The sequence below is a fragment of the Varroa destructor genome, unplaced genomic scaffold (assembly GCF_002443255.2).
Source record: "Varroa destructor unplaced genomic scaffold, Vdes_3.0 BEIS01000003.1, whole genome shotgun sequence".
Classification (NCBI taxonomy): Eukaryota; Metazoa; Arthropoda; class Arachnida; order Mesostigmata; family Varroidae; genus Varroa; species Varroa destructor.
Window position 1 is genome coordinate 30,735,056 of NW_019211456.1, and position 121,896 is coordinate 30,856,951.

General features: G+C 39.9%; 3 protein-coding genes, 1 long non-coding RNA gene and 1 other non-coding gene across 10 annotated transcripts in view; 4 read left to right on the forward strand and 1 right to left on the reverse strand.

The window, feature by feature from the left end:
- The window catches only part of LOC147756807 (uncharacterized), a 10,723-nt gene extending 5,763 nt beyond the window's left edge, over nucleotides 1-4,960 (forward strand). Inside the window, exons 2-3 of the long non-coding RNA XR_015324643.1 lie at nucleotides 1,808-3,235; nucleotides 3,563-4,960. This is a non-coding gene — a long non-coding RNA (uncharacterized LOC147756807). The remainder of the gene's footprint in view (nucleotides 1-1,807; nucleotides 3,236-3,562) is intronic.
- A 70,554-nt stretch (nucleotides 4,961-75,514) lies between these two features.
- On the reverse strand, nucleotides 75,515-119,208 carry LOC111247347 (uncharacterized). 6 transcript variants are annotated; one of them, XR_015324133.1, is made up of 7 exons: nucleotides 119,102-119,208; nucleotides 108,194-108,484; nucleotides 97,069-97,265; nucleotides 91,232-91,525; nucleotides 90,507-90,797; nucleotides 88,084-88,338; nucleotides 75,515-84,075 (listed from the first exon to the last, which is right to left on the reverse strand). XR_015324133.1 is itself a non-coding variant. In XM_086984140.1 (5 exons), the coding sequence occupies exons 1-5, from the start codon at nucleotides 119,131-119,133 to the stop codon at nucleotides 90,616-90,618; spliced, it is 996 nt and encodes a 331-aa protein (XP_086840266.1). In that variant the 5' UTR covers nucleotides 119,134-119,208; the 3' UTR covers nucleotides 89,395-90,615. The 6 variants fall into 6 exon arrangements, 1 of the variants encoding a protein (XP_086840266.1); XR_015324132.1 differs by lacking the exon at nucleotides 75,515-84,075 and adding an exon at nucleotides 86,037-87,134; XR_015324134.1 differs by lacking the exon at nucleotides 88,084-88,338.
- TRNAD-GUC (transfer RNA aspartic acid (anticodon GUC)) lies at nucleotides 97,885-97,956 on the forward strand. The gene has a single exon. It is a non-coding gene; the product is annotated as a tRNA-Asp (tRNA).
- On the forward strand, nucleotides 99,091-105,897 carry LOC111247349 (thioredoxin, mitochondrial-like). The gene is made up of 3 exons (XM_022798152.2): nucleotides 99,091-99,426; nucleotides 104,736-104,817; nucleotides 105,199-105,897. Exons 1-3 carry the CDS (start codon nucleotides 99,227-99,229, stop codon nucleotides 105,349-105,351), a joined length of 435 nt encoding a protein of 144 aa, XP_022653887.1. The 5' UTR covers nucleotides 99,091-99,226; the 3' UTR covers nucleotides 105,352-105,897.
- LOC111247346 (uncharacterized) lies at nucleotides 99,560-102,629 on the forward strand. The gene has a single exon (XM_022798148.2). It carries the CDS (start codon nucleotides 100,256-100,258, stop codon nucleotides 102,254-102,256), a length of 2,001 nt encoding a protein of 666 aa, XP_022653883.1. The 5' UTR covers nucleotides 99,560-100,255; the 3' UTR covers nucleotides 102,257-102,629.
- Nucleotides 119,209-121,896: the final 2,688 nt, after the last annotated feature.

The window sequence follows — 121,896 nt, forward strand, 5'->3', positions numbered from 1 at the left end:
GACAGGTTGACCCTGTATATGCTATACAGCATGTCGATGACGCATACGACGATTTATGCTGTCGGTCCTGCTAATTAAATAACTTATTATCCTAATCAATTAAAAAAAAACTTACTTTTAAGCACACTTTGACAGGTGATTGTTGCTATTACTGGAAGGGCTGTCATTAATTAGTACCTCAATTAAAATTCTTTCTGGTTCTGTGTGCAAAGGAGCTCATCATGATTAATTCTAGGATAACACCCTTTGAATGAAGCGCATGTACTGAAAATTTTTAATAAGGAGCATAGGAAATCAGCAACATCGTCTCGTTATATGCTTAAAGTAATGGTGTTTCACGGAACGACGCTTTCGTTTCTGTGTTGCACGTCGTTGCACGACTACGATTGATTTGAGACGCTTTAAAGCACGTAGATAGTCGTCAGAGTACGTTATATTATGTTGTATCGTTTGTCTAGCCCAGAGTCCGCTAGAAATCAACTCACTTGTTATAGCAGTCAGTTAATCTGTTCATCGTTCGATGGAACTTTTTTATGGAGTAGTCAAAATAAAAACATTATTTATCTGATAATAAGTACAGATGGATAATTTGTAAAATTGTGATCTTGTTCATCATGGCTGTTTGCTTTTAGCTCGTTATCACATAGATTTCTTAAATAAATTTATGGGTATTTTAACTAATTAGATTAATGAACAGTACTGCATAAGGGTAATAACGATAGGAGCTCAGAGAATAAACATCTTTATTCATACTTATACGGTACTATCGTCATATGGAATTAGATGAGTCACTCCTTTTTGTCTATAATAAGGATCTATCCAAATTTACTTAAAAAACACTTTCATTTACGTTATCTGTTTTGCTCGATTTTTTTAGTCTAGATAACGACCTGGTCAATCATATTGATAAAATTTCTAACGCGAGCACTTCAAAGGTAAATGATATGGCGTTCGCGCAGAAAAGCCAGTACATGACGCCATACTTAGGATAAGATTACCTAAATCTGCATTTCATACTTATCGAAGTTTAGATGACCTTGTGCGTCATATAGAATATAGCTTTTGATGTTCAATGGCAAGTTGACTTACCTGAAAGCATTAATTGGTTTTCGGTTTATTGAATTTTAAAGCTCTTATGATAAGTTAAAATATCCCCAAGAGCGCAGTTAGAACCCACGTGTTTGCCTCCAGACACGAGATGACCACAGAGACCCCAGTAGCTCTGGGGTCTTAAAATTCCGGAATCTTTAGCCAGTAGAGATCGTAGAAATTAATTATCATTAGTTTATTATTGTTAAAAACTATTATTTTCCATTGCGGCTGAGCAATGCGTAAATGCGTCCCTATTTGAGATATTAGAGTATCTAACTGTACATAAAATAGGTGCTATTCACACATCTTTTCTACGTACTGAATATTCTTCTGCGAGCTTGTTCTAGCAAATTCAGAAAAGTTACCATAGACAAAAATTACCATAGACGCGTTTTTCGACCCCTTTTACTACCTTCAGAAACTGGTTTATGAAGAAACGGGATAATCTATGTACGATGGCCAACGTAGAAGGTGGCACCATTATTGTTCCTAAGGCAACGCCTAATGCTTCTCAAACGGTCGTCTGCATGCGATTGTTAGATAAAGTCCTGTGTTTGAGCTCTTTTTTCTTGGTGGCGGCCTTTCTCCTAAGGCGGCTCAAAGGTACGAATGATGAGATAGATGGTGGTGATGTTCTTGAATGACCAAGTCAGCCGACCAGTAACGCTACTGTCCGAAGACTTCCATTAACCGAAAAGTACGTCCAACGTTTCAGGAACCTTCTCTGCGCTTTACATCGAGTTCATAGTCGACGGTCTACAAAACGGAGCGACGCTACCCTTGCCTATTTCCTATTAGTACCTGTGACGCATCTAAAAGCACATTTATGCTGGATTTCTTCAAGCATTGATGACTATCTTTTTTTAAAAATCAATTAACTCTAAAGAATCTATAGAGACTTGTTTGCAAAATAGAACAGTGCAATTTAAGTACTGTTAAAGTTGAACTTACAATTGTTGAATATCCAATTAAAATTTTAAAAGTGCTCATATTCTATTTCAACCTAAGAATAGAATGAAAGAGCTTGCAAGTGCTGCTTACAACCATCATCACGTACGTAGGAAATAGTGCGGTTGTTGAAGACTAATTAAATGGCGAAAGTGCATTTTACACGTTAAGGGCTTTCCCATCGGCGCCATCATCTGCAAGCCAACAATCTTTTGCATGAGAACTCCTCTGTGTTTCACCTCTATCCTAAGAGAATGTACGGACTTTGCCGTTTTATAGTGTTTGTAATTCTGTCACGAACAGTGCGGTGCGCGTGTTGCCTGTCGAGGCCCATGTACTTCAACCCCAATATCTACCCGCGTATGCAAATGACATTACCGATATTCAATCAGGCACGCGATCTGGTCGCGTCGTTAACACGACGTTATGTTGCCGTGTGCCGATTTTTGTTTTCCCTTTGATCTTTCTTGCGCCTGTCTTGTCAACCCAGCAATAGGTACAACTCTTCTTCTCGTCTTTAGTATCAATACAGTAGACGCCAGTTTCCTTTGATGCTAAAGCGATCGCCCCATCATTGTCTCTGACACAACTAATGCTACTACGCCTTTACTACTACGCCAAGAAAAAGTAAAACGTGTAGGTCTGGTAAAAAGGTAAGCACTGGAACATCATTCGCTTGAATGTCTATTCAGACATACAAACACCTCTACGTACTTCGTCCGCAGGCCTCCATTGTTATCCTTTGAACGGTCGGAAAACTGAGCCATGTTTTGTCAGAAATAATAAAAAGATTTGAGTACGTCAACATTGCCAGAACAATAATTCATTGTCCAGATATAAATGCGAAAATGGCTTACCTACAAGATGGACATGGTCGTCGGCGCTTGCCGATCTGGAGACAACAGCCAATGCAGATATTTGAGGTGACGCGACCGTCGTCAATTATAGACACAGCAGTCACGGAAACACAACAAACGGCATCCTTCCAGTCCTTATTTCCTATTCAAAGCGTTTCGTCATTTTGCGATGATCTCAGCCACACAACTGTCGGTTGTTGACATTCCTTGCCCCCTTATTGCACCGATCCAATTCGATCCAAGAGTAGCAGTTCTAGCTGAAGCGGTATCAGCGGATGACCTGGATACCGCGGATCGAGGCTGTCATCTTTTTCGGTCTACCGATGCAAGGTTCGACAGTAAGTAACATATTTGACTACGAAAGTGTCAGTGTATTGTTATAGTGGACTGACCTCGGTGAAAAATCTCAGTCTAAGTTCATGTGTGACTTGTCATGCCTATAGTGTCTATATAGTAAAATTCATTAGCGTAAATACTATAAATATTATATCCCTTTCTAACAGATCAATTTTGTCATTTTAAAACATAGGAGGTAGGTTAACTGCATTTAATGAGATATAACCTGGAAAATTATCTATGCCCTATAGAAAGGAAGAGGTAGGCCACATCGCGAAGGTGGACGCTAGGGCTATTGTCAGCTTAAAGTATACGTTACATGTATTTAGGTCCAGCGCATCAACACTGCTGAGTCATCGAAATCAAGCGTGAACGTTGGACTGGGGACGAACAAAGTATACTACTTGCAAAAGGTCCTTATCCTAAATTGTTGTACGGCCATGTACAATGTAGGCAAGGAAGTGGCAATTTCCACGATTGTCGAGCTTGGATCTGGACCTCAGTATTGCGTACTAAATTCACACTGCCAATATTTTTGACATCAGTTGCCGTCTGACCAACTCCTAGACCGATTAACTTTTGTCTTTTTCTATAACTAAAATACCCCATTTCTTTTCTTTTCTTTTTTTTTTTTTTGTTATATGCAACGCATATTTGTCAATCCAGTCAAAGACCTGAATGAAGAATATAGATAAGATTTGCTTCTGTGAACTTGTGCGTCAAGGCATAAACCCAGGCAGGCAACACTAGTAATATAAAACAATAGTAATTGTAGAAAATAAACTTTCACCAGAAGATTTTGCCCACAATATAGATTTATCAAGCAACTAAATAAATATCTAAATGTGTCGTTTTTAATACGCAGAGACGAGGTGCCGAAAATGAAAAGTCGGAAAGAAATGCGAAGCAAAAAAAAAATCAGCGCCGTATCTGTCAATACAAAGTTTCCTTTCGGACTTCATTCATAAGGAGTTTAAGTATACCATAATAGTATGGCTATCTATTTAGGGGCTAATGCATATATAATAATGCAGCGGCATACTCTTGGTGGCTGGCGTGCGTCTCTTTAACTATATTATTATGTTAATTATAAGGCTACCTTTTTATCAGGAAAATTTTTAATGATGGCAAATCACCGCTACTGCATATGGCTATTACGCCGTTTAATAGGTCCAATATTAAACAAGACCCACCTAGGCTAGACCTACTAACGGAAGCAAGTCTTTAATGTTACAGCAAAAAAGCGATCCCAATGACTCTTCAGTTCAATAAGAAGCTCAAGTCGTAAACATAATAATAATATTGCGGATATTATTAGGCATATTGAGGATCAATAAACGTGTTTTAAAAACAGTGCATATGATTAAAATTATCTCAGTAGTGTACATGTGTGTTGCACGGATAAGTAGAAACTTCTTTAGGAAACCAATATAAAAAACTTAGGAATCAGTCGACCGACTGGCGACGTGAGAAGATATGTTTCAATACCTGGTGTAATTCAAGAAAATCCAGCAGATCACCGGACTAAATTCTTGTTACAAAATCCCGTAAACATGCGCAGGATGATTTTCTGCATAGAACGGTACAATGGACGCTTTTTTTCCAGGACAAGGTTGCTTTTATTTTAGACAGATATTTTTAGACACAAGGTCTCTGTAGTTGATTTTGTACGAAAATCAAAGCTACTTATTGGTATAGGAAAATTATTTGAAAAGAGATAAAACGTAAAGTCCCTTTCCTAACCAAGTAATCCAAGCACATATTTTAAACTTATGTATACTTTGCCTATCGCAAAAATATAACCCTTATTAACAGTCTATTCTTTTAAAACCCTATCTAACAATTCTTCAAAAATTCTATCGAACCAGGCGAATCCTCAATGTTTTTACATGTTGTGCTGTTTGAAAGGTTTATATTAACTATATACCTGGTATTACCAGCGTTATATTAAATAGGATTCGCTCCTTAAAGATAGCACGCACGGGCTTATACACGATTTCCCTGTCTTCCACTGAAGTCTATTTGTTTTGGCGAATGGGTTTTCAGTATACCCTCCACTGTCTGAGAAGGGTTTTTTGAAATAACTCATCGCAACATGTCGCCAATAAAATGCTTGATCTCATTTTGAAAACCATGTCCTTTTTGAAAAACACACAATCTTTTCTCTCCACAAAAATTTAAAAGAGAAAGCGCAAAATTGTACACAAGTTCCTTTTGACCTGCTTATTTCTTTCGTACGCCGTTTCGTCGGCCGAGTTTTTCTGCGCTATATATGTCGGAAGAGAAAGCGTGATGCCGTTTAAGAACGAAACCCTGAACGTACTGGTGTCACAGCTTTGGATGACGAGATGGCTGTATCGCTGGGTCGACTAACACAAAGGCGCTTGGAAGGCGTTGTGAAGGACCTTTTTCGATGTTTCGCTTCATCTACCGACCGACCGACCGACAGGCAGCGGTCTCCTTTTCTCGTCGTCCGCGAGTGGCATTAGCGTGCGCCATTCATCACAAAGTTTGAATGCCTAGCGTCTAGAGGATGCAAACATGCTGGAAAAAAAAGAAATATGCATTGCAAGGCAGAACGGATTAGCTTTTTTCACGAAAATCGGACCAACCGCAATAGTGAATGTTGCAAAGCTCAATTTCCTTTTATTTTGCTATACAATGTGTGGGATTTCTAGTTGGATACATGTGAGTGAGTATGCAAACGGAGCTTCAAACAGGTACATTTTGCAATTGACGATCGCATCATTTTTCGGTCATTTACTTTTGCTCGAGCTGTCTGCTACAGGCATTTAAGCTCATTAACGGTATACAGACCTAAATAATAACAGATGCAAAAACAACTCTCTCGCGATCGACCTTTTGATAGTAAGTCATTGATCGTTTTTTAATAGTTCTAACCCAATCCGTACATGTTTATATTATAGGCCAGTGAGTGATCATTTTAATAATTTCAAACAGTAAACTGATGTCGAAAGCGAACCTCGGTCCGCTCTGACCTCAGCAGTACAGCCGTAATTGTACTCTTTTTAATAGGCTGAAACGATAGCGTTTACAATAGTGAATTGAACCAACAACCACGATGGCCATCCGAATCTTTAAATTATTCAGTGGTAATTTTCGTTCGTTATATTGTCTTATATATATATTATATATATATATATATATATAAATAATAATAAAAAATAAAAAAATAAATAAAAAAATATATATATATATAAATCGTCTAGAGTTGTTCGTTTAATGAGACTAGTAATAATAGCACTCGACGGCATTAGCATTCGTGCTAGTACTATGATACTCAATATTCGACAACGTATCAGAGAGCGGGATTAACACCGGCAGCTACAAGTTCCCGTTCAAATATTTGCGTAACGGCTCTGCTCGTTTTGTTGCTGGACGTTTTTACGCCGACCGCTGCTGAGGTGTGGCTGGTCCCTATTGGTTTACGCCGCACCGATGAGTGCTATGACAGCAGCAGGAGAAGCAGCTGTCCCGAAGAACAGACCACGGACAGGAGCGCAAGGAGTGATGATATCTGCATCGGTTCCACCTTCTGCTCGTTGAATTTTGATCAGCTGTGAAGGCGTTTATTAATTCAAGTGACGTTGTTCGTTGTTGAATTATCCATAAGCAGTTCGTTACGGATATAAAGGAGAAAGGAGCAACGAACGCTAGCGAGCAGTCAAAACAGGACGTAGTAGCGTTGGGCTTCTACGTGAAATTCTATGCTGCAAACCAGCGGAGGCGCCAGCCAAGACCACTCTGCTCCTGAAGGTCAACCCCGTTCTTATTCTGCCGCTGCTATTATTATGTATCAAGCCCAGTGTACTTGGGTTGATACCTATATGCCGTACCAGATCAGGGTCTTTGTCTATTTGCCGGAGTTATTCGATTATTGTGTGGCGTAGGAATTGTAATACTAGTATGCCGAAAGCTATTTTCAAAGCTTAATAGTTTTATGGTAATCAGGCCTATGCGCACTTGAATCATTTGGACGCAAAGTAGACATGCGACGTTTTTAGGCGCTGAGATATGGATGGTTTTTAGCACGCGTATTTTGCTATCTTAGAGGCGATCCCCTCTAATGTAAAGAAATAGAGAGCAGCGGCGTTGCAGACTTGTTGATTGCATTAGAACGGGGGTGTATAGATGGAACTAATGGGGTCGCGTTGAAGTGGATGAACAACGCCAACAACTAACGGCAGGTGTATGGGTACCATCTGAGGTTATTAAATCTAGTCTTCCATACAAGCCCATTGATTTAGCGATTATATTTCGAAAGATTTCGAATCACTCTGACAAGTGCGGTCGCTTTTTCCATTTCTATCTCATAGTTGCAGTATTTAGAAAAAAAATGCACACACATTTTTTCGTATTTCTATAATGTTATAATCGATTACAAGCATTGTGCTGGCGACGATACATATATGAAAGGTTCGTGCCGTGTAGGACGGCTGATATTGTCTTGTCTTCTACGAAACGAAGATTTAGGCTCGAAACGCCGTCCAGCAAGTGTCGCTCCGCTGACACTTCTTTCTTTTGAGAAAAACACTTCGAGGGAACACAGAACGCCGAGCTAACTAGCTCACCGGCCATATGCATAGTTTGAAGTGCACATTCTTACACTCAGCGACTTGCTCTGAAAACTTCGAAATATGCCTGTATGTTAGTTGCCATCAAGTAGAAAAGCTGCAGCTTACACTTCACTAAATAAGCACATGCTGTTATCGATATGTAGTAATGCAATAGAATAGCTCTCTCGTTAATCTCACGCTTTCTACACACTATGAGCAATGAAAGAAAATTCTACATCGACATAAACGATGTGGACTTGTTTATAAGTTGGCCGACGGGCAAAAAGCCGGATATTTATTTTTAGACATTTATTTCTATATTATAATTTTATCTGCAATTTGTATTATTATTATTGTAGAATCTTTACGATTTGCACCCACACCAATGGCTCAACGTTTATATCGGAACGCTTTTACTGACGAAAAATAGACAGTGACAAAGCGGCGCGGTGCTTCTACGCGCTGATCACCTGACTGACGCCAATCAGCGTCAATGAGGAATCGAGTTAGCGGAAAAGAACGGCAGCATTGCACTTAGGCACACATTTTCTGTACGTTTTTTTAATTAGATGACGATACAAGGACGTAGACATGACGTATTATAAGCAAGTACACATTCATAGCCATCCACATTTATATATGGATATATATATATATCTTTTTAATGTTTATTTTATATATACAAATTGACATCACGATGTCTTTCCCAATGCAACATGGCTGTATCTACCGTTATTACTCTGAAATATTTCGCTTGCTGGCTGAAGATTCGTGGCTCGACCAGTGAAGCGAACCTTCCGCGATGATCTGGGGTGATTTCTAGCCAAGATGGACATTCAGTTAGCTAGATACTCGAGCGGACATTTCGACGGATATAATCATATCTCTCGGCGAAATTACGCTAGCTCGAACAGCGCTGCCAACAACGTCACCATGATGACTATTATTATTGGAGAATAACGAGGGAAACAGAAAGAAGTATGAACGACAAGACTAATCACGTCCGTCGTTGAAAGCTCTTACAGGGACAAGCAGGACGTCGAACGAAGAATTAGAAACGTTATTTGTTCGCTATTGATGACAATTTGGGAGGTTGTTCGGTTTGTTGAACCGCTAAACGACAGCTCGGGTCGCCTTTTTCGGCGACTCGGATTCGAATCGAACTTCCCTTCATATTCAGAGCGACCGATCAGACAGTCGAAGATGACGAGGTATCAACCATATGTTTCGTATGATATGCGTTTGTGTATACTACTTGATAGGTTAGTGTTACAGATAGATTATTATTAGGTATGTCTTCCCCGCGCAACGGATAGCGTTCTAGCCAAATGTATCGCACATTTACATGTGATATTATAGTATACTTTACGTGATGATATGTAAACGATCAATATATTGTCTATATTGGCAATATACGATACACTGTCCCCTGTTCCCAGAAGGTATCTCGTGTTTCCTCGCTGTTTGCATTACTTTGCTTAGTTAACTTCAACTGAAGGAATCTATAATGTATACCCAACTATCGTTCAAACCCTGTTACACAACAAGTGAGCCTTCTCGAACTGTATGAAGCCCTCCTCCGGCCAGCGAGTATCTTGGAGTTCATCTGTGCTGATATGCGTATATACAACGCGGTACACCTAAATCAAGACATTTTCTTATGAGGGGCTTCTATGACCGCAGTATCAGAAAGGTTATATCGAATCATTTGAAATAGTTTGTGTTATATGGGTTATACAAGTCTTGCTTACCTCAAAACTAATTCGAGAAATTTGCCATATGTCCTATAGATGGTACTAGGGCCAACGAGCGACATGATATTGGCCTATCACAGTTTAACCCGCAACTGGAGCATCTACATGTGCCAAGAGGTTACTGGAAGCCTGGCTTCCTGCGTAGTCTATGGTGGAGCCTAAACACGGCAAAGCGAATGAATGATTATGTCTGTCTCTGCTCGCCGCACCAATCCCAGCGAATTTTCGTTCTAAGTCACTGAGATCCGTTTTGAAGGCTCGCGGTACTGGGCACTGAAAGCGAGAACGTAGGTCTTCGGGGAGCAATAGCGAGCTGGCTAGGAGATACTCGGTGTAATTTCAGATCATTACGTGCAGTCCCAGTGCTTTTCTGAGGGATGGCGCGATTTAATTGTTTGATCGTACAAGACTTTCCTAGATGATGCATATCTGATACGTTGCCATCGGAGCTATTTTTAGGCCAAGCAAGCTGTGAACGGTTGCGATAGGTAAGTATGAGACGACCTGACCATCCATGCGGTCAGTATTTATAATGAAGCCTTTGACTATTACCAATAAAGGTGAACGAATGTAATTTATTATTGGTAAGTGTTAAAGTGTCGCTCAAATACGCTGCGTCCGAAAAATTAAATTTTCGACTGATAGCAACTAAAGAATCTTCAAATGCAGAAGCTTAAAATGGCCAATAAATACAGAAGGCGCAGGAAAGCGTGGCGAGTCTAAAAGGACTAGCTATCGGAGCTTGTCGCAAAGATATTTGATTATCTGCTATATCTGTCATATAAAAGATCTTGGTAGATTAAAAATGGTTATTTTTAGGCTATTTTGGAATCCTTTCTTCTTATATTTCTTCCCGAAAATCTTCTAGAGTACACACGAGAACGAGCAATAGTGTGAGTGGTCGATATCGAGCAAAAAGGAGATCTCTAATCTCGGTGGAGATTCGTCCCGCGTGAATCTACTGTATATTAGCTGATCTTTTCTCAAATTGGAAAAATACCGTACTGCCTTTTGTTCTGATAAGTTTTCTGTGTTGTTTGTACCACGTATGCTAAAGTTTGGCCAAACTTAAATGTCCCAACCTTTTCATACACTTAGATGTAATTATAACGATTTACATTTCACGCGTTCAGTTTTAAATGGACATTGCAAGAAGCAGGGTATTATTTGTTTGTGTGTTTTTTTATTACCTCGTAAGCTGCGCTAGTAATAATACCACTACATTAAACAATGCGTCTTAAGCGAAAATCGAAACGATAACGCTCACTCGCTCACTGGCAGATAATTTACGATGAAAAATTCACGCCTCATGTTTTGTTACATAGGAACTGTTCCCTTTCTGAATTGATCGGTTGTGGTTATAGATACAAATAATCAGTCTTCGACTTTTCTTTGAACTGTCAGACGTCTCTGAGCCGGACGATGGCTTTCTTCTGGTCGCTGTTGAATGGTTTTGGCCATTAAAACGTCGTTACAAGTGGGCTCTAGTCTCTAGCACTTCGTTTCGTTGGTGGCCGTTGATGCAGGCCATGACCAAAGCTGGGTTCATGGTCTGGATTTGTACATCAATGATTTTGACCGCTACTTATACCGGGTGCATTGGCAATATGCTACATGGAAAAATAACTGTTATACAATCATTCGCAAAGCGGTAGGATGCATCTAAGTGTGCGTATCGATTTTCAGCACAGACCTTCGTGCGACTAAAGCTGTAGAGCAACGATCGTATCTATCAAAGTATGTATGAATATTTTTGGATGTATGAATAATGGGGTAAATATATATAGAGATAGCGGAAAACTTGAATCGCGGCGAGCGTTTTGTGCAAGTTTTTAGTTGTAAAAACTTCAACGTTTCAAACGTTAGCAGACTAAATCGATACATATGATTTTTTATTATATGATATAAACAAAATGTACTCAAGCCAACTTCAATGGAGTAGTTGCCTAATCGAACTAGTTTTTTCGTCATATCAACTTTGTGATATAATTCGGGATAAGTTCGTTCATAGTAAGAGCTAGTGATTTTCGATTCGGTGAGACGGAGGAGGCCTAACGGCGAAAATTATATGTACGAAATACGGCACTATGATGCTAAGAAAACGTCAAAAATGGCGGATTAAGGTTATTTCTGAAGATGACCTGCAGTAGAAGTATGGGACATAGTCGGACATGACGAAAAAACAAGGTGCTCGTGGATGATTGGAAACCAGGCAAGAATAGACGGAAATATCGAAATCTAGGGGTTAAAACACCTAGAGATAGCACATTTGTCAGGTCTCTTGCACACGATCCAGTGGATTAAGGAATTAGTTTTCACCTTTTAGCATCTGGATTGTGTATTTTTTTCTAGTTTAAAATGAAAAATAGGTAATTTTTACAACTTGAATACAGACCTGGATTTAATTGGATACCTAGGGTATCGTATGTTTTGTTGTTTTCAATAATAAAAATAAGTGAGCATTTCGTTTGATTCTATTTAAATTGTATCACCATCTTTGTTATATACATATGCACAAAAAACACTATTTATTTTACAAACGGGTGCAGTTATGTCAAACAAGTTTTTATGCCTATAATCTTTATTGTATATCTGCAATAGCTCTACGATGATATATTATATATAATGTACGGTAACTCAATTAGGAATAAATTCGACAGGATAAATATTACTCATCCCGTCACAAATACGAATCGGTACCAAACTACGCGAATATCTGCAGAAGGAAAAGAACGGAGAAGGGTCACGGATCCAACGGTGAGATAGATGTATTTACATTACGATAGCCACGATATTAATCATCATTGTTGATTACTGTTATTGTGAATGTTGCCGGATTCATCATGGGGCATAAATGAGGTCGACTTCGAGCCAACCTTTGCTCATTGGCCGTACGCCAATAAAAGAATCTGGTCCTGGCTTCGCCCTTTGTTTATGTTTTGTGGCCATTGCCTAAGTAATAGATAATGATATTGGTTGAACATCCCCTGAAATCCTAGCTTTTCTTTGTGATGTCTCCCTGTTGCTGGCACACGTGGAAAAACGTAACTTTTTCTGGGATACTGATGCCAAAAATTACAATGATACATTGTCCTGTTATTAGTCGGTGGCCAACAGCAACTTTGCATTGTTTTCAACATCGCGTACATTTTACTATAAATTTTCAGAAAGTCGGACTCGATAGGAAGAGTTGATTCCGCTAAAGACTGCTGATTTGCCCTAATAATTAAACGACTTGCGATTTCGGGCAGGCGATCTAGCTTTAGTCGTCCTTTATTCATTTCAGGATAATTAAATTGGTATTGCAAGGACATCTCGATCTACAGTTTATTTGAATTTTGGGAGGAATGCTTTGCAAAATAACGTTACCTGTTTGGAATTTGCAATACTCGATTTCAAGCTGACATGCCTTTTCTTTGAAAAAGCGTAGCTCTTATTTTCGAGGTCTATATTCCTTTTCACGTGTTTAATCATTTGTAGCACGGAGTGCCTGTTACCATCTGCCTGATTCCATAATATCTGTGAGAATGAACTTCGGTCTGGAATGAACTGGACAGATCTAGTGAGCTTCATTGGCTGACAACAGAGTGACTCCAAATCCCCAAATCTGCTGGTCTTGCCCTAAATTGAATAGTTCTCGTATGCATTTGTGTTTATGGGATAATCGTATAACGAAATTTTGGACAGATGTTTTAGGAGAACTCGTCACATTGACACGAGGACATATCGGCCGACCTTTAGCCCCAGTGATAAAGCAGTGCACATACATATAATGAACTACGGTTACTTGTCTTGAAGACATTTTTAGAAACGTCCCTGGTCCTGGTAACGATGCCTTATATTTACACGACGTAAACATATGGATTCACACTTTTAATCAAATGTACGATGTACCTATTGGCAGCTGGGCTGCCCTTGAGAACTCAAGGGACATTTGACCGTTAACCTAATATGAATAACCTTTGAGGTTACAGTAGGTTTGTCACAGTAATGGCTTAAGCCTGAGATGTGCATTTTGAGGTAACCAATGATCAATGTCTATCGTGCCCGCTATCGATGCGTCGCTCCTATTTGTGATGTCATATCCTGATGTACGCATCGTTCTTTATGGTTGCCACTGCGCTGGTAACCTAAGCGAATGTGACGACCCTTGTCGAAGCAAGACGTATTACCACGCCGTCGACCTGACTCTGATCGATGACAGTGCCAGCTGGTAGCTTCAGCAAAGGTATCCATTCAAGAATTGCTGCAGGTTTTGACCCAGTTAGCGAACCGAAGATAGAAATTGAACTAATTCTTTTTTATTTTCCTGTTTTTAGTATATAAATTATACTTCCACCTGCAGGAAATTAGCAGGTCCCGTATGACTGGCACAACGTTCGAATATAAATTCAAGATATTTGCAAGAGCTAAAAGCAAAAGTCGCCCAAAAAAGAAGGCCATTTACGCCTTAATGACTAGCTGTGCTAGATATATTGTGTATGAATATTCGCACGAATATATGCGACCAGCTACAGTCGTCATAAAGGCATAAGAACGCATCGGTTTTCGTCCTGTCTCATAGCTCTTTCCACTGTTTTCTTTAAGGACTTGAGTAGAAATAACGCACCTGCTGCTAGTCTCCATATGTACTAGTCACATGTGCGAATACGCGTGTACCCGGGGAACCGCTTTTACATAAATAATATTATGCTGTTGTCTATCTTTTCCAGAATCTCCAATCTGCGAATCTGTCGTGGACAGGGGTCCGATAACGAGGGAAGCCACTGACGATTGCCGTAAGGTACCGCTTTGCGCTCACGAGCTGACATACGAACGTATAACTTCGAAATAGAACGGAAAGGTTTGAAAAATGAGTAGCGCGAAATCAGCTATGAGCACCAACGACTCTAATTGCCAACGGTCGGAAGGCACACACCCGCAACGGACAAACAAAAAGATGCAGGGACGTGACCAAGCGGCCTAATGATTGATCTCCTTATTGCAAAATCAACAACTTCATCTTATTCTCGCCGCTCATTGAATAGTGGTAAACAAACGAGTTTATGCTGTTTAAGTAGAAATCCAATAGCTCGATGATCCAATTTCAGGTGCTGTGCGACGTTTCGGAAGCGACTTCAGTCGCTTCGTAGGATGTACGTATCCAGATATATATGTTGTCTGTTTAGTCAGATGTCATCAGGTAATATTCCCTTTACCTTATAATAGGTCATTGTCCAGCACCCGATTTGACTAGTTCATGTGAAGGTATACGACGCAAAGTCTGGTTTGTTCTTTTAAAGCCTTTGTCTGACCGCGTAACAAACGTACGTATATTTATTACATCAATAGATAAAACGAATCAAGATTGCAAACAGCAGCTGGAGGTATTCTGTGAGCTTCGCATCTACGTATAGGAAATCAGTATTATTCTCGCACAGGCTAAAAAACGTTTAATTGATAAATGAGCTGACCCATCTTAGCAGCGAGCGCTGTCTGACGATGAAACGATTTGAGAGTAAAAAATCGATTACAAACGATGCTCAACGATACTGATCCATTACAAGATGGCAAATACTATATTTCATTCGGATATTCATCGCTTACGAGTAATCAATGCGCTTTTGTATAGCACTCCTCTGTTTAACGCAATCTCGGACGTCACCTTTTTCGAAGTAATTTCTATAACTTATTAGGTTCCTGTTGTGTTCCAAGTAGGGATTAAAGGAACCAAATTTGCCAGCAAAATAGCCAAAAAGAACGTGTTTGTATTATATATATATATATATATATATATATATATATATATATATGTTCTTTTTTTCTTTTTATAGATTTTTTTTACAATTTTACATTAAGTTCGATGAAAATAAGTCTAATTAAAGATGCCTGGACTAACCACTGTAACAGTCTTTAGCTAGTGTGTTCTAACTAACTTCAGCAGAACCCAGTAAACTTACAGCTTCCTATGTGTTCGTCGTTGTACTTATTTTAACACTAATGCTTCGACTTCAATGAAATAATAACGTAACTGCAATCCAATGGCCGTTTTGCTTTCAGTAATGAACCTGTTTTTCAATATGCTTTTTGTTAGAAACTTCAACGCCCGATCGATACTATTTCTTCTGTTAGCTAGAGTTAGCTAATGATAGTTCCAAAATGATATTTCCGTTCCTACAACATTGAACTATCTGTCCTAGAAGTGCTCGCTCTATAAAAATTATGCTATAGAAAATAGTTTACTTAAACGTACATACAAAATTCAGACGAGCGTCGATTCATACGGCCAGACTTATTTATGTATTGACGCTAAATGCTTCATGAATGTGGGGATCATTCCCAAGCTGGGCTCTGACAATACTTCGTCAAAAAAACGTGCTTGTTTAATTCAGGCGTCATATTTTATAATTTGCTTCGAGTTCATGATAACCCATACATCACCATACTCTGTCTGATTTCTCCTGTCAATGCGCTGATAACTCTTTTTGCCTGTGCATAAATGTCAAACTTTTCCTTATTTAATTAATTAGTTGCGGGACAATAGTGCGATACCTGATTTAGACTTACATTAGGGCAGCAAGTCAATTCGTACCTACCGTACGGCAAGGCACCTTGATATCAAACAGGATTACTTCCGGTTATAGGAGCGGTGAGTATATGTCGCAGGTCAGATAATTGTTTTCGTTATAAAAAATTGCACTGTCGAGTACCACACACTTACTCTGAGGACTGAGAGTCAGATTTCAGAAACTGGGTGTTTTTTTCACTCCTTGAATTTCTGCGATACGTACGTACGTTCGAAGCGATGACAATTTTAAGGATATATATTGTACTATCTGGTTCCTGCTAATTGAATTTAAACATGCAACGTAAATGCAGCACTGCCGCAGAGTGGCGGCACTCGGTGATACATCTTGAATCTGCGAATAGGTTCGTTCTCATTGCCACAGACGGAATTGGCGTTTCCTAGCACCAAATACCGTCTGCCAGATCAGAACGTTCGTAATATGCTCCCAGATCATTCGATCGTGTAGTTAAAATCGGCCCCATTCCGTAGGATCTATGTAGTCATCTGTAAAAAAAAAAGAGCAAGGTTTTTGCCACCGACAACGATGCCTTTACGTGTATAGCAATTCCAATATAATTTGTACGTAATATGGGATATGAGTTACAGTTACGCTGGATATCCTGCTTGCAAGCTTTGTTGGCTGTATTGTCTTACAACGTTGATCGATAAAGTCGTAGTGCTATACTTATTGTGTCACGGATCGTCCAAATCTAGGGTACAGATGAAGGTGACGATGACCCCCTCCTTTCCTTCGATGACGTTTGTCTCGAAAGCGACCAACGACTTCTCCTCGGGGAAATGTCGACCCACTGCTGAAAAGCTACTGGCCAACAGTCGTCTAATGCCTTCTGTCTATCTACTACGTTTCTATCTCTGCATTTGGTTGAACACCGAACTGCGACGAAGTCGAGGCTAGTCTAAACCAAAGCCATCATCAACGCCGGGGACGTCAGACTGTTATCTGACCGCGGTCGTCGTTCCATGTATACAAATACGTTTTCTTTTTTGCCTTGCTGCCCCGTCAGTCTCGTTTGTCATGTTTACGTATCGAAGAGAATTCGCCTCAAATGAATCAAAGCTCTAAACCGAATGAAGGAGTTAGCAGATAAAAGGGTAGGCAGATGTTGAAGGATCCGCGTACAGGTGTTAATCATAGTGAAAATATATGAGATGGCAACATGTCAGAGGAGCTAAATACCGGCGGGAGCTAGCACTCCGACAAGCTATAATCGAGTCTGATAAGATTGCTAACGACAAGTAACGGAAGCAGCAGTACGCGTTATTTGTTTGAGCTTGAACATTCTAGAAGGAAGAACTCGCTGTTGCTTCCAGCGAACTGGGGATATAATCTCGTTTCAGCTAATTCTTGATCGTCAAGTAACTATTTCATATTTACGACTGAAGATATCTCAGGATGTCGATATAGCTTCTTCACACCGTTTGTACTATTATCAGTTGTTGTTGTTACCAAAACAAACTGCCGATCGCGTCCAGTGCTTTATCATCATAGCAGCTATCTGGAGTCTCTATTATGAAACGATACGCGAACGTCCGTGCTTGCAAAGGAGACTTCCTAAGGAAGCAACCCAATCATTCCAATCGCACTGTAATAGTAGCGAATTCAAAGATCTACGACACCTACGCCATTCACGTCGTATCTACATGTTGGATAGAATAACAGTCCATCAAGTTGCTCAACAAAACGTGAATTTGTGCTTTATCCGCTACAGCGTTGCGACTATTGTCGACCTGATAACCCCATTTTCCGTAACGCAGAATAAACACCTATATATTTAGATGTTTTAACTAAAACAGCTAGTTTTCAGGTCTTTCCAGAAACGCAGCGCTTCGCTCAGTCATGTACCATTTGGTCGTTCAGAGTTACTTATCACCCGAACGGATGCCCAACGCATATCTCAAGAATTACGTTTTAACCAGTGACTGGCACGTCTGGTCACCAATGTGTTCACTGTCCACAATTAATTCGTTGTGCTTCATCCGTCTGTCTGCTCCTCCTCCTCCTCCTCCTCCTTGTCGTGCACGCATCTATCTTGCCTCTGTATGCTTTGTACCGTGCAAACTTTCATGCCTATGAACAAGTTGCCCCATAAGCAAACTGTTCCACATTTTCCTGCACTACGTCGCCTAGGGTTTCCAGCAATGTCGTCTTACTGTAGTGTGACGTGCTTGATGGCAACCCATTTGAGCGAGTGCAATCTTTACGATCGATTGGCCAGCTCCCGAGCTATCTCCTCAGAGTCAATTGACGATAAAGAAATGCTCGCCTTTTTTCCTCGCCTCCTTAACCCCCACCTCTTACCCTTGTTTCGACTGTTCCGTGTATTTTTTCAAAAAGAACGAAGATAGCAAATCAGTCCTTTTTGCACCGATTCGGTTTTCATCGCCTACCCACGATTCATTCAAGAAAGATATTGTAGCTAAAGCGGCTTACAGAGACCGAAAGCCTCTGACTACCGCGTGCAGTGAAGCTTTCTCTTGGGGTTGAAGCCTTTCGAGTTCTTTCGCACTATCTCTCGTTTTCTGCTTGTCTGTGCCACTTCAGAATTCCAGTATCCTTGGCTGCTGTAGGCAAATGCATATTGTCATATCAAATATTCATGGCGCCAGTTGTGGGAGAAAAAGCAGGAAATTTGCAACCTGAATTCAGGAAATAGACCCGTTGCTTTTTTTACCTCACTCGGTTACAGCTACTCTATAAACTGCCACTTGGCTATCGCTAGTCCAGCGAAGAGCCGGACAATATATCCTCAAATGGTCTGCTTTCATTGTTCAACTATCTTATATATATATATATATATATATATATATATATATATATATATATATATGTAGGTTGAACTATTCCATATAAATACAGATGGCCTGGTATGAGAAGTTTATTTTGGCTCTTCAGAAAAAAACCGTTGTGATAAAGGAGCAGGAAGTGCGCAGGAAGTTTATTAGGCCAGTGAATGGACGGAACAACACGTGAGTGATGGCTATGAAATGTATGAAAGTACCTCTTTTAAATAAATTCGACGCTTTGGAGTGGACATTTTCAAATGACGTTAAAGTTTATTCCGTTTTTCATTAAGAGTAAGTTTAATAGAGATGACGAACTCACATGCGCAATCCCGTCATTCAGTCATGTAGCATTAAATTTTTGACCTAAACGGAGAATACACCATAAAATAGTGCCATTGAATTGTTGAAGTAGTCAATTGGCATCGGGTACTCGTTAAACGACGTTTGTCCAAGCATTTTGTATTAATCAATATTTTTTATTTTATTCAGGGTACTACGCGTATCAAGTAAAGATACGCTTTCAATAACGTAGGAAAACGTAATCGAAACAACGTAATTTTTAATCATTTCATCCCCGTCCGAATCTAATATTGGTTTGATCTCGTAAATGGCGTAGTGAACGCCCGCAGGCTGCCTTTTTACAAAGCTGTCCGTGGTTTGTTTTTCGTTGTCAGTCGTTTGCGACGCCCTATCCATTAGGGTGCAGGAAGGACCAATGGGAGCTGCCAAAAGACTTGAAGAAGCTTTTGGTGTTCGGTTTTTACGACGCGCTGGCGTATGAGCAGAAGGCCCCACTTAATAATTCTGTATAAGACAGAACGTTATTTCGGTGCTTTGATCCGTCGACGTCACTTTGGAGATGACTCTTTATATCTCTTGCTATCTCTGCTTGTATATACAAACAGCGCAAGAGAGAAAGTATATAGTTTTGGCAGTTTTAGCAATTCTTATGTGAACAAGTCCTCGGGATCATTTATTTTTAGCATCGAGGGCTTGCCTTCATTGCTCTCTTTATATTGGACTTTACTGGTCGTTGATTAACAGGACAATCTCATCACGAAATCGTGAGTTTGCTGCCGGCCCGCACGGAGCGTTGAGAACGTCTGTCTTCACCGGGGGCGATTCCTGCGTTGTGGCTCTATGAGCAAAGGCCAAATACACGGCTTAAGGCTAAAATGTCAATTTTGAACGACCTTAGATAATAAATGGGCATCCATGAGCGGACACTTATGCTATACGCACAACACAAACCTAGTGAACGTTGTACGGTAGCTCTAAATCAATGGCTCTACGAGGTGTAGAATGGAATCGAAAATGTATTACAAGTAGTTGTTATGGACGATCAATGTGAACACAATTTCTGGCATAGGCGCTATTTTCGAATACGACACGGCGTACTATTTGTAATTTGCGAAAATAGCCCTCTACATTTACTACTGAATCTAACTTCCTGGGGATCATGTTAATCTCTTAACTTAGAACTTACTCAAGTGGAATTGTGCCTATGGTCAGACGTATGTCAACTCATACGGCTCAGATTAGTAGTCCAAGAGGAAACAAGGGTAACCAATCAAACTTTATACGCTGATTTTAACCAATAAACGGCAAAGATCGATTTCTAAAAGCGTGTATCACACATGTTAGCATATCTACTTTGAGCTGAGTGCAACTTTGACCATTTTTATAGCTAAAGCATCGAACAATAATTACTTTTCTTATTTTATCTGCTTACCTACGGCACCGAAGTCGTCTTACGATGGCTTACCTACATTCTACATTACGTTGTTTAATGTCACTTCCAGTATGACCGCATAATTCACGTTGATATATTTACCATCGAAGATGAAAGTGCTACAGAATAGCGTCGATTGATCTCCAACCTTCATGTAATCTCTTGTCCCATTTATGATCATATCCATGCTTGTTTCAGTGTTCGTTTTCGTCATCTCTGATCGTTGTCCTTCGAGTGTGTTAAACTGCTGAGTCAGAGTGTTTTTTTTCAACTCGGTAAAAATCAATGGCTCCGCATCATTCTACAAGTATAGTTTGGGTAGTCAGGGGCAGACCAACCCCACAGCTTCTGATCGAGACTCAGTAGTCTGCGCTGGCCATGTAGGATAAAGATGAAACGACAGCGATTATTTTTAGCCATTTTCCCTCGTAACGCTTCTGCGGCGCTTGAGCCGGAGTGACGTTCAATTTTCTTCCCATTCTTGGGTGAGTATATATATATATATATATAGATGTATTGTGTATATATGGAGACACTCAAAGGAGGCAAAAAGAACTCAGCGGCGTTCGCTTCCCGCCATTGACAGAATCGGCAACCAGAATAGCTCTTCTTCATCCACGAGTTGTTTCGCTTTCTTTCTCCATTGTTCTCTTTTATTTTAAAAGATCATCACTCTGGACGTTTTGGCAAATACTGCTCTGTAAGTGTGAGGCTAAAATTTTGTCACTGGCCTTGTTGTCCGCCTCGTCTACGCCGTTATTGCAGGCTTTGTTAGGACATGCGTATGAAGCGACAGTTAAACGCAAGCCGACAACGTAGATTTATTGGTTATGTGCAAAACTACTCAATTTGGGACGACTTTTCGTCGAACGCCCCTATGCCCGTTGTGTGCATTTTTTTTGCGGCCAAATGGAAAAAGCTGTGATACGATTGCATTATATATATATATAATTCACTCGAGTGATCGGCACCCGGATAATGGTAGCATGACCTGAGTCCATGGTAAACACACGGCAGTTCGTGCACGATACCGGTAAGAACATACTGTACATTTATGTGTCATAAAAGCAAAAGTAGTTGACTTACTTGTATGTTTTTGTGTTTACTAAATAGAGACTATGTAAGGAAAGAAAGTATTAACAGCAGAAAATAGTTGTTGAAGAACAAGCACAAGCTTTGGAGTTTAGTTGTTGTAATGTAAAACTAAAGTAGGCATGAAGCGAATGTTAGCTGGACTTGCTGTGTTTTTCTTCGATAGGTATAGTTGCGGCGATGTGCCACTGTATTTACGCCAGTATACAAATAAACACATTATATAAGTTAGTAAAAACGATTCGGTACCCCACTCTCAAGACATTTTCTTCCTATATAAACTTTCTCAAGTTTTCAGCCATTCTGAGCTGCGTATAGACGTACGTGAGGCTACTGTTACCGTTAAAAGGACAAAGCGTAAGCATACGGAAGCCCATACGATTAATAAGCAACATTTATGGGTCTGATAATAATCAACTCTGAAGATTTGATCAAACCAGACCATTCGAATTAAAACCATTTCAGCATGTTACTTCCGATATTACCATATACTTTCCAACACGATTCCTATAGGCATATGAGAAAAATTGCTTTTTAAGCTTTTCTTTGCCCACTCTGCTATTACAAACAACAGAAACATGCGCTAAGCCGTAATCCTCGTTATGGTCCTGTCTAAAAAAGGGTACATGCTTTTTTCTAACGCGTTCTTCAGTTACTGACGCGTTTATGCGCTTAAATATCACGGTAAGATTTAACCGCTGACACGCGTGCGTGTCTCGTCGTCATTGCTCAACAAATTTGTGGAAATTTTAATAAAAATTACAATAACGTGCGTAATACCATAAGCGTCGACCCTCACGATCAACTCGCGTCGTTGCGTTGATTCTTTTGCTATGGTAAACGTATAAGCTTTGTATAGATGTTTTTTTAACGTTTCTCTGTATTAAACATATGGTCGATAATTTCGCAGCGAAGCTATCCGAAAACAGATAAATCGGCCTTAGCTGGCGTCTTTAGCCGCGAAATAAGTCGATAAGCGGGGCCGATTATTGTTTGTCTCCGTTTTTCCGCGGGTCTTCGCATTAAACGACATCGAATAAAATACGTTGAACGTAAGCTCGAGTGAGTACGCAAGGAACGAGAATGTATCTCTATGCTTCGTGTGAAAGATCGTCTTACGAATACTACGTTTTTGCCGATACTCTATCCCGATTCATTATGCCTCTTGTTGATGCATCTGGAAACCGTTGATGGCATCACTGATATCATATTTGGTCGACTATAAGAGTTGGGCGATCGCAGGACGACGGTGACTCATCATCCACTAGGCCATCAGCTTTAGTTTAGTCTGTCGAGATTGGCACGAATGCTGATGCTCGTATGTAGAACGTCGATAAAGTTAAATTATATAATATCCTTGCGACATTGTCTAAGGAGATCAGGCATAGTATCACGTATAGTATGCCGAATGATTTTTATGTGTGGAAATGTATGCATCTTCTAGTATTACTTAGATAGCTTGTGAAGTAGTTTATCAGCCATCGACGTGTCGATTACTAACCGGATGGTTACGCTGAGGGCAACTCACGTCGGAGACTCTGAACCAGGGCGTACTAACACTGAATATTTGCTGAACAGCCCCCGTCTACACACAACTTGATAACGCAATAAACTGACTAAAATCACGCACACTTCTATTTTTGTCCGATCTCAAACCATGTGAAGCTCTATATGATCTCTTGCAGCGAACGAGGGATTACCGTGCGGAAGCTACACTGTCTACAGCCAAACATGAGTGCAACATGTTTTTCAACATTAACAGCATTGACCGTATTCAACATTGGCAACTCATCAAACGAAAAAGAAGAAATGCCTAGGCGCTCTTGACTATATATAAGTATTTGCCCCAACTCAATATAACTTAACCGTAATGGGTAGAAAGTAATTACAATCATATTGTTGCCGTTACGCTCAACGGTTCGAAGCGACAATTACGCCTCGACCGATGTCTTTCAGATGAAGAAGGCAAGGAGCAACGCCGATTAAAAAATAGAAGCCCGACCAGCTTTTCGTAATCTGTTTTAGACGTCGGTTAGCGACCATCTTTTGCTGGGCATTTCAGGCCGTTCGACTTTGCCCGTGCACGGATCTATCTAATCGTGGTGTTAAACCAGCCCTGATGCTAGTAGACCTATCAACGCCTGTTTCCGCTCGGTTAGAGTTGTCCAAGCCGCTGCCGCTCATGCTGCCTGAAGCCGTTCGTTATTTTTGTATTGTGGGTAATGTTAAATGAGGCCGAAACGGTACAGTGATGATAATGATTATGATGATCATGTAACGCTATGAAACCCTCAAATAACTATGCAGAGGCTTGTGTTAATACGCGCGACTGTGCGCCTTTCAGCAAAACAGAGGGTAGCCGCATATGAGGCCAACGTTGTTAAGGCCGGAAATATAGTAGAGCGTAACGAACAAAATATAGGTACTATTATGATATCGGCTTTGTGGCAATTCTAAACGTCAAGTAATTTCAGGATAGTCGCAAAAGGCAGCGGAAGATCATAGGTTATTTGTCGGGTTTTGTGAAGGGTACGTAAAAACTAAGCACCTATCAAATGACATTTTTTTTTTATTTGATACCCAATGATAGCTATAAAGTAACGAGGTTTGCAAGCACAGCGTTCAGCCCCATTAAGATACCATTGAAGGAATGAAATTTATTCTCTGCTAACTTCGAATTTTATATAGAGATGGATAAAGAAATATGTTTTGCATGTCCGACTATCGTTCACAGATCATCGCAGAGTAATGTTTTAGCAAAATTGGTGATAGCCAACGACATGCTTAACGAATTACATAAGAGGCGTTAGGATACGTCCCACTACCGACGGCATCTACAAAATGAATTAGATTTAACTCTTCATCCACCTCGCCGTTTCGGTCTTCTTTTCACCTCATCTTGGAAAGGAAAGGATACGAAATATTATATAGAAATAAAAGGCGTATCAAACGGATATACGTGCTCTAATATAGCTAGGTGCTATAGCTAAAAACATATTGGATGGTTACTTACCTGTTTCCTACGCAAATTTGCGATACTACGAATTTGCAATACTTTATTTCTGCAAAATGCTCAAAGGGGTTCTACACTGAGCTCCAGTTCAGAGTCTTTCGGAAAATACAAAGGCGTTTCTTAGGGCCTATTGATGACATTGTACCATACCTTTTCTTTTGTTAGCTTTTGCCTCTTTGACTAATTGTTCGTCATGTACGTTTTGCTATAAGCCTGGAATAGCATGACGTAGCATAAATATCCCTGCATACCTAAATACATAGATCTGTATATATTTGTGTATTTTATGTACATCGTGTTATCGTTCATAAACTATAATAATACTATATGCTTATGTTCGCGTACACCATCAAACGTGGGTGTGCCTATAATCATGCTAACTTGTCTGTTTATTATGGTCACTCTATACTACACATCCTTACGCCTACCCTATCTACCTGCTTCATGGATCATTTAGAGCATTTATAGGACAATAGGGTAATACGCAGTATTCATATTTTACTTTTATTCGTTACTAAACAAATTATTTTCTATATCTCTCTCGCATCGTTGATCCACCATGCTCCACACGTGTTCACGAATGGGGCATATGAGTTGACGTATCCTGTTCATACAAAATGCTGCCATACGGGATCCTCTCCGGCAAAAGCGCTTACTCCCTTTTCCCTCGAAATCTCGTTGCCTCGCATGTGCTCACACTAGGTAGTATAGTGGGGCGTCTGCTGCGTTCGTTCGGCGTTGATCTATATATATATATATATATATATATATACAGCGTGACTTACAGAAGCGCGAGGAGTCTGTGACCCGTCACGCGTCCGAAACAGCGGCGTAGGATATACGTAACGTAAGTCTAAGTCATATGAGCCATTTTGAAGTGACGGCCAAATCAAGCAGCAAAGGACATCAAGTGCGTCCTAAACTATCATCCTGTCACGCTACACGATGTGGCACACGGAATTATTGTCTGCATCGATGAGGAGACGTTTGGACGCTTACTACAGCAAAGCGAGCGAAACTTAAGTAGCGAGCGGCCGCGAGGTCTTCCGTCTAGAGGACCGCTTACCGAAGGAATATCAGCACAGCGTCAGAGGTTGTTTCCCCAGTAATGCGTGGCTGTCTCTATGACCACTACTGCATCCTTACGGTTACGTATTAGTTCCGTTGTAGCAAACATTCGTTCTTTATCTGATCCCTGGCTCCTTTTGACATCTGTGGCTCCTGATGCGGCTATTTTTCCCTTTTATTTCTTCTCTCACATTTTTTTTTATGTGTCTCAGTCCAGGTCCCAGAACTCTCTCAGTCTTACTCAGATGCTGTCTGTCGATACGAGCAACGAAGAACAGATCAGATCCATCAGATATTTTTAAAGGATCTTTATGGCTTAAAACTTTGGTAGACAAAAGTTAGAAACTAAAACCATAGAAAACCGCACTTGCATAACAAGGGCACGACAGGATATTCTAGCGTTAAGCTTACAGGTAAACTTTATTCAGATTGGTATTTCAATAGTGTGGCATGCATGCGCGTGTATCTGTCAGACTTTGGAGCGAGCTTGTTAAAAATCAATTTTATAAAAAGTACGTTTATTACGCACACACATAAACGCCTGCCCAATCACAAAGTGGCTTGTAAGAGGCGCGGTTGCTTCACACGGCGCGTATTCCAATGAAATGGGTGTCAGTGAAGTGATTTTTGGCCCGCTATTATCTTATCAAATGGATTGACATTATTGTCAAGCTTTCTTAATTCCAACAAAAGCAGAACATTTAGTTACGATACTCTGCTTAACAGCCTTTTCGGTTTAATTTCGATTTATATATGAAGGCGTCCCGTCTCATTAAAATTTTCAGTCGCTTGCGTCTCTTCTTGGATCGAAACCTAATGAAATAATACGTTAGCCGCAGAGGAAGAGCACTATCTTCCCACAAGTTCATATCGAAAATAGCCGCTACCCTAAAATACCTTAACAGAGACCAAGTACACATTCTGGGAAGTGTTTATTCTCTCAAGTTTCGCCCTGGTATTCTTCGATGTTTCGATATTTTACTGTTTACGGCAGATATTCTCCTCATTGTGTAAGATCGAAATGGTCTTTGTCATTGGGGAAGTGGCTGCTTAACTTTTATTTATGGCCAACGATATCTGAAACGCGCCTCTTTCGATTTGGAAACGGTCTGTATACGATTGATGACAGACAATTAGATGGCGACTGATCCTTTGACTAAACGATAGTGTTGAAAGCTAAGAAACGTCGTATTTTTACAATGCATGCGCTACCAACCTTAGCGTAAAGTAAGTAACTCGGTCTCAATGCTTACAAAAGATTTGCTTCAGCTTCCATGCAATGTGAATTAAAGTAGAAACATTACACTATGCCGCTTACGCGGCGCTGTCATTTGGATTCTACAAATGCTATACGACGTACGTGTATATATGTATTTTTTGTGTAGATCCATATCTAAACATTGCAGGACAAACTCCCTTGCACGCATGCTAGATACTGTGCATAACCTCAACAATGTTGAGGCCATTGAGTGTCGAGTCTCATCGTCGATTATGGAAATAGGCAACCTTCCACGTCTTCAACCCAAATTGGGAACAATAGGCACTCGTTCCGTAGACCGGTTACGCCGTATACGGCATATAAACTTGTCTACAAATATTAGGAGTAGATAGGAAATGATAACGCTTCTGAGAAGTACCGAGCAAAAATACCCAGCTATGTCAAATTGCCGCACCATTGATATAGCAGTGCATTGTACGTCAATCACTAGGCTTCCTCACTTCAGAAGATGTCTCGTAGTAGGTCGAACCTAATCAACCTGTTAATCAGGTTAGTATTACTTCATTGGCTTCAACTCTGTTCATGTAGTCGTTGTGGACGGAAAACACTTTGTAGGTTTTCGGTAAGCGAATGCGTAAGGAAGCGTTGGATCATCGATAGAGTATTGAATTATCAGTAAAATAGTCGTGTGCTTACACTCGCCAAGTGGATTACAGGTATACTATAATTTTTTTTTTCTCTTAATTTTATTATTTATAACAGCGCTCCGAGCAGTTGTTATCAGTAGTAAGTTTAAGCCTGCTTTGACCAGAACGCCTGATCTATTCTGTTGCAATAGTATTTCCCTGAGACTTCGCTGGAAAGTACGCTCGACGAATCAGTAAAAATCAACGAATCGTAGAGTATACGGGTAATCCAAGAAGACGCCAACCTTCAGTGAGATTTTAATTAATTCAAATGATAAATTCTAAGACCATTTCTCAAACTTAGGATTTTACTAGCTGTTCGTACGTACGTGTATGCCTATCCGATAGTACTTCTTATATGTCCCGCCCATCATTTCCTATTCGTATCGTATTCAACCAACGCCGACTACGGGATACTTAATTATAATGAGTAACATACAAAAAGCCTGCCATACACGTTCTCATGAGCGCTCTACATGTAACATAGAGGGCGTCATTTATGGGATCGAAACGAACTGCAAGAAGCAGCTTAATGAAGCGATAAATTTTCCCTGCTTTTAATTAACTTGTCATATCTTTTCACAGAAACATATTTACAGAATGGAACACTACAAAATTGTAGTAGATGAAGTCTTCGCCGATTGACTGCTTGATAACTTGTACACATAAAGACACCGACACACAAATATACACAGACGGACGCATACACACTTTTTTTTGCTAATATCCTTTTCAAACGATCAGTTCGAAGCTGCGAGACATCGGGTAGAGAAGTTTCTGCCAAAAGATGGATTATGACTTTAGTATGTAGACGGGTGGTTATCGCTGTTTTCCGCATGTTTGTTTGTAGAGCGTAAAACAGTGATGAAAATTTACTGTAGTGACGACGTCCATGATTTTGATACGACAGAATGAGGCAATAGGGGATGAAAGGCTGATGCGGCAGCGGCGCTGGAATTGAGAGACAACTTTTGCTGGTGCTGCCACGAAGCAGACGATTGAGTAAGAAGTCAGTATTTTTTTTTAACGTACCGAAAGAATTTAGTACAAAAAAAAAGTATTAATTGCTACGGCTGAATGGACTCCACCTACGGATAGCATTTTTCACTCGAAGAAGCCCTGAGGCTTGGATAACTGCAATGGAATGGAGAAAAGATCAGCAAATCAAATTAAAGCGGGCTAGCCATTTGCTTCGTCTCTCTCCTCATGTTTTGACATGTTTAGTTACATATTATATTTTGCTATTCATGATATTAAGGCACTATTTTAACTACTACACATGAAGTCGGATCGATTTTAATATACGTATGGTACTATAAATGAGACACACAACAATTCGATCTGTCCCATTTTCACTCCTCGTATGCATATTTCATATAATAGTACCCATTTCGACAAATACTTATGAAGCCCGAGTTGCTGCACGTCGATGCGTGCAATGCATACGAGTATATCGATCAGAGCAAGCAGCTCAGCGGATACATGCCGGCTACAGCAAGTGTACTTCGTAGACGCTAACGTGCAGTATCTAAACGGTTTCCAGCCGCCCTTACTTTGTTAATCCAATCAGCTATAATTAAAGTTTGCTAAATTAAAGTTGCTAATTGTCGTCCTGTTTTACCACTGTTATTACTCGTGGAATGAAATCACAACGACATGTGTAAAATCTAACGAATATCGAGGATAAACAGTATAATGACTGAATTAGCTTTATTTCTCATCGAGATATGCGAGACGAAGAAGACATCATAGATACAATGCCCCATAGACCGTGGGAAATTAACCCTGAATTGGTAAACACTTGATAAAGGGATGAACCCGTTTTGAGACTTCATTCATTCGTACTGCACGGGTCAGTATCGCTCAGCACGGATCCTAACTGACACATGGGTCAGTTAGGATCGTATTAGATTTTACCAATTGTACGAAATGCCTTCGCGAAACTAGACTAAGATCTTCGAAGCTACATGTGTCGACCTGGAACTCGTCAAAGCTACCCCCTTACCATCCTACCTGAAGGACGTACTAATATTCTTTTCGCATCAGTTCACTGCGTGCCTGAAGCGATCTACGCAGCTACCCAGTTAAACTGATTGATAAAAACACCAAATCCCGCAGATCATACCGTCTACAAAGCATATGTTTCATTATGCCCTTCCTTCAGTCTAATCGTGGCCGTGTGACCGATACATTTTCTCTTTGTGACAACAGAGATAAATTACCCAACAAGCAGGAGAGGCTACAGCCTTCCGACGCCTGCGCCGTCGATGCTACTTGGGCTGACAAAAAACGGGCTTTTATTCAAGTGAAACAGAAAGTGTACAGCGCAGATATGATTAATGAACTGTGAGCTGTGAAAAAAGAACTAACAAATACCTTCTTTGTCCAACCCCTGTTGCTGAGAGACGAATGATGACTAATCGCTCTTACCTATTCCGAACCTAGTGCAAGAAAGCATATCTAGCGATCTAAACAATGAGAAGGTTAGCCGTTGAAAACGACAGCCTTATTTCAAGACATTGTTTCGTTTGCTCATCCAAAGCGCTGTTTTTTTTTCATTCGGGATATTGTCGCTTTTGTCCACAGTTGGCTTCATTAGGAGTCTATCTTCTGTGCGCTTGTCGCCACGAGTGATTAGTTGTAGCCCAGTGGCAACTGCGTCATGGAGTCTCATCCGATGGCTTGCTTCGAACCCTCATGACATTAGAGGTGGTGAATTGATGCGTGATGGACTGCTGACAGTGCGCTCTGAGGCATAGCTAACCACCTGAACGTCCCAAATGAACACACCCATCTCTGTAAGCTTACTGCCCCTTCCGCGTTCCGTACACATTATGGTAATTTACCTGTTGCCTAACGTATATGTCAATGATAGCAGAGTAACGACTCTGTGGCAATCTTTCGGTTAACGTTGCCATAGTAATAACAGTGCGCAATATCAAATAGTAGCTATTTTCGAATTAGCAATGGAAATAATAGTCTACAGGAAACATAATCACTTACCTAAATTTGGCTTTGTACGTGGGACGGCCCATACGTGATCTTACGCCCAACACTCCGTGCGATTTACTAAAGCTCCGAATGTCTGGACGCGATTACAAAAAACACATGCTTTTTATGTAACTTATCAACACTTGTAACGTCCAATTAGGGTGAGTAACGTCTAGAAACATGGTTTAGCGGTGTGTCGTACGATGTACGCGTAATACTAGGGCTATGCTTTTGACAAAAAATTTATATCAGACTTCATCGAAAGATAAATGTCTACCCCTCTACAGGCCCTACAGGTGCATGTAGACTGTGACTGGAATTTATTCGTATGCCTTTACCACGGGGGAGGTATGGCTCATCAGATGCGTTCGACAACACGCTGAGAACTATTGTTTGTCGAAAACAGCGCACTAATGAGCCCAAGTTGAACGTTAATAACGAACACGCCCGCAAGAGCTCAGTTAAGTATCCTATTATAGTGCGTATTCTAAATAGCATTGTGAATATTTATGCCGTTAATTTTCCTAATATTTTAGCTGTGTGGAAGCAGCAGAACACCTAACGATTCCTACTTGATTATCCATAAAACGGTTGTCGTCGGTATAAGATGACAGCAGCGAATTTACGTTGGTTCGAGGTTAATGTATCTAATATACTAGTCCATTTAGGACCCATGGTGGCAGGTAGAATTGCCTCATTATGCGGACACTGCACCAAGAGTAGCGCCCTTATGACTTACGCCACTTGGAAACAAGGTTTATGAACAAAGAAGAGAAACGAAGGTAATTTCCCGTTATTAGCTCAAGGGCAACATTTTTAATTAAAGATACTGTATCTCATTGAAAGCGGTATGGATCGAGGAGCCAGCCTAACGACAAGTTGGCCGATACCTTCCACTTTTAGGTTCGTCTTTTTGTCTGAATTGTCCTCAATTATCCCAAATGGTTTATACTAGTGCGTCAGTCTTGTGTGTAGGAGTATAAAATGCTACATAGGCGCGCCATAATCAGTTGTAATATATTTCCAATAACCTGTCGTAATAATTTCACTGCAGCTAGACCCACTTCCAAAGCTACAACTTCAGTACGTACATATGGCTAGATCAGAGCTAATTTTTATTTACATTGCCCAGTGTCTAATGTTTAAATGATATATCATCGCAAGGTCGTCTGCTCCCGGGGAGCAGTGTCGAAATATATTTCAACTAATGCACCTGCGAAGTTCCGGTTTGGCAAGTAACAATAGGTTACATGTAAATTCATATTTATTCATTTTTATAAAAGCTGAAACCTTTCGGTTCTACTAGGCCTGCAATATTCTGATAGCTATCAATGTGAGGCTCAGAGTTACCCATTATATCACTACAAAATCAAACATTTCTATGACAAAGCCTCCTATTATCTCCCGCTGCTACTGAATTCAAACGGTGTACACATACTGACGGTGATCTCTATTTAACACGAAATAGATTTATAAACAATTTAAGCAAGCGAACACGCTAGACTTTCATTTTCTCGGACAGGTTCATTATTCGCGCAGTTTGACTGACAAATGTTTGTGTATAGATTATGGGATGAACTAAATATTCTTCGTTGATCTTTCGTCGAATGACTGGGCTAGATGTATAAAGCCCCTAGCATTTATCTACAAGTTCAGCTATTAAAGGTCATTCAGGGCATCTCTTCGTATCCGTGGCTTTTCTATGCGGACGCCCTCATCAGCCCTAGCAGCCGCCACTGCGAGCGTGAGCGCGATAATCACAATACGATTACCGGCTTTTACAGTGCCTCGTATACTAATGTGTGCGGATCTTTTTGTTGTACGATTCCGTACGTGTGCACTCTCTACTTTTTCGTCGGCTCCGCTTCTTCGCCGCTGTTTGCAAGCAACGGCGGCCATTCCGAAGCCCTGGAGTCGCCGTCTTCGGGATTGTCGCCACACTTCGTTTTGTGGCTCACCTCCGTGAATCGCGAAGTCTTCATGAGTCTTTCGGTGGAACTCTCGTCGGGCCCATGGCCATCTGGCCAAACGAGCCGCTTGGCTCGCCTTCTTCTTCTGTCTTCGTTTCAACCCCTTCAGGTCAGGGTGATGATACTACTATTGATTGTAGCTGTTGATCTCATCATCGAGTCATTTGATCATCAATTCTCTGCTCTTCTCTTCAGCCTTTTTTCCGTTTCCTTCAGTAACCCTTACACCCCTGTTGCTGCTGACGGCCTCTGTAGCACCTCTGCGGTGCATTAGTCTCTCTTTGCTGTAGCGGCTCTATATTCCTGCTTCGATCATTGTTTCCTGCTTTCTCTTGGTTAGCACTGCCAATACCGCCACAACGACTGCCAATTCTACTGTGAATCTCGTCTCTGAAGAACCAGCTTCATCTGCACTGCAACGCCAAGCTCTGGCAAGACAAGCCATACGATCATACTTATGCACAGAGAGACGCTGACGCCTGCTGGCCATGGGCGAGGCATTTATCGACTTCACGGGAGTCAGTAGCACTTGTGGCACTGCAGTAGTCATCCCTTAGACTCGTAGTTCGGAGCAATCCATTCCGTGTCTGTAACGAAATCAGCTATAGCAGCAGCTCGAGCTGCAGGAGCGGCTACACGTCATCACGATCGACATTGTCGTTCTCGTCAGAGCCCTCATCATCAGAGCCATCAGTAGTTACTCACAGTCGACATGGTTGCCCATGACGTCTTCAAAGAGCTTATCGGCTTTCTTTAGTCACCAGCTACTCGACGCAATAACTTCACCAACAATTCAGGATAGTAGCTATCATTATAACCCGCCCGGTCAAAGATCCGAAATATCAATTGAGTAAATTTTTGTTTTCTGCAACGGGCCGATCGATACCACCTTTTTCCTAGGTCCCACGTATGTCGTTTGGTGCAGTGATCAAAACTCGACATTAGGTAAAATCCGACAGAGCTGCAAGAGAGTCGTATGAGAGGGCGGACAGGTGTGGTAAATAAAGCGGACGTTGCTTCGTGCGGACGCGGAACGACAATTATATTAGTTGACGTCAAGATAACGGTCGCAACAAAATAAACCGAGGGAACATGACAAGCTAGACGAACAAAAAGCTGGACGCTTTTCCGGACTGGTAATTGGAAATTTATTACTTTCGGTGAATAGCGGTGGGGCACCGTGGGTCCTTATAACAGATTTAAATGAAATCATAACGAATTAAGCTAGTCTCTTTTTGATACAAACATCATGGTTTGCTTTAATCAAACGTCATAGTAAGTTTAATTTGCTATACTTTCATTTTGTTTATTGTATAGTAGAAAGAGTAGCTTATAGTGCCGGGATGGACATAGAACTGCGCCTATAGTTCTATAAATCAAAAACAGTAATAGCCATAATTTGCTTCGTAAAGCTAAGCTTACGGAGATTACGCGCCCTGTTTCCTCCCGCCCTACAACTCCTCATCTCTCTAAACGAGCCACCACAGAGCGTTTTTTATCGCATGCGTTCAGAAATTCTGCATTATCGATAGTGTGAGGTCGCAGATACGGTACAAATGAATAGTGAATTAGTTTTGGGTACACACATAATGTTTCCTTTCTGGTTTAACCTGGTCCGGATTTTTGTTTTAGCTAGTCTTAGCTTTATTGACTAACCCTTTCAGCTTGATTGTATGTGATTCATTGATGGTCGTAGTAGGAAAATACGATGCAACGGAAGCTAGAAGCTATTTTTTCCTAGCACTGAAAGAAACCGTGATCGATGGCTACGTAACTTTCCGTTAGGTAAATAAAAATAGAGCGACTTTTTAATTTATTCATTAATTCAATCAAGCAAACCGATCCAAGGCGCTCGAGACAATTTTGTTGTTCCTCTGATATCGAAAGTATTGGCGCCAGAAATTCATTTTTTCCGCTTCCTCTTTCCGATATCGCTCAGCTCCTGTCAGAGCCGTCGATCAGTATTACGCTGGCAGCTAGGACATCGCCGCCTGTCGTCACCAGATTTTTTCGAACGCAGTTACTTTGAGCTTCGGGGATTTCCTTTGCCAGACTTCAACTAGTCATAATGAATCCACACGTCTCTAACTGTATTGGAAAGGGTTCGAATACATTTTAGCGCAATCATACTCATCGGGGGTCTCCCGACTTGTTTTAGCGTACGGATCATTCAGTTCAATGCGGTTCGGTGTATGAATCTCTGTGACAGCTGCTTGAGTTGAATGCACTGAGGAAAAAAGTGCTTCTTATTTTGAAACAAAAAATTGAAAAAACTATATTAATCTAGTGATGGCTGAAAGAAGGAAAGGCCCCTATGAACAGATGCAGAGCACGTTAAGAGTTTACTCGGCTTGTTATAGTGCGCAATGAAGATATCTACTAGCGCTTAGAATTCGTTGTTAGTAAGATCCAGTTCGTTGCGTTGCGTTGGGCTAGGCATTACGGAACAGACCTCGTGGTTACGTATTTGCATGCTAATCTTAGGAAGCCGTTGTGGCCTAGCGACGCCGGCCGCAGAAATCGAAACACAGAGGTACTATGGAATAAACCTTCAATCTAATCGATCTGTAGGCTAGTACCGAGGACACGGTTGGGGGCATAGGCAGGTGGCTAATGTTGGCAATTTGGCTGTCGTTAATCAGCTCAGGGGTGCTTTTCACACAGGGCGATATCACAACTAATGAAAGCTTTTGACACTAGCTAAGGGCCATCAGCGAACTACGTTTTGAAAGCACGATTCGTATTTCTAAGACACGTGTGATAAACACTGTGCATTAGTTATTTTTGTCATCTGAGAGATAAAAAAAACCATTCGATGCGTATTTTCGAGGGTTATGTATCTCACAAAGACGACCGGGACCACATTGTCCTTATTATGCTTGTACTGTTCTACTTGTTGTATTATTTTCGGTGACCCACGCGGCGCACAAGACGACAACTATAAACAAGTTACGTTGTTATCAGAGGGAAACAGGCAGCCGTAACCACGACTGGTAGGTTTGTCACTTAGGTCAACCGGCCTAGTTAAGTTGCGTGCTTATCGTAGAAGAGCGGGCCAGTAACAGTTTTTCGTCAAGCCGTCAGCTATCATTAGAAGCCAGCATTGTCTTCCTGTATATAAACTTGATTCGATCAGAAATTTAAAAGGATAACCAATATAAGCAACTGGTACCGTCGCTCTCGATCGAGTATATTCGAGCAAGAACCTACAGTTCATTCAACAAACCACTGACGACTTAACTAGGAACACATAAAAAAGAATGAATTTTTAGAAAAAAAAAATTTATTTCTTCTAGGGCGAAACGGCAGTATGTATATGCGTAGATCTGCAACCCTCATCGTGTACAGTGGAATAAACGTGTGATATAAGAAAAGAACTTTATATAAGTTGAATCGAGTTAATCAATAATGTCTGCCTGTTATTAAAAGGTTTCCAGTGTATGTAAATAGATGCTTTCGTCTTGGTTCGCGATTCTGCCAATGAATAAATAGCCTAAGCCAGTTTCTACAGTCAGAGACTGATGCTCTGATGACTGATGGCACAGGTGAGTGGTTTATTTTATATATATATTTAGAAGGTAAAGTATGTTGATGAGTTAAAATGAACTATATGTGAAAACTATGATTGTTACTGTTATTATTATTGTGCTGTATGCTTGTAGGTTAGATGTCATCTTCTATCTATCTATCTCTGTTACAATCGCTATTTGTCAAAACGGAGAGCTATCGATGTACTAAATCGAACTTGTCGAACCTGCTTTATTTTAGCTTTTTATCCCTATTAGGCCAATGTTTTGTTCCGATATACAAGTGCAGATTCGTTTTATGACTGTCAAGGTGTACACCTTTAACAACGGATACTCAAACAGAATCGCTCAATTATGCTGTTGCAGGCATTTTTCACACGTCCTAATGGCTGTATTTGTTCTTGGCCTTTACGAACTCTCATACATGTAATGTTGAAATTACGAGAAATTCTTAAAGGTAAGATGAAATGCGTGATAACAAATTGTCAGCTAGTTAATTTGTCCCATTGGACCAGCCAGGCCACTTTCCGACAAAATGTAAACGTTTCAGCGTCGGAAAGCATGAATTGCTGCCCCTGCAATATCTAAAAACATTAGCTTCATAAGAATACGGACAAAATCGATATTATTGCCAATAAATTATCGATCTATTTATGGAAGATTTATGGAAGATGTCTACCGAGCAGCTTTACCAAACACCGACTGATTCGGCGGTTTTTGGCGTCATTATGGTTCTATTGAACCTTAATTATTAGAAAAAATACTGTCAAATGAGATGGTAATCTAATGTATCCTGAATGCTATCACGTATGGCCTGTTCGCCCTTGTTTTCGCCTCAGTAGATTATAATCCAGTGCAGAAAATAATATTTGGTGACAACGTTATTAACGCGGCCGCGCTTACGTACCGATAGGACTGACAAAAACTAGTGTGAACGTCGCGAACAATTTCAGTGCCCCATATCTAGCCATACAATACGATATTTTGGCAATCAGCGGTTTTATCAGTTATTAAAAGAAAAAAAAAAACATTCAAAACCTGTACGTTCGGTAACTGTTTGACGCTGTAGTGAGAGAAAATTGAAAGGCGCCGCGCATTTGAAGACCCGACAACATAGCATAATTACCACACTGAATAATTCTCTCCCCGCGTACTTGAATCAATTATGATAATGATATAGTCTTCTCGTACGACAAAAATACTAGTTACACAATCTGCCCAATTTAGTGAAAACCGAGGCTTCTACTCCGTTCGAAGGTAAAAGACAGAGTTTCAGGCTCATTTCCGAGTCCATGGCTTAAGGGCTACAGGCAGAAAAATAGGAAGCTCTAGTGCTTGTTGAGACTCAAAAGCCTGCTCAAAAGGTAAAGGCTTGGTCACTATCGTTCAGCAGCAAGCGACACAGTCATTCACTATAGAGCTCATTAAGGACACATCTATAAGTGTCCGTTGGCATTTGACAAGGACTGCGCGAATGCCAAACACTCATTTAATATCATTACTAACCTTCTTCTAATGGGGCATCTATCTGAATTTACTACCCTGTAACGACCATAGACTTTCTACATACAAGCGTCCACACATCGAGATATATTTCTTTCAACTTTATTGGCGGCAAAGACGCTTTCGTTTATAATATTCGATAATAGGTTCATTATGTCGCCTGATTAGCAAGCCGGGTTGCAATTTTTCCATATTCGCTATTTAACCTTATCATCGGACACAGATTTATGTGGCTATTTATAGCAATAATTGTTTGAGCTATTCAAATAACATATGATTGTTTTTATTATTTGAAAAGGGATTGGCTCAATGATCAAGGTCAATGTGGCGACGTTCTACTGACTGATTGATACGCTGATGCTTCGCATCCCTGCCACGTTTCATAAATTCAGCCATATGTATGTAATTTAAGCAGACAGCTTTGTGTACTGAAAATGTTTCGTTTCTTACTGGCTGTTTACCTCGTATTTAAATAGTAAAGAAAGGCTGATTGAAATTGCTGACACGCAAAGACGCGTGCCTCATGAGACCCTGAGAGGTCGAACAAATTCGGTCTGTGTACTTTTCCTAAGTGGTAGGAGAGAGAAAAAGGACAAAGAGGAGAGGTCAAGATCTTTTTCTGTGTACATTGACAGGAAGTGACGTTCATTGAATCAGAGTACTTAACGTGAACAATTTACTCAAAAACTGCTACTGACCCGTGCTAATCGCTAAGTCAAAAAGCTTGCTCACATTAAGTTAATCACAACAAAGTCAAGACCCTTAACCTATCTTGGCTGTACCGGAACAAAATAACTCTTTGTTCAATTTGCGCTTCGGAAGGCGAAGTGGCTGGGTATTTTTTTTTTTGCAACTTTCTTTTACATTGTATTCCTTTACAGTGATTATTCTCCTAGCTAATTTCGAATAATAACTGTGTGATCGTCGAAATGAGCAGGTGCCTGGTTCTACGGCGACGTATAACGTAAAGCAAAAAATCCCAATAAGATTTGGGGGAAAACATCTCTGCGACGTTCTTTCAGTGCACATTACCCTCGAGCAAATTCTATGAGATAGTCCGAACAAAGGTCTGAGAAAGTCTGCGTCTGGTTCGTCATAGAACTTCTCTGTCAAGCGACTCGTTCTAATGCCTCCCAAGATGGTGCGTAAATGTACTATTGTATGACATTGTGTACTGATCTAGAACGCGGTGAGAATGTTTCAGTTTGACTTTCTTGTCGTCCACAAACTATGATCAAAACATTTTTATTTGGGTATTCCCTTTCATCCCTCTGCTTCAACGGTTGAAAAGGCGTGCGATCACAGAATTGTCGCGCGGTAACGGAGGCCTTCTCGTACGGAAGGAAGAACTTTAAATTCAAATTTTCGCCGCCTGTTTGTTTGCGGTTTTTAAATGGTGGCGACTGACCCGACAACTTTCGGTCGGATTTTTGTATCGGCATGAATCTGAGACATCATCTGGTGAAATCGAACTTTTTTTTTAAACTGAAACTAACATGATATGCTTGTTGAGGGTTGTTAATGATATGCTTTCGTATCTAATATGTACACTTGTCAAATATCATAGGACAAACCTTGAGAAATCTGCAACTGAAATGTACAGATCAGTACATCAGAATCAACAAGTGCGACTGTGTCACGCCACACAGGCTGTGATTAAGCTGAGATCCATGGGCCATTGATGACGGGTTTTCATTCTATACTCTGTTATCACTTGTGACGAATCACTAAAAGACTGTCTTGCATCAACGCGTTGGCGATATTGTTGTATTCAACAATTTCTTTTGTACACGACTGTTTAAAGTAATGTTTACAATTAGATCAATGAGTTCATGGTTCTCTTACGATTCCAATAGGTCTTCAGATGGAATACTGAATGGCGATACCGGCGAAACATAGAAATCTTCAGGGTAATGCGTAATTTTGCATCTTAGATACAAACCATTTCAGGAGATTAACCGCTTTACGTTTGACAATCGCAACAAATCGGTCAACAAGATACCCGACAATACCAATAATGATCGCTCATTGCCAGGAACCGTTCACTAAACGACGGTGTTTTTGTTTCAATAGAAACTGGCCAATCCTACAAAAATATTTTTTTAAGCAGCCTTCGAAAAAGAGCTACCACAATCAGCAGTTTGGACGGTCAATATGGATCGTTGCACTAAGACTGTCAAAGAAAAAATGCCCGATTACGCTACTGTATTTTCCCTATATTTTTGCTTCGTCATTTGTTTGCATTGCCAGGCGAGGGGCTAAAAAATGAAGACCCTTTATCTAGCTGCTGTTGTTGTTCGAAAGCTAGACAAGTCCGTCGGCTGGCTCGAACAGAAATCTTAGGAACTCGCATCGGTTGGCGACATAGGAGAGTATCGAGCACTCCTTACCCCCTTTTTTTTGCAGTCCGAAATCGAGCAATGCAGAAGCGAAGGTTTTGCAGCCTAGAAGGTAGAAGGGTATGTCTACTATCATGCTATAACGAAGATGCCAACTCCATCACTGTTATTAATACGTGTATAAATGGAAAATATGACCAGTCGCATCGGCACAAAAATTCAAAGTTGCTCTGTTCTTGGGCTGACGAACAAAGTTTATAAAATTCCAGCAATATTTGTATAATTTCATCTTATTCTTACGCTTGCATGGCCTGCCTGCCTGCCTGCCTGCCTGCCTGCCTCATGATTACAGTCTACAAGAACCAAGTACGATGAGGTACTGGAGATATCGGATTCGTTAAGCTAAAAGAAACAGTACACCTCGACGAACGATGGTTGACTCAGGTCTGCTTTAACGAAACAGGCAACCTTTGTTTCCCTTTCGTATGACTTTATTGCGTCGCCGTAGATAGCTATTGCGCACGTCCATGTGTTGGATGGGATATTTCATCGGTGAGAGATCAAAAAAAAGTCGACGAACCCTATCGGTCGTGGTACTTCTACGAGCACAACTGAACAGGTTATCTTTGGGGAAGACGCTATGACGAAATAACGAAGGGTCGCGACAATGTAATGACTTTACGTAATAAAAGCTTGTGGTAAACTCGCTGCCTTGCCAAGCGTATATGTAATATAATATGTTATATCTAAATCACTACGCTAAAATTAAGAAGGTTGGAATTGGTATTTTTTCCGAGACAATCTGTATAATGCATATATAATAGGTTGCAACATGCACTGGTTAGGCATGATCAACGTATTTCAGTTTACAAAAAGCACTATAGCCAGTAGCTCAGGTAGTGGATACCCAATTGGAAATGGCTTCCAAAAGTTCGCTGAATGATACGATTGTATGTGCATTATAGGCTGCTTTTTAGTAGTTTATGACCTCCGTATTATTCGGTGAGTATAGCAGCAAAAGATATTTAGGTTGCCACGGCTTTTACTGGCCCTTGGCCTAAGTTTTTAAGGCCTAACTTCGGAGCTTCTCGCTTTGGAGTCGCTAAACGCTAATATGGTAGCCATAGTTGATACGCGCTTGGCCTCGTAGCCGCGTAATTTCAATATGTGTTGCCTAATCTGGTAGAATCCAGCTTTGCACTTGCTGATCTTACTGTCTTCGTGTTTAAGCGCTAACCTAGATTTATTTTCAATGAATAGATGCGATATTTATAAGGCCGGTCAACATCGCCAATGATCGTCTAGCGAAGCCAGTCTCCTTCTCCTTTAATCTGCGCACAGTTTTACGAAATGTCAAGCTGTTACGAAATATCTTTTCGCCTTTTGCTTCATCTCTATTTTTCAGTCCAGCTAGCCTGTTATGTTGAAAATTGCCCCATGGTCGATGGCGGAATTGAAGAGCAGTTATAACCTGGACGTTGACGATGTTTATATAGGAGATCTTGCAACGTAACGGGAAAAAAGCGCGATTCCCAGCTCGACGAAAGGGAACTTCATCGTATAGAAAGATCTGCAGATAGATACCCCTATAGTGTGCGTGTTGAAGCACGTTAAGTCAATATTGTAAATCCGTGATTGCAAGCATACTATGCTTAGCTGTTCACTTTAGATATTCTATTCCAGCTAAGCTCTAATAGAAACTTAATTATCGATTGCCAAGAAAACGTTTCTCTACTCTATAAACATGACAAGTAATCTCATTTGTACTGAATAGTTTATACGAAGGGGGCTTTCCATAAAGTAGCTCCATAGTAGTACTAGTAGTAGTACTGGGGAATCAGATATATGCTGCTGCTATTGAACGTTCGTAAAAGCTAGACATTGTCGTCATGGTTAGATTATAGGTGTTGCGTTCTAGCTACTTGTAGTTGAAAATAACCCGTTCCTCAGAAAGGCATATAGTAAGTTTACTATGGCAGTTATGATATAAAATGGTATCGATGAGACCACGCTGAGCTCAAGTTCCTTCCAAGAAACAAGGAAATCCGAATCTGATCGTGTCGATGAGATGCGTCACTCATGCGCATCGGATCTGCTACTACAATTTCTGTTGAAAATTAAAATAGCGGTAACTTCTTCCAGAAAGGTGTTAGACGTTAGATGATAAAGGCTACCGTATTAGCTAATCAGTGATGGTCGGCACATGGGAATACCTGTGATGACTTGCTGAAGTGGTCTAAATTCGAAATCGGATGAAAACATTTCTCTTCTCGTGCTTACTTAATTGAAGTATCGGGCGTACAACTCAAAATATTAATTAACAGTACAAAAATTAAACTGAGAATAAGAATTAAACATTTATTCAATGTACTTTTTATCAAACATGATCCGTTCATTTTTGATGTTTTGTCATATTCTGTTGTCATAAGCGTCTGGTCTCCTTTGGTGCATATGGTTGAATTAAGCAGACAAAAGAACTAAAAGCACAGTGTAACCAAATGCACTCAACTATAGCTTTATCTAATCGGGTTCACAGTGCTACCTATCTAGCAGCATAACATCCACACTAAAAGGATAAAGGAAGTACTTAACTATTAAAAATCAATAATCTCTGTTTCGTCAATAAATCATATTATTGATCGATATAACGCTTGTCAATAAAAGCACAGCCGTACTGCAGCGAACATCGTAGAACACTTGCAACAATAGCAATTTGTTCGGCTTCAAACGAACACCATCGTCAGCCCGGAGTCGGGGATCCTCTTGCTTAAAGTATAATGTTTATAGATTTGAATTGATTACAGCTAGCACCATCATTACTGCATCGATCGTCTCTTTTCCCCTTTCAGCTCTACCAGCCCACTTTTCTTCTTGGATTCCACGAAAGGAAAACGCTATCCTGGATGAAAAGTAGGGGTCAAACAAAATAAACGGGAAGGGCCTACGGCCACCGACGCTCCGATAGAGATCGATGACATGGCAAACCCTGTTTCGTGCATGATGCTATGCATTGCATAGATGTCATTTAGGAGTTATCACTTAGTGGCCGGCGCGCAGCGTCATTGAGCTCAACCGGAGCGGCACGGAACAGTTTAAACAAATCAACAAAGTGTAGCAAAAAAATCGTCACTCTAACTACATGTTTGACCTGAATCGAAGTCCTTAATAACAATTACTACGAGAGCGGTCTTCTCGTGTCCTTGTTACTCTAAGATTATCCGCGATATGGCTGGATATTAGATTATTTTTGTGGATCGAACGGCTTTTGCTATCCGTAAATGCGTATATCATTGCCAGAGAGATGTAGTGATATCCATAGAAAATGGAAAATGTCCGTATTTGTACGCATTCATAATTATATGAACCCTATTAGACAACTGGCAGGAAATCTGTGGTGGCACGTAGGCGACCGAGTTCGAAAATGATGCAAAAGAAACACTCAGCCGGCATCAAAAAACAGTAAAGTCAATAAACTGTAACAGAAATGAAGACAATAGTCCACAACCTTTGTGCGTATTGACGTCAAAGGAAAGCGCTTCAAGAGCGACTCAAACGCTTGGAGAGTTGTTTTGGCTCACGTAAGTTTAAACTGCTATAGGAATGCCTTGAAATTTTCATACATGAAACTTATCGGGATATCCTTTTTATAAATACGTATATGGCTTTAACGGGCCTATCTGTATACCCTAGTCTCCGATTACCTCGCCCCCCAGCCACGTTTTGTACGTCCTCAGATACTTTGACCTAATGATCATTTTGCTATTTCATTGTCGTATTATAGAAACAACCCTCTTTAGTAGCGATCGTTACGAGGACGGCCTCGTATATATGGCACATCATGCCATCAGTATCCGGAACTCGACCATACCTCGAACCAACCTTACGCCATAGATCACTTTTTAGTGCCATGGTAGGCTCCCAAGGCTAACGCAAGGGTCACTCTCCCGCAAAGAATAGAGGGGGCAGTACCAGTCGCAGGGAAACAACCGATTCGGACACGATTTTTTGTTCTTATCTACCGCTATGTCCCTCTTCGAAAACACCAGTACAATGTCTCTAAAAGAGCCATCTTTCTGCGCTGCCGTCGGGGTTCTTTCAAAAAGCCTGTGTCCTCTTTCATTGCAGAGCGTTAAACCAGGCCTTTCGGTTGTGCGCCTTTAACTCATAAATGCAAAGCGTACATCTCTTTTTCTATATTTTCCTGTTATAGTTGTTTGGTAGCGCCAAGTATAAGAATTTAGTTCGGCATAGCCTTGGGTGGACGTACCATCACGAGCATCATCATTTGCGACGATTTCACAGATTCTACCATTGTTGCTATCTCTGCCTAATCTAATTTGAACTCGTCGCATGATTACGGTACTTGCTCAACATACATATATGCATAGTTGTCCCTTCTTGGTGCACCAGAGTACCAAGACCTCACCACTGGAGTATACGCTTATTACCATACCAGTTTATTCGCTAATGCTTCTCATTGAATACTGACAGGTACGAAAAATGCTGCGTCTGCACCAAGCCCGTCGAGCACCGCTGCTGCCCCGCCTGCACTCAGTCGCTGTGTGTAATCACAAACATCGTAATGCAGGCGTCCTCTATAGTATATAGATATTGTTCGACGATCCCTGTTGACATGACGCGGCAGGACGCTGCTTATAGATACGAACGATCCCTACAAAGGACCTACGAGCCGAATCCATTCGACTATCGCCCGCAATGCGTCTGAATACAAGAACGATGATACTAATCAGACCCAACACCACAGCACTGGCCTGTAGAAAACCAAACTCTTTTATCCTTTTGTCGTCTGCCTCGTGGAAGAGCCCATTTCGCGACCCCATGACCCACCCACAAAGACAACCGACCCCTAAGCAAACGCATCTCACACAAGAGCCACTACCAATAGGAGACGGGAAAGCCCCGCAGAGGGAAAGCACTCCCGTTGATGGTCATAAATCTCCCATGAACATCATTATCAAGCACGGCCATCGAGCGCAAAAGGATGGCACAGGGGAGGGATAACCATTGCTAGCCAAACATCTATTTTCCTCGCATTGACTGTCTCGATAACACCAGCAATAGCAGTAGCGACCGCGGCCGAGATGAGAGGAAATTTAGCTTTGTCCAACTTGAAAAACGCTATGTGAACGGCTTCAAGGTAACAACTCTACACAGTTAAAGTTGATAATCGCTGGAACAGTGGCCTTCAACGTGATGCAAATTGTTTCTTCGTTGTCGGCACGACTATTTCGTACCTGGGTTGTGCGAACTCAGAGATTCTGAGAGATGCAGACCTACCTATGGGAAACAAATTAGGCACCCTTATGGCGGAAACATCTTGTTCATGCTGATGCACAGCAATGCATAACATTAAAACGTCACCAGCAAACGTACAACGACGTAAAAAGACGTACATGTCTTTTTTTTGGCATTTATTGCCGATAATTGGATAGTTCGCTAGGAATCAAGGCGGCCTTACGACAGCGCGTGTTTCGATTTATCTCACGGATATGTTAATTTTATGATTGCACGGCGGTGAACACAGCATGTCAGTAAATTAAATAACAATATTATAGTCTAATTAAATAGCGATATGATAGCCGATGGGATAGGCGACACGGGACCAGTTAGGCGGGCGTCACTTTTCACACTTGTCACATGTATAAATATAATCATTTCACTAATTATGTCTTATGTTGTCTTATTATTATTATATATAATTAACTTGATGTGTAGCGTCGGACGAACGGCCGATGTTAAGGTACTTGTTTAGGACTTCTCTGGCAGGGAACTTTTGTCCACCAATGATCAGTACTCAGACATTGCGTTGAACACTGTAACTGATTAACATAACGTAAGAGTGTGCATTGAGAAAAGGCTGGATAAATGAAATTACAAGTTATAGACATCGTAGCAGTTATCCTCGACTACTACGTGCTTCGTATTAATTGATTTCTCTTTGGCTTACAAGTTGTGGGTGCTGTCATCGCTCAGCCTAAAGCCTTACGCTCCTGTTCAATTTTGAGCTCGATTAGAATATAAATGATGATGCATCAGCATCGTCCATAAGCAATTGACTATTGGTATCTCTTTCATATTACAACGAACGTACCTGTTATGTTTTCCTTAGTTGTTCTATATGTGAACACGTCGGCGGCTTTATTTTCTGCTAGGTATAATTTACAGGATTTGCCCCAGCTAGGAATCTAATTGAGGTAGGTTTTGCTGAGCTTTCTCCAGCAAGCCTTCAAAGCGGCACAACTAGCCATTACTTGAACAATAATTCCTTGCTGAACATTGGGTAAACTCTCGTACCAGTCACCCTCTGTTGCGAGCAAAACCGGCGTTAGCTCCAATAGGCAAGTGGTGTTAGAGATGGATTGAACATGTTAATTGCAACCAACATTCAACAAGAGTTTCGACATCATCAGTCTTCAAAGCCGAAAAAAAAGTTGGCAACCTTCACGGACGCCACGTTTCATTAAGATGACTTTGGTCGCATAGAAAAATTTAATGAAAAAGCGGTTCATTCGATATTACTCTGTTTCCTTTTGTTTTGAGACAACCATTCATGAGACACACAATACTAGTTATGTACATCGACACTCGAAGTTGCAATCGTACATTTTGTATTCAAGTTGCCGTATTATTCTTTTTAACAGTTGAAATTTAATCGAGAACTGAGAAATTTTCAATCCGGCGTTTTTCTCGCTCTGAATGCGGTTTGAAGCGAACGACTCAGCTAATGACTTGTGCCGCTTTGTATTTGTTGTTGTTGTTGTTGACGCTGTAACAACATAAAGATGTTATCATACGATTTTCGCTCCATCTCAACGATATCGTAAATTAACAATCGTCGTTGCAGTCGGCGGCTTTCGGTTAGATCGCGGGGAGGCAGTTGTGCGCGGCCATCTTGGCTCTGACTTGCGAGTGGGGGGTAAAAGTACTCTGTAAAATAAATTAAATATGGACGGGAAAAACGTTTCTGCTGTGTCCGATATGCGGAGCGAGCGAAAAGAAAGGGCGCGCCATGGTTCGGGTAGGCGAAACAACGTATCGATGGACCTGGTATGGCTTTCTAAGTCTAAATCGCAGCTGATATTAATTGCGACGCAAGTGTTTATCTATTTTATAATAATACACAAAAATTAGCAGCATCGATGCTCGGTACGTAACCGCGAATCGAACACGGCTAAACTTCAGCGTAATACGCCCCGGTCGGTTACGATGACCGTCTGCCAATGTAGAGAAAGAAAGGCTTGCAAGAAGTGAACCTTGCACAAAATGGTAACCACTCGTCTACCGCTCTTACCGATCTTAGCACAAATAAGTGAATCTAATCTAAAGGCAACAAAGCCGAAAGGAGCCTTCCTAATGCAAACTTGTCGAAATTCAACTCGAATAATGTGATCCGTAAACGTTTCCATGTCAAGTTTCTAAACTTACTGAAAAAACGCCATAATCCATCAAGGAAAAGTCAAATAATGACAGTGTTAATCCAAATTTTGTGAGTAAAGTGTCGAATCAATACGGATTTCAGCTTGAGATTAGTTAGCAGCAGACGGCATTCTAAAAACCTATATCAAGCTATATAGCGTATACCGCGCGATCAACTGCTTGAAATCAAGGAGAGAAATTAATCAAATATAGTATTCCAAAACTTACTTTGTTCTTTACGTTTTTACACTAGAATTTGATAAGCGTTTTCGATAGTTCGCGACCCAAAGCTCTGCCAAGTGCTATGTCTGTCTTGTTCGAACGTTACCTTTTAGCGAACAATACCGCATATATATATATATAAAAAAAATTTGCTTTTGACTATATTTAATGATCTGTAAGGAGTACAACAAGTGTTCTGGCTAACTTGGCCAAAGGTTAGCGCATCGCTAGCTTGAACTTACCTTCATCGCGGTCGACAAGCGCTATCGGCCAGGGCAACACCCAGACAAACGTCCGAATGACGCACGGACCGACTAACCGTTCGCTATTATACTCACGCTATAATATTCTTATACAGTCGCAAATGAGTATAACCTTAAACGCTTGACTGCGTCAATTTAACAGAAGCCCACTGATAATAACATGGATCTCTTCTTATTTATTTTTCTCAAGGCTATTAACAGCAGTTCCGAGCTTTTTTGCATGCTTTTCCTAGAATATTTCAGCTTTTTCTTGCCACCCGAACTGCCCATTTTTGCCTTTCTTCTGTTGATTCTCTTTCGATCAGTAGATCGATAGGACGATGTATTAAGTAATAACAGTAAAACTGCGCCGTTACATAGCTACGACTATCTCCGCTATAACGAATACAACTAATACATTGGCCAGAAAAGCTGACTAAAGTAGAGACTGCTTATGAAAAACGCGGAGTGCACAAAAGTGTCTATCAATCGATAGAAGGAAAAATGGATTTCGCTATTTTCCTGCCTACCGGGCTTATGGGATCATCATTTTCGGTTACGCTGCATAGGTTGCCTCTATCACTCCAACCACAGCAGCCCCAACCGCTGCGCCAATGACGGCGAGAATTGAGAAAACAACAAATATTATAGCTACGAACAACCTTATTTATGGTTAAAACAGCAGCAAAGTAGATACTGCGATATCAGGAGCAATAACAAAGAAAAAAAACTCTATCGAAAAAAAAAAAAAAAAAAAAAAGAAATGATTAATAAGGATGCAATAATCATAATAAAATCCTCTCCATTCTCGTCCTGCGACCGTCGGTGCTTTTTTCGCGCCGTTTCCCCAAGCCAGTTTAATCCAATCGTTGTTTCTGGGTCCGTTTTGCGGTATCCAAACTTATGTAAATGTGGAATGTGTTCATTGATAAGTGGCCGCGTATATGTTTTATTAAGATGAGTTATTTGCTTACGCTATTGGGCCGGTAACGAGACCATGAGGCCGCCCAATGGTGAAGTGAGAATACTACAGGTTGGCTATTTTAACAATAAAGAGCAGGCCCACTTCTATTTTGAATGCAGACTAGACAGATCAGCTTAAGGGGCGGGAAGTCGGACACTATTAATTAATTTACGAGCTCTGATACCAACATATATTCAGTTGGCGTCGGAGTTTAAGTAATGTGAAGAGGTCAACGAAAGTATGCAAGGTCGACCCAAGGCTCACTTTCGTGTGCCTTCTCACAATTAAATAAACTAAATAGAAACAATGACCAATAAGCATGATCCCGCTAAAGGAGGTCCGATTAAGCGTACCTTCTCACTACTGAACTCATCCAGATGCTGGGATATTTCAGTTGCGATAGCCCAGCTTAACATTATTTTGTATTCTGATTGACCCATTCGTCTACATGAACGACATTAATGGATCTTAGCGGTACTATCGGGCGACACCACACTTAGCCGATAGCAGTATTTGGCTTACTCATTGATCGATAGTATTACGTAAAACAAAAAAATCGAGTGGTCGGTTAATGGTGATGTCTGGAATTACTTACTATTTGATTAGGTTCTATGAGGACAGTTTCAATGAGAGCTTTATCCGCTTCAGAGAATCTCCTCATCCATTCCCGCAACAATGCAAAAGCAGAGCTCGTTTCTGGTCTATAACTTTCAAATATTCTACTGCTTCCCGCGTAAATTTAACAGACCCTCGATGAGATGATGTACTTAGCGCGAAGTACTCGTTTATCCAAACGGTAGTGATTACTTTGTAAATTGTTCTGTTAGATACCAATCATCCGTAGTTGCACCGCATGCTAGCTACGAATGCGAGTCAATCTCTGAATGATTATTTTAATATCTGCTTCGACAAAACGTATTTCTTTGCTACTACTAGTTCTAACAACTCAATCGGTAGGAACAGACACGTTTATTAGCAAAAGCCTTTAAGAACTAACTGGTCTAAAGTGACCCACGATGCAGCCGCTCTACTTTGTACTTGAAACGAACGGTCGCACACGTTTATGGCCCGTTACTTATTGTTCTATGTATCCATGCGGTTAACTACGCTAGTGGTAAACTAGTGCTATTCGTAGTGGCAGAACGACCATATTGTGCTTTTAGCTTGTGCCCTGTCAACTACAGTCAAGTTATACTGGCCGGAAGCACTTGTAGGACGTGCATGTCGATGTCCTAAGTATGCAAGGCGAAACTACAAGATTTATCTGCATCTGCATTTAGGCTGCGCAGGGTTGTGGCAATATGAGTATTTTTATTATTGTCCTGTCAGGTCGTTGTATCGTCGTCCATCGACCCGGTATGGCTGGCCGAGAATTGTGTAAAAACCTAATTTCTTGCTCTTATAGAAATTTCTTTGGAGTAAAACAGGACAAGCTGTTACATTGATTGGCCGCTAAACTGAAACCGTAGACTCAAAAGCAGATCGGCCTTAACAACCAGTAAAGTAAGAGAGAGGTCCAACTGCATAGAATCTCAAAGGTCTAAACAGTGGAAAACGTCGATCGACTAAACGAGATGATCGGCAAAACAAATTTAATGCTTGATTGCATGCAGGCCGATACACGAAGTTATGATTCGTTTGTGCAGACATTGTATGTATTTATAACTACAAACGTTAATTGTGATAATATTATGACACTGTAGTGACGAGAGGTTAGCGCAAGTAGAGACGATCTGAAAATGGGATTGGCGGTGCCCGAAACTTTTTTTGACCGAAACCAGTAAACACCTAAATAAAATAAGGCAAAAAAGAATAGGTGCCTTTAATGGGGTTCGATAAAAATATGAGGACAAAATTCACCGAACATCTGCTTAAATTAAACAGCAATGTCAGATGATGACAAAGAATTTATGGAAGAGAAGGGCTGCCAATATGATCACCCTTCTAAGCGGATTATAATCAGTTCAAAGAAAAACTTCTCTACCAATCCTTACAGCGGTACTGACAAGAGACTCTGACGACCCGTCCGTATAGAAAAAAAAAACTACTCAAGCTAACTCTAAATTACATATCCACGAAATAATGAGTTTTACCCACTGGTGCCGGTACGGGCAACGAGACACCAAGTATACGAGCCACAGTATCTCGTTCTATGTAAATATTGGGAATTGCTATCAAACTAGATCAACAGCAGCGGAAATGTATAGCTCATCGCAGATATCCACAAAGTACCTTATTCCGCCTTCTCTGCCGCGGGTGTATAAATCGATATAGATACGAGGTGCGCCTACAGTTTGTGCTGCTTGGGAAGCTCTGCCCTAAAATGATTAATTTGTCTTCATTATATTGTATCTTCTGCTGCTGCTGCTGCTGCCGCCCAGGGTTGGGATTGAGATTGGTACTCAACTCTCAATTGAATCATAATGAATTTATCGGATTTAAGCATAAATTATAATCGACCGTCAATAGCTCGATACGTATTCTTCAAGCAGCTATTAACCGATCGAAGAGTACCAGTTATACGAATTAGCAAACCGGTTGTTAAATATCACCGGAAGACATAATTTTTTACAATATCGTATTTACGTCGCCAGTCTATGCAGCAAAAAAATTAACAGCTGAAAAATGCTCAACTTATTCATAGAAAAATAAACTAGTTAATTTCCAATATATAATATACGTGAAGATATGATCGATGCAACAAGTGTAAGCAAAGGGCTTCGATTGACGTAAAAAACGATGGGACGGCTTCCGGAGCTAAAGATCTGACTCAGACAAGATGTCAGGGATAGCACGATGTCAGACGGTAGTTTTCTGGCAACGGAAATAGCAAATCACTACTAGTAACCAATGCAACTGGAAGTAGGACTATGCAATCGAAATTCGAAAGCACCGCCGACACTACCGCGGGACGGAACAGTATATCCTAAGTAAACAGAAGCTATGATATGTGCATTAAAAATAAGTTTTTTTTGCACATATAACATTAACATTTTGCTAACTCGATATATTAGGAGCTTCTATCTCTAACAAGATGAAGAAATTCCCTTTCTCTTCAAAATAAAGATACATGAAGGCTCTTTTACAGACATTTGAATAGGGTACGGTGACTACGCTTAACAACAAACGCTAACCAAATTCAAAGAGCCCAACTCACCGCAAAGGCAGAACGGTAAGACATCGCTATATATATATATATATATATAAGAAATTTTATTAAAGCAGACGACTCAAGTCTTTTTTTGTGACTGACGTCTTTATTACGTAAACATACGTTGCAGGCTGCCAGCCAGCCAGCCAGCCAGCCAGTCAGTCGTATCATCTTGTAAGATATCCGCGCAATGGTAAACACACCACGCTTTTCATTAGTAGTACTGCATTAGCTATGTTAGCCATAAAGCAGCAGCTGTAAATTTTTTTTTGCCACTCATTGGAGCGTTCCGATCAATAATACAGTTTTATATATGTTATATTTTAAATATGTCATAGGGAGTGGATTAAAGTAACAACAAAAGCCAACAGCAGAGTTCATTGGCGCAGAAAATCGCCCGTCAAACCCGTTTTTTCTCCTTTCCTCTTTTAATTGTTAATAAATTATGTCTAACCGAGGGCGTGAACAGCATGTTTTGCTTGAACTCTGATATTTGCTAGTATGTCCTTTTTTCCGTGTTTTTTTGAAGAAATAGAGTATCAAATAATGCTAGAACGATGCTCTTTCAGATTATGAGTATTGATGCTGTGAGATATAATATGAGGATTAATTAAACATTAAAACGTCGTACTAGAACGAGTATTAGTGTGCAGAACGTAGGCACCTCTACTGCAAGTGATGTGATTATGAAAAGGAACGTGACAGGAACATCCAGTAGGCTAGCTTTTGTTTCTAAGATTAGTTAACGCAAAGATGCGCCTAACAGGCCTACAATATCCCCCCTACATATTTAAATTGCTTGTAATAAGGAGCGAATAACTGAGAATGTTGATTATTTTCTTCAAAAAGATTTAAACAGACATTCAGCAACTGAATATAAAGTGATTTGGTCCATTATCTCGCAATGTCTAAACAGACAAATCATTTTGAATGGATCGTTTATATTCCTGAAGAAGAGTGAACCAAAACAAAAAGATCCATTATGTGTCGAACGGAAGCACTTGATAACTCCTCGAAGCTTCCATAGTCTGGGCTCTATCCAGATCGCCCCAGGGTGGCCAATTACATAGCCATCCGATTCCCGAAGCTCCTGCTGAGACCCGAACAACAAAGACATTAAACCGACATTTGGATGCTCGTTTGGCAGAGAGAACTAAATGTTCGTCTGTTCCAATATTTTGCTACATTATTCAAAACGACGAGTTGTGCACTCGAAGAAAACCGCCATGATACCCAATTTTATTAGCCTACGCTTGTACTATTTAGCAACAACAACAACAACAACAAAAAAAGCTCACTCTTTGGATCATTGACTGCATAAATTGGTCAGTTTTAATTGTAGCGTTAATTAGCATTTTTTTTTTCTCCTCATAATCGCACTGGTCATTATAGTCCTTCTTGTTTGTACTAGTTTAAGACTATATGGACCCATGGTCACGTCGATTCTATACAATAGGAAAAATCGATTTTTTTTTCTGGCAAAAAACAATCGTTTACAGAAGGTCGGCATCGATTATTTTTAAAGCTGGTTATTAGGGTACTCATGACTACTAATAATGCATATGTTGAAACATTAGCTGCAAGCGGAAACGCTTCCGCTTTATCATACGGACACCGTTTGTTCAACGTGAACCTCTATCGGGACTCTGTCGACTCCGAACGTCGAATTCGTGTGCCAATGTCAGACTAATTACCAGTTACCTATCGGCTTGCCTTACAACCAACAATAACACGTCAATGGGACTTCGTTGACCGTTGGTAGGTCTTGCAAGTTGTTACTTAGTCCGAGAACGAGCACTAAGTGTCCATGTTTTCATGTTATTTATATTACTGTTGATTTCTACGTCGTTAGTAGGGCCACACTGTTTCGTCCTAATAAGGCGCGGTGATTGGAATACCGGCAGATAGAATAAAACGGCGACGTTTGCGTTAACCAAAGAAAAATAGTTCCTCTAATTCAATGATTTCCAAGTTCAGATAAAGTGCTTTTTGCTATACGTAAATGTTTCCAATATTGCAAGTTGCGTTTTGAAGTTTCATGCAGTAGGTGATTCAGAGACGGACTTTTGTATAAATAGACAGGTAAGCTTGCTACAATCTGGGTAGCTAAACAAGATAAACTTTCGTTCCATATACACATTTAAGAAAATACTGATATAAAATAGTAAGTAGTAAAGTAGAAGGTCTTCCACTGCGAGAATACTGCTAATTGCATAGGGCTAATAAGTAACTATGATTACATACACTGCAATTGATATATAAATAATTATTGAAATGGCTTTAAAGTTATATACATGAGGTATCATGACTCACGTCGGGTAGGCGTTCAAAGGTTAAGTTTACTAGTAAAATGCATGTATTCGCACCTAGGACAACGGTCCTCTAAGATAAGTGAAATTTTCGAAGAAAAATCACTATATTTTTTTGGAATTTTACTACGATAAAAATGTAAATGTTGTCCAAACACGTAAAAAGTGTGAGTTGGGATACGTTATCGGAAAGAACGACCTGGACGTTTTGATGTGAAAAATGGTCGTTGTGGTGGTTAATCAACGACGGAAAAAACCATCGAAAGCTTTGCGAAGTTCAGCAAGCGACACGAGTATCGATGATATGGCAGAGGAACTAAACATCTACCATCGAAGATGTTCTAAACTGTTTGAATAACGTTGGAAAAAGAAGAGATCGATGTATGTTAAGGTGTCACATGAATTAACGCTCACAAAGTGAAAAAAAAAAAAAAAACTCTACGAGGAACACAACGAAATGATTACGGGTCATAAAACATCGAGCACATTTGATAATAATGAGCAAATAAAAATGCGTTTCACAATCCGTTGTAAAACCGAGACTGACGCCAAAGAAAGCTGCGCTATACATTTGGTGGGGTGCAACAGAAGTCGTTTAGTATGAGCTGCTGTCGCCTGAAAAATGATCGTTTCGGACCTTTACTGTAAAAAATTGATAAGACCGTTACAATCGACCGGAACTAGTGAATAGAAGAAGCGTCGTCAGTTACCATAACAACTGGACCACATACACCTTTAGCTATTCGATGAAGATATAAAAAAAAGCTTGAATAGGAGATCTTAACGCGTCCGCCGTATAGCTTTTGATCTTGCACTCTTTGAGACTCTTATTCGTTTTGGTCTTTGCAGAATAATTTTAATTTCGTTTCAAATGAGATACGCAAAAGTCATTTGTCGCACTCTTTGCCCAGAAACCACAAAAGCTCTACTGTGACAAGATTATGGTATTTTCAAAACTAAAAAAAAGGCAGACCGCAATCAGCCAAAACGGTGTAAAAAAAATCAACCATATTCAGTTTAAAAATATTAACAATGCTTTCGATTTAGTTTAAAACGAGCTCTACTTTTATTTGGCAATCCAACATATAGAATGTATCGTTATTATTACAAGGTTACAATTAGGTACGACGTCGTAAAGCAGCCATTTTGTTGGGCTGGGTCACAGATATAGACACATTCACACTCGTTGTGTGCAGCATCCAAAGGAACAGTTATCGACTCCTCTGGCTGATCTGAACGAAACATTTGCGCGTGAACAGGTACTTTTCGAATAATTTTGCCTTACGTAGAATTACTGTGACTGACTTCTATAATTATATAATGTAATCTATAATTACTCTGACTATCATATGAACTCGGGGCGCAACAAAGGGGTACACAAGGGTGCCAACTGTAAATAGCATTTTTTGAAACTTTGCTGTGCCGTCAAACTGCTTAAGCACTTTATTTATAATTGATCTATTATTAAGCTACGTTTTCGTGTTCTGTATCAGAACAGATCTTGTTCATCGCTCTTTCTCACTAACTGCACGAAATACCTTTTTTTTTTTTTTTTTTTTATGTATATATATATATAAAGTCCCACGAAAACATACATATAATTTCACTCGAAATGTATAGATTTCTAGGTAAATAAAAAGTCTAGGATAGATTCCTCTAACAATTGGGTCTGGATAGTCCGGAGTACTAAACAAGCACTGGATTCTGTTTTTCAGTCTCATAGCAAAATCGAACAAGACGAAAAAATGACCCCTACGTAAAACATTACTAATAGTACAAATGTAATTAACAATGAACTTGCGCATAATTTATAGAAGTGTTATAATAAATATTGAAGTCTTTAAGAAAGTACGTCAGATATTGCACCGGATTTGGCAGATAGCAAGAGTAGGTGTGTTAAACTCGGTGCTCATCAATTACCGTGTTATCAGAGGAACAGAGGTACATAACTGATCGTTTCGTCTCCATGGTTACGTATTAGTTATGAGTTCAAAGATTCGTTGTTAGAACATTACCATTGGTCTCAATGCTGCTGTGGCAATGCAGCAGTAAACGATGGGCGGGCACTGAACGCACGGACTCACGGCAGTAGTGAGCAGAAAAGACTACATCCCTTCTATTTGAAATTACTATCGATAACGCACTGGTGAACACGCACAAAATGTATTTTCTTTTTTTTTGTTGATATCTCATTGACGAAGCTTTGATAGAATCGTGCCAGCTATGCGTAGAACCTACTCTTAGACGTGCACTGCTACAGATTACTTCCAATGTTTATCTTGTCCAAGCACTGTGGACTTACAACTTAAAACTTCTAGATAACTCAACTCCAGGTCACTTAGCCACAAGCTTAACTGTTATGTGTCCACTGACATTTATAGGTCTCGCGATGACCGTGTTGCTTATAAGAACAACCTGCAAATATCCGCAATCGACGTGTCTCTTTGGGTAACTTAAAGTAAGCTATTCACAAGTTCGACAAAAGATCAAAGATCGACATCGGTATTTGCCATGGAAGATAGCGATCTCTTCCGATCTATTTAACACACATGCTCCCGTTCTTTACAAACTTTCGAAAGTCTTCTTTGCCCTATCGCAGAGCTTTCCATTAGGGGGCTGTCTCCTCGGTCAGTACTACGCATCACGCTGCTACTGTTGATAGATACCACAATGTCTAATTTCTACCAAAAGCGACCACAACGCTGATTTTTACTTCAGCGACAATATTTAACTACCCCACTGATCGCAATTATTGATAAGACGTAACAGAGAGCAGTTCCTCAACTAACCGTTACATAACAATTATCGCTGCTACACTTCATTCCCTAATTAGATAATCATTGCATAATAACAATAAACATAATTCTAAAAAAGATCGTTTTGCATCAATTAATCTCGATTTCGAACTTATATTAAATTATCAACGTAATTTTTATCGAAAATGGGTACATCTGTCAAATTGAAAACTCTACTTGATGCTTGCTCGGTAGACGGATACATTCAAACGTTTTTAGTATATCAGCTTCAGATAAGCTGACGTTTATTAAACTTAACAATAAGTATAGTGAAACTTCTCTAAAGTAACTCTTAACCAGACGTCAAAATTCGATCGAAACAATTAGCTTTTTCAACTTAGAAGTTTTCGACCGAAAGCTTCGAACAGCTCTTTGATACTTGTGCCCGATACTATAACAATTCTACACGAATATCTAATACTTTCTATTACAATTATTACGAATGCTTTATTTCGGATGGTTCAGCATATACTTTATATGTTAATAACAAGTATATAAATCAATCGACAAAATCGACCAGCCATCTCCGATGGCGTGAACAGATGGACTTTGAACATCGATCACATCATCGATTGACCCTCAAGCCACTTCACCGAAACGTATCGGACGATCATTTCAGCGCCCGTATCATATAATGCTGCATGAGTTTTTGAGAAGCTATAGCGTTATGAGCAAATAACCTCGGCCCTACCCACGCTACCTGCGCTAGTCACGCCTTGCTACCGTCAGTCAGCGAGTGGAAATTAGGCGTTTTCGTAAGACGTACGAAAAATGTGCGGGCTCTCATCCCCAAGCACTAGCTTTCCCTAAGCTGGTACCATCTTTTGATTGTGCAGCTTGCATGCATATATTGCTATCCTGAAATATTGCCCTGAGTGGTCTGAGCTACTCGAATGAAATACCAACGTCTGATTTTCTACCGCCTTGACTCGCTTCGGGTCCATAACCACTACAACGTATGCCGTAAGCGGATGTATCAGTTCCTCGTGTAGACCTCCACTAGCTAACTATCTAGATAACCAAGAAGCTCAAGCTGGGGACAGAATACGATATGGTTCCCCGTGTAGCCCGCTGTAGCAAATAAGGCCACTAGTGACGCTCATTAGACTTCAAATCGCTGTTTTATTCAGATATTGTCAAAATGCGGACTCTAAGCTATTATCTAAAATTGCGTCTACCAGAGAGCAATTTAATATAGTTTAGCTTACTTTGTGTCTCTGCAGGACCAGATACGCGCCTGTCGATGCAATCTCATCGGCCCCTTGTAACCTTGAGACGCCGCGTATGCGGCCAGACAAATCCCTTGGCCAATGAAGGGACATTCATGGTAGTAATTCAATGATAGAGGAATTTTCAGACATCCGCCTCTTGTTTGTGGAAACTCAAACAGTTGAAATCCGATAAAACAAGATCTGGGCTATAAGCCAGACGTTAAATTCTCCTGGTCCCTAAGCCTCGATAGAATGAAATGTTGCCACACAACGGCTTCGCGCTGTCTTTTTTGAAAAAACTATTCATTTTTTCCCTTACATGTATTTATGTTGTTAGTTTGACGAGCTAAGTCGAAACTGAATCTCTCTGCCTTTATTATTTGCTCGCGTTTTCGAAATTTGTAGTAAAGCTTTACGCTGCAGATGTCACCTAGTCTTTTGAGATCTCTATTAAGGCTGCTTTATTATTAACTGTGCTTTTTTTTTACATAGAACATTGCTGTGAAAAGCCTTTTTTATTTCTGGTACATGCTTAAAAAAACACATTTTTTCTTAAATTCTAAGAGCGATGAGAGGCGTATGGCGAACGATGCCAATGGCAGTTTCACTAAGCTCTTGTGGTGCCCACTTTATTATCTTTAATTAATTACCTCGTACATGCAAGCAAGTTCTGCCACTAACCTTTATCTGTGCAAGGAGCTGTTGAGTTGAGCAGGCCAAACTATTTTTACGTAACAGAGGATCCAGATCATAGCCACTGGCTCCTTGCAATCGTCTGAAACGGGGTTTATTCTTCAAATGGAAAGGTCCAGCACAAAAAAGCTGAAACTAACCTTAACCAACGCTATAATATACCCACATTGCCTTTTAGCAAGTCGTCTGTATATTTTCCGTTTTCCTTTTTGTCTGTTTTTTAGCAAGAAAATCAAAAAGACAACGTAGAGTATATAGCTTTTCAAAAAACAGCTTCAGGTGACCTTCACCGAAGTGTAAACCGTGCGATGAACACAGAACCATTCAAAAAAGTACTGCTCTGCATTTGTCAATGATTAATCGAGGCATCCGCGTAAAGCTTCCAAACATCTTTTTCTCACTAAAAGACGTATTTCAACAGAGAGAAAAAGACTTCCTTGAGGAGAAATAAGGCTAAGTAAGTGGAACACGTATTGCCTGCTAATCTTAGGGACACCTTATAGTCTTGGCTCGAACCCAGACTTCGTTTTGTGCTGAAAGCCAACCAGCCAGCCAGCCGTCTGTCTGATAGAATTATGCCTACCGGCGATACTGAACTAAAAAACAGAGATGTGAAATACATACAGAGCTTGCATAATAACGACAAAAAAATACACACCTCAAGGTTTCTATAGTAGCGAGCAAAAGGATTCCAAACCCCTATAACTTGCAAAAGAATCAGCTAAAAGAAGGAAACTGCCAAATTTCGAACCAAAGAATTAAGTGCAGAAGTGCACAAATGGGAAAAGTCAAAAGCTGCCAAAAAACTTACGTTCTTTACGACCAGCAAAGACATGATTATTTCCTATTAAACCGCAACCCAATTGTGTTAGCATCTTTCAGTTTTTAAAGTTCAATTTTTTGTTTAATCACGTGAATTCATGGATCACTTCACGTGATTGAATAAAAAAAATATATTTTGTAATAATTTCGTAACAGTCTTCGTAGTTTTCTCTGTAACTTTCGTCTGTAACCTTGATGCTTACCTTTTGGAACGCATTATTTTTCGTTTAAATCATCACAGAATTCACCATGTTGTATCAGAAGTAAGGGTTTTAACGATAGAGTGAAAATACTGATAAATAGAATAGATTTCGTGATATTGTTGAACTCCAAGGCCATGGATATAGCCGCAGACGCAGGAATTGTCCATTCTAACTGCCAGGTTTCGCTGGTGCTAACTGATGAAGGGGAACATTTATAATACGAACCTTGTAAGCTATTTGGTTACTTTCGGAATACAAATTATTAGTTTTTTTTTTGTTTTTTTTATTTATTCTACACACATATAGGCCCGTCGGACGCTTTTCGTATGGCCCCATAAATGGTATGCGATTGGATCATCGATGAAACGCTACTGTTGAGTGCTCATATATTTAACACGACCCGCTATGCTTCGTTTGTGTGTACGTGAATAACACGAGTATAATAAATTATAATAATGATCCTCATATGCAAATAGGAAATATATGAATCATATAAGTGAGTGAGTGAGTGACCATTTTCTTCTTTCTTCGGCGTAAGCTTAAACATCTAACTAGATTTAGGTCATCGTTTCACTCAAGTCGAAGAAGGGCTATTATGCAACGAAGGTGATAAAACTGTTTCTATACTTTTATCGGAATACTCACATAAAACACGGCCGGCCAGCTTTATGCTGCGACATAATTATTTTACATTGCTGATAATAATCCGTCACAGTTGTTAGGATCATTAACGCGCTAGCATTGCTAAGCACTTCGCTGATGATGGACGTCGATTTTGACAACTTCATAGGTACGCTCTACATAAGAAGCGATTGAAACACTCAGTGGATTTACGACGGATCAAATCGGTAAGTTTTGTTCTACAATAGGCCAGCAGTGCACGAATCTCGTTGGCGGTCGACTACCGACAGTTGCCTGTCGAAATTTCGAACCTCTTCGATGGCTTTTTGGCGAGACAAACGAGTCCGCCATTGGACGGATAGGCTGAACATTACCATGGTGCAGGGCCTGGTCATAAACGGTCCATGATTGTAGAGACGATCGCTTGCTAACTCACGTAAAATAGCCCACAGTGATAAGCTTATAGGAGTATACGCAGAAAACGGGGAGACGGTCATAGCGACATCATAGTACGCCTCATTGCGAAAATTGCTCGTTCTGCTCTGTCTGCTCGGACTGTCTATACAACCGTCAAAACGATGTAAAATCTTACAGTAAGCTGAGAAATTCATTACGTTAGCTAACCGGAAAACGAGGAAGGTGTTTTGATACCTTCCTAGTTCTCCGATTTTATTTATTTGGCGCCCGAAAAATTAGGTCACGACCGATGGGTGAAGTATAGGTATCATATCGGCACCCATTTAGAAGTCCATAACTTTTCATTAGTCTGGTTTTGTTCAAAGGAAAAAATAAACGTGTAAACGAGCCAGTTTGGAAGCAGGCTACCATTCTAGTAGGCCGAAGGCGAAATGAATATTGCTAGATATAATAAACATTAGAAAAATGCGTGAATAATCTGTTAATTCCCAGTTAATCGCCAGATGACAGGAATCGCGTTCGCAAATTTTAATTGACTTAGCCTGTTGCATGTAACTAAGCTTAGGAGGTAACTTTCGCGTTAGGCATCTAGAACCGGAAACACTTCAGTTTATCTAGGCTCAAAATCAGGCATCGGCACACCTCATTTCGTACTGGAAGGTCTAGTCTAATTTAAACCAATGCTTAACCGATTCAGCACCAAACACCAAATCCAAAATGTTTAATAATTGACGCTGGTCTACAACCCCATAAAATATTAGGACAATCGCTTGTCTTTCGCAGCAACACGCCTTACCCCAGACATTAAACCAGCTCGTTTTTACTTCTCTATAACCCTGCGTAAACCATTCCTACACTGTATCAAGTAGGTTTTGTTATATCGGTACGATGTGTTCAATGGCAACAAAGGATTGCCGTGTACAAATGCGAGTTGTTCAACTATGATGATTCAAATTATTCAATAAACAAGCATATAAATATAGAGTTATCGATATCAGTGCCCGGACAAAAAAAATGCATCTAAGGGCTTCAAGAAACTAGTATTAGATAGAATATATGTAACTTACTCAATAAAGTTTAAGTGGGGCAGGTTCTATCTGTCTGTCTTAGTGTAACTAACCTGAAGCGAAAGTTGACACTCCTTCAAAGATTTCCATGGTAATAAATCCAAGCGTACCCACTCCACCAAGATGTCCACCAACAAGAAGTATATGTATCCAGGTGGCGCAAGCGCAAATACCCCAGCCCCATCCGCCCTCCGGATAATAATTTTGAGCCATTGTTTCAACCACCTCTTCATGCATGGCCACATTATTGGCATGTTGATTTTCCTCTGGTCTATCCGTACCTTCCCGAGTCCACACCTGCCCATTTAGACCGACCACGACTGACATCGAACGCTGCTCTCGGCGGGGCCGCCGGGGCCTCTGATCAAAACTGCGTGCTCGAGCGCGTCGTATCGATGAAAGGTGCTCCTCTTCGTCGCCAGAACTAAGCAAGGAATTAGTCCTAGTCAATGTGTCTACAACACTCTTGGATCTTTTGTACCGTCCGATAGGCTCTTGTGGTGTGGTACCCTGAAACACCGTCGAATCTGTTGAGGTCGATGGAGTAGCGGTTTGGTGCGTATTGTCCCCACCGGTGTACTTCGCACCGTAGTTCGAAGGTGCATTAGGGTCCGGTGTAGACGTGGACGACAAAAAGCTTCGTTCCGTTGTCTGGCTTCCGGCACTACAGGCACTCGAGTGCCGACACAATTCATCTTTTTCGGCCATTTTCGTTGTTTTCTTTCGTCTGCTTTATGAGCCCAGAGGTGAAATTCACAAATGCAAGGCTAACACATTCATGTTTTCCCAGGGTGACACGACACCGTAGAGTCACGAATCGAATAGCATAATTTTTATTGTACACCAATCATATAAGAACGGGCCAATAGTAGCTGGGCTTTCAAGTGTGCTGACACAAGGCGTTCTTTCTTTTCCACGTAATAGCTCCAAAACAAGCTGGGGCCCACATACGTAATATTATTTAAATACGAATCTCTGTAGCACAAGGCGCGAACACAATATAATTAACTGTACATTCGTATAATCCTTGGATATGTTGGCTCCGTCGAGCAAATTACGTCATTCATCTTTCGTTACGTTTGGCGCGAAAATATGTTCACCTTTGACTAGTAGCAAGTTTTAACAAAAAACAAATTCACATATACCCTATGTATGTCATTCTATGACCCGGGTTCCTGCTAGCAACTTTAAAAGTAAGCAGGCAGCGAACATCTGGGACAACTTTTCAGCAAATAATACGTGCCCAACTATAGCGTTTCACGCCTCTAGGTTGTCGTGCTCGACCGCTGCTTTCAGTAGTAAATATCACACACACTTGGTGTTTTCCGAACGAAGTATTCATTCAGGAGTTGTAGAACAAACACGCTTGCGGCTCGGGCCCCCCGCGTCGAGCGCTGCTGGGTCTTGGGCTCCGCCTTCCAGCGGACGGCCCCTCACTACAGGCGGGCCTTCCGCGTAAATCGTTCAGGCAGACACGGCTAGACAGTAGCGGCGGCACCAGCGCTTATAGTCATATAGTGTGCAGTCACTAACAGCATTAGAAGCGCCCGTGGCAGTGCTAGCTGCAACTGCAGCAGGCTACTGGTTCCGAGTGGCTCCTACTTCACATTCGCATACTATGACCGCTGGCCATAGGGAAGACGACCGTCAGCCGTGCGAAGGGCTCAAAGCGACACCAACCGTCATGGACGCGGTTCATGCTGAAAGCGGCCGCAACATGCACGAATACTGCCGCGAGTCGGTGAGGTACAACACCAATTTTAGGCATGATCTATTCAACGTAAATGGACGGATCCGGCAATAGCAGCGACAGAATTCTTGCCATCGGCAGTAATAGGGTCACTGGTCAGCAGTACGTTAAATCGACAACAGTAAGATCAGAGCCTACAACAACTACAACAAAAGCTGGATCTATTTAATCCTTCTCGATCGACGCTCGAGGATCTGTCTAAGAAGGCAGTGGCATCAGACGCACGTCCGCTGCGCACCATAGAGCTTATGGCTGCAACTCTCTATGATGCTAGCATACCTCCCCTGGCAGATGGGGGGCACCATAAGCTGTGTGATTAGTTGGGTTAACCGCCTGACTAGAACAAAAGCAGCGTAACACAAAAACAGAACGGCAAGTTTGTAGGAGTTGTATGATTTTTGCAAAGACCTGCGCTAGTAAGAAAAAAACCGGCGTTCGTGATTGGTGTGGCATGCGCAGTAATCCAGTAAAAGCGAGTGACCAACATCAAGCACTGTATTTGTTATGTCTGTGATGAAAATAGATCAATGAGGGAGAATTCAAGTGAAGTTCATATAAAAGTGGGCGCTAGTGCTTTACGATGACAGCTCCCGTAGTAATAGGTTCTTCATTGCTTTAAGGCGACTGGCAGATAGGACTTTTATGCGTTGATACGTGTAGCATTTGTATGAAAATATGTTTTGGGCACGCTTTTTTTGATCGCTCTTATTAGTTGTTTGTTTGTCTTCCAAGATCGCTTCGCGGCCCCTTCATGCAGGGTACAACTGTCGATTGCAAGCATGATTCTGTATAGTGTAGACTTGAATAAGGTAAAGCTTAGCGCTATAGGTAGCTCGCACAAAATACCTAACAGAAAAGTCATCGAGGACAAGTGTATTCATTCCTATGGATGGTTCTGATGTTAGGAAATGCTTTCAGTGGCAGGGAACGCTTGTAATTGTCATACTCATGTAGATATCGGTACAACCCTTACGCGTAACCCACATGATTCTCCAGTGTGAAAAAGTTATAAAGAAATTACATATAAATAAAGTGACAAAATCGGCAATGCAGTAAGCATAGCATTTATCTCGGATTAGGCCATAAAACGAGAAGTCATCCAGGACCAAATTTCATCCATTTTGGGAGACTGCCTATAAATAACTGGCCATAATAGTTATATTTACGTAGACGTAATGTTTGGACTCTTCGATTTTGTCAGTCGTATTTGAAAAGACATGCTGGACATTTATTATACATAAACGTTTAAAAAAAAATTGTCACACATTTTCAGCTGAAATAGTTAAGCGCTAGTGTTGTCGAGTCCACTTTAGACATCCTGTGCCGTACCGGTGGTTAACGAACGGTACGTTAAATTAGCAACTCTTTATTAAAAGCGATCATTGGTCGAGCATGGTTATACGAGGCGTTTTGGCGGTAAGAAAAAGTTTGCACGAGCTGAGTATCTACAGTGTTTAGCTAAATGAACGCCATTTTGGGGGTAAGAGATAGCATTTAAAAGGTCCGATTTGTTTCGCATAGGATGATTCATTAAGCTAGAGTGAATTGCATTCGTCTTGCGACAAAGACCGGTCATAAAGCCAGTTAGTATAGTTACATTTAAGCTATAGTTATGTTAACAGGCACAGTTATCCTATTTGGAGCTGAAAGCGTCCACGGGAAAAAAGCCGCATCGTCCGGACATGGTGAGAATTTTGTGCGCTAGGTCTTACGTACTAGATATTCACTATGTCAACTTGGTACGATCCTCGCAAGCTTGTGAAACCACTGCCGAGACGGTGCTTGATACAGAAAGCATAGAACCAAAATCAGACTCAGATTAATGTGTTTGCCCTTTCCTTTTTTTCCAGTGCAAACGATTGTAATACGTCTATTACTTTGTGATGATGACGATGCCAACTTCAAAGACGCCAGACAAATGATCAGGTGCTTCGGCAGCCTCGGCTAGGTGTGGCTGAGCGTCTAGAAAGGTCTAGACTGCCGTTTACGTGTTCCAAAATCTAGCAGAATGTGTAGAATTAGTATGCGAAAGTGAAAGAACTTCCTATTCTTCCTTTTAAACATACGTATTAAAGTAAAGTAACACTCGTAGTAAAGCATGTGTTAAAACTTCATCGAAAATCGTTAACAAATGCGACCAGTTCGAACGTAGAATTTAGATTCTGTTTGTCGGGTAGGGAAGTTACTTCTGCTACGAGCGATGAGCCCAATACCACAAGTTAGAATACACATTTTGTATTAATAACAGCGCTTAGCTAAAGTTTTCATTAATTTAATTATATAGGTACAGTATCTGTTGAACTCACAGCTGTTTTGCCTAATTCACCAGGCTCGACGAGTAAAAAATCTCAGGATAAGTGATATTTACAGTTTACAGATAGGGAAAGATGCGTTCTATCGCGTTGCTTTTATAGCGTTCTCTATAGTAATAATATGCCTTTGATAAACAAGCTGTAGGTGCAACAACGAGTTTCGAGCTGAAGCGAAACAATTTAAAAACAACACATAAACAACAATAAAAACTATACATTCACTATCAAAAGTCACGTAGTTTTTTTTCTTTGGAAATTGCAAATCTCAAATATGACGATCTGTCAAAAGCATTTTCGAGGAAAACCACGCAAATCCAATAATAAAAAAGAGCGGTACAGATATAGGACTATAGGAGCTTCTCACGGCGTCTAGAAGCACAATTGTTACGGCCTGTTCATATAGAAATTGTGCATAATTTGTGTGGCAAGTAATGTTCACTCCGGGCTTCGATCATACGTAGAACTTAGTAAACCAGTTATCCATTCGGAAGTCGTAGGAATGAGCTCGAACGTCTGATGGTGGTGGTGCGGTTAATCGAGATCTCGATCTATATATACCTTTAAAATGCAAATGTAATTAAGGCTTTAGTAGCACTTAATTATTACTTTTCTTTTTTTCGTGAAAAAGGTGTCCTTTTGTGGATGAAAAATCATCTGAAAACACAATTAAGCGATTAAAAGTGGACTACACCGCGTTGAAGTCTCAGTTGAGTACTTGTTCGCTGACCTATTGGACCACACGAATTTTCCCACTCGCTGCTTGCCATTGCCGAGCAAAAACTAGTTTTAAACACATATATGAATAGTCAATAACCTGGTTATTACTTGAGCATTTATGTCCGAGTGCTTAGTGGGTTTGCAAAAATTCGAAGCGGTCGGTTTATGATAAGCACACAGCGCACCACTGGGTTCCAAGGCAATAACATGTCTCTACAACATGTGTGTAACTTATATCGCAAAAACAAGAGAGGTCAATTGAAACAAGTCAAATGAGGAACACATTTAACAAAATCTACCTATTGTAGCTTGCTTATTTTTGCGGGCGAGCGATTTGAGGATCCCTTGTGTTACTATGAGAATTAGTTCGTGTGGTATATTTTTATAATAATTCTATTTATTAATTGTTCGCGATTCCATCTGCTAGTATTGGCGCCCTCTTCGCGGAGTTTGACAGGGCCGTCCTGTGTCTAGTGCCGATCAATATGACGATATAAACAGTTACTCCGTGATAGCTCGAAGGTTTAACCCTATAAGGCACACTTAGACGTGTGTTTCAACGACATATTTGAGAGTACCCGGAAGTCTGCTCCGTGAACGACACGGCATTACTAGCCTGACAAAGGTGGCGAAATAGATACAGCTGTCAAGCATACTTCACTTAATGTTAATTTCCTAGGCCATGCTTTCATAATTAAAAAAAAAAACTTGACACATCTTTCAGCGTTGTGTTCAACAATAAAAAAAAAATTAATGGAATATTGCTTTGCGAAAAAGTGAAAAATAAAAAACGAAGTTTTATTTCTTTTCAAATATGTCCCAAAAGCTATTTGTTATTTTTTTAAAACTCGAATAAATTCGAGGGCATCGAAGTAAAGCAAGAGTATTATTATAAGCTGTTCGCAATGCACCTGTAAGCCCTTTCAGCCGAAGGATAGACAGGAATCTTTCACAAGTAACGTTATATTTATAGACCTGTCTACATCTGCGAACAAGGGGAAACATGTACACATATATGTATATTGTCTGTATATAACTCCAGTCTTCATAGGGTAACAAAGCAGCATATCAAAAAAAGTACTATTGTCATTGTTGTGTTTCAATTTCGTAGTCAAAGGCCGGTAAAAAGGCCAAAACACAGTAGGGAAAGATGACGTGTATTGTCGCTGTTTAACAGTGGAAACAGCGGTTGAGTGGTTAGCGAGGAAGACTGACTTTGAATGGCAACCGCAGGCTGGATACAACGTCCAATCAGACGGAAGGGATTCGTTCTACAGGGACGGTATGATTCTCTTTGTTCTCTAATTGAAATAAAATTTACGCGATTCATCTGCCATTTTTACGCTCGATATTTTAAAGTCACGTATACCAATTAGGCGATATTACTTTTATTAGGTCTGCGTTGATCTTATTTGAAGAGAACTGAGATTTGGCAGCATTAGATGCGCTGAAGCTGATGGAATTTAGGTTTGAGGCATTGGGCCTTGAAAATGAGTAAGATTTCTAACAAAAAATTGCTGTACTTTAAAGGTACAAATGTTGCGAAAACCCATAAAAAAATTTGCTACGCAAATACGATTCTGTCGCTTCCGTTCGGAAAATTACCTCTCGTTGAATAAGTGCTCCTCGTGATGGCAAACTAACAACGAACAAAAATTATTGAATTATTTCGAAAGTTGGACAAGACCGACATGTGGATCGCCATGGTATCGCCAAGGAACTAGACAACCATCACCAAATAGTTCAAGAGTACCCGAAGAGAGCTGGCTGCAAAAAAAAACTCGATGTTCGGGTGCCACACGAGGTGACTGAAAATAACTCACTGGATCATATTTGCGTCCGCAAAAATTCTGCGCAGACATGATGAAATCGAAACACGCGATTGATCTTAGGCGATGAAAAGGAAATTATGTACCACAATAATTCGCAAATAAAAAAACAAATAGTCCATAACAAGGCCTAGACCAAAGCAAGTGATGATATGTGTTTAATGGAATTGGAAAAAATCGTGTAGCATAAGGTGCTACGGCCTGGCAAAACGGTCAATGAGAATCTCTACTGTCGACAACAAACAAGGTTACAACAGGCCGTTGAAAAAAAATCGCCGGAACTAATGAACAGAGAAGGCGTTGTCTTCCACCACGACAATGTCGCACCACATACATCCTTAACTGTCCGGCAAAAATTAGAAGAACTTGGATGGGAATTTTTAATGCATCCGCCGTAAAACCCGGTTCTCGCACCTTCGCACGATCTTTGCCAAACTCCCTTAATGAGATTATTTTCTATAGAAATATATAATATTATGTGCCGCAGTTTTTCATCCACAAACATAGGGGTTCTACAGTGGTGAGATTATGGTGTTACCAGAAAAATGGTAGAGAGTCATCGATCAAAATACCGCATAGCTGATGTATCAATACTATTAAAAGAAAAATAATAATAATAATTACCTCTATTTTAGGTTAAAACCGTCAATACTTTTTTGACATTCCGATAATTTACTTTAGTAAAAAGTACGGGACCGTATCAATTTAAATGTGCTCTAAATGTGCGTAAAAATTTATTTTTTTGACAAATTTTTACAAAAATATACAAATTATACCGATTTGTCTAAATCGAGGTACTTACTTATTAAAAAAACAATAGATACATTCCGCTCTTTCTGTGTAAGAAAAATGCCACATACTTATCAAATTTAGGAATAAATTCAGTTGACCGAAATGTCCATGAACTTTTGGGCTCAGTGAAGAGAATACAATTGGAACACAGAAAACTAATTGATTCTTCTTTCCGCTCTATCAAAATATTCTTTCAAGGTGCCTTTGACAACCCTCGAAAAGATATGTAATGCAACAGTGCACACAAAGAAATAGCTTTTTTTTTTTTCTTTTTTGTTCGGCGGGTGGATGAATCCGGTAAAAGGACGGGTCCGGTATGTCAGTGGTCTGCCTAAAAGATGTCAACGGCTAAGGACTATGATATGTCGTGGTATTTCGATGCCCGGTGAAAATAGATCACCGTAAAATTTTTAATTTACGTTGGAATTCCAGTTTAAAGAGCCAATAGAAGGTTGTGGAAAAAGTCATCGTTTCAGTTTACATGTGGCTATGGAAAGCTTCCAAGTGATATTGAAGCAAAATGACCTGTTAGAACATTCCTACATCTGCTTTTCTTGAAGCAAGGTTTAGTGATCATAACTGTTGATGCCCCTATCAGCAACCCTAGTCTAATCATCGCACAGTTATCTTCTGTGCGCCTGTGAGTTTCTTCGCCTATATATACATATATATATATATATATATAGGCGAAGAAAATAGATAAGAACCATGCTGACACATTTGTAAAACGAATTATACTATCAGCTTATAGTACGCACCGGTACTCAGTGTGTCGCTGGAAGGAACGCATCTGGCCACTGTGCTTTGCAGAGAAAGTTGTCTTGCTACCTCTTCTCATGGCATACCTAAGATGGCCTATGAAGGTATGAATTTTTGTCAATGCACGCGATTTCAACAGGGAAATCCAGCTACGGTTGTTCATGCTCCTGGTAAACAGCTAAGCTCCGATAGGCAATCGATATAAAATTTGCGCCTTGCTTACTTTTAGCTCACTTCCGCGGGAGTATAACAGCGGCAGGACTCCACGGCCACTTCATTTGCGATGTTCAGTTGAAGAAATGGTTTCTTCGATCCGAGTGCCAGCTGAAAGCTATAAATCTACAAAGATATAAGCCAACCCTCATCACGAACCATTACTGGACGGAGCTTGTTTCATCGTGTGAGAGGAACAAACAAACAAACAAACGCTAGTGATACGGCACGCAATAAATAGACGACGAAAAATTTTAGCGCAACTTTTGTCGTAACGTGGCCCAAGAAGGTATAGTCGGAGATGCACGACTCAGGCACTGGTTCGCTTGAGAGGTTCAAAGACAGCGCAATCTTAGAACGCTTCCCTCTAGTTGAAAGGTGATATTATAGGCTTGCTAGCCAGATCAGCATAAAATGGTCATAATTGCAATCAGGAAGGAAATGCATCGGTTACAACTTTGTAATTCTTTATTTGAGGAACGTTGCATCTTTACGGTTCAACAATACACACAATTCAGTACTTCGATTAATTTGAACGGCAAAAAAGTCGTTCAATTGTTACATTGAAGCGTAGCTAGAATTTCGTTCGTTTTCTGTGTTGTCGCCTTCAAAGAAGAAAAGTCAATATGGTCATACAGGAACTTTTCCTTACAGGAAAAGATAATCAAACTTCATATTGTACGATAAATGCCTCGTTGGCGATCATTACGAAATAAGACATTATGTCTGCTCTAGAGAAGGAGGGTAAAAATGTGTGTTTTCACGAAAATACCAATAATCAATATCATTTGGAGCGTTGTGTTTTAGAGACCCACAGGTAAATTTAACGATTACCTTTGGCACGCAGTATTGTGACAAGGCATCCCATTGAGAATATCTCTTTCTTTTTGTCTGAAACTTTATACCTCGAAGGATCATGTTATTGGGTCCGCTTGCAAAAAAATCCATTGAGGTACTTCAATTTGTAGGTTTTCCATTAAATTGGATGTGCACGGAGCCGCTCAAAGAGAATGTCCAGCGTTGAATTTCGCTGAAGGCTTGGGTTCATATTGTGCCTCTTCTACGAGACATGCAACATAAGGCTTTACCTTTGATCCTGTTAGTCCTTTAGCTTGCTTTACGAATATAACGAATACTCTACAATGAATTTAAAATTGAAACTATATGAAAATAGTTAAAACACGGCAGGTTGCGGCAACCGCTAAATATTTTGCCTACGATACCCATCGCAAGTTAATTGACTATTAAGACATACTCAAGTAGCCATTTTACAGAAAAAATAATTGTTCTCTATCCACTGATTTAGTGTCTGTATCAACAGAACTAGCATCAGTGTCGTTGTAAATGATATAATAAAGATAACCAAGGTCACATCTACGATACTAAACCCGATAGGTTTGATATATACTCAAGGGCGCTAGTGGGTATTGATACGAATCACAATTATCATCGACGACAGAGACAACAACAACAACAACACTTAATGCTATTCGAAGTCGTGCGTTTTTCTTGTCGCTCGCTGTCACTTCTCGTTTGGATGAGAGAAACCGCTCATCTTTATTTGGAAATGTATGCATCTGGCATCCTTGCCGAATGTTTCGCGATTCGTCGTGAGCCTGAGGCGATCTTCTGCTCGCAGTGTTTAACTGTCATCAATATATTTACCTATGACAGATATAACTCGTTCGAATCTAGGCTCCTTCTAGCCACCAGTCAGCATACCGATTGTTTCTCAAAGCTTCAATCAATTCAACTTAATCTGGTCGTCGTTGAAGAAAAGATTAGTTATACCGTATAGTTGCATATGTCGTCTGCTAAACGTCAACTCTTCTATCAGATAAAGACTTCGCTAAGTGGTTATTATTGACGAAACTAAAAATAGCCATTTAAGAAGCTCTACGTATAGACAAATAGACGTCAAACCAATGCGGCTATTGAAGCTAAAATTACTCGGTTATAAATTGTCATTCTACTATATTTTATGTATCGTCATAGGAAAATTACCGTGTGATAGTAATTTCTATTTTTTAGCTACTGAGGGAGAGTGGTTGAGCGATTTTTCTAAGGGATTTTCTTTAACAATTTCAACGAAGCAAGCACCACCGGGCTGAGTCGAACAAGCAACCGTTAATTACCTGGCCATTTACTCTTAAGTAACCATATCATACACATAAAGCCGGCCGAGCTTCCGTTCCCATTTGAGTTCAGTAGTGATATTTTTTCCCTAACTTCTTCATAGCCTTTCCGTCTCCGTAACTTTCCTAGATAATTTCACACACATCAACGATTCTTAAATTAAATAAATACGTGCTTGAATAAAGCCGATTTTTTTTTGCTTCAAGCAATCGATATGGGTCGTTTAGCAAAGTCTTATATATATATATACATTTTTATTGTATGTTATATATATATACGGCTGACCTGCATGTGTATTTGTCAATAGCAGCACCTTTTCAAAATAAAACCAATTGATAAGCTTGCTTTCCGCAAGAAAAGCAATGGCTTTATTTTTTTTTTTTCGTTTTTCATCGGTAGCCGATGCTTTTGTGCTAACGATCCTCGGGAATAGAAACAATCATCGAATCGTGCTAGAACTTGACGTTTAGTTTGTTCGTTAAGCGAGCGATTTTTTCATTGATACCTCCGTCGCGTAAGCTGACTACAGTACGTAATTGATAACGAGATGGCTAGGGAAACCTTTCGTTTCAAATAATTAATCTCAGCGATAATTACAGTAATAGTGATGATATTGATCAGAGAAAAGAAAAGTCTGACCTTTTCTAATTGTCTGCCAAAATAGCACACGTCATTAATATGGGGTTCACGTAAAATCGGAATGTATTCTAATCATACTTTGACGGCGAACGGTACAATTACAAAGAAAAGTGGCATTTATAATTATTGTGTATGCTAGCCACAGGAAAAGGGTTATGTATTTTACAAGACATCATTCATTATTTGCGTGACGATTACGTGCACGGCAACGCTCCTCTCACTAATATCAAATTATGTTCGTGCTGGAAACAACAGCCTGACACACAGTTACGTGCGTAAAACCGAAAACATTTGTTTACGTCCTATTGACCTATACAGATGGACAGTAATAACCAAAGAAATTATCAAATGATTTCTCTAAATTTAGGTTCCTAGCTCCTCTTCCCACATCTTCCACAGCTCACACCTTGTTAGCAACGATATCTACCTTTACCCAACATACAGCCGAAACACTAATAATATTGTACCATTAGTGCCCTGCACGTTCAATTGATAGCAGACTCAACATAAGCTCGTAAGCCAAATTTCACTGATATGAGTTTGGCAACTTGTATAGAAACCCTTAACAATTAAGGACGTTGAAATTGATGGCCTACCCTCCTTTGCATTACCCGCAAACAATTTACATCGCTAATAAATTATATCGATTATACATATCCCGCAACGGACAAGCGATAAAAAAAGAAAAATGAAACTTAGAGATAGATATCACTCATCTTCTGTGAACGTATATTTGGCCAAAAACAAATTTTTTATCCACTTTATTTTGCAGTAGTGTGCTGGAAAACAGGTCAGCCTCGTACATAAAAATAACCATAAGGAGCAAGATTACCGTCCTACTAAACCTGTCTTTCAGGCCGATTCCCTTATACGAAGAATTTACGCAAGCTTATACAAATGCCCTCTTTCATCGAACGCTGCTGGAGAAGGCAGGCCGAGCATTATGCTCAAAATAATAAACAGCTGCTCACATTTTATAGTTATTCAACAACGAAATTACCCAAGCCTGCCCTAAATATGGATGCCCTTTTGTTTAAAAATAATGAGTCCGTATGTACACAATAAGGGACAACGCACATCAAATAGCTGGATATTATATTAGTCAATTCAAAATTACATCCGAAGCCACTTTTGCGCCAGTTTTCGTTGATTCGTACTTAGCTTTTAGAATGCAATACCTTAAAAATACAACGCTAGAATTAAGGGAAGGTGCAAATCTCGATAACAAGACGGACCAGTGATGACGTTTGTATCCTCTTATAAGAGAGATACGACGAGGAAAATATCTCGGTCATGGACAGGACCTGCACACATCCAAGGACAACTTTGATGGTCAAGGAGGTCTTTGTTTGCATGTCGTGTATTTTGTAGCGACTCGCTGTAAAGCCAAAATCGAATATGAGGTCGTATCCGTCCTACTTTCTTCTTTGTTTTTCTTTTGACTATGTTTTCCTCCATTGGTGCTATTTATCTGGTGATCGGTTTTACCTATACGTTCACGCATGCGGGTTTCTGGAATCTAACGTATGATGAATGATCAATGAAAAGCAACTATGTTGATATGTCAATGCTGTTGGCAACTCTAAACTCTCTATTTTAATGTATTGATTAGCATTTAATTGTCTGCGGTCGTTTAGCCTGCTTTGGCCTATTTAGCACAACAGTTTAGAACACGTCGATAGGGAAGACAACAGAAAAGGAACAGGCATGAGACGTTTACAATCGAGGAAGAGAACGAATTTTTCGTTATATGTGTACGCATAAATCGAGAGCCTCCGAGAATCTGTCTATAGGTTTGTTTGTGAGTGCCGTTTTTTCATTTACATCATTACCACACAAAATGACACGAATGATGCTTATGTTATACTCTGAAAAGTGGAAGATTTGAAGACCAAAAGAGACATTTCTCAGCATTTAGAATACGCTTTTCGAAAGTTTTACTAACGGTCTTTCGACAGAAACACACGAAGAAGTAGACGTAAAAATAAAATATCCACAGGATAAGTAAGATCGTGACTTACTGGATTCCGATAAACTTTCGTTGTCTTCCAATGTGTTCTACCTTGTTACTACATTTATCAGCAACCTTCCAACATGACTGAATGAAATACTTCCGGATGCAAAGCATGTATATGAGCCATTTACAACATCGCTGCGTATCAGAACTGCGTATCAGGCTCGCCCGATATAGCTGAACTCGTTTTATTGGTTGTCATTGATTGTGATACATCGTGACCTCTTCATTAATTTTGATCCTGAAAACGTTTTTCGTGCCTTTGAGCAAGCGCTTTCCTTATGATTTTATAAGGATCATATACGCTGTTAGTCTTTTCATCTTTCAATGTGTAACTTTATCAACTGACAATTTATTTATTTTCATCAAATATCTGCACTCGTAGGTGTGTGTAACGAGTTGAGATTTACTTAGTATTGCCGTCTCACCATTTTTTCAAGATGGAACACAGTACATAGAATAATCGTAGTTCGTTTACAAATTGGCAGTGGACAGAGATATGATATAGCTGAAATAATAGGCAACCTCAAGGGAACCAAGTTGTCAAGGAACACCTGTTAAAGGGAGGTGCGCAGAGAAACATGTCATAGGTAGAATGCGTTTTCTCTTCTGAGAAAAAGGTCCTTAAAATATAAGCAACACAAGTATATTATCAGGTTCTTGTTTGAGACTAAACGCTCCACGTGGCCCGTTGTTGACATCCGAGTTTTATATCCTTCTGGAACCCAAGTAGCCGTAACCCTTGATGTATCGATGTCGTAGGCCAATTTATGTAATACGAAGAAAAGCGGTAAAGCATTTCCAGGTCTAAGCCTGCTCGATCTTCTCCTTCTCTTTTTTTTTTCTTAATTCTTAATGGAAGGCCAAACAAGCCAAGTAAGGGTTTCTAAAATTGCAATCACAAGACTAATGATCATATGATTTATCTGTTGTTGCAACATTTGAATCGAGAATACTCAGCTGCGGTTATTCGGATCGGTGTCAGGGTCCTAATGCCATATAACAAGTTTGTCATTTTTTTTACGGAATTTCCATGATATTATATAGATGTCAGTGAATACGATTCGCCGGGACAACTCGAAAATAATTGAGATAAACTACAACTAAGCTAGACTTAGGTAGAGAAAGTGGAAAATGCTAGAATCAGAAGGCTATGGTATGGGAACGATAGCGCGAACAATTGACAAAATAATGATTCGTAACCATTAATGCTGGATTCTATCTGCTGTAATGCGGTTCTGCGTGTGTTAATCTGTGAACATAGATTTTATCAGTCCTTTTCTGTCAGAGGTTGTATAATGCTCCTAGGTAGTCTTACAGCAGAGGTTGAAGGTTTCGTACGATATAGCCCTATTTTCTACCCTGTAAATATATATACTCAGGTTTATTTAAACAAAAAAAGGACAACGTATGTCAGAGGAGCCTTAACTTCGGTTAAAGCATCGGCAACTATTGGAGATCCTACCCACGCTCGTTAAGATAAATGCTTTCGGCTTGTTCCCATTATCCTTTTATTTAAAAGTATACATCTCGATCTGCCATCTAATTATGGGGCAATGTGTGAAAACAAATTGCGCAGGACGCTATGTTGTAGGTTGTCAAGGTTTATTTAATGTCCCTTAGTTTTTAAACATCCTGTAGTTTTTATCTAACTTGGTCTAAGTGGCGCCAGGTTGACATTAGAAACTTGAGCTGATTGCGTCATTGAAACCACTAAATACGATCCTTCTTAACAGGGTAACGGTTTTTCTGTTACATTATTGCTATCATGATGCTTAATCCGAGCACTAATGATCACACTTGCCGCTAGTTTATAATATAGTTACCATTGATGTTTGAGACAGTCCCGCAATCCAACAAAGCAGACGACAAGTGAGCGATAATTGTCTACAACAAGTGGTTGAAAATTCGCATAGCTTGGTTACCTAATGAGCATTTCTTTGAGTGTGTAGATATGGCCGATATGAACACGCAGTCATTCGTGCTTCAAACTTTAGCGCTGACAAATAGTTGCTATAACATATTGTTATTATGTCGTTTCATAGGTTTATTGCAAAAATAAGTCCAAAAGACTTCCCTTCCATCTGGGGCAGGTCTTTGATATTGTACCAAAGAGATGATTCTGAGGGACATCGCAGAGGTAGCCAAAGGTGTCAAAAAAAATTGTGTGGGCCAATTTCCGCTTTCATGCCGGTAATTTGTAATGAAACCGTGACACGTTATTACAACATCGCTATCATCTTCTGCATACATAAATATACAGTTTCATGAGTATCAGACCCGGTTAGGTGTGTGCAATCAAACTGCCCGGAGCGGAGGGATTTAGGTGGCGTTTAAGGGTCTGTCGTGCTCAACAACTTCAACCTTGATCCCCCCGATTGTATCCTCCCACAAACAGCGTATGAACTCTGTGAATTCTCTGTATGCGCAAGCAGACATGGATTCGTTTGAACGGACTGCAGTTAGCCACGCACCACAGGGTCGCCGACATGATAGGACAAGTTGATAGCGCCGTCCTAATTAGAGAACAGCGTAGGGCTTAAAATAAAGATATCGCCCATTGGATTGGACCGTCGATTAGGCTGGGGACCAAATCTAGCACTCAGTGTGCTACCTAACCTGATGACTGATTTTCTAGCGAAAGAGGGAAAGCACATTGGAAAAAGATAAACGGCCACTATCGTGATTTTCTTTCTCATGGGAATAACTGCCAATGCAGCTTAAGCTTCTGTTTATTGAATTCTCTGTCTACTGCACGTGGGCTTTCATCGCTTCCTGCTGTGTATTGCAGTTAGCAACCATTACCGTTCTGAATTTTCTCCCCAGTAACATAAACTGACCCTTGCGGTCCTTCTGTATTCTTTAAAATGCGCCTAACTAAATCTTTCTATCTGTTCTTGGAGGTTTTCGTCAAACCCAAGTGTTGCCAAGAATGGATATTCCAAGGACGGAATATAACGCTTGATGGAATGGTTTAAGTGTTCGGCCTGACGAAAGGTTTGCCTTGGCCTTATTAAACACGGACTGCGATAGAAAACAACGAACAATCAAGATGGAACACAACTCATTATGTTTCATTATCTCATCCAACAAGTGCTTGGCATGTCCATATCTACTGCATTGGATGATCAAATTGTGGACAGAGCCTAGGCGTGTCAAAACGCACCGCTGGCGTGAGTTACATTGCTCACGTTTGGACGTAACGAATAAGAAAGCCAAATCAGGCTCAACTGACACTAAGGACCTGCCAGGTGAAACGCGAACCGGATCAGCAAAACGTAAATTGTTACAGCACCAGCGCAATCTTTCTTGTCATTTTCTGTCTTTAGGATCATAAAAAACGGATCGTAAAAAAATGAGCGGACCGCTTAGCAACAGAGGTCACTACTGACAGTGGAATACAATCAGCGGCAGCAACAGTAATGGAAGTTGAAATAGGGACACACTAAAATCCTCTTTTGCACTACTTGTCCGTTACTATCGTTAGTGTTATTGCCGATACATTTTTTAATCGAAGAAAACCTAAGGTTAAAGTTTGGGCGGGAGTTCAGACCAGAAAACGGCTATAACAGGAATTTTGTCAAATTTGGCTCTGCTTATTTTATTTTAGGCTCTATTAATTAACACTTAGGTACATGCAATGCCTTTATATGATAGCTGAAATGAAAAATCCAAATCTTGTATTTGTGATAGAAAGCTTGAGCTGCTTGTTCAAAGAATTTTGGGCTGCAAAGCTCAGGTTCTGTATATATTTCAATGGATCAATTAAAATAATTTAAATCACGGTATTTATTTTTAAATCTGACAAGGTAAAATGCTCGTAATACGTTGGAGGTTTTCATCCACCTGATGCCCCATTCCGCATATATTATCAAGCCTCATTCAAGATGGGCCTTCACAAAATCTTGGATTATTATTATTGTTATCGTTTAATTACTGTGTATATACTGTACTCAGAGCAAACTCAAGCGGACCAAAAGTACAACCCGTCATTAAGTTCAGTTAGTGCCCAGTAATTATAAATGATTTGTTAAGTGACTGTCAGATATCGTCTGTACATATCTATATGATTTATAGGTCTTATAGTGGACTTTGGATTTACAGAAAAATAGTGATCCTTATCTGTACGGCCTACACAGCTAAGTGCAGCATAATTAATTGATAATCTCTACAAAACTGATGATGTAGATTCCATAAAGGTTTAAAACGCGTCCTTGTATGGGTGCGACAACAACATAGCAAGCCCACGCAAAAACTAATCGCAAAGTCCTCAACAAAGGAGCAACTAAAAAAGCCCAGATCATGAACACCTTAGCATACCTTGCGTGCAAGTAAGTTGTCGCACAAACCTGAATACAGCCTTACGTTTGAATTTTGATTCCCAACGTATGAAAACGCAACCCATAACCCAAACAATGCTAGTTCGGTTTGTCTGATCACACGAATTAGATTCGCCAGAGATCCAAAAGTAAGCAAGTTATATTATACCGAATACATTAGGTTCGATTAAAGATCCTATCGATTCGTCTTTGGTGTTATTCTTTTTTCTTGTACTTCTCCACTATATGTATACTTCTCTAAACATTTCAAAAGTGCTCGTTGTCGTATTTAAGGAACCTTTGTCCAGATATACAGGTTTCGGACAGAAAAAAAAAAAGTACATTTTCGACACTTACTTTAATTCGCCGTTTGCTCAAGTCAAATAGCTGCCGAAACAACACTGGATAATTATGCCATGTACAGCCAAAACTTTATGGCTATAAAAGCTGTTTACGACTGGCTTACGAAGTTCCAAGATGGCGCTTGGGAATTGGAAGTGCACCTCGCCGCCATGGGCCGTCTAAAGTCAAAAAGGATTGAAAGCATTCTTGAAAAAGATGTATAATAAACAATTTGTAAACAGGAAGATGAGAGAAGGAATTTCAGTTATGTGACTATCGATAGCCATTTTAAATTCATAAGACGTAGCAGTAGACAATCAGAATGACAGGCCTTTACATTAAATTGCCGCCATTGACGGAAAGTAGTGTCTTCACGTCGAGACAAAGAAAAAACTAGTAGTTTCAAGAGATATGCCGAAGCCTAAGCTTTAACCAAAAAGATCATGATTTGCGTTTAGCAGAACTAGAAGGGTCTTATACAGTGGAGAACATGTGAAGAAGGTTAGACGGTTAACAAGGATTTGTATATAGCCCTGTTGTATTAAGTAAACGAAACTATCCAAAGGAAGAATCCAGTAGACAAAGCAAAGACATCCTCCTCATGACGACGGTAGCTCCCACATGACAGAGACTGTGACAGCCGCCCTGCAAGAGATTTGCTAGGAGGTTCTTTCGCTTTACATCTCACATCTATCTCGCGTCCATGGATTGACAAACTAAGCCAGCACTCATACATTTGACTGCGAAAAGGGTCTCAAAACATAGTTGAACGAATTCAGCGTGTGACCCAAAAATTTCCAGCGAAAATATATAAATATATTGACAGACGGACAAAGAGTCGAGAGAAAATGATAGTGATTTCTTAATAACATAATTTCAGGCAGCACTCCACGTCCTTCAATGAGCATTGTAGGACGTGGCGGTAGTCATCGGGAACTACAGGTCGGTCCCTTCTTGTTATTAACAGGCAAAAAGTTTGTTCAGACCACCTTTCGCAGTTAAAGCCGCCCCAATCTTATTTCAATAACCAATGAATAGTCTACGAAATAGTCTCCGTAGAGCAGCCTCATACTGAGACGACGTTGTCTTTACAGGTAATTCTACAAAAGAAGTACATCACTATTGTACAACAGCTTTTAGTAATGCTAAAAGACTACTTTTTTAGGAGTCGGCTTGAATGGTGCATGTTCTTGAGTACCGAAACTGAGCTTTGAGTCTGAGGAATTTTGACATAGTGCTGAAACTACGATGCGGTGTTTCAACAGATTCTAGATTAAGGTGCCTAAAAATCTCATGTCCGATAATGGTGCCCGGTCCAGAATAACAAAGTCGAACAATTTCTGTAATCTACGTGGCATCTGGCACATACGCTCTGCCCATATGAGAAGGCACGCAAAACCCAATAGACTGGCGGAAAGATTAAAAAGACGAAAGCGGAAAAAAAAAAGCGTCAAACTGCAACGCTATTAACATGAGAAATACAATAAAAATTATGTGAAAAGCCATTAGCGGAATATACCTTTAGTTGATATCTATGTACAGAATGAGATACAAAGCCAGGTTCAACGTCAACTGAATCGCAAAAATAATTCCACGGTCTTTGACATCAAACTGCGACTACTTCGCAGAGAAAATTGTTGGTCCTTCCAAGAATGACTGCGTCTGCAGACAATATTAGCGCAGCCTAACATAACAAACTTGGTCCCCAGACGTCGTATTGAAGCACACCCAATGGGTGGTTTGTTGTCCAAGTTATAAGTACATTATTTCATTATAAACGGCATCAGACCCACTATCTTTATTAGAATTACCCAGAATGGTAACACTCTTAAACCTAAACTGACACAGGGTTACTCGACTATCCAAGAAGATGGATGTACCATGATATTCACTTCTGCTCCACACATTCTGTAAGTACATCTACGCGATATAACGGATGATAGACCTACTTTCCCTGGAAGCACTATGTGTTTATCTTCGTGAACAAATGTATAACATAAAACGATCTGTGATCGATCTACGTTACTTCGAAAAAGATTTAATTCTTAAGGAGGCAGTAGATGTCCAAATTACATACTTATATATAATTGAAGAATCAATAAATATTAGACATTTTCGTCACTGCTGCTTACACAGCAAAGTACCTAAGTCCTTATTTGCTAATTATTCAAGTGCCTACACACTTAGAGGTTTTGTAGCACCGTTATGTCGGGCCGTCTGCCAGTATCATCCAGTCAAAAAAAATCTAGTTCTGTGCTCGTTTCCATCAATTATTAGAATAAGTATCAACCAGCGCTTTCTGCGAAATCGATATCAAATTAGTGTTATCTGATCGATGCATTGTTTTTATAAGTATCTTTTGACATTTTACCGTTAACTATAGTTATAAATAAACGTATTTTCTCACATTTTGCTTCAGATGATTCAGTTTTGATAACAGATCTTCCACGCACGCGGTACGTGGGCGACATTTGCGAACGTTGAAACATAAAAACTCGCGGCAAAAATTCGACCAGCGGTGAACAGCAGCTGCGAGATGCAGGCCCATGGTGTGGCCCTTATTTAAATTCAGGAGGTGGCCAGTGAGCAATTGCAATTTATTCATGTTACGATACGATAGGACAGTAAAGAGATACGAGTTTTGCTGCTATTATTACTATTTTAGGCACTGTTTATGCTACACCTTCACTAATAACAAACGAAAAACACTTTGTGCCATCGTTAGTGGAAAAATTATTAATTTTTCCATCTAATAATGAAAGATACTGTGTGAAGATTTGAATCAATAATGTGAGGATGCAGCAAATTATAATTATTAGAATGAAAAAGTAGATACACTTTGCCAGATAAGCAAAACCGATTATGATCACCATTATTCTTTACCGTTGTTATTACGATATAATGAAATTAAATAAATTTTCGAATTCTAGGCTCAGTGCTATAGCCGTTAAGTATGGCTTCAGACGACTGATTCCCAGGACCATCTGTTTTCAATTGAAACCTACTAAATTCAGTACACAAATGTGCTACCGCTGGGGTATCATGTTATTTAACAATAGACTGGAATTGCGTCTATGTATTTTAAAGCTTACATAGAACATTAAAAGCGAAACTTATGGTACTATGTTTCTGCTACTTGATGTGTGCAGTTGCCTCACTGGCGTACACATTTTCAGACACTTAGTTATATGCTGAATTGTTGATTTTTCTTAAACTAAAATTCAAACAATAACTATTTTTTTTTATATTTTAAAATAACACTACTTTTGCGATTGCAGTCGATGACCTTTTGCTATTTTTCCGATGTTTCCTATTAGAACAGCATTTCTATGGTTTCTGAGCGGGCAGGTGGTGTTGTATACCACCATCGAAACGAAGCTAACACCATCAAGGAGACTTCAAGGAGATCAAAATAGATGATAGCGTACAAAATCCAAATTGCAAGGTGAATACTTAAAAAGTTTCAATACAAGTTCTCTCTGTTTTCACTGGGTGGCCAACAGTGTTTATAGTCATAGTGGGAAACTACGTCTTTTCTGTTCACTAGTTTCAACTGATCTTTTCCAGCGGCTCGTTAAAATCTTGTTGGTGGCTGACAGTCGAATCAATGGTTTTGCTAGCTGGTAGCAGCCCCTACTGCATGATTACATTTCAACTCTTTTAAACACATATCATCACTTTCTCTGGCATCAGTCTGGGCTTTGCCACGGGTTGTGCATACTATATTATTTTCTTTGCCCATTAGTGCCCGCATAGGATCCGCTTTTCATCACCTGTGATCAGGAATAGCCGAATTTCGTTGCAGAGTTTTGCAACTGGGAATACAATTGACTCACTGCCCTTTACATCAGTTGGTGCGGCATCCAAACATCGAGTTTCCTTTGTAGATAACTTGTTTCGAATAGTTTAAAACTGTTTGGCGCTTGATGTTTGCTTCCTTGACGACATTGTGGCTAGCCATGCGCCAACCGTGCTCAACTTTCAAAAGAACTTCTTCCGTAATTGATCAGTCACTACGAGCAGCGCCTTTTGCATGAAAATTCCTAGAATGAAAGCGGCATAACTCATTTTAGGCTATTTCTTCCGATAGTGCACCTTGGCCATAGCGGCACAATTTTTTATCGATCTAAGCAGAATCCGAGCCCTTATCATTATAGAAGTATGGCAAAGTTTTGGAAAACTGCACTCATGTCAAGGGCGCTCTACCTAAAATCTGAATGAACTGCCAAATCTCAGCTTTCATCAACACCGACCCAGCGAGAGTCATATTGCCTAGAATAAGCAACCCAGCTAGAAAAATGGTTAGTACTTATTTTATAGTCCAGTATTATTGTACGAATATCCAGTATAGGTAACGATAATGACCAATGCCTGATTGAGATGTTGCTAATCTCATGTATGACTAGTATAATCAAAACTCGCGCATTTTTTGAGGTTTACTTTAAATAGAATATACGGTTCCCTCTAGTCATTGGACTTATCTATACCTAGATCTGCAAATAAATTTCTAAACCGAAATAGGTATTCCTTTCACTTGAGCTAGTACCGTGCTGATTACAGAGAAAATGGAAATTCGTTGGAATTCCGTAGTCATTCTGTCAATGTGTGTTAGAATATATGCCTTTAAAGCGTTGGTATTATCCTCTCAACCTACTAACAGGAACGCCATGGAAGATGTGATATGTGTGAGGTAAAAATCACTCGGGACATTGTTAGCCAGCTGTCCTAGTAAACGGATCGACTCTGACATGTAAACAGCTTTGTGTCTTCCTTTGTCCTAGCACTACTGCAATGCGCAAATCATTGAATGTGTCTTATCGGACAAAAGGCCGAAAAGACTGGTGCTTGCAGCTCGGTACCAGCATCGATGCTCGATAGCCCTAAGTACCTTTCTCGAACGCATTCATAACCAAGGCACCCTTCTTGTTATTGATGTACGTGACGTTTACATCACTTTCTGCGAAAACTGGTAAAGGGAAAACAGGGATCACGCTAAAGTTATTGAATTAATATTCTAAAATTACAGCTCTTTTCTGCGTCCCCTACGTTTTGGCGCTGCCTGCTACGTACTGAAGATACAGTGTGATTTGAGGGCGGACGTAATCGCCTAACAAAGGTGCACGAAGTGAATCTATATATCAAGATGTAAATACCTTATGCTAACGTGGTCTGCGTTACTCAGAAAAGTCGCAGATTCTCTGTCACAGCGGTCATTCGATAGTAAGCGTACAGCACACGAAGAACAATAACAATACGGAACGAGGTGACTCGATATGATGGTAGCAGAAGCACGTCGCGAAGTTCGTAATCCTGTTGTGGTAAATAGGCTGTAGCCCTGGCTGTAAGCCTAAAATCTCCAATTTTCCCCCTTCCATCCACTATCCTTGTGTAGCTTAGCGTTCTAAGTGTCTGTCCACGCTACAACTTCTGTAGCTTTATACGAGGTATCATAAAAATCTGATCTGCTGCATTAAATATTTAAGGCTAGCTAGCGCTGAGGCAGACTTTCTTCTAGACAATCTCGCTGCGATAGTGTTTTTAACGGAAAATAAAGGCAAAGTCGCTACATTCACTTTTGCTTTCACAACCGGCTGTCCTTTTCTTCTGCTTTCAAAGAAGGTTAAGCAAACTTTGCCTGTTACAAAAAAAAATCTACTTCTTTATAGATCACGCTGTGACTAACTAATGGCTGTCATTGTACGGGCAACGGAAGACCCGTAGGATGTAAATAATGATAGACGTTCATTTTAGAAGATTCTGATTTTACAAGAGTCTACGTACTTTATTTGTGATTGACTCTCCAATATTACTCTATTTATACCACTGACAGATGAAATGTAAATTAGAATATTTGTTGGGAATTCTATTCTGCAGTAAAAGGAATATTATTTCTAATACTAAAATATCGAGACCTTTTCTGCTCTGAGTAGAGAAAAGAGTCTTCTTAGATTATGCTAAGCGGGCTTTTATATTTAAGGCTTTAAAACAGCGTATCCTGAGAAAGTCTATTTTCTTAAAACTGACGATACTATTTATTATTTAGTATTTTATCGCGGGATTGTCTTAGTCGTATCGGCTGATTTTATAGGCATCAGCAGCTTTTCGATGAGTTAAACAAGACCTGTTGCATAACACTTCCGACAAACACTGAAAAGGAGTCCATTTTGGAATCGCAGTTGGAGCAGAAAGAATAGATCAGTATTAACATTATATAGCACTGCTGCCGACTTAAATACATTTGCTATGTTCGTGAATGCTGCTTGGATGCACCCGATATTGAAGCAGCTCGGTTCATGATGCAATGCACATTTGTATAAGATTCTATATCCTTGTTAATATACCTTCATTATGGCCATTCTTCTCGAAAAGGATCTCATGCAAACATTGTTTTTCATCTTGTTATAAATAAAATAATGTCAGTAAATTATAGTTTTCATCATATTCTGGCATTTGGCGAACTACGTTTAGTTAGTTCAGCTTATATTTAACAACTCTTAGAGGCAATACACTAGAGGTTTTTTTTTTTATTTGCTACACAGTGGACTTCAACGATGCATCTTCAGATCAATTGGCAAAATATCCGTGCATACATCGGCTACTTGACAGTGGCTAACCGTAGCTGCAGGAGATAACGGCGAACAAGCTAGGAGAGCTTGCGTCTAGATTAGTGGCTTTGCCTATGAAACAAGTGTAGGATCCACATCACAAGGAATACGGAGATACAGTACCGAGGTAGAGGTCTCGCTGAAATTGTATTTGCCTAGACGGAACTGATGCACGTCTCGGATGCCTAGGGAATGCAACTGCAACAGACTTCAACCAGTCAGACAGGCAGGCTGAAGCTAGACAAACGTTGTCTGATGTATCATCCATGGAGGTGCGAAGTCAGCGCCGATTACAAGCGTTGGTTGCATAGCCAGAGCTTTCTTTTCCTCAGCAAGTCATACTTCTAAGGCATATGTAAGAACTACTGGCATACGTTCTTTCTCATGTCACTTGCCTTATTCAATAAAGGACTATCGCTAGGGTAGTTAACTTGCTGGGTCGTCCGTACAAAACAAGCACCTTTATTGGTGATAAAAGGTGGTGATACTCTGAACATCTGTTGATATAAAAATAAAAAAATGCGTGCATAGTTATAATAAGTGTATGATAACAATTTCGTTTCAAACCATCGTCTTCGACATATTCACATGTTAGTTTGAATATCTTATACCGCATTAAAAGTCAAGGTGCAATAGAAAATTTATCTTTAATTAATTCGACAAAGCCTTCCTTCACGCCGAACGCTCTCCACACATGACATATGAATAGTGTGAATGTATTACACAGTAGCCCTATGTTCAACACGAATTCAAAAGATAGACAAGCAAAGCTTGGCTTCTTTGCTGAGGGGAATCTTTAACCATTAGGCCACTTAGTCGTGTTTTGCCGAGACCCCTCAGGCCAACTCTGGGGTGCATATATATATATATATATATATAGCCATGTATCCATTAACGAAATGACAACGCTATCAGTAAACTGAGTACATTATTCGTGTCCTGTTAGCACAGTAATAATAAGCGATCGCACCGTACAAATCTATAGTACCTCACCAGCTGTTCATCTATTCACTAGTAGCTTCTGAGTAATTGACCGAAAGGCTCATATGTAACTGACTTACCTGTACGCATTTCAATATGCACTTTTTCTCATATCAATTGCAACCACAAGGAATACAAAATATCACCAATTTAGGAACGATTTTTCGGGCATAATTCTTGCATCACTCCTCAGATTAGTCCGTTATTCACCACTGTTCATTTAGCAAAAAAAAAAAAAGAGAAATCTCGAAGCATAAACAACACGTTCCTCTTCGTTAGTTAGTCTGGTTTTCTCGCGTCATCAAATCGGTACGATAAGGATCTTGATCGTGTTGTCTCGTTGAGTTCCGCCTTTGTATCTTAGCGGCTCTGTGTGAATGTGCGCGTATGGCCATGTGTTTTTGCTGGCGTTCTAAAAGGAAGGACACACACTGCCTAATGACACGGAACGTACACCAGTCTTACCGCTTACGGCTAGTTTTTAATGCTTTGGTCTTAGTCTTCCTTGGCAAGCAGCCGAAAGCGATCCGAACCGTCTGTCGTAGTAGTGGTGCCAGCTTGTTTTCCGTTGTTGTTGACGGGGTTATTCGTGACGTCTTTAGACTTCGGCGTCGCTGTCTTCGTTGACTTTCCTTCGACAACGACGACAACTCTATCCTTAGGGAAGCAGCGGCGCAGAACTCTCCTGAACCTGAGATACTTGTTTTTAATCCCGTAGGCCTGTGAAGAGCAGAGCAGAGGAGCGAAACGGCCACTTTCCGTCAAAGAAGTACAAAACGGTTTGACAGAAGTGTAGGCCACAGGATTAGCTTAAGTAGACTGAGCCAGAACAGGCTTAATCGATCATTGATAATTGATCATTTCACTTGACTGCGGACGACCTTTCATTGATACACGTTCGCTTCTACTACTGGGATGGAACCGGCCTTAGTAAAAATGTATATAATGTATAGTATCGAGGCGCAAAAACTCTGTGGGAGACAGCGCTGACCTTTACCTATGCGAATGTAATCTTTCAAAGTTAAAGCCTCCCCATAAGTTTACTATTTTCTTGTGTAAATATTACAACTGAAACATTCAACTCAATAAAACAAAACAACCAGATTTTTTGATCGTTTTGTAAGGGGCTTTTTTCAGCTCCAGGAACAAAAAGGAAAATAAGCGAACAAAGAAAACATAATTTTGTAAGACAAAGGGAGCTTTCCCACGAATATTCAATGCTACTGTCGAAATCCTATAGAGTCGAGAAGATGTAATTAAATTCTTTAATAAAATGATACTCGGAAAGCACTTAAAGATTGTTGTGAGTATGAAAGCTTCGATTATATTTTTCATGTTCATCGATAACTAGAAAGCAACTTGTGTGTCATCTGGTCCCTCACATAAGACTACTCTCATCGGCCAAAATGTATTTTTCTACTTTGTTGCAGTGAACTTTGTTCTATTCTAGAAGGAACTATATGATTGATTGTATACAATTTTGTCCTTTTTCATCAAATAATACAGCGTATGCGTATGCGTATCTGGTATATGAAGAAACATTAATTTCCCCATCAATTGCGAAACGCTATATTGAGCCAATCGCTTTTAGCGACGCAATTAAATATCGTTAGAAACAAGTGCGGATGCTTCGGGATATGTTCTCATATTTTTCTTACTAACATCGTTTATTGTAGGTATTTGTAAATAGTAATTTATTTCTAAGGCCTTGGTTGCTCAAAACAGACTAGATACTTCAATAACGAGGAGATAATCACGAGAAAAAGAAACATTACATGAAGTCGCAAAAAATGGCAGGAACAAGGTGTTTATTAGGGAACGTATTTACAAAATAGAAAACCGTTTGGAATTTTTTGAACGCCTCAGGCACTCATTATTCTGTTCTTGATTGCTTTTTTTTTTGAAATAGAAAATACTATATATGATATAATGTATCAGTATGAAATTATAACTATCTTTCTATAATTACTAAAAACAAACGCTTACTATTTAGCCAAATTGGCACTGGGCATGTATGAAAACGCGACCCATATTCGACGCCTATGGCTAAATGGCGGCACAACAAGCAAAATGAATTCTCACATAAGGAAGCTAAAAATATTGAGCTAGTATTGAACATGATGAAGTCATGGTTCTACTAGGATACGTATGAAGCACATACTTCTTTCTATTAATTACTGTGATTTTAACTTATGAGATATATTTATTTGGATTTACAAAAGTATGACGTAGAATTCTATCAGCGTTTATACTACTAAAATATTTTATGCTAGCACCTTGTTCTTGATATGCTTTTAAATATTAATCAAGCAATGACAAGTAGTGTGCGCTCAGAGGGACTTAAATCATACGCTAATTATTATATATTAAGTAACTATATATTTAATTAGTATAATGAGCAAAGAAGAAGCAGCAGCCAAAAAAAGTTTGTATATGCATATATGTATATATATATATAAGTGCCTAAGTTATTAAAAAACTTGCATCCATAGCGACACGTAAAGTATGCCATGCGTTTATAACAAATGTGCGAACCAAAGTTAGTTACGTGAGCTACTATCCAGTTCAATTGTTATACTATCGATAAGGTATAATCGGCCCATTAAGGAGCATTCCATCTATCCTCTGAAGTGCATGAAGACTGACTTTTGCCTTCATTGTATCTGCTTTCTGTAGGTGTCACACTTGCTCCTTGTAACACGGACAAACATCTACCACTAGCAACGTGTTATATACTCTATTTACAAAACCACCCCAGTCTTACGATATGTCCTTCTATATGTAACGCTGAAGAAATATTGCTTTCTTTTCAAAAAATGGTACATAGTCCGTTACACTTCGGTATCTAGTGTCTCTAGTTGTCTCCGACCTCTGCTTGTTCGACTCACCCTATTCGATGTTTGTTTTTTCAGCTCGATTTTCCAAAGGGTTAACATCGCCCGATTCAGTCAGCCGCCATTGTTCCTTTTCGGCCACTCGTATTTTCCACACCGTCAGTCAGTAGTAGAATATAGCGAGCACCGTACAAATACACTGGAGACAGCTGCTAGCGTAGAAATGTGACACAGCACCGTCTGAGTCGATATCCCATTGCTGACCATATGATACCCGAATACCGGCTCCGCGGTTCTCCACTATAACGGTGTGACAGATAATCTTATACCGCCCCCCAGTCGTACCTACATCCATATGGCAAGAGGCAACAGTTGCATGAAACAAAGATGTGACGAGATAGCACACGACAACTATGATCTATTGACGAGCGCCGATGTAAACATAGTCGTAGAATTTGACGCATCGTTGCAGTCGTGCTTCAAAATGTAGATCCGATCTGTAGACTATTACCAAATCCATACATTTTTACCCATGTAACGATCAATGAATGATTGATTGATCGATTTGGAACGATCAAAACCATTGTAAAACAGAAAAGCGCAAATCAATCTGTTGTTCAGACGAACTGTTCCATTAGCTAGAAGATATAATTATGACATGGTTATACTTGAAAAATTACGCCGATCTTATTGCATCTTATGTGTTTCTCTTTTTCAAGACGATTTTATAGGAACGTCAGATGTTTTCGGGTAAAAAATACTATCATATTTGTACCTACCGTCGCCTAAGCTACGAATACTGGCTGCCGTCGATGGCCTGACAGCTTCCTCCTCCTCATTGGCATGGTCTGAAAGCTCCTTGAGTCGTCGCACTACCTCTTCTGAGATTCGACGCGTCAGCTGCGATATTATGGTTGCGTCGTACTTTTCGATAGAGTCCAAAAGTGGATTCACAATCTCTTTCATCAGCTGTTTTGCTTCATCAGGTTTAAATCGCAGCTCTAAAGATGGACGAAGGTTGAATTTGTTCATCGCGTAAGCTTTTGGAGGCGTTGTTGTCATCAAACGACTTCCTAAAATTTAGACGCGGGTTACTATTTGTAGGCCTAACACGTAGCAGTTGTGTGTAATGGCAGTGCTACCTTTAGTACTTTGCATTTCACAATCCACGTAAGAGAGTAGTTAAGGTTAAAATTAACATCTTTACTCATAGTAGCTGAAGCATGGTCTAGAACTTCGCGGCCCATTTGACCACCGGGACTTACTTCGCGGAAACTGTCTGACAGTAATTTGCACTGGTCTAAGCGAACGTTCGAATCGCACAAGTTACCGCTACGGTTTTGTTCATGTTACATAATTGAAATTTGGTCTCTGACCGGTCAGTTCATTTAGGCAAAAGCCCACCACGACAGTTGGTCTATCTCAACTGGAGACATCCAAAAGTCTGAACGTTCGAATGGATTTACTATTCAATTGGAGAATCATTTCTCACGTCTTTGCACTAGTCTAATCAATCTAAATCTATTCCAACGTTACGCTGCAAGCTGTGCTAACGTTCCATGCCGCCGAATGTTACCGTTATTGGATTACGATCACTGTAAAGCGTTCACTGAGCGAGATTGGCTGTGTACGGTACCCACAATGTGTATTCTAATAGCCCTTTCGTCCCCATGGCAACTAGACAGGCCTCTGAGTATATCATTCTCGTTTCGAATACAAGCAGAGCGAACACTTGACTCGCGGAGTCGATAAAGACTCATACGCGTGCTATGCGCTACGCCAACTTGGATTGGAACCAGGACCATTCGCTTCGTCATTTTGTTGTTGTTATTGCTGTTGTCGTTTCTGTCGTTATGCCATTCTTACCGCTAAGCAATCCGAACCAAGTTGCGCGGGCAAATATTCGCGTTCAACACTCTGTCCTTCGACCTGTTTTTCGATTGGTATCGAAAGGTGCTCCCAGTTGAGATCGACCCAATACATCGACCCAAAGGATGCTTCCAGTGGTCGCCAAAGTTGGAGCATCGGCAGGACGGAAAGTGGCGGCGGCAGCGCACCATTGCAGTAGAGTCGCTAAACGAAACATCAGTGTAGAAAATCCTTATCGTTTTCCTACGAGCATTACTCGGGGCCCGCTTGCTTGGCTTTGATCGGATCTTTGTATGGTCGCGGGTGTTGAGTCTGTCACGCTCGCGTAATCTAACGACTGAACTGAGTATTAACTTCGCTTGAGCACCAAGAAAAAGAAATAGCACAGGCAATGGAAATGCAGGCAGCCTCGAGGCAGACGATCGCAGGATGCGCATCCTGCTGCCACTTGCATTGCTAGACAACACTGCAGAAACAGCCACTGGCGCCGTCTGCAGAAGTCAGACATCTATAAAACGATGCGAGTGAAACGGTAGTTCAAGGACCTCAAGTAGTTTCCTCTTCAAATTTGACGCTTTGGCTAGATTGGCGTTTTGGCCTGAACAGTAGCCTTCTCTTTGTGACTCCTTCCCACACAAATGCTCCTGGCTGCGACCCCATCTCCTTAGGGCCTTCTTTAAGCCGCTGCCGGGTCAACGTGACAAGTCTCCCTAGGACCATTGTGACCGTTATAGATAAGAAGCTTTCTCGTTAAGCTTATAAGTTTTATATAAGCTATGCAAAGCAATATACAGGACTAGAATGTTATGCGTGTTTGGGCTTATTACTTGCATCTATGAAAATTTTAAGGGCGTATTAACTTAGAAACCTGCTAAACGTTGCCCCTATGACTTTAATAAGTAATCTCATTGATAAATACTGCTTTCGTCAACATTGTGTATTCTAGCAGGTGATTGAATTTTGTTATTTGTGTTAATGTATAATGTTTCGAAATGACCGGGCTAAGTGTTACAAAGTGTCACCGTTTCTGTTAGTACTTGTTATCACTGATGCTCGTCTAATTTATTTACGTAGTTAGATTACTCAACTGCGGAGGGGATGTTTTTATTGCGGAATAAAAGCCGCCTGATTATTCTTACTCTTTGTTTACTGGAAGCCTTACTGGCCAACTAAGTACACACTATTCACCTCTCGTGTATACAACGAGGCTAGACCAAATAGAACCTCTTCAAATTAAAGAGATAGTAACAGTGTAAGCGTTTTTATCTACTTCATTATCGTAAATCATTAATTACCATTTATACATATCAGTAAGGGCGCTACTTTTCTACTCTGTCGCCATGACATTTAAAGTAAGCCATCCGGAGCCGATTCCCGATTGTGGTGGGAAACTCGTCCGCTGTTCTTCATTACAACAAAGCAGCTTATGGATCTTTCTGAAAGCCACAGCGCAGTCTCAAGCATTAAGTGAATGAACTTAACTCCGATGATTTCCCACCATTAGCTAAGAATCTCCTCCATCGAAATGTAATTTTTCCACTCCATAATAATTAAATTTCCACTACCAGCGGACGCTAAAAATACTTATATTTTCCAAGCTTATACACATCAACCTGTGTCAAACGCTACTGAAATAGATTCAGTATTAGTTCTGATGGTAAAACTAATTATCTTAAGATGCAGTCAGATGCCAGTCGTAGGACTGTCGTAGTTGCAACATTGGATTAAATGATTGCTAGTCATAGTTCAAATTCGGTTGAAATCGCTCATTTTAGCTAGTGGACAGTATCTTCATAAACTGTAAAGGCCATAAGGTCCTGAACAGCAGCCTACAGTATTCACTATAGCCGTTCACGTAATTTACCGGATGCTAACACTAGGATGTTCTCTTACCTATCAAGACACGGCTATCGTGTCCTGCAGATCGGTTGTGGCTAACTAAAAAAAAAAAATAGTAATTAGGGCCAATGGTATGGCTTGTTGCGTTTATAAAGTTGGAGGAAAAATTCGAACAATTTTTCTTACGATTACTTAGTCGAGACAGAGATTCTTAGGTAAAGAACTCAACCGATTATTGGTTAAATGGACTATCATAATGGGAGATTCAAATCGATCTTCATCAACTTTAGGGAAAAGTCTATAGCAAATGATAGCCAACACACAGGCTACCATACTTTAAGGATTTCCTTAGGGGACCTTGAAAAGCATATACAAAACGCTTGTTATTTCGCACTTTCAGTTTTGGGCACCAAAACACTACCACCTCCGAAATTTCTTTCATGAAAAAAGTCATCGTTACTTTGTCTTTCGATGATAAATAATTCCAATAATGGCATGAAACGCCGATTTAGCAATATAAATACCAAATAAATTTCTAAAGATTTCAACCGTTCAGCATCATGCATCCCTCTCTGACGTGCATCCGTTGACATGATGCCCTTGCAAGTCTTTTTTCTCTGATTTCAATAACCGATAAACACAGCCTTGCACTCTGAACATAGCTTTAATACTATGATTTCGTATGGTAGTTTCCCATGAAAGTTAGTGCCTGCATAAACATTCATAGATAAATTAGGTTAGTTTTCTCTTTAACACGCGAAGAGACTTCGAGGTAGTGAATTGCATCGGTAGACTCGAGAGGTCTTCTGACCTCTGGAGTCCCACATCCGTAAATATCGAACATCAACACATCTATAGACAATCTTATAGCCCGTTGTATTTGTGCACGTATCTGCTGTGAACTTGTCTTTTTCACTACATGAAGGTGTTCATTCATACACGTACACGTGTGAGTGTAAAGCCTGTATTTTGTTTACATGGAAACAAGCTTTCCAGGGCTGTTACAATCTTAAAGCCGAAACTATATGAATGCTATAATTGTAGAGGTTTTTATTGTTTACCACTATTCTACAACTGCTTCATTTCTGCATTAAATTTCTACCAGGAACACAAAGGAGAATCAAAACCGGAGTCAAAAAATATCGTGAAACTATATAGTTCGCCCTATGCTTCTTCGTTGTACGCGTACATGCCTACTACTATAAAGCGTAAGTAACTGATCATCACAGTGCCCTCCTATAATCGAAATATCTATAATTCGCCGAAAAGCGTACTAATGAAATAAATTAACTAAATCGACGCAGATGATCTCCATATACATTATGTGCTTTATTATGATTATTGTCATTTTCGCGAACCGCTTAACGGTTTGTTTTGTCATATGTAACGTTTCGTTACATCTGAATGTAATGTAACATCGAACGTATGCTGTGTGCTTAAAGAAACTACTGTTTAGAGTAACGGCAGAACTTCGCTTCCGAACTTGAGCTAATGAAAACCCGATGACATGCCACCAGCATCCGACTCAATATGAAGATAACGTGTAACTGGGCATACGGCAATACCTATTCACGTTAGCAGTGCGCACATACAAAGTGAATTCCCAGCTAACAGATTTCGAATCAGCTCATCAATAAGATGCAATAATCCAGGTTGCAACAATTTACGTTCGTCAAAGGAAAAATGCTAATCGAAATAGTGATCAGTCACAAGAACGTTTTTGTCCTAAAAGCAGAAAAATACGATATGTAAACGAATAACGATGAAGTAATGGGTACCATAAATTACAACAAAGATTATAAAATACGAGCGTTTGTGTCGTTGGTTGGCCACTGTTACTTCGTTGAGTGCTCGGTTAGCGACTGACTATGTTAGCACCAAAGAAAGCCATTTATGTGGCAGGAATATCGTTTGTGGCATTACTTAAGCTTTTGATCCTCGGAAATCATTGAAACCGTTAGCGTTCATACCTGGTCCTCTTATTTCAACAACAGGGTATGACAATGAAAACGCAAATTCTCGGTTGAATCTGGGCTTTTAAGGACCAAATAAACAGGAGCCATCAACTCTTTGATGCGGGCAAACAGGCTACAGTTTCCGTGGTTAACAGAATCATTTCTCCCATCATGACGTTGAGTACAAGAGCGATTATCAAGCAATTACATCTTTATGATGTCTGGCAAGAAGTCGATCGCATTTGTTGGAATGTAAGTTTTTGTGAGGAGTTCATTCGTTGAGAAAGGTTCATGCGTTGGAGTCCTCTCTCCTATTTGAAACTGTTCATAGTATTTTATTTACCTACACAAGCGAAGTTGCTATCTAGTCACATGTATAAAATCTAATAAACTTCGCATAAAAGCATGCGATATTTTCCTGATCGGAACTCCGTAAGCGTTCAACTTCTAACTTTAGTAGATCAAACATTTGCATTTTACTTTAAATTAGCGGTTATTTACATCATGGCTTAAATAACTAGCTTCTCATGACGAGCGATGGCCTTTATATATTTTGATGCAGATCTTCCATTTTGCAATAAATAGGTACAGGTCTACCCATACATCGATATACCTGGGATACTTAGAAATATGTATATAAACTAAGCAGATATCCGCTAAGACCTTTCAACTCTGGCTGTAAGTTACAGTTAGATGCCTCTGCCTAACCATGACAAAACGTAATATGACAAGGCCTCGTCGTTTCCATCTACCTTGTCTCACATTTAAGTTTGTCTCATTTTTAAAATGGTTGCGTGATTTAATTTCAAATCCTGATGCAGTGTTCCTTCGATCAAAATTGGAGCTCTTCAATATGGAGGGCATAGTGCGAACCACCTAGTCGGCCTGTTATTGACCCGTAGAACATAGTCACACCTTTGTTGTTGTTTGAGGCGAATAGTTAATTCACTTACCTATGTTGATTTGGGGAACATGATTCCATTTTTGATGCACCTGGCCGAGCAGATGGGCAAACGCTAGTACTATACCATTTGTAAGCAGGTGGACAACGAAAGCACACCCAGAAACGGCCCATCCCCATTCACCTTCTGGGTAATAGTGCTGCCGGATTGTCGCAACCTTGTTTGCCTTTTCCCTGCGACTTTGCAGTCTGAAATGACGAAACAGTAAAGAATATCATTTAAGACAATACAGACTATCAACACAGACAGCGTTGCACTCCAGACAACTTACAGCGTGCAGGTGATCGCTTCACTAATGTAATAATAATTCTATAGAATATAGTAGCTAAGTAAAAGAAATCTCACCCAGAAATGAATGTTGCAACAATGCCATTTGAATAGGTTTATATCGAACAAAACAACGAGATAACAAATTAGCGCAAGAAAAATGAGTTGAGTTAACCCTTGTATTTCAACTCATTTTCTATAAGGCATGTTGGCAGATATGATTCGTATATTTATCATGATACACTATCTACACTGGATAATAGCTGCGGGGCACGCCGATAGCCACTGAATTGTTTTCCACTCGATTGTTCCATATTTTTGTGCGATGATACGTTTCTCACTCAAATGATACGTTTATCACTTGAGTCACACTAACAGTATGGCTCTGAAATATAAAATCGGTCAACGGCATAAAGTTCGCGTACTACCGTTTCGTTCATAATGGAGTCGCTTTCTGTATCGCTCTGCATCAGATATAAACATTTCACGTCATGTTTCTTAATTTGAGTTTGAGGCACCGCTTAGGAACACAATACGTATTCCTCGTTAGTATAGTGGTCAGTATCCCCGCCTGTCACGCGGGAGACCGGGGTTCGATTCCCCGACGGGGAGTTATTTTTGTTTCCCATTACTTCAATACATGATTTCGACTTACAAAATAAAAACAGTGATTTATTATTATTTCTGTATTTGCTATTGCCCTACCTTGGACGATTCATTCTTATCGTTTTTCAAACTATTTATAAGAATAATTTAAATGACAGGTAGCGATAATAGGTTTATTCGACTTGAACCAATTTAGTATGTGTTTACTTCAACATCTCTCTATGTACTTTGTTTCCATACTATAGATAAACCACCTAAAACAAAAGAGTCGGAAGAACACAGAAATTTTAGATAAAAGCGGCGCTCAAGCAAACATGCTTCCCCCTATAAAAATTAAACATCATGAAATGTACAGGAAACGTTTGAAGTGAGCAACTGGTTACTCGTGTGATACATTTAGAGTATATAAGAAGGAACTCTGGCGGTATTTCTATTGTGTAATATTTCTAATATTTAATCAAACAGAAAAGATTGATTAGTAACACCTATTTACAGCTAAATTTGTTTTTCAAGCTTTGAATACTGAGAATTTGCATCATCATAAAAACTCTTATTGCACCTCCGCGTTAACATTCCCGTTACGCCCGTATATATAAATAGCATACACAATACATGTTTCGAGTGTTATATCCGGTATCGCCGTTAAGCATTATTATTACTGTTATATTCAGACAGCTGGTCCTTAGTACGATATGGATGCGTGTCTACATTTGCATTCGAACCTAGACTAACTCACCTGTTCCAAAATTTACTGGACGAAAGAATAGATCTTTTTTTTTGTAATCAGCATTTCTAGTTATTATTTTCTCCGTCAACGAGTCCTCGGAATCAGTTCTTTTTAGCATCAAGGAGTTACCCCTATGAGTAGTCTAGCCGAAACTTATCTGAGGTTTCTCGAACAGGCATGACTCTCATTTTCATTTTTCGTTTTATTTTTCGTTCATTTCTTACTTTTCTAATTAACAATATCTGGTACTAATTTTCGCCAACTTTTCAGCATGCTTGCCAGTTATGGTCATCATGGAGACGTACTCTATGAAATGCGCGTTAACCGTCCAGACCATGCCTTCCCTTAATATAGAAGACCTAAACGTCTCGTTGACGATGTCCGCGCACCGGTACATACCACTGCCAAGTCGTCTGCTACTCCGCTCAACCCAGTCTGCAAGACGTTCAAGAGAACATAACAAAATCACGCCTCCAACCCAACGACTCAGAACGTCAATAGAAAAACGCCAGCAATATCGCGCAGTTGTTTCGGTCGAACGCAATCGCTATGCCCATGTTTCGAACCTGCTTTTTCTCCGCGATCAGTGCTTTTAGACGATCAGTCAATGCGCCCACTCCCCTGAACAGCTATCGGAACGTGTCAGTAACTGCTTGGCGCGCTGACATGTTCACTATCCAAGATGAAAACGACTTCAAAGAGAAGGTTCTCAAAAGTGATAAGCCTGTTGTAGTCAACTTTAAAGCTACGTAAGTATTGTTTGCTGTTAAATTTACATACTTAAATCTTTGCCTTGTACGATGGAGTTTCTGTATAGGGATCATGACTCCATTTTTTTCACGTATCAACAATTCTGTAAAAATAACGATAGTAACACAAATTGTTTATTTTTGTCGTTAATAAAGTTCATTTATTATGAGTTTGCAATTACTGGACGTGGGTATAAGTTGTCTTTAAAGCAAGTGCAGTCTGTACTTTTTGGCGCAGTAGAAAAGGTGAAGGTTACACCGACACCCGTTGCCTCAAATTAGGTGGTTCTTGTGACAGCAAAATAGTCAGTTCCTATCATTAAACCCTTCTATTGAGTAGTATGGCATTTCAACTCCGTTTATAGATTTCGGTTTATGGCAAATTGTTGCCTTTAATAAGGCTATGTTTACATACTAAAACACAACAACAAACACTTTTTTTTAAATGAACAATACTAACAGAATGATTCGTATACCCGCTGGCTGATAGCACAGAAGCTACCTTCCTTTGCTTCCATTGTTTCGGCGGTATTCGTCGGAAGTCTTAGAGTCGTTAGGCCGCTCAATATCCCACACACGCTCAATCTGTGCGAATCAAGTATAGACACGGAACTGCTCTCGTTTAGCAAAACACACATTTGTAAACAAATGACTACTGGTCGCTCCATTCGAGGTTGATGTGCTGCTGCGCTGTGTGAATCTGCGTGGAGTTGTGTCGTTTGCTACGGTTTCTAGGCTACCAAAATCACTAAGTGCCATTTAAAACACATACTACGACAAAGATAAGGGCTCTCGCCCTTAAATAATAATTCGAAATCTTCAAGCTAGGATGATTTCTCTGGGAAGAATATTACTGAGTGTGCGACCTGGCCGTTTGAACCTGCTAGCGCACACTGGTACCTTACCGCGCACACTTGCAGTGAACAAGCAAGGGTATCGAACATCGGCAAAGTCTCTATATTGCCAGATTTCTACCCGTGAGCGGAAGGCAGAAGAATCGCTCGAAGCCGAAAATGATCTCATTCTCGGGGAACTTAGCGGAGCTACAAATACGAGCGATATTCTCGTTGCTATAGAGCAGCACTATTTAGCTATGACAAACAGACATCTATTGGCCAGTTTCCAAATACTCGGAGGCAAGGTAGAAAAAGGTGATACACTGCCACAAAGCATTGTTGAATCCCCATCATTCTTAAAGCTAGCAAACCGGACGCTGAAACGTCTGCGTTTTTACGAAGTTGGAGAATGTGTTACGCTTCTCAAGGCAGCTGCTCTCTTGAAGCTGCCGACAAAATCATCACTGGTGCAAGGTATTTGCCAAATGATTCGCGCCTCGCTGAAGGACCTTTCTTTGAAACAGTTGATGTTCTTGCACTTTTTATTAACTCGATTCGAAGGACAGACGTTTTTGACGGAGGCCCTCAGAACAGCAATTCCTCTTGTGTTTCAGTTAAAATGTCCTGTTGAACTCGACACAGCAAACTTTGAAGAATCTTTCCAGGCCTTACGGTTCGCTCTCTCTAGTGAGTGCGATAAAGACACGCTGGAATTCATTTCTTTGGCCATGCAGAAACACGCCAATGATATGAGCGCAGTGCATGCGGTCAATTTGATGTCTGCTGTTGCTTTCGTCAAAACGAATAAGGTCAACACGCTAAACATATTTGACTCGAAAGCATTTAGGCACCTGCTTGACACTTGCATGGACATTGTTGCTAGTGGCCTGGACAAGCTTGACATGAATAATCTTCGGATGCTGCTCTCAACGTTATCGTACACGGGATTCACAAGAAAGCTCTGTGATTCTCTTTGGCAATTTGCCGAGGACAATCATTGGGGTCTCGCACGAACGACTACACTCGCGTTTTCAACTCAACAGCATCGGTACTTCACAGTGCGCAATTCCAAGTTTCTACGCGATTTAATCATTAAGGAAAAAGACGAGGTACTCAACAACGAACGCATCCCTCTTCCGGTCTTATCAAATGCGGTGGCAACTCTAGCAGCACAAGAGCGCTTCCCTGGTCTTAAGTCCTCCAGTGGAGGTTCAGAAGAAGCTGTCCTTAATCAAAAAGCTGCTGCCATACTAGCTGACGCTAAGGAAAAGGCCACACGTTTATCTTCAAACCTGCCTTCTTTCATTACGTACATGCGGGATCTAGTTGTTACGGGTATATTCCCCACATTTCAACTGGATATGTTATTCAACCCTCAAGTTCAAGAGGCCGTGTTACAGAATGAGTTTGTGAATGTTACTATTGCACAACGTTTACTCGACATTGAATACTGTATACGGCTTCGGGGAGAAAAGGCTAGTCGATTCTCGTTTCGTATCCTGCCGAGAATACGATTCCGTATACTTAATAAATTTGAGACACACCACAGCGAATCCCAAGCGATTCACAAAGCTTTAGCTACTGCGTTAGAAGGTGAAAAATTTGTAGCCGAAAGGATCTGCACGCCACTTGGTACACTAGCGGATTTTTTGATGGTTCTACGACCGAATGGTCTTCCTATCGCACTTTCGCACTATGCCGAGAGTGACCGCCACAATTTTTTTAAAACGATTCCCAACGAATGTAGAGTGTTGGCCGTCCTGCTGACAAACAATGCTAGCTACCTTCGTGCATCGGGATTGCCTACAGTAGATTTATCTCTTCGAACTGAGCTTCTCCGAGCCCAAAAAATCTCTCCTTTATTGATCAATGTAAACAATTGGATCGATTTGATGGACAACGAGAGGGTGCCGTTTATTCAGCGAGAGCTTAAAGCTGTTCTGGCTTGTAGCGATGCTTATAGGGCACACATAGATGGATCTGCTGTAAATTAAGATTAAGAGATAGTACTATTGCGGTATAAGTGAACATTTCGCAAGATTACGTTTTTACAATCGGCACCTTAATATCTCGACATTGTTTCTATTGGATGAGAGAATTATAGAACTTATGTAACAGGAGTACAAGTCTAATTAGACGAAAGTAGTTATTACTAGTTAGGTTCGTCAAAAAGCATCAGTGCTAAGGAAGACAGATGTGTAAAGAATGATTACTATTATTATTATTATTAGCTTTTTTTTTTCTTTCGTAGCGGTTAACTATTGGTTGAATGTACGACTTTCGTTTTTATGGGGCATTTGATGATGAGTATAATATTAATAAACTGGATGGCATTGTGCCGCTACAGTGTCGTAAATTATATGGAAATTTGTATTTTTGATCTTTACCAGGTGACTTTGAAAGAATGTACGCGCTTAGTAAAATGCTTTTTGGATTATTCTTAATCGGATATTTTTCATGTAACGCGTTTTCAGGTGTTTTTCTCATTTTTATTTATAGAGCTTTTTATTGCTATTTTGCTATTTCCAAAAAATCTAAAGATGTTGCTTTTTTCGTTTTTGAACTGACGAAAACAATGACATCAGAAAGGTATCAAGGATCTTCTTAATAAGTTTAGGCCAAATCTCAGTGCTTTTACTATGTTTAACTGGCAAGTCAGTCTTCTGTACCTTACACGTGCCTTGTGAATGATCGAAAAAAACGTCTCTTGCCTTGCGCACCTTTTGTACATTGTCAATAGTCGCGGACTGTACCAGATAAAAAATGAAAAATTTAGCTTTTTTTACAATATTTTAAGAATTTCTATGAATAGCATTTCTATTCATTAGCGAAGATATTTACCACGAGCTGATGGATGATGTTAAGTAACGCTTTAGTTGTATAAGTACGTAATTTCGGCTGTGGCCGCATTTGTTATTCGACAAGAAGAGAACTCTGTTCAGTTCCGGCAGGCTAGAGCCACAAGTGCCGCGAATCGCGGCAGCATCTTCCTACTTTGTACACCACGGTAGTGTGACCTAAAATGTCTCAATTACTCTTGTTAAGGATATGTGAAGGATATGGTTTGCGCAAAAAGGCCGTTAACTATTTAATAACTAAGGGCCAATATTCAAGCAATGATTGAAACAATCGATAACGAACCGCTTCAATCTGAAATAAAATAGAGGAAGCAGGAAACGAAACTTAACCTAGTTCCATCTGTTGGCTTTTCTTCAAGTGCGCAAAGGTTCACTGAGGAAATTAGGAAACGCTCTACATACATAAGGTATATAGGAAAGCTGGTGGCCGATTTCGACCCTCTCTGCTGTCTCCGTAAGCAAGCAGAGTGTCGAACGGTAGCAGTTTTTGCGATTTGGTGATGATAAAATACAGCAGTTTACAACGACGTTTGTTTTTAGTAAAAACTTAAAGTCGAAGTACGGAGCCAATGAAGATGATACCCCACAGGTGTCACACAGATTGCAGGCCGTATCTTTTGTTAACGCAAAAAACGTAGAGGCAATTAATCAGGAAATTGAAATCGATTGGCTCACGTGCAGATAAAGTGAGACCAAGGTTACTCCTGTGATCTGCTCGTTTGGGTATAGCTAGTAATGTGGACCCAGATCCAACGACGTTAGTGCGGCATCGTGGTGACCTACTCGATCTAATGATGAACACTGCGACTTATTCTAAAGGAACAATTGTATTGTTATCTCTACAAAGTACCAGCATTCTTATTTCCACGAGAAACAAGCATCGTTTCTTTTCTGAATGCGTTTTGAAACGCAATGCAATGCAGGAAGTGATGCTGGAACGGAAACAATAGTCCACGACGAGCACAAACCTTTTTGTGCCTTGAAATGAAGATATTGAATGCAAAAAACTTTTGGTTTTAACCAAATGGGGTAGTTTGCCACACAGCATGGAAAACAGTTGATCTGTTTGAAGCATGCTTCCAAGTCGGCTGATCTCGACGCGTGGCTGTGGTCAAGTCAAGTGGTGGCCCAGGTCCTGTTATCTAGCTTTTTTCAATTTTTTCCCTTGTGGTCATGGGAAAGATAGAGTCATTAAAAACATCACCAAGGACAATTTACTACCTAAATACTTGATATATAAAGTGATTAGTGAAATTGACACTTAACCACTCAGAGCTATTCAAGAAAGATTGATGCAAGCATTTAAGACTATCAAACGACCTTTTGTGTACCCTATATATGTATACACATATATATTTTGTTTGATTTCTTACTCACTCAACTTCTAATGTCTTTGAATTGCCTCACGTCCACTGCTGTTTGATGGCAAGACGGCGTATTCGCGCCATCTGGCATGGATCGCTAAGTAACTTAATCGTGGAGCTTTCTACGACATAATAGGAGCTAAGAACGTCTTACGTGTTACGCGTTTGATGACTTTCGATAACAAGCACTCGTAGCTGTTTTTGCCACGAGTCGTGCAATTACGTGCTACTCTCTCCTGTTTGTTGTGCAGTTGGTGCGGCCCGTGTAAGCTGCTCACGCCTCGATTAGAGAAAATCATGGATTCACGTAACTCCTCTATGCACTTCGCAAAGGTAAACCAATGTCATTGAGGTAATTTATTAACCACGTTATCTTTAATTACTTAAAAAGCATTAAAGAAACCGTGTTCAATATAATAGAAAATATTGTCCCTATGTTGAATTTGTGCTTCGCACTTCTACGATAGAACGTCGCGTTTGATTAAGAAAATGTTCTTTGAAGTTTGCGTTTATTATTTCATTCATCTATTCATAACGAAATAGGCAAGTTCTTTCAGATACTGTTTCCCAAAAAATTTTGCGCACACTGTGTCTTGTTAGTGAATACATCACTGCGTTGCCAATGCATCTTGTTTATAAGAAATTATAGAGTTTTATAAGTATTATGGATATTTCGATTTTTGACTTAAGATTGATTTATGGTTTCAACACAAGGTTGACATCGACGACAACGCGGAGCTAGCAATGGAGTTCTCGATTGATGCGGTTCCGGCCATCCTGACCTTTAAAGGCGGAAAACTTGTGGACAAGGTTATCGGCAGTAAAGATGATGACCAGTTAATAGCGCTTGTTGACAAATTAAAGTAAACAACACGGATTACGATTTTTCTACAATGAACACATGGGCTTTGGAAGTAACTATAGAAGAATGGGGCATGTCAAAAGTATATAGTTACTAGTTTGGATGGGGCTTATATCAGTAATGATCACTCACTTTCCATGTCATATATTGAATATTTTGTTTCGAATTTTATCAGAAGAGTGGAGACTATTAAACGTGTTTTGCTTTCTCACTTGGCAATGACGAAGGTGAGTGCATGAAAGGCGTAAGCCAGAATGTGTTTACAGAATTTAAACAATACTCGCGGAACCAAAGTGCTAGTATTATGAGTAATTCAGTTTCGTGATTAGGGAATTAATTTATTCGTTACCAAGTAATATGGGTTACTGTATTTTTCTTTTGGTTTTCCTGTGTTCTGCAAGTGAATTTTTCATAATACAACCAGAGTAACCCAATTTCTAAGGCCCGCAAATTTTACTGGCGCGTTTTTGCACTATTCGTGAGACCTGTTTTCTCTGTGATTTGTCATTAATTTGCCTCTCTTGGTTTAATAAAGGTCCGTTTGAATCGAATACGTTTTTGTTGTATTTCATGTATATTGAGTGTTACTTGGCCGGAGCGAAGTTTCTATATTTCCTAGCTGGAGTTAATTAAAAAAGCCTTTTTGTGGTGCTACATGGATTCGGTAGATCTTCATACTATAAATTTACACCCATTTAACAAATATATCAAAAAGTTAGCATAAATAGATGTCAGGTGCCTTTTAATTTTTTTTTTGCAGCCTCCAGTGTTCACCTGATTGTGCAATTTGAGCAAATGAGAACAAAAGTTACAAGCACAGGCTCTAATAAAGCACATTCCTAAATATATCAGTTGATTAACATATACAGATAACATTATTTTCAAAATTCTTAGTCAAAGATTTTATCCTAATTGCGGCAAAGTCATGATTTGGAATATTCAATAAACCTCTGAATCTCAATGGTCGACGACTTATGCAGTACTAATACTTTGTGTGTATACTCTATTGTCTGAAGAAATCGTTTTTACCACAGCGCTTAATTTTATGAAACTCATCTATGCTGATTTAATTTTAGTATTGACTGTCATAATGTACAATAATTGGATAGCTAGGTTATCGTCTTACAAAAACAAAACTGTTTCCGAACCGAGTTTACCGAGTAACTGTAACAGAGGGCTACTAGCTAATAGCTACTACACAGTGGTCACTACAAAGAAAACTAGGAATGCTCAACCATTGTTGTATCGCTAGTCCCTGTGTAAAAACCATGAATGTACAGTTTTCGCTTTCAAGTGACGCATTTGAGCGATGTCGATCTAATTTTTCAAATATATATAACCGCAATGCTGCGGTGATAACGTGGTTGCCTACTAAAGTTAGAAACGACACGGGCGTAGATAGTTAGTTTTGTGCCGGGGATTAATCGCTTGCAACAGCGTCCAATGGCACTAGGATCGGGCTATCCAATTAATAAATGAGCTCATACAGCACATAACGAGATCGCGAAGAACCTTGTTGGCCTCACACCTGCATATATCGTATTAATTAATTGTAAACATTAAGTAATTAATTGTAAACAACGTCTAACACAAGACTTAATTTTATATCGATAACCAGCTGTCACATTGAATTTCTGCTGGCATGTTGCCGAAAACAGTTCCCGTAAGTTGCTTTCTAGATCAGTTAAACTACGCATCGCATAGTTAGGTTGCACTTTAGGGAAATTAGTACTTGCGTTTTCATCGAGCTAATTATGAGCCCAGGTCAATCCCACAGCAGACCTAAATGAATATAGCGAAAGGCAAGCGGGAACACGTTTTGTGTACGCTTCTTTATGTATTCTTTATGATATAAATATGGTCGGCTATGCAAATTTGTAAATGACTGAATGACGTTGTTCGGTAAATGTGAGGATAGAGCTTTAAGACGATCGGCAGTAAAAATATTGCCGTAACACTTACACTGCTATTGCTCTTATCAACGTAGCAGTGTCTAACTGCCTGTTCTTGATTTATTTTGGACCTCCGTGTTTGCGAGTAAAAAATACCCGAGGGGAGTGACAAGATAAGGGAGTGCTGCAGAGCTGTTGGTTTCTATTCAGGCTGTACATAAAGGTGTAACGTTTGTCTCAGGAAAATATAACTAATTCCTCATACATCTGCAATCTTTCATATATACAAGTTGTCAGCCATTCTGCGTATTGTTACTTCTACAGGCGTCACGTTCACAGTCATTAGAAGTTTGATTAAGCGGCAATTTGATTAAGAGCGAGAATCCTCGATTTCCTACGTAACAGAACCTTTAGTGTTGCTTTTTTTTTATTATTTGAGACAGTTGGTTACTGGCTTTTGTAATTAAATACACGATGTTTATTTCTTTATTTAGGCACACTCCTCCTGTGATCACTTATCAGTCCTTTTAAGCTCGTAAAGTAGTACCGCATTTTCATAATAAGCTGAGAAATAGACCAAGCGGTGAAATTGAATGTAGAAAAACTTTGTTTCATGCTGGGCTCTAATCGTATGAACCAATGCTTAACGATAACGTCCAACATAAAACTCGGAACGTTTATTAGAAGGATATTGAATGTAGTTCTCAACAGAATTATGCTCTCCGATTAGGATACAACCACATTATTCAGAGCTTACCAGAATGTCGTTCAGTGCTGCAAAAATTATGTGGTTAGAGAGAGAACCATACCACTAAACTAAAAAATGATCAATCGTTAGGTCAGCTAGTTCAAACATTTTACTATGTACCTATCTCATATATCGAAAAGCAGGAACGTAATAACGATTGTTTGAAAACACAACATTGACAAAACGAATACAATTATAGTTAGTGACCTGTGAAAATAATCCTGGTGGTGACAGATAATTCGGGCGTATTGTTCCTCAAAGGGGGTATCCTGTGGAACCATTAAATTGAGGCCTGCTGGCGCCGACAGGGGTCGTGGAACAGAGTCTCCTCCGCTTGACGAACCCGCGGATGAATCGCCTCGCTCGCGGGATTCACTTCGCTTTGCACCGCCAGCGTGACAGCGTGGCTTTGGCAGGGCTGCACCATCAAGAAGCCCATTTGTATAACGTGGCGATTTGATGCGTTTCTTCTGATTTTTTAAGAAGAACATTTCCATCCTGAAAGATGTTCAACAAGATGCCATTTTAGTAAGATGTTATTAGATAAATATATCTGCTTGTTACTTACTGTAGTGGCTGCTATAGCTACGCACTACTTCTGATGAAGGAAAATTTAGGTTAGTAGTTAACGGAAATAAAAGCTAGGGCGCAAGCTCGATTCTTCAAAAACCAAATACATTCGATTTCACAACAGCGCATCACAACCATTTGTTTCACAGTCATTTGCAGTGTAACATAAACGTACACGAAATGGGCAAAGCATTGACTTATCTATTCCGTATACATTTTCTACCCCGGATTTTACTACGTTTTGAAATTAAGGTTATTAACGTCAAAATAATATACTGTAGTTTGTTAAATGCCGCATTTTTGTTTAAAAGTATCGTTTTTATTCTTATTGTGTACTTATTATCGTCCCAGAGCATTACGAATCCACTCAAAAATAACATAGTAACACTGTAATTCAGTAAAATCATTCGATATAGTATGGAAAAACACCAAAGTTCAGTGCCAGTATATTTGACTGCCCTACTACGGTGGAAGCATTTGAGATGTAAAAGTATATATTACTTCTCGTGTTTTATTTAATCTGCGATGACAGCAGTTCAACATAAAAATCTGTGGCGAAAATTGTACTGGGTTCTACTTCGGTCTTTGTTCGGATGTTGCGGGTTTTTCAGTCAATCATGTTTGATTTGAACATATATCTCTCATAGAGCTGGTTTTTGTCTAGAACAGCTTCACGATTTTGCACTAGTATGACGTGTGTTTTATCCCTCTTCAAACTGCAGTTAATGGTTTTGACGTAAGGCTCACATATCACTAATGCGCGTAGGTACTTCCGTTTTCATTTGAAGGGTCGCTTCTACATTCTATGAGCCATGTTCAATGATCTGACAACTTATTTCTAAATAAACATAGATCTACTACTTTCAGAAGGACATTTAAAAAGATCGGGGCATGTCAATTCACATGGAATTGTTACAGAGATAGGCTCAAGTCTTTTCAAATTTCACGTGCATGTACTACTTTTTCCGTACGCCCAATTCAAAAATGGACCGATGTTTTGTACCACTAGTTACTTTCTTCTGAGGCACTATTTGGCATAATAAGGTTTTGTATGTTTTTTCAAGGCCAGAAGGCAGCTCGTTGTGTTATGGCGTTAATGTATCGCTTTAAATAGGCCTGTGTATCTCTTTTACTTCCACTCGTGTGACGAACTCTGTTAAATTTGATTTCATCTGACGAAAATTCCTTGCGAGAGACTGTCTAACAATTCAGGATCGATGCATTATCTGAATTTCTGTTTAATGGGCATGAGAAAAGTATTGCTATGTACATGATCCAAGCCAATCATCGTTTAGATCGAATGTTGATCGTACAGCCCGAGCAAAGGAGGACTGCAGACTAAAAACTGCGCTACACATGGTTATTGCAAGAGAGTATAGTATTGTGTTTGAAGTAACAGGAAGTCGACGCTGGCATATGTCTGACAAGACAGCTTTTACCTAGTGATAGTAATCATCATTAGTGTGTCGTCTCACCACAATTTCTCTATAACGTGTATTAACTTGGCTTTCTCTTATATGTGCTTAAATATTACAGTCTGTTCTTTAAACGCACCTTTATGCCAAACCGGTAGAAGGAGTTACCATGGAAGCGTCAGATCCAGATAGAAATGATCTATTTTACATAGGTTCAACTACGAGATTGTGTAAGAGTCAGAGAATCAGCATTTTTGAGCGTCCATATGAACATGTATCCCGACACATAAACGTTATTCACAAGAGAACACATCGTTGACTTCGGTACTGAAAGATTCAAATTCGCCTACTATTTTCTTATTATTATATTAGAGGTGGCACGTTACTTTACCTGAGCATTATGCAGTCATGTCATTGTCCAGGGAGGCCATATGCATTGAAGGTTTCACTATCTTGAACATGATGGGCTCTCCCTCTTTACCATAGTATACCGACTGTGACAGACAGGCATCTAAGGGATAGGGACATTTCAGTACTGGTATATGTGCAATAAGCTTCGAAACTGTTTCACTTCGCTCACAAGGACAGACCTATATATTATAACGAATGACGTATCATGTCTGGTCCACTCAGAGGCGCTGCCGTGTTGTGGAAAGGATTTGTAATAATTTCCACGTGAGAGAAGATACAGACTGGACCGGCAAAGTTTTCTACGTAAGCCCAAGGTTATTGTATGTATCAAGTGAAGATTAATACCAAAAAAAGTCGAGAATTTTAGGAGTTTTTTTAGGTGATTTCATTGTAAATTGATTCATCGACACGAATCAAGCGAATGAGTGTACTGCGAGTAACCTTTTTTTTGTCAAGCGATGGCTGGTTTGTCTCTTTATGATTTACTTATTAATTCAAGAACGGAAACGCTTGCATGAAGAAGGCCAGTATATATAAATATACATTTTGGAGTTTTTCGTGAAACAATATACATTTATTTAAATAGTAGAGTTTTATTATTGATTTATTCACGGGATGGTGGGCATCATCTTGTACAGGTACAACCAACATACGGTATTTAACTCTGCTTCTATTTTATGTTAGATTTTAATTTATCTAGCAATACGAGCATATTCAGATGGAGTTTATTGCTTTCAGATGGAGTGAATGTAAATTAGACTTTTACAAAGTCATCGATGAAAAGGTGCAAAGTTTTTGTTGTGATGTATTATGCCAATCTTCATTACTTAAGGTCATACCTGCACATTGTACAGTATTTTACAAAATAGTTCAAATCTGTCTGCAATCATGGACTTCTTTTAAGCTCCTTCGGAAGATTGTTTCATTCAGGAAACCACCTATTTGACCCGGCTGGAATTTATTCTAAAGGCTTTCTTGTTTCGAATTAAGAGATTCGAGTTTTCTATCGATATATAGTCACTGTATAGATGTTCAGTGCAAGACACCAATAATAGGATTGATAACCGCTGTCACTCAGAGTTTAAACAGACCAACTGCGTTCTCGCTACGTGGGCAGCATGCAGAAATCACTTACCTAATAAGACAGCCTATGAACTTTTTTCATTTGGTCTCTTCCACCTTCACGAATGTCTAAATGTAATACAGTAAAATGTTTAACGACGATACGATTGAAAACTTCAATTCAACTAGTACGACAAGAAAACGCTGCAGAAAAGCTTGGTCCTTTACAGAAATGGCAGCCACTGTTCTTTCATATAGTATAGTTTCAGATCATATCTTTTCGCAAATAAGGAATATATGTAGACCTCTTGTAGTCTATCACTGTAGAAGCCACAAGGAAAAGGCACATCGGTAGGCAACGACTAGGTTAATTAGGAGAGCCGTTTATTGATACGGTCTAGTTTGTGATCGACATTTTGGTTTTGATGCATCAACTTGTCAGTAATATCTATTCACTTGTTCATCTATTCATAATAGCGTTCAGATATTCTCTTATGCAAATATATGAGGTTCAACAAAGTACCACATAGACACGCTCAAGCCGGTTTAATAGATATCTTTACGGACGCGCGCAGTAGTACAAATCAATTGTACTAATACTTTGTCTATCGAAAAGTCGGACAAGCAGAACGCAGGCTGTTATCTAATTATTCACTCCCAATTTGCCCAAGTGACTACATTCTACCTTTTTTTATTACTAACAACAACTCAGTTTCATGAACAATGAGCAATAGTGCGTAACTTTTGGGTCCCATAAAGTTCGGCTTGTGCTTAAAACGTGGCGTTCATTGTCTGCTATTAAAAACGTAGTTGTCTTTAGCAATTGCATTGCCCTATTGGGCGAAACATTGCCAATAAGCAGAGGTATTTACGTCGTGTAAAAATGTTCCTAATTCAGCGGTGGGGCAGGTCGAGGGATAATTGCTCCGTCCTTCTCTAGTTTCCTTTGCGGGCATTTGTGAGCCCTCTGCCGCCGCACGCGATTGGCGAAATGACAAAACTGTAGGCAATGTCAACCTAGCGAACTTGACAAGTAAAAGGCGCTCTCTTGATACCAAATGTATGCTATGCAAAACACAATTTACCCGCTCTATTTTGAGTCCGAAAGGAGGACGCTGCTGCTAGGTCTTGAGTTCTGAGCAATCCATTTATATCGATTCTACGCGTTCAAGCAGAGTAGTCATCAAAGGGACACAGCAGGGGTTTCCACTAAGATTTTTCCCATCAATTAAATGTAGCCATTTGCAGTTTCGACCGTTTTTCACTAACGGTAAAATAACTGCCCTTTAGACTTTCTACTTTTGGAACAAGAATTTTTGCTTCCATCTCCCTTGTCAAATGTCCCGACAGAAAGCGGACACCGATACGATCAAAAAAGATGTTCAATACGTTTCGCTCGTTGAAGTACGACTTTTGCAAGGATTTTGTCCACTAGTGCTGATGATCCTCGTAATATGCTAATGCACAAATTTTTTGGTATCTCAAAATTATAGAAAACAGTTATCTAGGACAGGGAGTCAATTTTCTGAAAGCAATAGTTTTTTTTTCTAATGTATCGGGAGGTGAACTTAGAGGGAAAACTATTTTAGTAGTAAAAATAATTTCTTCTTCAAGTATCTGGGAGTTTAGTAAAAATAGCGGGTTCAAACGATCCTCTGTCGACATTATCTAAAAATCTCTTATGGGCTACTATATTGATGGCGCTTTTTTTTCTAACAAAGCCAGATATCGGTTTTAGAAAGAGTACTATTTCTCTACAAGTGAAATATTTTTGATATTACTAGCAGATTTCACAAGATACCAAAAGAGGCTTACCAATTAACCAACGTAACTTCCACGCTTCATACTTCATATTGCTCTCGTATATAAGCTTGAACAGCGATCCCACGCGGAATCTAGCAAAACATCGTAATTGTCTGATAAAGCTTTATGCCGTCTTCTGACCTCTGTCGACGCTGCTGAGACTCTTATCGCAACGGTAGGGATAGCGACGGCGGCGGAGTGAAGTTCTCGAAATCGGCGTAAGGACATTCGGTAGCTGCATACGAAGTGAGTTCGAGACAACTCCGGCTACGTGCGGCCAGACATACTGCTAGGATGAACCGGTCATTATCAGCCCTGCCCCTTCAGACGCGGTACTCCATTAGTAGATGACGCGGTCGTACACACACGCAGGAATTGTCATGGCAAGTAAACCGGGGGGTCCAAGTGTTAAATAACAGTGATCTGACCGTTTTGTCGTAGGGGATTCCGTCATAAGAGCCACGAAAAACAACAAAATAAAGTCAAGTGGAATATTATTTGATATTGCAAGACATTAGGGCCTCACTTGATATCTGGCGTATCAGATATGCTAGACAAATGCTTCTGTTTAGTCTTGCAGAATTTAGTGATTTACGAAGTTGTAGACAATAATAAATTCACGAGTCTTGTATGCACCTCGTTTTGAGGGTATGCAGCGTATGATAGGCACTTGCGGCAAAGTTCCCATGGACAAATTGTTCAGAATACAACTGTAGCTGTTTGTTAATATACATAATGTATTTACAGCCTTTTTGCTGAGTGAGCTTTTTTTTTCATAGTTTTCATTATATAAATTATAAGGGACAAAAAATTATAAGATATTCTTTGACTAAATGAGCGTACTTTATGATGAACGAGGAATATTTTAGTGCTATTTCAAAGAAAGTTGCTTCCACTACATATGCGTTCAACTTTGAAATTTGATTGATATGGTTCTGATATAAAGGACGTCTAAGTGGAGCGGTCCGCCAGATAATATCGGACAGTAATATAAGCAGAGACCATGAATACTTTACGATATTATTAATTTGGGCTGGCTGACGCTCAGTTGATCCGTACAACGTCGCATAACTGCCGATGGATAGAAAAATGCGTTGCTCTCAATTGTGCACGGTACGATGATAGATACAGATAAGTATCAAACGAAAAATTTAATTTGTTCCAAAAAAAAAGGCAGTACGCTATGGGTTTTACTATCGATAATGAGCAACGCATATAACTATAGGCAATGTACGACGCTGTTCACATTCAACGGATCCTGTTGGTAGCGAAAACCTATTTTATGTATTCTCATTGTTAGAGACAAGTCATTGAGATAGCTAGCAACAGTAAGCGGTAGCATTTCCTTTACGATATTACGTTTAGACATAGAAAAATAAAATAATTTTCAATACAGAGAAGTCGATCGCCTGTGGCACTTACGTTGACAATCTATACGACTTCTGCATCTTCAGCGCAGTATTGAAACGTGGAAATCAGTTAATTGTAGTGATTTACTCAGAGCGCTAGAATGGGCAGTCATAAAACACTGTCTTAGAGGCAGCAGTGATCAAATGGGGCCTGTAAATATTTCCTTAGAAAAACTAAAAAATTCTAGTTCAAATCCTTTTGGTTCAATAATCATGAAGGTTTCTAATTCGGCCCATGCGAGCTGCCAGTCAGCTATATGCTTATACACTTAATAAAATGTACCGCCGGAAAGCCTTCAGCACCGTTGAAGTAGAGTTGGAAATGCTCCAACGTTGCGTGCTGCCTATTATTTCGGTATGTGCACAAAAAAAAGCTTTACTAACCGGATGCTCATAAACAGGGTTTGGTCATAAAGTATATTGTCTGTAACAGTTTTCAGTTATGCATACTGTTATACATTGAATGATTGGTCAAACGAATTTAGTCGTCAGGGGGGCCGGGGCTCTACTTTATGTGCCCTTTCCCTAGTGGCAGATCAGATAAGACAGTTGATTCAAGAGATAACTAGGCGTGTCCATTTATCTGAACAATGGCCGAACGTGTTTGAAAGGTAAAAGCCGATCGCACGGTCGTATCTCTCTATTGCGATATTGCTCACTTCCCTTTTTTATAATTATTTATATATTTGTAGTTATCTGACAAATATTTCGTCTCTTTAGAGAATTAGTTGATACGCATCTGTTTTCTATTCAAGCCCGATTTAGCATAAATCCGAAGCTAATTTCGCAAACGTATTTACGGCCTCTGTACTAGCATCCTTGGCGAATCGTTGACCTAACGGCTTTCTTCAACTCTTTGTCTCTTATATCTTACAAAGATATAGTTATTTATAGCCATATCAGCTGATTTAGGTGAGTGATAGACTTCTATTAACGGGGTGGTTACTTGGCTCATGCCACAATATGACAGAACTTGTTTAGAAAAAGAAGCTTAAGATCGTGCTCCCTTTCTAATCTATGATGCAATTCAGGCTTTAATCACTAATAAAGCTATTTTGCCGCTACGTTCTCACTTGATTCCATACGAACATGATGTTGTGTCGCTCGGTCCTTTTCCAGTCGTTAAGTATATGTCAGTTTTGGTTTGTAAGAATGTGTATGTGTGTGTGTAATACTGGCAGGTTTTTTTTTATTCCGCCACTGCTGCTGATACCTAGAGCAGCGGTATAGCGCGTCCAGACGCATCTTCTTCGTCCATCTACTAGTTTTTGTTAGTGTTTGACGCCGGACCAACAACCTGCACTAAACTTGCTAGCACATCAAAAGTGCAGCCTGTTCTCTCTGCTGCCATCGCTGCTTTAATAACACCGCTACGGTGCGCGACGACAGCATGAACGACGGGCAGGAACGCGACGAGATAAAGCATCATCTCCCCCCTCTCTTCCCTTACTCGCATCTCTGGCCTCCGTCCCGGCATCGTACTACAGTCGCTGGGTCTGCCGGTCCGCCTGCCTAAGGCTCATTCACGCACATACCCGCCATGCTACACACAGTTGTCGCTGTTGCTGTTGTCGTTGCAGCTCACTGGAAGCAACAACAGTAATGCAGGTGGTGACTACAGTGGCACGAAGTACACGTTAACATGCGTCGTACCAGCCAAAGTTGTACGGCGTGTGTAGCGCAGTAAACCTGCAGAAGGACGGAGCGACTGGTAGGACCTTTGGGGTGGTCGGTTTCACTAGGAGTTCATATCTCAGCGGGGTTGCATGCTTCCTGCAATGATCGAGTTGGTTAAATGACAAAAAAAACGCCATACGCGATAGCGATTCCGCGTAAAACCGCAACTGACGACGTAAGCAGTGTCCGCGCTGTAATGACAGTCAGCTGCAGCAGTGTGACAGCGTTTTCCGTAGACATGACGCAGATAACGGACGTCGAAGTATTATGATGTACGTGGACACAATTTGTTTAAACAAACAAAACGACCCATCATTGTAACATATTATCGTACCATATTGTGTCATGGGCGCATTTTATCATTGATTCTTTGCTGCTGGTTTTGTTGCTAGCGATAATAATCAAAATTACCTGTTAGGGATAGGTGATATCTATTATGTGCTCGGTTTATAGCTTTGCTAGTTTATGTACGCTGCTTATTTATCTAGTGACTTCCCAGATTGTCAGGACACTCTTTAGTAAAACGCTCGCAACCCAAGTTAGAGGTACATTATTACATACAAACACATACAGTTTTATAAACTTAGGTATTCTGTCTAAATATTATCTGAATGATTGATAGCAAATAATACAGTGGCATTGTATTTTATATTTTTTTTAGGCTCGCTATCAATAATCAAGTTTTCTATATTTACTGACCTACATGGACCTTATGTTCTATGTAGGGAAGTAACTGATTAAAAATAAGGTTATTAAAAGTACAGAAAACAATTATATAGCTTTCCCTGGTCCAATAAATACAAACGCTCACGCGACGCGCAACGGATGGCATGATAGCGCGTAACGTGTTTTCATACTACAGAAAGTGACAGTAGGTTCGAATCCATGCGTAGGGAAAGTTAATTTTGTTTTAGCAGAGCCCACTGGTATGAAATGCTGCCTAACGGCGTAAGTACCCAAAATACGGAAATATTTGTGCGGCTACAGTGGATGAATTTGCCTTCCTTCAGCATTGGGTAGAACTGTATTTTGGGTATATGTCGCTTGAGGCAGTGCATAACTGATACAACGTGTTTCGTACTTTTTGCTCTTCGAACGAAGGAGAAAGCTTTTTTTTTCTTTTTTTATAATTTCTTAGCCGTGAATTGTGCGCAGTTGGCTTCGCTGTAATTAGCTCTTGCCAAGTGGTCGGATGGTTGATGACGCCCACAACGGCAGTTTACTGCGAAAAAGACAGAACTAGCAAGAAATATATTGAGGCTACGTGACACAGTAAGGGAGAGAAACAGCCTCTCTCTATGCAAGCGACTTAATGTTTAACGCTGCTGATGAAAAGCTGACCCACAGGTTGGGGCGCATCATCGAGTAAATGGTAACTTATTCCAGTGACTGCCCTACCACTTTATAGTATTCAATTTCTTCAAAAGAATGACGAAAAAACAGGAGGTCATAGTCAGCGTCATGAAATATAACGGTTAAAGAAGGCCGTTCAATGTTGCTTTTTGTATTTAGGATTGGAGAGGAACGGCATCTTCAAAACTTCTGGCTAGCGCAGTTTCTGTAGTAAGTATTTCAATTATGATAACACAATATCTTTCTTCGAATAACCTACTCTGATCACTTTTTTCAGATAATTCCCATAGGCAACTTCCTAGCGTGAAAGGAACGCTTCTAAATATATTGTAATTTAACAAACAGTATCGAGCATTAGTAGCGTTTGACACCGTCGTATTTTTTGAGAATATGTATCTAATTATATTGGAATGAAATTAACATTCACTATTATTTACAGAGGCACCTATTCATTTGACTCGTTCCATTTTCGAATAAATGAGAAATAATTAAAAGGGAAGTGTGTTAATTTCAAGACAAATAGCGTTCGAAAAAATGTCTCTTGAAGAAAATATATACCTAATTATTGACGTAGTAAAATATCTTATTTGTCCTACAATGGGTCTATCATTATCATCAACACGGTATAGTTGTTAACATATTTTTTAATGGAACATTTTGAATTTTGTATAACATGCTAAATATGCACCTTTGGCGTGATGGCCTGGGATGGGACCTGAATAAAGCTTTCTTTCATCTCTAGACAAAGCGAGAAATACCCAGAATGAGTTCTAATTAGACGTATCAAAAATAAACATTGTTACTGTATAAAATATACGTGTTCAATGATCGTTTTATGTAGATGCACATCTTGGTTCAAGACGCCCTGTTAGAGATATGGCTAAATCACTGCTTTCGAATAAAGCTATATTTTTCATGCTAACCTCATAAAATACGTCTCAAAATTTCATGTGTGCGATCAATTCACCCGACCTACCTAGGTTAGTCATACCTCCTAGTAGAAAAACATCGTCACATTTATTAGATCTGGCGTTCGCAGTTGGCCTGACATTTTCCGGCACAGTTGCGCTCCAGCAAAGATCACCCAACAACGATTCTATGCATTGTGTAATAAAAATACAAAACCGATCCATGTTTGTGTTACGTCAGTCTACATTATACGAAAAAGAGGCATATGACGAAGAACCGAAAGCAACGATCTTTGTGCGTATATATATGTGTATACATTATAAGTGTTATTGCGATTGTACATACTTCAATCAATATTATGGATGGCTCGAATTTACAGACCTTTTCTGCTCTGTACTGCGTCTAGAATGCGAAGTGTCAATTACAAGGGCTGATGACTCTCACTGTCCTACTCATTTGGCGGGGGATTAAATTATAAGGCCGATAGAGTCTTGCGATTCACTTACATAATTAGAAGTGATGCGAGGGACTGTCCCATAGAACCAACTTCGTTCAGTCGGCTAGTCCTGTCCAACTAAAACGTTGTATAAAATCTGATCTATTCAGATAATTCGATATGACCCTATGTTCGCTTCTATGGCACTGCCTGATATATATTTAGCTACGTTGTAAAGCAGAGGAGGTCGGGCTTATGGGAGATTTAGAATTTTGAAATAATAATAGGCCTACATTGGCGGGGAAAAGTCTTTCTTCTTTATTTTACACAAGGAGTGAAACTGTCAGAATAAACTATGGTAATTGAAAGTTATTTAGTAACTATGTATAACTATGCGATCCGTAGAAACGTTTGTCCTTCTTGATACCTACTGCATAGCAAACGGTTGCGGTACCGCCGCACCATTTCCGAAGATCGTTAGGTAGAATTGCATAGTATATTGTAAACGAGCAACCCTGCACGCCTTAAGGCCACTATGGGACGTTACGATGTCCTATGCGTAGAGTGAGTTATGCGACTGCGAGTAATAGGTATTGTGGCGGCATCAATGTCGACTAATGAATACACATTGCTAATTATAATCTATTTATTTTTCGCACAATGGCTGACCGTCTGTGTACCAATTGTAAGTTTCTGATCCAACAATCTAATGTAGATGCATATAAGATGTACAAACTGACGTAACTTAGCAGAGACGTCTTTAAATTATCATGCATTGAGATATAGCACAAGGATCCCAAGGGAGGGAAGCGATACAAAATAAGAGAATACATATATTACAATATTAAGTTTGATTTGAAACACTACTCCGAACAGCACTTGTAGATTCATTTAGAATCATATACCGAAAACAACAAAAAAAAAAAAAATGTGAGTGTCTCTGATGTTTTCTGGCTGGCTTTTCAAGTGTGGTCAAAGATAACGTCTCGACTTAAGCACATAGATAACCATAGATAATGCGGGCATGAAGTATGTTTACTGGTCACAGTTAGGCGCGAGTGTCCTGCTAAATCGAATAGTGTTGCCTGAAGCAAGATTCCGCTAACACGTAGCACGCTAATATGACAAAGGTCTAAGTGCAAACGTTTCGGTAATGGCCACCTCACATATGTTCGCGACTAAGGCTAGCTTTCTAGGTTTATTTTCAAGCCAAAACATGACTGGATAAAATACCAACCAGTTAGGTTAAAGGGCGGGAATACATCAGAATTGTGTGCTGGCTCGGTTAATACGGTTGCTAGAAATTCAGCGTGAGGTGTCGCTTTCTGCCGATGCGAACATTACGCCTCTTTGTCTAGTTGACAAGTCTTCGTATTAGAGCCACGTTTGTGGTATGATGCGTTTAGATAGCGAGCTGCCAAATTTGACCTCGAGGAACCAATCGCAATGGATACCCCCTATAGCCCAAGTGTTAGTTTCTTGCTGTTCTCTGCTGGACCACAGTGGCTGCGGGCGCGGTACTTGTCGAATGACGTAAGAAATTTTTGCGCCCACGCCACGCTAGAAATGCTCATTTCCAATTATGTATTGTTTGTTCCAATAAAAACGATCATTCGAGTAGATTTTTATGTGCGTGTTCTTATCTCTTCGTAGCACACGCACCAATGGTAATTTTTATATCGTAATATAGTGTCACCTTAATAACAAAATATTGTTCACCCTCTAGGAAAAATAAATGGGGCTAGCTTTTCGGTGCTGATCTCTTCAAGCGGACAGAGCTGTTCAAGCCTCTACTGGTTACGCACCGGTCTCTGTTAGGCGACGACTTCTACTAAATGTGCTTCGTTTGCTATGGCTGTAGTTGGTTCTTACTTCTTAAATTGGTCATTGTTTGATTTACAATAGGTGTATTTTATGAAAATGTGAGCGTCTTAATCCGGATACTGGACACGCTTGTGAGAATCAGATCGGAAAGATACCGAACCTTTATAATAAAACGCACCATACACACTCGCCGAGTTTTTCCCGCCTCGAATTGAGCTTCTGTAGATAGGTGTTTCCCTTATTGGTTATGAAGGCGTCAAGTGTTCTACGTCCATAAATAGATTCTTACCAGTTACGCTGCTAAATGCGGATTCAATTAATAGTTTATTGAAGCATGCGCCCACAACCTCATATCTCAGGAGATATCCTCAGCTAGTAGATAAATCATAGATTGGTTACTCCGCTCAGTTTTCCTGTTACTGAGTGTTATCAGATGCTACTAACAGTTCTGCGCGACCTTTAAGCAGAAGCTTTAAATAAACTTCAGCGTTGTTCATCTCTGTTTTTCTGCTTGGACATGTAACTCGAATTTGCTTCTGTCCTCTTGATTGAGGAAGTAGCATGGACGGTCTTACGTGAGGTCAACTACGGCCAAAATGTACAGTATATCTGTACGCGTCGATGTTTGCCCTGCACCCACGTGTCTCATTAACGACCTTCGGTATTTTTTTATTGTCCCAACTAGTTCTATATTTTCAAAGATGTTTATATGATACGTGAAAACATTTCACGGAACATTTGAAGCGTGTGTTTGTTTCTGACGACGTTTACTGAAAATAATTTATTTACTTCGCGTGTCGCCAGCAGTGTTACTCCATTAATTGAATTTTAGTATGGATCTGGTTTCAGGATAAACAAGCTTCACTATAGGTCATGCTTGGGAAGTTGCTCTTTCCAAAGAAGACAGGTTTTTTTAATGAAGGAACATAAAATAAGCGTGCACTTCTCCTCTCGTAGCATGTAACCCACAACACGTAATTGGATTGCCAAAAGCTCTTAACCTGTATTGGCCGTCAAAGCAGCATATTGCTTGTGTACAAT

Coding starts and splice junctions, on each gene's coding strand:
- LOC111247349 (XM_022798152.2), top strand. CDS start 99,227: ATGCCCATGTTTCGAACCTGCTTTTTCTCCGCGATCAGTGCTTTTAGA. Junction 99,427..104,735: donor GTAGTCAACTTTAAAGCTAC/GTAAGTATTGTT, acceptor TTTGTTGTGCAG/TTGGTGCGGCCCGTGTAAGC. Junction 104,818..105,198: donor CCTCTATGCACTTCGCAAAG/GTAAACCAATGT, acceptor TTTCAACACAAG/GTTGACATCGACGACAACGC.
- LOC111247346 (XM_022798148.2), top strand. CDS start 100,256: ATGATTTCTCTGGGAAGAATATTACTGAGTGTGCGACCTGGCCGTTTG.
- LOC111247347 (XM_086984140.1), bottom strand. CDS start 119,133: ATGGGACAGTCCCTCGCATCACTTCTAATTAT. Junction 97,266..108,193: donor CACCAGGATTATTTTCACAG/GTCACTAACTAT, acceptor TCGTCATTTCAG/ACTGCAAAGTCGCAGGGAAA. Junction 91,526..97,068: donor TGTTCCCCAAATCAACATAG/GTAAGTGAATTA, acceptor TCTAAATTTTAG/GAAGTCGTTTGATGACAACA.